This window comes from Haemaphysalis longicornis, unplaced genomic scaffold (genome assembly GCF_048455015.1).
Source record: "Haemaphysalis longicornis isolate Haplotype H1 unplaced genomic scaffold, Haemaphysalis longicornis Haplotype H1 scaffold_6, whole genome shotgun sequence".
NCBI classification, from domain to species: Eukaryota; Metazoa; Arthropoda; class Arachnida; order Ixodida; family Ixodidae; genus Haemaphysalis; species Haemaphysalis longicornis.
In genome coordinates, this window is record NW_027526407.1 from 97,187,026 (window position 1) to 97,331,204 (window position 144,179).

Genomic DNA, 144,179 nt, shown 5'->3' on the forward strand with positions numbered 1-144,179 from the left:
GAGAGAGAGAGAAAAAATTTTTATTTCTCCAGCAGAGGCTGATGTGTGGTTGTCGCCCCGTGGAAGGCGTCCCTAGAGCCACTAAATAAGCGGTTATTTAGTGACGCTAGGCGACCCTAGTCCGGGATGCCTTGACTTCGGCTGGCCGTCCGTGCTCGGGTCACCAACTTAAGCTGGATATCCGGGTCCGGGCTTGCCAGGGAAGCCCTCCACTGCTCGAAGGTTGGGTTGGAAAGGGGGGGCAAGTCTGGAGTTCGTTGGCACTCCACACAACCGTTTTGTTAACCGGCAGCAAGTGACCGAAATCGAAAGCCAATAAGAACAGGCTTTCGGCGAATTCACAGTTCACGGTGAATTTAGTGCGTCGACAGCAGCAGAGAGTTTCTTATATTGTAAGAAACTCTACGGAGAATACGGTTCCAAGCTCTAGTGTTTTTTGTCTTCTCGGCCAGGCAAAATTTCTTCGGCCGGACTTCTCGGCCGCATCGTCTGCTAGAAAGATTTTCTTTAAAAAAAAAACATGATCAATGCAATTATACATTGTATTCATTGAACAGAATATCTATCCAATAGTTTTCTTTATGCAGAAAACAAGATGTTTTTTTTTTTGCAGCAAAACCGCAAAAAAAAAATAAATAAAAGAAGGGAAACAAAGCGTGAAATAGTCAAGCCAGCGGCAATCCAATCCGGCCAGTGCGTGTGTCTTATGGCGCCGGTTTGCGCGCGATGGTAATGCAATGCTCTTCGACCTTCCTTGGTTTCAAGGAGTGGCCATGCACACCCTGTCGGTCGATGTGGTTGAGTTAGCAAGCCGTGATACAGTTTAGTGAAGTGGTGGGTCCCTGCACGGCGTTCTGCCAGTGTAACACGACGTATTGCCGCGGTAAGTCATGCAGCCTGAACTTGCTCCTTTGTGGTTTGACAGCTGATAGCTAATTTTTCTGCTCTGAACACTTACACGTGCTGGTCGCTGGGTGTCAATCTCCCTTCTTTGTATGAATCAAACTTTTGGGAACTTAATAGAACTCGTTAAAGTTTGGTGGATGTCAACGTCCAGTCCCTTCAATCCGCCGGAGACCGGCGTGGTGAAGACCCACAGGTAGACGATGCTATTTTGTACTGTTTTTAGGCAGACAAAGGTCGGCGCTGCAGGTTATACTACACAAACACCTATAGCAACTAAATTTGTACTTCGGTGGATTCCCAAAGACATTTTGGCCTGACATTTCTCATTCTTTACTTTTCAAGAACTGCCCTTTTCTTGAAGGTCCTGCGCGTTCTTTTAAAACAATTTTGCATTCACTTGTCATTGTAGGCAAGTTTTCTTATGACTGCTGAGATGCCAGGGACCTGGAGTGAAATAACAGTGCGTTTGTTGATTTCGTTTTCGCGACACAGTAATTTTGTAGCAGTTTGCGTACACTCTCAAAAGCGTGAGGGCTCCGGCTAGTTGGTAATCCATGAGCAACACAGCGCGAAAAAAAGACCAGGGAAAAGACGAAGACTACAAACAAGCGCTGACTTCCAGCTGAACTTAATGAAAAAAGAAACGCGCACATAAATATACATTCTATCACAAAAGGATGGCAGATACCGTAGCTGCAACACAGCCACGTGCACAAAACAGATCAAACCCCACCGACGCAGACATCGAAACAAGTGACAAGGAAAATAAGACTACACAATCATCTGAAAGAAAAGTTCACCATTGGGTGCCCAAGTGAGTAATCTCATTTTTTGACAACAGAATGGACTGGGAACTTATCTCCTTCGCTTATTATCACCGCTTCCTCAATATCATCTCGGGTCAGTGCATGACCACTAGGGCTGACAACAAGACACTCATCAAGCAGTGAACAGGCACTGGGAACAGGCAGGTTGCACGCCACTGTTTGATGAGTGTCTTGTTGTCAGCGGTCATGTATCATGCACTGACCCAAGATATTATTGAGGCAGCGGTGATAATAAGCGAAGGAGATAAGTGCATAAGTGCCCCGTCCATTCTGTTGTCAAAAAATGAGATGACTTACGTGGGCACCCAATGGTGAACTTTTGTTTCAGATGATTGTGTAGTCTTATCTTCCTTGTCACTTGTTTCGATGTCTGCGTCAGTGGGTTTTGATCTGTTTTGTGCACGTGGCTGTGGTGTAGCTGCTGTATCTGCCATACCTTAGCGATAGAATGTATATTTATGTGCGCGTTTCTTTGCATTAAATTCAGTTGGAAGTAAGCGCTTGTTTGTCGTCTTCGTCTCATCCCTGGTCTTTTTTTTGGGATGTGTTGCTCATGTGCACTCTCACTTCGCGAAGGATTAAGGGCATAGTGCGTCAAAAGCAAAACGCAAGCATTTTCTTCTTTGGCGGTGAATTAAGGAACCCTTACCCTTCATGGTACTCACGGTATCATAATGTATGGTTGTGAGCACTGCTGTATTTGGAATACCAGAACACTCATATGCTGGTTAGAACGCGTGAAGGTGGAATATATAATTTGACCGGCTTCACAGTGAGTCTTTTGGTTCCTAACATGAATATCAATCAGTTCATTTTCATGATTTTTATGTCGTGGGTTGTTTGGATAGTTCGGTTTTTGTGTATTTCCCATTGTAATTCCACTATTTGCATCCGCGGGGCCAGAACTGTCGAGAATTCTGCTATTTGGGAGGTGACTCCCCCAGACCAGGTTAAAAATTTTATTGATTTCGGTTGGATATTTGCATCCAGTTGCAGTAATTGTAAAAGTTTTGGCTTTATTAAATTAAAGAGTAGTAAAAATTATTTTAACTTTTCATTTTAAAAATAAAAATTCAAAACTTTTCCCAAGTCCTTCCCTTGTCGTTTGGCACGCGAGCATTTTGTTACCGCTTGGTACGCCCGCATTTCATTCAAGGAGTGATACCTGTGCTACGTGAGCGTTTGAAAGGAGATTCGAGTCGAACGGCCTTCAAAATTTGAACTGCCATTTGAACTGGAAAGAGTTTTGCTGACCTACACGGTGATTCTGAAAGGCACTTGAAAGTTTCCGCATTCACCCGCTGTGTTTTGGCGTCTCCGCTGCTGCCAAGTTTTGTTCTGATGGGGGGTTTTAACGCGCCGACACAACGCAGGCGATGAGGTGCGCCGTAGTAGAGGGCTCCGGATTAATTTTGACCCCCTGGGTATCTTTAGCATGCGCCGAAATCTCGAGCACACCGGCGTTTTTGCTTTTCGCCTCCATCAGAAAAGCGGTCGCCACGGCCGGGAATTGAGCCCGCGTCATTGGGCTCAGTAGCACAACGCGTTAGCCGCTGTGGCGGGTCAGTTTCGTTCGCATAACTTGGCAAAAAAATCTGAATGTCAGGCCAAAAAATACCCCTTTGTGAGTGATAAGATTGATTGTAATTTACATACATGAGCACAACATGCACAAAATTTGTAGTTTATTTATTTATTTTTTGCACCGCCGGTGTTGAGAGTACCAAGTTACTTTGTAATCGAGACTGAGTGATAGTAAACAAAAACAAAAGAAAAAATGATTTGAGTGTGCTCTTTTGAAACCGAGGTTTGCTCATAAACAATAATTTTTGTAAATACAGCATGCGGGAACTGTGCGCGAGAGCACAAACGTTCACGTGTCAGTGGCCTTTGAGATTCTCAAAGGTCAGTTGTCGGGCTCCTTTGACTCAAATGGCATTTCGACCAAAGGTCTTTGGAAAACGTCGTGTGGCTCAAAGTTGTCATTTGATCAACTCCAATGACATTTGATTCAATAGCCTTCGAAGCGCTCGTGTAGCACAGGTATTACGCTGCAGTGGTAATGGTCTTTGCTTGCTGTACTGTTTTTTACAGTCTTCTCAACTCAAAGAGCATAAAACATAAGGGAAATTTTAATTTTTAGTTGAAAGCCTTAGATGTTTCATCAAGCGCAAAAGGGGACTATAGTCATCGTTGCTGTCCACCAACACAAATAGTACCAAAATGTCCACCTTGTAAACAGAAAGTAAATAAATAAAAACACACTGGTTCGTGTGCTACGCAAACCCTGATTGAACAGCTGTGAGGCAGGGGTACTAACAACAGTGCTAAACCCAGCAGCCCACCGGAGTGTAACAAAAATTAGCTGTAACTTTGCTCATGAAAGGGGCACGTGACGGCAGCTGAACAACAGGTGCAGACAAATGAGAGGTCGGACCATGAGGAAAGTAACGCAGGAATTGGGGCCCGTATGCCTGTCGGGAGTAATCCACGTCAAAAGACGAAGAAATGAAAGCGAAGAAATGGATGAAAACATGTTGAAGCAGTGGAAAAGTCTTTGATAATAGTTTTTGACTGATCGATTGATTGATTGTAGGGTTTAACCCGCCGACGCAACGCAGGCAATGAGGCGCGCCGTAGTGGAGGGCTCCGGATCAATTTCGACCACATGGGGTTCCTTAACGCGCGCCAAAATCTCGTACACACGGGCGTTTTTGCTTTTCGCCTCCATTAGAAAAGCAGCCGCCGCGGCCGGGAATCGAACCCACATCCTTGTGCTCAGCAGCACAACACTAGTCTTTTGCCTTCAAAGCATGCGAGACGATTTAAACGGCCGACGAACACAAAATACAAGCTTCGTTCATTGAAAAGACTTCTCTGTCCTAATAACGACACCAATCATATCGCAAACTTCAAGCAAGTAATCGAGGTATTAAAGAATACAAATGGAGAAGTGGCGACTCAGCAACCTCTTTCGGGGCATGGCTCTATGATGTCACAAAATATTAGCAGCAGCTGACCTAGGAACATGACTGGGAGATTGTATTGGGGCCTCTAGTTCCGTTTGATTGTATCACTTGAATAGTAGTGCGCACTTAGCACTGATAACTATGTTATCAGTGCTTACCCATATTACATCACCCCTGTCCATGCTGCATGTTTTTAGGTCAAAATTTGCAATTTCTGCAGTATTTGGTCCATTTTCTTGGCTAAAAAAATTACTTGTAGTTGTAAGGCAACCAATACCCCTGTCACACGGCAAATCTAATGTCATTCAAATTGAACCGGATGTCATTAACAGCTAATGTCATTCATTCAAATTGAATGACATTAGCTGTTAACGACATTCGGTGTGGCCGTGCGGGACTGCACGGCGAAACAGATGTCATTTGGTAGTGAAAGCGGGGACGATTAGCAACCTCGCAAAATTGCAAAATTACAGTTCAAGTGCATCCGTAATGTTTTCAGCAGAACAGTTTTTCTAAAACGAAACAAATACTAATTCCTTTTTAAAATTAAACAATTAAAACTCAATTGTTTCGGTCATCCTTTTTTCCCCCAGACTATTCGCGACTGGAACAACTTTCCCTGTGACATTGTATCGGTTGTACCTAATGATTCGTTCTTTTTGAAGTTTGTTAACGAGTTTGGTTGTTTTGAGTGTTTTTCTATTTGCGTTCTGTGAACCTAATGATTTTATAGGTGCTTATTTGTGGTGTATGTCTGCATTTTACAGATGTTTTGTGCGCTTGCAATGCTGTAAGGCCGGTGTGCGGCTGACTGCAACCCTCAACCCTGTGTTATTTTGTTGTGTTCTTCCCCCCACTGTAATGCCCCTGGCGCTGTGGGTATTAAATAAATAAATAAATAAATAAAATCACCGCTTTAGGTGACATAAGCAGACATCATGAACCAAGACAAGTCCGCAATAAATCCGTATCAGGGTTGTGGATAGATTTTCTTTTTTTGTTAGAACTTGTTCGTCTTTGTTTAATTGAAAGAAGAAAAAAACGTGAAGGGTAAAATACAAGTTTACTGACAGTTTTTATAAGTGGTTTTGTTTGGTTTATTACTGAACTTTCTTCTTTAGCGGCGCGCCGCTGCTGTCGAGGCTACTTATTTGGCTGCTGAATGAGCTCCCGAACCTCAGTTAGTCGCTAAATGTCATTCGCCTCAAATGTCATTCAGTATTCTCGTGTAGCGCCGAAATAATGGCATTTAGAGTGAATGACATTTGCTCTAAATGTCATTAGATATGCCGTGTGACAGGGGTATGAATACCCGTGCTACACGAGCTTTTCGAAGGCGTTTGAGTCGGATGCCATTTCACTCAAATGCCACTTTCGGGCTACACGACGTTTTTTTTAAGGCATTTGGCTAAAATGCCATTTTAGCCAAAGAAGTACCACCAACGACCTATGAGGTTCTCTGAGGATTTTGAAACGCAAACAGTTGTACCCTTGCACACAGTTCCTGCATACCATAATTACAAAAACAATAATTGACGAGTAAAACTTGGTGTTTAAAGGGCGAGGTCTTTTTAATTTTGTACTTGTTTGTGTTTCCTACCACTCGCTGTACAATTACAACGTAACTTGGTACTTTGAACAGCGGCGGTGCGAAAAGAGAAAAAAAAAAACTGGCTGTTTTGTGCATGTGTTGTGTGTGGTTTTCGGATTGTTATCAATTTGATCACCAATGTTCACCTTTGATCATCTTTGTTGCCCATTTTAACTCTAAAATTAAATTTTTGTCAAGAACAAAACAGGGAAGCAGTGGCGACACCAAAACATGGTGGACGAGCTGAGAAACTTTCAACTGCCTTTGAGAATTCTCGTGTAGATCGACGGAACTCCTTCCAGTTCGAATGGCATTTCAAATTTCAAAGGCCATTCAACTCAAATGTCCATCCAAACCCACGTGTAGCACAGGTATTAGTGAGTCACCAAAGCCTGGTTCTTTCAAACTGAACAAAGTTCTATTTAATCTTTGCTCCTGACAAGTTTTGGTCCAAATTTCAAACTTTTGTTTGAGTCCTTGCTTCATCATTTGATGGTCAGCCACTCGTGCTTACAGTTATTCAGTTTCCCCTTTGCACTTGTGATGTTGTTTTGGGATGTGGTGGGTGTTGAATACTTTGCAGGCGTCAACATGCTGAGCTGTGTCGAGCTGGTGGACGGGGTCCTCAACGAGATGGGTGACCCCGACGAACTCGCCGAAGCGCAGGACCTCATCGTTCTGCAGCTGGACGGAGCGCTGCCGGCCAAGTGCCGCGTTCCGCAGAAGCTCAAACATAACGCGACCGCCCGAACGCTCACGACCAACCGGGGCGGGTTCTCTGGGTGCCGCGGCTTCCTGCGCAAGCACAGCTTCCCTGTGGTGGTGTTTGCCGGCTTGCCCGACCTGACATCGAACGAGTCGTTCCTCGACGCTGCCCGGGAGGTGATGTGGCAGACGCGAACCCTGATCATTGTGCACAACAGGTGAGGCTTTCAAGGGACGGCCAACCACGCTTAAGTGCAGAGCACTTTAGGGGCTCGCCTTGTCGTTGTAGCTCGCTCGCTGGACCCAAGTAGAGCCACACGGCGTTCCGTCGTAGAGGCTGTCGTCGCGGTGTAGCCCAGAGGTTCGAGAGCCAAGTGGTTTATATAGTCGTGAGCGTTCAGAACTTGTGAACTGCTGGCGCTTGTCATATGTCTCCCTGTTATTTAGCGCAAAGAAAACTGCAGGTACATTTGAGGCAAAATATACGTAGTTAACCACCAGCACCCGCATTCATTTCGTTAGGAACGCTCGTTGGGTTGGTTTTTACGGTAGTAGGCGAAAAAAAGTGGCGGTGCAACGCCAGCACGTGTGGGAGGAAAAGCAAGCACAAAAAGAACAAAACTCCCACTGGCGCAGTTTCAGATAGGGGGCGCGCGAGCACTGTGAAGGCAAGAAATTTGAAATGCGTTGGGTGGTAGCAGTGAGCGGATAACAGTGCTACAGCCCGTTATGGCGAACCACTGCTCTGCACTTCCGACAGCTTTCAAATTGAGTGGAACGGCTTTTAATTTTTTTGTGGCGGCCATGTCGTCTAGCTTATATGAAAGCTAGCCCTTTATGTAGCGAGGTAACGACAAAGAATTTATAAATAAATTGGGGAGTGATTTTAATTTCGCACTAAACTTTGTGAAGTCTGAGAGGTGGTGCCTTCTAGGGTCTAAACGGGAATACCATTGGTATGCAACAGTGCTTTAGTTGAACTGCGTGATTCAGAAAGCACATAAAGGAATAGGAATGAGTGCAGTTTATTATGGTTCTAGTGGGGGAAAAGTTTCTAACTACCTCTTTTCACCTCGCATACACTTAAAAAGATGTGTTCCCGCATGGCTCACTGTCAAATTTGCGTGCATTCGTTTTGACAACCTGTGTAAGGCTGTGAGGTCTAAAGATTCCGCTTTCCAACGTTGTAGGGTCCTACCAAAAAAACTGTTTCAGTTCAAGGTGTTTCAAGGGATGCCTTTTCATTTAAGGTGGAGAGTATGCTCCACAAAAATATGCTGGCTGTCCCTTTAGGAGGTTTGTAAAGCCTTCTCCTTTTCACGATAAGCTTCCTTGGTGTACCGAAGCATGAATATATTTATCTGTCAGTCTGTCACTTGATTGAGAAACCCAGCCCAAAAAGAGGCGATAGAAGGCTTGAACACGAAGTATATGTAAGCTGGACTGTTCAAAACAACTTACAATGGCTGCCACAGCTCATATGTGTTCACATTCTGTGCAAGGGCAACGTCAGGCACGTTTGAAGCAAAATGTCAGCGGAGGAGCGAAAGTACCGGTGTTCTCTGAGTTAAGAATACATGTGATTGTTTTTTATGGTAGCAAATAGAAATACAACTTGAAAACGGTAGGAATTAACTAAAGGCGAGATAAGAGCAAGCAAAAAGAATATTGCTCAAGCTGTTCCAAGCACAACAGAAACAAAAGACTTCTACAAATGCCTGTGGGCGGTGCGAAGGCAGGGAAAATGAATTGAGCAGATCTCATTGCATTCACTACATGAAGAACGTAAAGGGGGGAAGGGGGGGTTGGAGTGTATTTTATAATGCAGGGGTGGCAAGAAACGTCTTTCAACAATATTTGCTGCGAAGCAAGCAAATGTGCGGCCATATTTTTTTTCTTTTTTGGTGGCTTTGCCAAACTGTTGTGTTCATTGTCTGCCTCCGCATCTCTTTCGAAACTTTGGAGCAGCTGTGGTAGGAGGTCCAAAAAATAGGCTGCTTTCTTCGTTTCTTATGAATTCCATGCGAACCGTTTCCTTTCAGAGCATCGAAAGGCACTGGGTTCTCACGTATTAAAAAAAGTTTGTAGCTTTAATGCACCCAACCCTTCGCCTAGGCTAGGAAGCGTGGAGTAGTTAAGGGCTCCACATTAATTTTGACCACGTGCAGATCTTCAACGTGTGCCTAAAAATCAACACATGGGCGTTTTCGCTTTTTCTCTGGTTTTTATGTATACTGTCAAATAGCTTAGGGTGTGAGAAAGCGTCAGCCTTGTTCTTTTTTTTTTTTTTTTTAGAATGTAAGAACGGCGTAAATGGGTTAAGGCAAGCAAACGAAGCGCTAACAACCAGAGTTTACTGCTTTAGGAGGCAGTGTAGAGGAAGGGTTAGAGATAACAGAAAGAAAGACCATTACAGGTGATGGGTCGAATAGCTTAGTACTAGTGCACAAGGAAACTTTATTGCAGTGGAAAGAGGGTATTGCCGCTGGTAAGAACATTGTACACTTCACAAATTTCATTTGGGCACTCATCATAGTAGCAGCATCAGCCCTTTTTTTTATTATTGCGAGGTCTCGATTGGAACAAGCAAAACCTAAGAATCATAGAAGTCTGCGATCCTGATTCAATGTTTTCAATCATGTTGACATGCATACTGCCTCTGACTTGTCCACTTCTTTTATTTTTTAACCCTTTCCGGTCCAGCCCTTTTACCCACTCGTGAGACAAATGTGAGAAGAACCGCGTAATTTAACCCCGAACACCCTAGTCGGCTGTTGTACCCCGACAGCGGACCACTACAGCCGTGTCGGGCATGGTGAGGGGTTAGTGTTGCATGACCGCCAGGGGTTAATGGAGGCAAGGCTGGGCTCATACTTTTAGTTTTATTTCTACGCTTTCAAGCCTGTGATGCAGAAAATTTTCTGGTCCATTTTTATTATCCTCGATTATTTTGTTTTATTTACCTTGCCTGCGCTTCCTCCTCGGTGTGTTTTTTTTTTCTTGTCTACGCTACAGTTGTCCTACTTAAATGTTGGCTTGTATGAGGGTCTCACTTGCACAGATAGTGTACAGATTTTATTCTTGTTCACTCGTGTAAATTCTGTATTTGGTCAGAACGATGCATTTAGCAGTGCTCTGAAAGGCACAAACAATTGAAACAAAGCTGGAACAAATAATTGGAGCAATTGGAACAAACATCAGGCGCATGAGGGACTGGGCCATCCGTTTAATGGAGTTGCTGCCAATAGACTGTAAATGCAATAGGGGTCGGCCAAGGACTCGATGGAGGGATGAACTACGGAAATTCGGAAGCAAGGGATGGACTCAGCTAACACTCTAGACTGGATATCTTTGCGCAAAGCCCTCGTCTTACTGTGGACACAACCAGGCTGGTGATGATGATTCTTTTGGCGAGAGGAGAGTCCTCTGAATTTCTACAATGATTTAAGGACTGATAAGAGAAGATAATGAGCCTCCAAGTTTCCTCCAAGCCTCCGAGACTGATAACAGAAGATAGTCAGCCTCCAAGTATCTGCCTTTACAGGGGAGAAACTTGGAGGCTCACTAAGAGGGTTCAACTTAAATTGAGGACGACTCAGCGAGCAATGGAGCGGGAGGTGATAGGTGTAACGTTAAGGGACAAGAAGAGAGAGAGTGGGTCAGGGAACAAACGCGTGTAAAGGGCATATTAGTAGAAATTAAGACGAATAAGTGGGCGTGGGCAAGGCAGGGCACATAATGCGAAGGCAAGATAACCAATGGTCATTAAGGGAAACAGAGTGGATCCCTAGAGAAGGCAAGCATTGCAGGGCGGCCGAAAGTTGGATGGGCAGGTGAGTTCAAGAAGTTTGCAGGGATAAATTGGTTGCAGTTAGCGCAGGACCGGGATTATTGAAGATCTATGGGAGAGGCCTTTGCCCTGCAGTGGGGGTAATTAGGCTCGTGATGATGATGACGAATAGAAGAGCCCCAACTTTGAGAGGCAGGGCTTGTGCAATGTGGGAATAGGAACGGGGTGCAATCACTGGAAGGCAACCGACCAACCGATGATCGATGACAACGCAGGAACCGCATCACGGACCTGGGCGGCTGGTTCCCCTCGGTGGAGATCCTGTTCCTGCCACACGACCTGAAGATGCAGCTGGAAGAGCAGACGCGCCTTCAGGAGGTGGACATGTCCCCGAACCTGATGGAGGTGTACGGCACCACCCCCGCGGTGGGCTGCGACAAGCTCACCACCTCCGCCATGACCCTGGTCATCCTGCTCTGCAACTGCCCCCTGGTGAGGCCACTCCCAGCCACTCACGCAGAGGGTTGTTGAAGAGATGGACAGGCGTTTTTGGGGAGTACACGCTCCCTATCTCAAGTGAAAGGGCAAAATTGAAAACACATTGAACCGGAGTGGTTTTCGTGGTAGAGCTGTGGAACATTTCAAAGCGGAATCTTAGATTAACCAGCCTTAACTGTGCCGTCAAAATGAATGTGCCCAGCCATGACAGGGAGCCAAGCAGCAATGTACTTTTGAAGGGACCCTGCAGCACTTGCCATCGAATACTCGGAATGTATTTTGGAGTAAATTCTATTGTCCCAGCAATCTCCTCCTGCGAGAGTTACGAAAATCCATTCACTCTCACCGAAACTACGTGCAATGAGAAATCGCGCATAATCGTTCCCTCTCAACTCGACTGCGGACAACGTGATGAAAGCTGCGCGCTCTCTCCTGGAGGTGGGTCTGGCTCGCAGTGTCTTCTCTGGCGGCCTTCGATATATCACTTTACCCCTCCGCAACGCGGAGGGGTATATTTCCGGTCTGGTGCCACAAAAAAGCAGGCATGGCTGCCTGCTCGCAAGCATCCGCTCAGGCTGGTAGGCTGTTTTTGAAGCAATAAATGTTTGTGGTCAAGTGGTCTTGTTGAAAGGGGAGTATTGGGTTCTTCATTCAAACTCCGTTTGCACTCAAAACACAAAAGAAATGCCAAAACTGTGCGTAGAAGTTCAGGCATACAAGAGGTTGGTACACAGTGCCGGCGACGGCGGATCGTCACAGGAAATGCGAGAAATTCGCCGCTAAGTTGACCAGTGACAGCCGATCAGACAGCCATGGCCACAATGACATTGTTTAGGCCATGCCAGGGGTGCATAATGAGGAAAATTGGAGAGCGTGGTTGCTTTTCCGCGTGTTTCACAGCGATTTGCGAGCTCACCGCTTCACGTGCGTAATATTTGGCTCGGGTATTCGTGGCAGTGTAGTCTAAATGTCGCACAGGTTTACTTGCACTGCTCAAAGAGTGGTGCAGGGTCCCTTTAAGTGTACCTGAGGTGAATAAAGGTATTCAAAGGTATTCTCCCCAGCTAAAGCAATAAGTGCAGTCAGGGGTGAGACAGCTGCGCATATTGCGCAGTTTAGTTACGAATATGTTTTCCTGCGCCAGGCTGCTCTAAAAGCTTGAAAATTGCAAAAATTGCGCCAAACTGCTCCAAAACAGTCTGAGAGCCAAGAATTTTAACTCCCGTCAGTTTCAGTGGGGAAAAAAATACGTACTGACGGCATAATTTTCCAGCACCCCCAAGGTAAAGCGGTTTGTAAAGGATTTATTGATCATTGAATAAAAAAACCGCATAAAATTGTCCCCGAAATAGTTTTTTCGAAAGTCACAATGTCAGGTTGGACATGTTATATTCTGGGTGTTTTTAAAGTTTTCCCATCAAAAACCATTGCAAAGCCCTGTAGAAACAATACTTATGTGTACTGAGTTGATTAAACAATGGCAATTTTCGGAGCAACCTATCTCCGGAACGACATTACTGAGCGCCTCCATCTTTGTGTGGTGAAGATTAGAAAACATGGCCGCGGGGCGAAGCAGTTGCTTGTGGTTCAGGCAGAGTGCTCTTCGCCGATTCCTGCCATGGTTTTGGTTATGGGGGTGGCTGGATTTACATTTAGTAGTTTGATCTGTTGCGAGAGGTTGCGCGACTCGAAAGACGACCTGGACGACAAGTTCATCAAAAACGACCTGGTGCCTGCGAATTCACTGTGCTGTTTCGGCCTTGACTGTGAGGTGCGGTGCATACTTGAAGTGAAATTTTGGACTCATTGCGGTGTTAGAAAACGCTGAGTTATTGCTGCCTTGGACAGCGAGCTTGCGAGCGGCGGGAATGGGACGGTCGACACTGCAGAAGTGGCGGCGCAGGCTACATCACTGCAAAATGTTCAAGCGGTGTCCTATAGTGGGACAGGTTATTATTGCACGCTAGTAATAATGGTTCCTCTATCTGAAGTGAAATGTAATGCCAAAAGAGAGGTTGCTTAACGTACCAACGTTACTCAAATTATGATCGTCGTGAACTTGCACCTTGGTGATTGAAATTGGAGAGCTGGTGGGGTGCCACGACTGTCACCTTTGCCGTGGCTCTACACTTGTGCGTAAAGTCGAGTCTGGCATTACAAAAATAATGATTTCGGCATTCACATGTTACTTAAAAATGCCTTACGATTGCTCAGTTTTTCAATTTGATATTTGCAACAGCGCTCCACGCTATCTATGCATAATGCCTAAAAATTTAAAAATGGTTTGTAAAAAGGTAGTGTAGTGCGTACCTTGTGATCCTTTGGTAGAAAAAACTTTATTGAAAGGATGTTTCAATATTATGTTCACTCCCCTCCCCCCCTCGAGTTGCCAAAAATTTGGTTTCCTAGGCTGCTAAGGTGTCATAATAAATGTAGCTTACTGCTCCAAATCCACGTTCTTCTGCTCCAAAGTCGAGAATTCGCTGCTGCAAAAACTGCTCCCAAATCTGATTGAGCTGTCTCACCCCTGTGCAGTCTTTGCTGTTCCTTTACACTATTTTAGAATTACGCATTGAAACCTACAGAGCTGTCTGTACATGTTTGGTAGGGTCAGGTTTAGACACTACGTGGCACTGCCTTTCAGAATTCGGAACGTTTAGTGCCAAATAAAAATGATTTCTGCCAATTGATTTACATATTCCTTGTGCCCGCTACATAAAACACTGGCTTCCATATGAGCAGGGGTGGAAGTGCTGCGCCATTTGCACCGCGCTGCGCCAATCTGCTTTTCGAGCTCCGTCCTGCTCCAAAAGGCAGTGTTGTGCCCAAACTGCTCCCAAGCGTTGTCTCGCAAAATGTGAGGCAACTGTGAGATGATGTCCAATGCCAGTCGTGTTGCCTGGGGTGCAGTAGAGCTATCATTCGTCACTTGGCGCGCTCCGGCGGAGTCCCCAAAGGGCCCACTCTAGGAGTCACTCGTCACATTTCCCTGGTCTCCAAGTTCCAGGTGGTGGTGTGGTTTCGCAGGACTTGGGAGCCAACTTGGGGTGTCGCAATGCACAGACTCTTGCCCCTAAAGGCAGCTTCACCACACAGCGAGCTGCACTGTGAAGCATGCGTTGTCACCGGCAGTTGTTGCAATCTTCCTGCTTATTGTCGGAAGTAAAGGATAAAATGGTTCTTCTGTTCAGTTGGACCCTCGCCAGTGTATCTTATCGCGAGTGGGCTTGCAAGTCCAGCTGAGCTGAGCTTAGCCGAGCCGTGTCGAACAGGATGAGACAACAGGTCTTCTGCCCTGGCAAGTGGTTAGATTCTGTTAAGGAAGCAGATATCTGCAAGCACTAAGCTCTGTAGGTCTGTCTTGCATACAGCACTGCTTTTTCTGGGAAGAGGGGGTGGAGGGGAGGGGGGGGGCAGGAGCATACGTGTGGTGTTTCCCCGCCACCCTCCCTCCCGTAAGCCCGCCGTTCACCCTCGAAAAAAAGTGTATAAACACTGGTACATTCGTCATTATTTGGATAAACACAACATTGTTGCGCTTCATTTTTTATGTATGTGAAAGTGTTCAATATGCTAAGCATACCTCAGCAAACTCAAAATCACTCGCAAATTTATATTGGAATCACCAATGAGTCTGGGTGATAAAGATTTTGTGTCAGAGCACAAAAAAAGTGTGCTTGAATGCATATTGTAGAGAGACCGACCTCGAGTGGCTTGGACGAATGGCACAGCCATCAGTTCCGCTAGGTTGACAGGCCTGCAAAGATCCAAAGCATGGTGTGCAGTGTTGATTTATATATTGAATCATAACCAAGGAAAGTAAGAACAATTTGTATATCTTAGAATTCCTGAAATAATTTTTAGGCTCAGTACAATCACCTATATATATTGTATGTACACTTTTTTGTGAATTTTTTTCTGTTTATTTGACCAGTAAACTGTAAATAATTGCACCTTTCACAAAACTGCTTTTATGTGTTTCGAAACAGTATATAAGCTACAATTTCATGCTAGCAATGCTAAATGTGTCCACTAGCTCAAGAAAAAAAAAAGTTTTGTGGAAGCACTCAAAATCGACTGTTTTTTCACCGTTACGAAAGAGTTAAAAGCCAAAGTGCACTCAAAATTTCGACCTTTTGAAAACCTTATTTTCGTGTAGTCTGACCGAAGAGACAGAAAGATATAAAACATGACAGCTGAAATACTCATATCGACAGCACAAATGAATGTAAAACATCAGCGATGTTGAAACCACAATAGAGAAGAGTGCGGCCATTTCGGCCAGTCTGAAGTGACGTTGGCTGGTGACCGAGCGGCCACAAGTGGCCGCCCGGCCGGTACAGACCTGCACGCAATGCTTCGCCCTCGCAGCAGCTCTAGGAAAAGCACACCCAGCGGAGCTCGACCGGTTCTTCTGGCTGGTCGTAGGAAAAAGCGTAGGGCCAGCCGCAATGTCACTTCCCTTCACGGCTGTTAGCGCGATCCTCCAGCGGGTGCACTGTCGCCTGCGACGGAGCTATTTTGAATGCTTCTAACTGATCAACAATGCGTTTCACAGGGTGACCAGTCGTGTCCCAGTTGGTTTGGTGGTACGTGCTGTATGTTCAAAGGGAATTTGGCCGAGGTGAACTTTGAGTGCAGTTGGCCCGTGGGTCTTAAAATTAGAATTTTTTATTTACAATCCAGTTTTGATGAAAATTGGGGGGCAGGTGGGTTATAATGTGGTGGTCACAAATCCGCAAACAGATTTCAGATATCTTGTCTAGAAAAGAAAGATATCGCGTAATGAAAATTTTTAAATATGTAATTTTTTTTTAGCGGGTTTATGGAAATTTTTTATTAGAAAAGTTCATTTCTCAAGGTGTGCCATGCTTCCTAAAGGTTCTCTGCGCAGGCTAAAGCTCAGCAAATCCTTATATACAAAACTTATCGATCAGAAATATTTATAAAAGTTGGGAGGGGGGGGAAACAACATCTTTACTCGCCGGCTAAAAGGTCACGGTGGCTCTCACTCCCTCGCTAGGAGGGGGGTGCCGGCCGCGACTGCTGGCGTGTGATCGCCGCCAGCGCAAACTGCGCGGCGGCTTTCTGTGTGTCCTTGTCCGTCTCTCGCACCGCACGCGCGAGATGGGGCGGTAGTATATTCGTTCCCGCTTCCGCGTCGTTGCAATCCCACATCATGTGGGTCATGGTCGCCCTCGCGGCCCCGCACACCGCACACTGGTCCGTGATGTATCGTTCGGGCGTGACATGCACGGCCCACACCGGGGTCCACGTCGCTCCCACTTGGAGTTGTCGGAGGAGCGCCGCCTCCTTCCGGGTGAGGTCCGGGTGCGGCGCAGGGTAGCGTTTACGTTGCTCCCTGTGCCATTCCAGGACCCCTCCATACGTTGTAATCGGGACGGGCTCCTGTTCTTCCACCCCCTCGTCTTCTGCGTTGTCGTTGTCGTCTCTGGCGTCGTTGTTTTCTTTGGCCGCACGAGGTGACGCGGCGCGCCGGCCGACGGGGCGTCCGGTTAGCGCCCTCGCCGCCCTGTCCGCGTCCTCGTTGCGGTTGCGAACGGGTCCCACGCTGCCCATGTGGGCCGGGAACCATCGCAAGGTCATCGGCATCCGCGAGTCCAGGGCTCCGCACACCCTCACTGCGTTCACACACACTTGGTTCCTTGCGAAATTGGCGATTGCCTCCCTCGAGTCACTTAGAACCGTCGTGCATCCTCTGGCGGTTGCCGCCAGCGCTATGGCCGTTTCCTCCGCCTCCGTGGCCGTCTCGACACGCACGCTGCACGCCGCGACGACTCTGCCGGTGGTTGCTTGCACGACCGCCGCCGTGTAGGCATGTCGGCGGTTGTCGGGGTATCGGGCCACGTCGACGTACATGGCGCCGGCGTCGTCATCGTACGTCTCTGCCAGGGTGCGAGCCCTGGCCAGGCGACGCTCATGGTTCTCTGTTGGATCCATGTGCCGTGGGATCGGTGCGACGCGGATGCTGTCGCGGGCCTCGCGCGCCAGCGGCAGCCGCCTCTTGCTCTCCCGCAGCCTCGTTTCGTGTCCTACCGCGACAAGGATGGCCCTGCCCGTGCGCGTCGTTTCCAGTCTGGCTATCTGCGCCGTTGCTTGCGCCTCTATGATCTCGCTCAGCGTGTTGTGCAAGCCTAAGTCGAGCATGTTCTGTGTATTTGTGTGGGTGTATAAGCCCAGCGCAGCTTTGTATGCCCGGCGTATGAGAGCGTCGAGCTTATTGCGTTCGGCCGTGGTCCAGTTGTGAAAGGCGGCCACGTACGCCAGGTGGCTTATGACGAACGACTGGACCAGCCTCAGCGTGCTGCGTTCCTTCATGCCGGCGTGCCTGTTGGCAATCTTCTTGACGAGGCCGAGTGCTCGGCTTGCTTTGATTTGCAGTAGCTTGACGGTGTGAGCGTTGCGTCGATGTTCGTGGATGTGTAGTCCGAGGACTCTGATGGTCTCTACCTCGGGTATGGCCGACCCGTCGCCCGTGCGCACTTGGATGTTTGCCGCCTTCCCGTTCTTGGGGCTTCGCGGGGCCTTCAGGATTAGTAGTTCCGACTTGGCGGGGAAGCATTGCAGCCCCGTTCCCTCGAGCTGGTCTTCGACCGCTTTCACCGCGCACTGGAGCGAGTCTTCGATCTCTCCGTCGCTGCCGCCCGGCACCCAGATGGTGATGTCGTCGGCGTAGATTGTGTGGTTGACATTGGGGGCGCTGCCAAGGCGTTCCGCAACCCCGATCATGGGAAGAGACAAAACAACTACTAACAGCAATTAGATGGCATCTCTCATAGCTAATCAAATATTATGTTTATCAAAAAAAGAAGAGCTCTAGCCCGTAATTCAGTTCTTTCTGAAAAAAACCACGCCAAGTTTGTCAGAGTCTGTTCACAAGAACATCCTCAAAACTTCCGTGAGGCTAGGGAACTGCACGAAAAACACATAGCTGAGAAAATCGCAGTTGAAGTTTTGCCTACAGTGCCACTTGTATTTATGGAGTCTACTGGAGAACGAAAAGCTTTAGCATGAAGTGTTGAAGCCCCCTGGCACTTCTTTCATGCAATGGCAGAGAACGCCCTGAGATGAATGCCCGGGCTTGACGCATACATTTTACTCAACTTCAAAACAATCCAGAGATGCATTTCGAATGAACACAACGTCACAACATGTGTTGCAAGTCTGAACCGCGATTGGCAGACGATGGGTTGCCTCCTCCTGCCCGTTGTAAATTCGGCACTCGCCTCGCGCGCAGTTTGCGGGGACGAACATCAAGTCACTTAACTCTGGCGCACAAGCCGAGATGGCTTTTAGCCACGCACACTGCACATACCCCATGCAAGGTTGAGTTGTACGTCGCTCGAGAAAGATAATCCAGACCATGGGAAGCACTATCCACCCGCAGAAGCACAACGTCGCATTTCATCGCGAAACAAAGGTGTCCACAACACGCACACCATCGCCTCCTGTAATGCCAAACGCATCTCGCACTTCCCAATCTCGCATCTCGCACTTCTCGCACAACACAAAACACTGCGGAGGCTGGTGCGGGCATTGTTTCGAACGCGCCGCCGCCGGAGCTGAACGGCTGAGCTGCCTGAAGGTGCGACGCCTACCATTGCGGCAGAAATTCGATGACCGCTTTCAATAAAAGTCCTGATGGCGACTTCTATTGCGATTTCGGGCTATATTATCGCTTCCTTTCCAGTGTGTGGAACTTAATTTTTGCCAACAATGCCTTTTTGGGCAGTGGTTAGGCCTGTAGCTCTGGCTACGTGCCCGCGTTTGTGAATGCGCCAGCGCCCAGTCGCCGCTCGCAGGGCTGCGCACTTGAAGTGACGTCACGAGTTTTTGACAAGCGGTGTCTACGTCTCTTCTTTTGGCTACCACGGGGGGATGTCACGCTGATGTCCATTTGCTGTGTGCCATTCTGTGTGCTGTTCTGTCAGTGCCATAAATGACATCAAATTAAAGTATGTTCTTCGCGTTGCAGGCCGCTCATATTTCAGCCAGGGTATTCTGTTGAGCAACGGAAGTGAACTGTCCAATAATATTAATGCTGAAAATTGGTGTCACTGCTCCTTTAACCTAGCCATCTTCGTCTCCTCTGCCCCTGTCCCGCAGCTGTCGCAGGTGCAGGCCCCTCTGCACGAGTTGATGCTGATGGCACCCCTATTTGAAGAACGCGTGACAGTCATCGGTGACCGGCCCATCCTCAGCGACTGCCGGGAATTGGTGCTGGGCCTGCACGTATGGCGGCGGGACGGCAACGCCAGCATGCTGAGCGACGCCACTGTCGAGTGTGTCGCCAAGGCCCTCCAGCGCTACCCCAAGCTCCGGCAGCTCCAGGTTGGTCCCCGACGTTGCGAGTACTTGGACTCAAAAGACGGTGTGGGCTAAAAAAAGTTCCCAGGGGTGCTTCAAGGGCTGCTGAAGAGCTTTTCAAGAAAATTTTATTGGGAGCATTAGTTCATAATTTTCTTCATGCTGAATTCGAAAAACATGTTTATTTCTTGCATAAATTCACCCAAACCAGCTTTTTCTGCCAGAACAATCGACTAGGGATGGGCGAATAGTGAATTTGAATAGTGATTTGGTCGAATAATTTCAAATCAAATAGTTTGAATAGTACTCATAACAAATTACAAATACAAATCAGCAATCGGTGACCCAACTAGGAATTAGAACTCGCGTTGGCACAGCATTTCGTGAAACTATTACCAGACGAGTATTTATTCAGAAATTGCATGCGCAGCTGCCCTTTGTGTATTCACAAGTTTTTGTCAAGAAATACTAGTTGCCCCCGTATGCTGCGGAAGAAGCAGCTCTCGTCGGCTGCTGACATTTCGTGCTGTCGAAAATGGCCTCTCACTCCTTGCCTACGTGGTTGGAATTGAAAGGTACTTTTGTGCCACCTTGGCCAGCGCTGGGTAAAGCATGGTTCTTCCACCACTCCAGAGGGTTTTCAGACCGTGGGACCACAGGGGCAACCAAGTGGTCTGTCACTTGTCCGTCACAGCTCGTGCAGTGAGCTGCTGCTGTATTTCAGGGTCTCTGGAGACTGGGAAAACAGGGAAAAGTCAAGGAATTTTTCAATCAAGTAGTACCAGTCAGGGAAAACCACTTCGGGGCCTGTCCACACAGTTTTAGAATGGGGAAAAGCAGTGTTAGAGGGCCCGAAGGAGTTGCCAAATGCAACACATTCGCGCGCGACTAAAGCGTGAACCGCATGAAATGTTTTCTGGTTTTTCTGTAAGTGAGAACGCGCCGCGCACGCCAGAGGTGCGCTGACGCCGCCGCGGAAGCTACCCGCACGGTGTGTGCCGAGCGGCAGATGCCGACAACATGGTGGTGGCACTGGCCGTGGAGTAGTGCGGTAGCTCCAATGACCGCCTTTAACCGCTCTTTAAAATGCTACTCAAGGCACAGACGCACTTGCTTGTGCAGGAAAGGAGCACCGCAGGTGTGAAATCGTCGACGCGGCCGTGAAAATACCGCGCACAAATCGCGTGCAAAAACTCGCCGTGCGGTTCACGCAGCTCCCAGCTGGCTTAGGTTGCTGGGTGCACTAGCGCAAAGGGACGACGATGTAGATGGGTAGATGGTGCCCAAATCACACGCACAGCGCGCCTTTTTTTTTTCTAGCGAATCTTAGAAGGCAGTGCTTTTTGGGAGCTAATCTTGAAAGCACTTCTTTCTTATGACACCAGGAGCCAGAATTACATAATCAAAAAGGAACATGACATGGTGTAGGCGTCACCATGTCTTAGACATGCCTTAGGGTCACGTTGCATGTTAAGCCAGGACAATCAAGCAAAAAAGCAAAAGGTGCTCGCTGAAGCACAACTTGAAGCTTCTATCCTGCAAGATGAAATAAACTCTCTCAAGCCGTAACTGAAGGCAAGCGAACCTCAAACTGAAGTTAATCAAAGTGCATTTTGCGAATGAGGGCAGTTGCTACAAATGTGTTATTTCCTGCCATAGAATGTGTTTTCTCTACGCTTTTTATATGCTTCACGGACTATTTCCACAAAATGGTGCCTGTTGATTTTCAACTAAAATGGTCATGGAAAACCTGGAAAAGTCAGGTAAACTGAATTAAGCAATTTGCTAGACACGCTGTATTTACTAGATTTTAATTTAATAAATTCTAAGCAGATACTAAAAAAATGTAGATACTGTTGCGTCTGCGCGGGCTGAGCCGCAGCCGGGAACAGGTCCAGAGCTGATACGCCAACGTAACTGTTTACTTCATAGCGAGGGGTGAGCCGAAGCCAAAGAACAATGCCCCGACGGGCGAGGTTACAGTACAGGATTCGAGCAGAGTGACAGCATGGATTCACTGCTCAAACAGGAATGGATTGCAGCGCTTGCGGGGGTCTATTTATACCCAAAAGCGGTAATGGTCAAAACGCCAACAAGCGGCAACACACCACAAACGTCACAGACACACACAACGCTCTTTCCAGTGTTCGTGACAGTCGGTAGCCTCGGCGCACGTTGAGTCCGGGAGAGGGGAGAGAGGAGGACTCCGCTGAGTTCGCAGGGCCTCTGTGTCCTTGAAGAGCGTTGAGACAAGCCTTGCGGGCAGCCGCCGAAGTTTTGAAATGCGCCGAAAGTGAAGCGTCTGACTCGGCTTGTCGAAACTTGTCACCGACATGGTGGCGCCTGACGGCAGGAAGGCGTACGCAGTGGCTTCGCCGCACAGCCGAGGAGTGATGCAGGAAAGTACGGTGGCGCTGGCCGATTCGTAACAATACAAAAGTGATTAGTTCACTTAGATTAGAAGATTTATATTCGAACGCAATTAGTAGTTGCCAAAATAGAAAAGTCGCTATTCGCTAATCACAATTCCTAGCACAATTTTTCAACACATTATCATCCACTTTCTCACTTGTGTAATTTCGTGTTTACATTCGGGCAGGTGGCAAGAAGCTGTGTGCAGCAGCCTGCATCGATTCATGCGCGCAGGCAGCAGCGATGCGGGCCCCTGGCGCTGCGTTGTGCGGAGGTACTGGTGCCGGGTCACTCTGGCCGGCCAGCATAGAGATCGTTCGGCTTGGCATTGCGGCATATACTGTATGCAGTTTTAAAATAGGGGAATTGAGCATTGGGGGCCCCCAAAAGTTAGGGGCACCCAAACGTAACACACTCGTGCGCGACAAGTTTCACAAGAGTGTCTTCCCCTACAGCTCACAGTCCGCTTGGGTTTATCGAATGGTGGGAACTTTAAGCTTAGCATCAAGGCAAATATTTGGTCGCTGCTATCACTACAACTGCGAATGACTATCCCTAACACAGTTTTTCACCACACTCTCATCCCCTTTGTCGCATGTGGAGCTTTATTTTCACGGCGACTGCCATTTCAGCGATCGGTGTTGTGTTGACTCTTGCATGCAGGTAGCGCCGTCGTTCGGCCTCTCGCTGCATTTTATTCTCTGACAGGTGCTGGTACCAGGTTTCTCGCCAGACTTTGCGGCCAGTCGGTGTAGAGAAGTGTAGGCTTGGCACCATGGCACAAATTTTATCACCGGACAAGTTTCACAAGAGTGTCTTCCCCTACAGCTCACAGTCCGCTTGGGTTTATCGAATGGTGGGAACTTTAAGCTTAGCATCAAGGCAAATATTTGGTCGCTGCTATCACTACAACTGCGAATGACTATCCCTAACACAGTTTTTCACCACACTCTCATCCCCTTTGTCGCATGTGGAGCTTTATTTTCACGGCGACTGCTATTTCAGCGATCGGTGTTGTGTTGACTCTTGCATGCAGGTAGCGCCGTCGTTCGGCCTCTCGCTGCATTTTATTCTATGACAGGTGCTGGTACCAGGTTTCTCGCCAGACTTTGCGGCCAGTTGGTGTAGAGAAGTGTAGGCTTGGCACCATGGCACAAATGTTATCACCGGACAAGTTTCACAAGAGTGTCTTCCCCTACAGCTCACAGTCCGCTTGGGTTTATCGAATGGTGGGAACTTTAAGCTTAGCATCAAGGCAAATATTTGGTCGCTGCTATCACTACAACTGCGAATGACTATCCCTAACACAGTTTTTCACCACACTCTCATCCCCTTTGTCGCATGTGGAGCTTTATTTTCACGGCGACTGCCATTTCAGCGATCGGTGTTGTGTTGACTCTTGCATGCAGGTAGCGCCGTCGTTCGGCCTCTCGCTGCATTTTATTCTCTGACAGGTGCTGGTACCAGGTTTCTCGCCAGACTTTGCGGCCAGTCGGTGTAGAGAAGTGTAGGCTTGGCACCATGGCACAAATTTTATCACCGGACAAGTTTCACAAGAGTGTCTTCCCCTACAGCTCACAGTCCGCTTGGGTTTATCGAATGGTGGGAACTTTAAGCTTAGCATCAAGGCAAATATTTGGTCGCTGCTATCACTACAACTGCGAATGACTATCCCTAACACAGTTTTTCACCACACTCTCATCCCCTTTGTCGCATGTGGAGCTTTATTTTCACGGCGACTGCTATTTCAGCGATCGGTGTTGTGTTGACTCTTGCATGCAGGTAGCGCCGTCGTTCGGCCTCTCGCTGCATTTTATTCTATGACAGGTGCTGGTACCAGGTTTCTCGCCAGACTTTGCGGCCAGTTGGTGTAGAGAAGTGTAGGCTTGGCACCATGGCACAAATGTTATCACCGGACAAGTTTCACAAGAGTGTCTTCCCCTACAGCTCACAGTCCACTTGGGTTTATCGAATGGTGGGAACTTTAAGCTTAGCATCAAGGCAAATATTTGGTCGCTGCTATCACTACAACTGCGAATGACTATCCCTAACACAGTTTTTCACCACACTCTCATCCCCTTTGTCGCATGTGGAGCTTTATTTTCACGGCGACTGCCATTTCAGCGATCGGTGTTGTGTTGACTCTTGCATGCAGGTGGCGCCGTCGTTCGGCCTCTCGCTGCATTTTATTCTCTGACAGGTGCTGGTACCAGGTTTCTCGCCAGACTTTGCGGCCAGTCGGTGTAGAGAAGTGTAGGCTTGGCACCATGGCACAAATTTTATCACCGCTTTCAAAATCAACTTGTATCACAATCCCCGGCACAATTTTTCACCACACTGTCATCCACTCTTGTGCATATTTACCTTCTTTTTCGCAATTGCGGTGGTTCTGGACAGCGGGAACGAGCGGTTGCCGCTGTGGCCTGCGGAACTCGTGCCGCCTCGCGGGCTGTATCTGCCCCCCACCCCTTCCTCCCATTCCTTTCTTTTATAATTGTTTCCTTTTCTTTGCCTTTCTTGCGTTTGACGTGGATATATGTCTACTCTATTTGTTCGCCGTTCCTTTTTTTTTTTCTTAAGTCTCCCGCTTTTTTGTTGTTGTTATTATTGTTGGGTCATGCACGGCCATCGTGTGGGCAGAGCACTTCCGCACGCAGAAATGACTTATTGCTTTACAGCTGAATGAATTTTTAGCTAACGAAGCACGAAATCTGCATGCTTAGCTTAGCTGTTGTCATAGCCCACAGTGTTGATCGAAAAAACGAGCAAAACGTCTAGGGAACGATGGTGCTCTAAATTTTCTAAACCCCTGATAATAATAAATCATAAACTTGTGGCACCACCATATTTGTTTGATCTTGTTGCTTTGTGTAAGAAGCACAGAGCACCCGACAACATGGTCGGCCCGGACTACTGGTGAAGGCTGTGCAGTAGCTGCTTGGTTTGGAAATCTTTACTATCTAGGCGTTTCTTTAGGGAATCACTCAAAAACATATCAGCAGTATGGCTAAAAGCACGCAGGGAGGCAACTCAAGGCAGTAACGATTAATGAAGTTAAGATTGCACACCTGGGTAATTCGGAACTTCGCCAAGAAAACTGCGAAACAACGAACGGGCGGCGCATGTCACTTGCTGTCTTCCAAATGTGACGTTACTTCCGGTCGCTGCTTTCCGATTTCTCACTCTTCTGGTGGTGAGAAGTGAGCCTTGTCCTGACTCTGACAACTCGTGGTACAAGTTGAAAGGGTCAACTGTATTTTTGAATGCTATTGTCCTCAAGGTAACAACGCAGAGAAAAAATTTACAGGCATGAACTGACCAATGTAGTAATAGTGAAAAATAAATTTTTACTCAATTTTTAAAGCACTTCAGTTGTCCTTTTAGTCTGCTTACACGTCTTAATCCCCACTATCGTGGTAGTGACTCTTCTTAGTTTGCACTTCATGTCTACCCGCCGTGGTGGCTCAGTGGCTAAGGCGTTGTGCTGCTGAGCACGAGGTTGCGGGTTCAATTCCCAGCCGCGGCGGCCGCTTTTTTGATGAAGGCGAAACGCAAAAACGCCGGTGTGTTCGAGATTTCGGTGCACGTCCGAAATCCGGAGCCCTCTACTACGGCGCGCTTCATCACCTGCATTGAGTCGGCATGTTACACCCTACAATGAATCAATCAAATGCCAGGTATGAGCACTCCGCTAGGTTTTGTAAGCGCACAAAACCGATTTACATAGTAGTGTATAGCTATAGCATGACCACCTGAGGAAACGCTGCTTACGGACACACTGTACTTTCTGGGGACACTTAAGTCTGCTTAGGTGCTTTGCCTCGTGCACTGTTGTGACGGGCACCTTTTATATATACATCCACATATCAACACAGCAGCTACACTATTCAACTGTCCGTAATTCACCTTAACCCCCTTCGTTCATCCTAATCCACCATAAACCATCTTCATCCACCTTAGTCATACTGTAATCCACCTTAATCCCTACCTCGATGCATCTTGATTCTTATCAACCTATCCTAATCCATTTTATTCCCACCTTACTAAGGATTACTATCAATCTACTCAACGTTTCAATCCACTGTAATCCATCCTAATTCATCCTACTCCACCTCAATCCCACGTTACCAGTCATTACTATCAATCTCTAATCCACATTCAGTTAACCCTGGATAATCAATAATCGTGCCTTATACATGGTAGGCATGCCTTGGTTTGCTTCTGGCATTGCTTGGTTCGCTTGGGTTTCTTGAGTCATTTGTCCCGACGTAGGGGTCATTCAAGGTTAGCCTTTCCAGGCGTTTGCCTAAATAATACATGGTTTAGTGCAAGTCATAGCAAAGAAGAGGCAGTGTAAAATGAGGTACATTGTGCTGTTCAATGTTTCCTACTTGCCCTCTGTCTTTGTGCTACGTTGCCTGCAGTGCAACTCTGATGTTTTGAATTATTGCATGTATTGAACCTCGTGAATGTCTTCAATATTTGGGGGGATTGTTTCTGTTATTTGTTGAGCAGAAGTGTGCAAATATTCAAAGCGAATAATTTTATATTCGATTTGTCTACGAATCGAATACAGGCTACGCTCATTGCAGCGGATCTGGCAACAATGGACTTCTGGTTACAATAGACCATTTCTGTTTATTTGTTTGGTCACCATGCATATTTTAAGTGGAGCCAACTCTATTAAAGGAGCCATGAAGAGAAAACACAAGTTTGGTTCATTCAAAAGATTGTCTCGTTAGAATCATACTGACACCACTTTTAACGTAAACTTCGCTCAAATAAGCTACATAATTAGGAAAAACGGGAATGGTCATGCGACCCACCAGCTCATTTCCCGGAACAGAACCTGTGATGTCACATGAGCTAAGCTCTGCGATTGGCGGAGGCTGGCAGAAGCAGACGCAAATTAGGTAGAGCTTACAAACTAGACGAACGAGCGATTTGCGCTTAAATTTAGGGCACATTCTTTACAAAGCAATAAGAATGATGGGACAAACAGTGGAAGTTACTAAAGCACATGTAAACATAGAAGTACTGATGCGTTCTGCTGTTCGTACTGCGCACAGCATGCTTTGGTTTAGCTGCACAGCACTACGGTGCTTGGGGTTGTCTCAGACGACACTGGCCGATTGACGCAAGCAACGGTGTCTTACGTGACCCCATTTGTCGAGCGAGCACTGTTTCAGGGAACGAATATTTTCTCCCAGAACAAAAACAAGCCAGGTTTAAATGCGGGCAAAAACAAACCAAACGCTTGCCACGGTATGGTGGCGCCATCTAGGTAACGGAACGTAAAGAAACGCGGGAACAAACCTACACCGCTGTACAGGGTGGAGACAACCTTTGAATGGTCCCGTGCCGCCGCAATTGGGCCAACGGGCTCAACACGTTTCGTTTTTTCGATGTCACCCGTTTCGATGCCACCCGTTCTAGTTGTCCATCGTCGTCCTCAACGCTTTTCGTTTCCCACGAGACCTAGCAACGCGAAACAGACAATATGATTCAAACTTCTTCAGTAAACCGCGTTGCGGCGATAATTTTAGCGCGGTTTTGACACAATGACTTGCTTCGGCGGCGAGCGAGCAACTGAACATGGCGGCGCCAGCGTTACGTGTCTCTACCCTGTACGGCGGATGCGTGAATGAAGGTATTCTAGGCTGCAGAGCGGTCGGTTCCTGTGATGTCACTTGGGACCACGAAAACGCAAGATTGAGCGGGAAAATCAAAATTTTAACCTAAATTGTTTAATTTCTCAGTGAATAAAGCACTGTTTGTATCCGGACAAGCGCTGGGGGCACTATAAAACACGAAATCTTTCGAATAAAACCAACTTGCATTTTCTCTTCATGGCTCCTTTAAAGACGGGTGAATATTCAGTGTTGTCAAATATTCAATCAAATCGCTCTCTATCTGTTTGCTTCGATCCGAATGCAGGTATTCAATATTTTTTAATTATTCAGCGCTCCCGAATAGGCAGCCAAAAGCCAAGATTTTCGATCAAGCCTTTTGAGATGCCATTCCCAGGCTTGTCGAAAGACCCCGCCAATGTAGACATTTCTATCATCAGTGCCAAGTCATGCCTTGCCTAGAAGTTCGACAACCTTGAGGCCGCCATCACACTTTCCGTTCAACAACAACACAGCTGGAACAATACAGCTGCGAACAAAGCGGCACCAATCCGGTGAACTTGTAATGCTAATTCGGTATCGAATTTGTGGAAAACAGTTCAAAATTGCGGCCTGTAGCTTGCAGTTTGGTTGGCTTTGGCCATGGATACTAGTGGCTACAATACTTTTTTTTGACCGGAGCTTCTAGGTAGCGATAAAAGCTGTGGAGCCAAATACGTGTCTTTTCTATTTCGGAGACCACTAATTGTGCTAGAATATAAATATTCTCTTGTAAGTGGACCCATCACTTTTGTATTTACATTTTTTTCAGTATCTGCTTAGAATTTAATGTAGTGAATGTGTAATTTCTGATTAAATACTCAACTGGTAATGGTTTCAGGAAATTCTGTGCCTACGTGCGTTCTAATTCTAAATCGGGTCACCATTTGCTTTTTTTTTTGCAATTTGTGATGTGTAATATTCAAACTATTCAATTCGAAATTATTTGGCCAAATCACTATTAGTTTCACATTCTCTTTGAAATCTCAAATTCACTATTTGCAGACCCTACACGCCACACATAGCAGACCCAGCTATGACAGACAATTGGCTACAATAGACTAAATTTTAGGCAAAAGTTGTTTTGACTGAATGATAATAGCAGACTTCCACAGTGCCGGTACCCGGTATGTGTTTTCCGTGTTTATTTTGGTGAGTAAACTACTGTCTGGCAACATTGTCGGCATAGAAGTCGTTGGCACAGCCAAGCCAAGCCAGTGCTGGTGGCCATTCTTTCTTTTTTCTTTTTTTTTTTTGTGACCAGCAGCAGCATAATTAATGCTGTTGAACAAGCCGAAAAAAAAAAGAAAAAGGCTGACATCACCAGAAGTACCAGCCTGTCTAAGCGGACGGTCCACTTGACCATCAAGAAAAAGGCCAGTGCCGAAAAATGCGATTCTGGTGAGATTGAACAACAGCACTTTTGAATACACGAGGTGGTGCATCCAGAGGTTGAGTCTGCCCGAGACACAGTTTTTTTTTTTCTGTAATAAAGAACTGAGGTTCAGTGAAGTTTGGCATTCAATATTCCCATGCATGCATTGTTCCCGTTCCGTTCGATGAAGAAGGTAAGAATGCCTCAAGCGGGAAGATGGTTCCCATTCATTGTGTGCAATCTGCCGCTATGTCGAGTCCAAGTGGTCTAACTTTCGATTTCACAGCCGTCCTTCATCAGATTATTTCGTATCAGCCATTTTACTGACCTGACTATGATCATTAAGCATGCGGTAGCTGCCTTGGGGGAACGTAAGGCAGTGATCTGAATTGCTTGACAAACAGTTTCAGGTAAACCAGCCTCGTCACTAAGGGTGTGGAAAGAGCCTGACTAATTCTGCTAGCCTTGACTGATTTTTATAACTGGTTAGTAAGTGCTCCTAGTTATATTCTCGCTTTATTTGTTCAGCTTAGCGTGCGTTACGACGCACTTGGCCGCATGTGCTTGGCCTTTTCCAAGTGCAGTTGCTCAGGTACGAAAAGTGCGTCATTCAATTCTTTCACCTCGCTGGACTGCTGTGCAGAGATGCTGCAGGCATGTAGGAAGTATGTATTGTCACAGCATCTTTACGCAATTCTGCTTGTATATGCCCTCCCCCCCCCTCCCCCATTCGGATACTGCGTGCTTCGGATACAGCTGTCATTTTTTCATGGATTAAGATGGTCTATTATAACAGGCGCAGACTGTAGCTCTGTTAAAATTGTAAATACTCTGAGTTTGGAAACACAAATGGACAGTTGTTACAATCAACCAGGATACACGAAATAATGTCTTGTCAAACACAAGAAATGTGCTGCTAAACACACATGTAAAATATATTCTTATGCTTGTGCGAATATTCGGACGCTTCGAATATTCGAACGAATATTACAGTATTCGAATTCGCTTCGACTCGAATTTTAAATTTTCGATATTTCGAAGTATTCGGGGTGAACGAATATCAAAACTTCGTTCAAGTTTCGGTTTCGTTAGGTAAGCCACAGTGCCATTGATATCAGTAATACATCTTGACTTCATGTGGAGCCAAGACAAGCTAAGCCGGCGACGTACAGACTCTTTCTCCCATCTTTGTTGCTCTTTCTCCAGGAACGGCCGGGCTGTTGTTTTCTGGGTTTTCTGTTCGCGAAAATGCGCCGCGCACTCCACAGGCGCGCTGGCGCCGCCGCGGAACCACCCGCATGCTGTGCGAGGCGCGGCCGGCCGCGGCAACCAGGCGGCAGCTTCGGTCGTGAAGTGGTGCGGGGCGCTGGAGCCACCACTTCTAACTGATATTTAAAATGCCGCTCAAAGCACACACGAAGTTTCTTGTGCGGTAAATGAGCTAATAATGTGGGCGAAAACGGTGATATAAAACATCATTCGCACCGCTAGAGAAAGCGCCAATGAAATATCTGCCGGGGTGCTAAGCCTAAACATCTCCGGCGGACCCAGTCAGCTGTCTCGAGCGCTTCGAAACTGCCGCCCTGAGGCGCACGCCTTCCCATTGTCGCAAATCGTCAAGCTCCTCCCACTGCCCCGCGCGTCATTTTCTGACCGAGGCACAGGCGACCGCGAGCGTGGAATCGCCAACGCGGGCGGGAAAATATCGCGTGGGCAACGCCGACGCGCACGAATTGCGTGTAAAAACGCTCCTGTAGTGAGCTTGGGCACCGTGAGTGAGGAGACGAAAGTCCAGAATTTACCGCTCGGTGACATGGAGGTTAAAAAAATGCGGAAAAACGTCACGGATTTCACCACGCGAAAATAAGAAAAGAAATAAACAACTTTTTCTAGTGCTCAGTTTTTTAGCCTGTGCTGGTTCATACGAATTTCAGATGATACGACCATTTTTCGCCGTCCCGCGAGAGTTGTATCATCGAGATTTTACTTAGAACTTTTTTATGAAGGTCCCGCCTCAGCGACAGCTGTCAGTGACACCTGACAGCTTCGAATTCGCTTCGGAAATATTCGACCCCAAGGACTATTCGCTTCGAATTCGCTTCGACCTAAAATATTACTATTCGCACAAGCCTATATAATATTCTTTATAACAAGTTTCAACTAGTGGGGCACTAAATGGGTCAAACTTTTTTTTTTTTTTTTTTGACGAATTTGCCATGGTAGTTCAGTGGCTAAGGTGTTGTGCTGTTGAGGCGAGAAGGTAGGTTTGATCCCGGCTGTGGTAGTTGCTTTTTTGATGGAGGCGAAAAGCGAAGATGCCTGTGTATTCGAGATTTCGGTGCACGTCAAAGATGCCCACGTGGCCAAAATTAATCCGGAGCCCACTACGGCACGCCTCATAGCCCAAGTCTAGCATCGGCGCATTAAACACCTAAATCTGAATTTTTTTGTGATCTCCTGCAACTGACCACCACAAACATGCGCTGGCTACTTCTCTAGCCATGACAGGCTTTCCTGCAATGCACCGAAGTTGGGCAGGCAAAGGAGCATTCACACATCAGAGAAATCTGAGAGTGGCTTCTAAGCATGTGTCTCATGTGACCCCAACATTACTGGACCTATTTCAGTTGTAAAACTTTTCCTGAAAGCGGCACACGAACATGACCGCTGTCTGTTTTCGGTCGCGTGGTGGTGCTGTTGCCATGGTCAGCCCAATTGGCAGGCTTGGCGGGCATTTGGTTATGCAGCACTCCACGCCAAACAGATAGCAGAGGGGTTGTTTTCGAGTTGGTCGCACCAGAATTTCAGCTTTTAAAATCATAGGTCAGGTTCGGAACGTACATATTTACATGCTTGACATATGAAAATTTCTGGGTTGATGGTGTGGCTGAAGGTAATGCCAGTGAGGCAATGCCAGTGAGATGGTACAGACGCTGAGAGTTGCTAGAAAACAGAGCTCCTTTCACCGGTAAAGGGCTGAGCGTGTTCATTCTGCATGCTTTGTGTATGCAGTATGACCCCAGTTTTATGTCCCCCCGTTTTATGACATCCCACTTCTATGACAGATCACCACGGTACTGGCAAACTCCTCATAGAAACAATGCATTAGAAATCCCGGTTATACAGCACTCTGGTGCATGTTGTCCGCGTCATATGACAGACGCTCGCAGGGACAAACCAGCGTTTTTCCTACCTTTTACGCCGCTTCAGTGCCTCATCCCGACCTTTATTTCTTAAACGCCAATTGACGCTGCTTGATGTGCAAAGGTAAACAGTCTGCGGTAGGCCTGACCACTTGCTGAAGAGGCTCAAGCAAGCAGGCAGGTACTTATGGGCGAGAACCTAACGTTTCAACGGCCCCACACTGCAGCAGAATGCCAACTTGCCAACCACAAAAAGTCAAAGTGCAGGTGGCTGGAAGACCACCAATTCGACGCTCCCATCTAGCCGACGAACTTAAAAACACAGTGCAACCCCATGGTGATGACCGAACACCCACTTTCCTCTCCCACTTGATCCAAGGTTCTTAATTTCACAGCACTCTCCCTCCTCCGGTTTGTTGTTTAAGGGGGCACACTGGTCTTTAACCAAAGAAGTTTATTTTGGTAGTTATGATGATGAAAATTGAGGGGTGCATGTAGTTTTTCATTCTGATTGTAGGTGTAAAATTTGGTTTTGTGTAAAATGACTACATTCAAATTTATTTGGATTTTTACATTTGATTATTTTACACCCTTTGTAAAAAAACTGCTGGAGGGATGCAGATGAACAACGTACCATTGAACTGTTCACAAATCAATGAGTGCAGTAAGACTAACGGTGTCATTCTATCTGGCCTGTAGCAGAAGTTACGACCGTTTGAAGTTTTGGCTTGGAAAGTTGGAACTAGAAAAACTAGTTTTGCCCTTCATGCCCAATCTTTGAACAGCTGTAACTTCTGCTGCAGACCAGATAGCATGATACTGTTAGGCTTGTTGCACTCCTTGATTTGTGCACACTTCACTGGTACCTTGTTCAGCTGCATCCCTCCAACAGTTTTTTTGCAAAGGCTTATTACAGAAGTCAAATATAAAAATCCAAATAAATTTGAATGTAGTCGTTTTACACAAAAACAAATTTTATATCTACAATCAAAATGAAAAACTACAAATGTCCCCCAATTTTTGATCAGAGACCCATGTGCCCCCTTAAACCGCCGCATTGCCTCATGGTCCTTTCTTTCCTCCCTTTATTGCTCTTGCCACATGATCTCTGCTTATCAGTGTCTTTCAAAGCCGCGTTGTGGCTCCACTCCTTTCTTTGCTGCCTTTTTTCCATCGCTGCCTTGTACTATCGCTCGTTCCGCTTGTCCTTGGCAGTTCCACACTCCCACCTTTTCCCCTCTCAATGTGCCATGTCTGCCTTCCCAGCTTACCTTGTGCGCACATCGTGCAGGGCTGGCGGGCTAGCGCAGATGTCTAAGAGGGGAGGAGGGCGCAAAGTAGCTATTTTTCTTTAGAAAGTTATGATTTCAGCTAAGGGTTTGCAAATTAGGCGAGAACGCGCTAAATATATCAGGGTCTGCACCACGTTATACTCTAGGGTATTTTTTCCTTTTGTGTTTTCTTCACATCAACACTTTTTTTTTTATTTCTGTGAAGTCTGTCAGGTTTAGTTACGCAATGCATTGGACTCCCTTGTTTAGTTTCTTTTCCTCTCAATTTCTTTCCCTCGTAGTTCCTCCTAGCTTTTTTTTTTGTCTAGAACCTTCTTTGGGGTAGAATGAAGGTAAACTTTTAATAGTGTATGTGCCAAAGGGACCATTTTGCCTATCTGTGGTCGTCTCTGGGCTGTTTCTCATAACTCTGATGGTGTTGTAGTATCATGAACATTTATTTGTCATTTGTCTGAAGTCTAGTACCACGTAGCTATTCCAAGCATCACTTATCTCTAGTTTTCTTTTGGGTATTGCTCTGTCAGCTGCTATGTTTTAATTATGAGAACCTAATGAAAAAGTAGTCGGCTTACAGTTAAAGAAATGTCTGGTAAGAAGGATTTTAATTTTTTTGTGTGTCTGCTTACAAAAATTACAAATTCAAAATAAATTACATTTGACCCTACAAATCTACTCCCAAACAGACTTGCAGTGCTCCTAAACTATTTGGTGCTCCAAAGCTGCTCCCAAACTCCCCCTTTATTGCTTCAGGCTGCTCAAATATGGCATCATTCCTGCTGCCTGAGCTGCTTCGTAAGCTTTCACCCCAGTTGATAAGAATGTTTGGATATCTACTGATATACCGTAAAATTCCGAGCAAGCTCCCCCCCCCTCAGCAAGGCGGAATTACCGGCAAAGTGAAGGGGGGCCGCTATCCCGGAACGGCACCAAAATTCAAGATGGCGGCGACAATTGTTTTTACCCTCCATGGTTTTTACGAAAAAAAAAAAACCGCAGTGCGCGTGGTTTTAAACTTTCATTAGGAAGATTAACTTTATTATGCAAAAGATGTTACTGTTACCGTATTTATTCGAATATAGGTCGACCTTTTTTTTCCGAAAATGTGCTTAAAAATTGAGGGTCGACCTATATTCATGACCGAAGAACCTCGACCTATAGTCGTGATCAAAAATGGCAAGCGCACCGAGCGATCCGTTTCTCTGTCGCGCCCGGCGCTCCTCAATTTTAAGGCGGCAGCGCGGAGCATCTAGAACACAGACAGGCAAGAAAATAAAGGAAAAAATAACAAAACAATCAGCGTAAGAAAACCACCCACAGTCACTGCCGGCTATCGCGCATTACCTGCGGCCGAACCGGACACGAGCGAGCTGACGAACTGGCTAGAGAGCCAGATTGGCTTGGCTTGGTGTCTTCGGAGCCGCGGTAGCGGCTAGCGTGAGGTGGGGGTAAAGGTGACTTTCGCCACCTAGCGTAGCCACCTCGTGAACGGAACGGCGTTGCCTGCTTCGCTCGCTGTCTCTACTATCTCCCGTTCTCCGTTTCATGCGCTTTCTTTGTGTTTGCTTCGTTGTGATTTCCACACACAATGTTTTTCTCGTGCGCATTTCGCGATGTCACGTCGGACTTTAAGCGGCGGGTGAGCCTGTTTGCTGAGAACTTGAACAACTGCGCCGCTCAGCGAGAGTTAGTCGTTAATGAAAAGCTGATGAGGGGATGGCGGAAACATAACAGCGGGACGAACTTTTTGCTTGTAGGGGACTGCGTCGTGTGTTCGTGGCCCTACAATTGGGAGGCACGATGCTGTCGAGAAAAAACTCCAGCTGCACGTGGAAGAGGAGCGTGCGAAAGGACACCGAGTGTCCTGCGAAGATATTCAGACCAAAGCTCAACAGTTAGCGCTGCGAGGTGGTATTGGCCGTTCAGCCTTCAAAGCCCGTCGGGGTTGGGGGTGCGTAATGAACTGCGGCGCATGCTGCGCAAGTTCCGACGACGACGCAGTGTGTGGCTTCGACCGGTGAGGTGACCGCGTTGTAAATAAATGGGAGTTTTAAAAAGTTTCCTCAAGTTTTTTCTTAAAAGTATGGGTCGACCTATAATCGAATATATATATTTTTTTCGGCGACTTCAATTTTTAGGGGGTCGACCTATATTCGTGCTCGGCCTATTTTCAAATGAATACGGTAGTTACTTTGGAAACCATTGGAAAACTTAGCAGCAAAAAAAAAAGTTCGCAGCACTCTGCTGCCTCAGTCTTCGGGTGCCACGGCTTGTTCTTACTGCTGTTCGTCACTTTCGAAACCATCGAAAGGCTCCTCAGAGTCTGTAGCCAAAAACAGTTCAGCGCACTCGTTTTCCAGTCCGCCCCGGTCTTCTGGCACCACGGCTCCGACATCTGCCAGCCCGCCGTGCAGGTCGCCGTCCTCGGAGCCATCGATTGCGTTTGCAATGCCGCACCCCTTGAAGCAGCGCGCCACAAGGACCTGCTGCCGCGACGGCTTCTTAAAGTTGGCTTTTAACGTCATTTCGCCATCGCAGGAAGTTCGCGGAAGTCGGGAAGGCGCTTAATGCTTCCGCAGATTCCTCGGGCGTCCTCTGGCTCTCGTTCATAGCGTGGCACATTGCAACGCCGAACCGCTGCTTCCAAACCTGCTTATGTAGTGGCTGGAAGCTACAAAGTTACCTCACTGCATGCTGTTTGCTATTTTCACAGCCTCTTCAGACAGCAGCTGGTTGCTAACGGCGCGTCCCGCGTTTCTTTCGTGCTCTAAGAACTCGAACAGCGTATCGTCCACGTACTCGCTGAACACTGGGGTGCCGTTGCTTAGCTTCCGTCGAAGTTTTGCTTTTCCGAAGTTTTGCTGCGGGAGATTGTCAAAATTCTTCACCTATTCACGTATGCGCTTTCGGTCGAGCTTGAACTGTCGGGAGGTCTGGTGCACGTTTTTCCGTGCTCTCGGTATCATCGGATCACCTCAATTTTCTTTGCAACTGTGTAGGAATGCATGACCTACCACTGCCAAAACAAAGAAACAAATGGCGTGTAGCGTTCGGTTGAAGCAGAGTGGATTGGATTCTTAGACTGGCTCCAGCAAGCCAGTGTTGCCTGCACGTGGTGCGTGATAACTGCGTGGAGGGAGGGGGAGCGCTTTCTCGGAATGGCACGGAAATTTGAAATTAGCACTGAAGTGATGGGGGGGCGCTTGCACGGGTGGGGGCGCTTGCTCGGAATTTTACGGTAGTCAGAGAAGCCCCGGTTTTCTGACCAAATGATATGGCGTGAAGTCTTCACTTTTTTTTAAAGACGATAGTCTTTCTTGGGCTACTTAAACCCAGAAATTTTGGTCTGTCTGTATGTCTGTGTGTCTGTATGTCTGTCCGTCTGTCTGTCTGTGACTCGATTCAGCCACCCGGCCAAAGCAAAACAATGCCTGCGCAACAGTCTTATATAGTCACAGCTAAATCTACCCGTCTTGGTCCGGTGTAATGTTCATACTTGTCAACATTGTTGAAGAAGAACAAGACATTACGTAAATATGAGACAACAAATCAATACAAAAGTGATATTTGCAGTGTTCCTTTATAAAAATTCAAACATGCCTGACTTTTGCGAAATTAAATACTTCATCCACTGCAGAAAAAGAATTTACTCCGCCGTCGCCTGCTGTCGCCAGCGCCACTATAGCTTCTGGCGCCATTTTAAGAAATCAACCGGCAACAGTTACGAAGGTTCCACTAGATAGGTTCCACGTTCTGCTTGCAACGCACGTGGAGTAGGGAAACGCGGTTCTATAAACGTTGAAGTAGGGTGCCTCGATTAACGCGCGTCTTCGCCGTACGGCAGCGTTCGCATCGAGACACCCGGTTTGGAGCAGTGGAACGCGGGAAATTTAAAATGATTTAAGCAAACCTTTGGTGTCTTTACCTTGGGAGGAGCGCGACGCAAGAGGAACAACATGAGAGGTGAGCGGTAAAGCGAAGGGAGGCATTTACTTGGCAAAAGTCGATAAAGACTATCGTGTTTTGACGACATTTGCAACGAAATGGGGCAGATACGCGGCCAATTTTTTTTTTTTAACCTGCGATTTTTTTGATACAGTCAAACCTGGTTATATCAAACTCGCAAAAAAATACCTTTCAGTTTGATATAGGGCATAATTAGATAGCGTGCTCAATGTGTGGATGCCATAAAAGTGCATTCTCTGTATAAAAACACTTCATTGATAAAACTGCCTTACGTTTGCATGAAATAGTATTGTAACTTCTACTATTGAGCAAATTCACAGCCTGCGACAGTACACACTCCTCTGCATTGCCTAAAGAGTCGGTACAGCTGAAGCCGCAACCTTCCACGTTTGCGTAGCAGTGAGTGCACCAGTAACCTTGGAGGTTTGGGCAAATGATCATCATTGCTTGCTCCTGCTTTCACTTGAGCCTGGTACGATGTTGGCAATGCAGTCTTCCAAACTCTCCCGTGGTCCAGATACCATCATCCATGCTCACAAACTCCTGGAACGTTGATTGGGCCACGGCGTCTGGAAATTCTGAGGGCTCACTTTACACTTCGGCAACACTGACAATGACTTTGTGGCACTCCTCGGTATTTTCAAAGTCGTCACCAACTTGCACAAGCTGAAGCAGTTTCGGGTGGACCCGCCGCGGTGGCCCAGTGGCTAAGGCGTTGCGCTGCTGAGCACGAGGTCGCGGGTTCGGTTCCCGGCCGCGGCGGCCGCTTTTCTGATGGAGGCGAAAAGCAAAAACGCCCGTGTGTACGAGATTTCGGCGCACGATAAAGATCCCCAGGTGGTCATAATTAATCCGGAGCCCTCCACTACGGCGCGCCTCATCGCCTGCGCTGCGTCGGCGCGTTAAACCCTACAATCAATCAATCAAGTTTCGGGTGGTTTCTTTCGGCAGTGAAGCTGCTTAGCAAATCGTTATTTTTCGTTTCCGCAGTTAAAAATGCAAAGAAAATGCCTAGCAAACCCGCTTAGGGATATTGGCCAAGAATGCTGAGCATACCCACTAAGGGAGATGGGCCAAGATTGGCCAAAAAATATATCCAACATCGCCGTAATCGTGGCAACACTTCTTCGGAATGAGAAAGACACATCATAGTGTATGCCCCTCAAAGATGAAGTCCAGTGATTATCACTTCCAAAAAAAAAAAAATGACAGAAGCTCGCATTTCTACCAGCAATGATGAAGTAAAGGTCGTTGGGCAGTGAAGAAGAAGCAAATAGGCTGCAATCGTGGACATAAACCTTTGTGATGGTCGTGCAGGTTCTGCACAGCTTCGCTACCCTTAAGTCTTGCGCGTTAGTGTGAGCTGCCTTTTTTTTTTTGCTACATCTTCCCAGGTCCTACTCCAAGCAGGCCAATCTTGAGCTCCCTGCCGACACGAACAATCTGTGCCTTATTCTTCAACATTTTGCCGAAATTGCTCTTGGGAATGTTTTGGACCGTGGGAACGTCCGAGTTCTCACCGGGTTCAGATCCTTTTATGATTGCCAGCTCACGGCGAAAAGCAGATTATTCTGCTTTGGACTGGCCAGAGCCACTAAATAAACCCTTCTTAGTGACACCAGCACTAGCCATCACAGCTACAGTGCAGAAGAAAGCCCACTAGTGGAAACGGTGCAAATACAACAAACGAAACAAGCGTGGTAAAAACTTGCCTGTGATTGGCTGTATAAGCAAGCGCTGCAGGCTTGCTTAGACAGCCAATCACAGGCAAGCCGTCGACACCCTCCGTGCAAAAAACGATCCGCCGATACCCAGATCATTTTTTTGCACGGGGGGTGTCGACGACCTGCCCTACATGGCATGGTGGTGCAGCCATAATATGGAGAATGAGGGGGAAAAGCCGCTCCTGAAAAACCGGGCTGAGCTACTTTTAGGGAATACCAAAGGGTGTCTCCTCCACTGTGCGGGAAAGCCAACTTGAGGAAGGGGGGGTGGGGAAGCACTTCAGTGGCAGTTGATGTTCTATGCATTGGAAGTCATGGCTATGTTCGATGTAACAGCAATTTTCGCTCTATATTCTTATTGTAAATACGTATACTGCATTTCCGAAGTAGTCTGATATAGATGTTCTATGCATTGGAAGTCATGGCTATGTTCGATGTAACAGCAATTTTCGCTCTATATTCTTATTGTAAATACGTATACTGCATTTCTGAAGTAGTCTGATATAGATGTTCTATGCATTGGAAGTCAGGGCTATGTTCGATGTAACAGCAATTTTCGCTCTATATTCTTATTGTAAATACGTATACCGCATTTCTGAAGTAGTCTGATATACAGGATAATTTGCTGTAAATGGGCTCAATATAGTCGGGTTTGACTGTATTTGTTAAACTGCCCTGTTTTGTTACCACGTTAGATTACCAATTCAACCGGTTGTCCATTTTTTTGTTACTCCTTTCCTTCCAATATATTTCAGATGTGGCGAGTAAGGATTGTTGTTGCAAATGTATATCACCACTGAGCTTTTGATTGTGGAAACTTAAAGGCCTTTATGACGACAATACAGTTGTTCACTTAAGAGGTCAAGCACTTCACTCCTGATTACAGTCTTGCTGAACCAACAAAGATGTGTCAGCCAATTGCATTCGAACCCCGATTCTATGAAACCAGATTTTACAAATTGCTCGAAGTATGAACATATTCAGATTTTTCCATCAGTTTCCTATAGCATGAATGCATCTTCGATTTTATAAAGTCCTGATTATACGGAGTAATTTGTGAATCCCGATGACTGCGGTAAATCCAGGTTAAACTGTATTCTCTTCTAAAAGAATGAATTTCAAAGCATCTAGTACTTCTTTGTTCCTGACTGTGCTGTGAAAAAAATGAAAGCTGTTCCACTCAATGTGAAAGCTGTTAAAAGTGCAGAGCAGTGATTCACCATAATGGGCTGTGGTGCAGTTATCTTCTCACTCTTACCACCCATCATGCTCTTCGCCGCTTTATCTCATTCCTCTCCTGATGAATCCAACGGTGGTTTGTTCAATGCATTTCAAATTTCCCGCCTTCGCAGTGCTCGCTTGCCCCCTACCTGAAACTGCGCCTGCAGGAGTTCTGTTCCTTTTGTGCTTGCTTTTCCTCCCGCACGTGCCAGCGTTGCACTGCCACTTTTTCCCGCTTACTATCGTAAAAACCAACACAATGAGTGTTCCTAACTAAATGAACGGGGGCGCTGGCGGTTAATTACGTACATTTCGCCTCAAATGTACCGGCAGTTTTGTTTGTGCTAAATGACGAGGAGATGCATGACAAGTGCCAGGGGTTCACGAGTTTCGAACACTTATGACTATATAAACCGTGTGGCTTCCGAAGCCTCTGGGTTACGCCGCGACGACAGCACCGCTACGACGGAACGCCGTGGGGCTCTACTTGGGTGCAGCGAGCGAGCTACGACGACAAGGCGAGTCCCTAAAGTGCTCTGCACTTAGAAAAGGCAGTGTGCTCAGTGGCCAAGCCGTTTCGCTGCTGAGCCCAAGACTGCAAGTTCTATACCAGCCGTTGTGGCTGCTTTTCTGATGGAAGTGCAAAGCAAAAATGCCCGTGTATCAAGATTTTGGCATAGTTTAAAGATCTCCAGGTGGTCAAAATTAATTCGGAGCCCTCCACTACGGCGCACCTCATAATCAAGTTGTGGCTTCGGCACGTCAAACCCTATTATCAATCAAAAACAGGCAGTGTGCCATCTTTTGCTAAGGGACATGGTCTTGCATGAACCTCAATTTGAACAACTGCTGTTTGAACCTATTTAAATATAATGGGGCACTTGTGTAACTTTGTAGTTCTGGGTGTTCTATTCTTGGACGTTACAGTTTCATAGAGAAATGTCTTAGCTGTAATTTCAGAATTTAGTTGCTAACACATGTGGAATACCTCTGGCCAAGTGAGCTGCCATATTTTCTGCATCCTATGCAGTCTGTTACAAGGGCCCTTTCAAGACCCACCCTTCCTTGTTGCCGGTGTTTGCGGACACTTTAAAGGTTTATTGCCACTAATCGCTGTTTGATTTTGCTGCTTATCCGTAGAATAGCAAACACTATTTTTTGATTTTGACAGAAATTAGTCTGAATCGCACACCCACAGTTGTCTCTTATTCACAGTTTCTAATGACATAAACCAGTCCACACATGCTATATCGGTGATATCTATGAACCGTAGTTGGAAGTCCCCAAGGCAGCATCACTCCACACTTTTTCCATAGTTGCGTCGCCTATTGTCCTATGTGCTAAATCTGTCATGTTGGTCATCCATTGCGGCCATCTTTCGAATAAAGTACATTGCATTTTCCATCGCAACTGCCCCAATATGCACCGAAACTTTCCATGTGCTTTTACAGTTTCTAACATTGCTCTCATTTTGTTGCTCCAGTTGACGACCAGGTCGAAGGAGGCCCTCGCCCGCGTTGTCGAATTCAAAGAGCTCAGGCGACTCACCGTCATGTACTGTGGCGAAGACCAGCCATGCCCGTTCGAGCCCCACATGACCACCGTGCTGCAAGCCCTTTCCACCTCACTGACCCACCTGACACTGAGCTATTTCGACGACGCCAGCCTTATCACCCTCGGCCGTACCTGCCGGAACCTCCAAGGCCTCGTCCTCCGAGGAACCCACCTCATCGAAGAGGAGGACATCCCGTCGGACCTGTTTCCAAAGCTTAAGTCCCTCAGCATGGACGGCCTAATGCCGATTGAGACGTTTTACGGGGTACTCAGGGCCGTTCCGGTGCTCACGGACCTCTGCCTCGAAGGGGACGGCATCTGTGCGGCATTCCTCGCGGGACCATTGCGCGTGCACTGGGTGGCACTGCTGCGACTCCGGAAACTCACGCTGGGCACTGGGCAGCCCCTCGCAGACCTCCGCATCCTTCCGGAAGAGGTGGGCATCATGTTCAAGCTGCTGCCGTCCCTGGAGAGGTTTCGAACGGACAGCTACGATATCCGCCTCTACGTCCAGAACTTCTGCCCGCACCTGAAGCTGGCGTGGACGACGTGCACAACGTGTGCGGCGGAGTTTCCGATGGTGGACGACGAACAGGAGAAGGTCTGGCGGATGATCCACAAAGAGTTTGCGCCGGGCGAGCTGACGTGCAACACTGCAGTGCACTTCGGTAGCGCTTAGTGCAGTTGGCTTGGATTGGCTCGGCTGCACTTGACACGCCTTGGATTGCAGGTAGGCAGCAGATGATCAACAAAGAGTTTGCGCTGAGGGAGCAGACGTGCAACACTACAGTGAACTTTGGTAGCGCTTAGTGCTACCAACGTGCACTGGATCGGCTCGACTTGGATTGGCTCGGCTGCACGTAACATGCCTTGGATTGCCGGAAGACAGCGGATGATCAACAAAGAGTTTGCGCCGAGGGAGCGAACGTGCAACACTGCAGTGCACTTTGGTAGCGCTTAGTGCTACCAACGTGCACTGGATCGGCTCGATTTGGATTGGCTCGGCTGCACTTGATGCGCCTTGGTTTGCCAGAAGACGTCAGTGGAGTGCTTTGATGGGTTGGGTGACATCGTGTGTAGTGGCTGCTGCAACTTTAGATGGCACCAAACAATGTGCTTGAAGTCCTTCTCAGCACAGGTGCTTTGTTGTGCACTGCAACAAATGTTAAGACTAATTGTGTTTCCTGGTTTGGGACAACTGAGATTCAATGCTGTGGGGATTTTCCGCAGCATTTACCTATTTGCTTCGGCTGGACTGACTTGTTTGCAGATGACTCTGGGGCTGCCAGAATCTTTTGGGACAGGCATTGACGTAGTGGGGTTTGAATGAACTGATTCCAGCACTTACCATATTTACTCGAATCTAACGCGCCCTCAATTGTAATGCGCACCCGTTTTTCGCGGTCTGAAAAAAGAAAAAAACGTTATGTCCTCAATTGATGCGCACACTAGACATTTATTATTTAATATGAAAATGCAGCTTTTTCGCATTTGGAACAAGCAAGGTTTATTCCAAAGGTGGCACGAAATGAAATGTTCCGGTTATTGCCGGTAAGACAGTCACCATGACGACGGTCCGGGGCAGCGAGCTTTGTTGTTACGGGTCTCTAAGCCACTCGCTGCTGCTGCACGTGCTCCACCAGCGGGTCTTCTATTTGGGGATATCGTGCCCTCTTTGGTCTACTGAACCCTTACCCTGTCGCCTTGCTTGCGAAAATTTTCTCTTTCTGTTTGTGCCAGTCCTGCACGCAAGTCACGTGAAGCAACCTGATTTCCATGGCTTTCTGCGCACAAGATTACTTTCTTCTTAAACGCAGCATTGTGGTGAACCCACCGTGCCTTCGCAGCGGGAAATTCTATGGCGGAAAGAACAAAGGAACGCAAAAAAAGACTACACAGACAACAAAGGCAAACATGCACCGACTACGAAGCGCTGGCTATGCGTTCAGTAGTCAAGCAGCCATGTTGAAACGTCGATGGCGACACGGCGCCGCAGTTTTGAGACGTACTCAACTGTAACTCGCATGGGATTTGGGGACATTTTTCCGAGAAAAGGTGCGCGTTGGATTCGAGTAAATACGGTAGTTGACTTTTAAATGTGCTTGGAAGTATGCTTATATTGGCTTGGCCATGTACGACTTGTCATGGCCGAGTGCGTTTTTGAAACTAATTTTGACGTATGCACAGGATGCCTGTAGAATTGTACAATGTTCAAACATTTGCATGATGAGCTCAACTCCAGGTGCTGGCTGGTCTTTACTCAGCTGCAAATGACCACACACTAGCCATTGTGGTGAAGTTATCACCTGGCAGTCTTTTGGGCCAGCCATAATTTGGACTTGTGTTTTTTAAGGTTTTGGAACGGATGCTAGCAAGCACAATTGTTTGAGTGCACATATGAATTGTGTTGATCGCAAAGGCTATTTTGTTATGGATTATTGTCCTTTTTCAGCAGAGAATTCAGCATGATTGTTCTGTATATTTTGGGCATCGCCCAGTGCATCACTATGATTCAGTACTGGATCTGACATCGTTTTGAACTTTGTCCTGCTTGTTTAAGCGGTGTTGACACTGGAGCCCTCGACTGTAGCGCGCCTCATAGCCAAGGTGTAGAGTAAGCGTGTTAATTTTTTAGATTTAAAATGCTGAAGCTACGCTACGATGCTACACTACGGAATAATTGTCACCATCTGGGGACCTTAAATGTGCACCGAAGATTTTGGCACATGTTAAAGGTCTCCAGGTGGTCGAAATTAATCCAGAGCCCTTCACCGTGGTGCTGCACGAAAAGCTCAGAAATTGCAATTTTTTGCTGTTGGTATTGTTTTACAGTTTGGCTCCTTTGCTCACCAGAACAGGCTGGCTGAAGTATGGATGGCGTGTGTTGTGCGGAACACTTTTTATGTTGATCTTATCGTGCCGACAGAACGTCTGGAGAAGTGGCACATAGCAAGTGAACATCAGGGTGACGTCCCCTACTATGAAGGAAAAACGAGGTGAAATGAGTGCTTTCGACGTGTGGCAGGGATTTCTTATGTCGCTTCACCCACGTTGCTAAAACAAGTGACGTGGCAGTGTAGGCGATCGATCACGAGCACATGCAGGCAGCTGTAGCGACAGGTGTTGCTGCTCGCCAAAATGGAACTTTTATCAAAAACAAAGTTGCACATGGGGGAAAGGAGCCCATCGTATGACCAAAAATCGCATTCTGCTTGGGTACAACTTAAGAAGGATGACGGAAGTTGCCCCTGTGCCCTATCACAGCAAAGAGTGTGTTACTCCATGCGGTGCTACGAGTGCGTTACTCAGAGTATTTTGAATGTCACACAAGCCGTTTCTGTGATTTTAAAGCTGCGCCATAGCCTTGGCAACGGATCACCTGACTCGCTGTGCTGTGCTCCGCCACTGCCGCCAGCTTGGCGCATGTGCTCTCTGTAGCTGGGTCGCCGCCTGACCATGTGACTCACCGTGCGTCTCGCTAAGAGAATTGTTGTGCTCACCTAGTCAGTGCAAGCTTGGCCATGGATGAGAGCGAGGTCGGGCTGTCGCCTCCGAGTGTTGTGTGGGACCGGGAGGCTTTAATCCATTATCGGCAAGCGGTGTCTGACCACTCGGCGGATATCGGCTTCCAAGCTGCTTCACTCGCGAGGGTCCGAAATGCCAAGCGCACGAAGCTAGTGTTGGAGGCTTATGTAGAGTGAGCCGTTCAGCTTGCAAATTGCCAGAAGCAGGCCAAGCTAAACCAAGCTTTCGCTTTGCATATCCAGGGTTAGCCGAGCTGAGCCGAAGCCATTTTTATTTCAGACTTACGTCCGTATTCGGAGTCCCCCCCTCCACTCCATGTGCTCCCTCCACTCCATGTGCTCCCTCCACTCGGCCGAGGGGCGGATTCCGCAATGCTTATACATGAGAAAATCGCTTTCAAGAGTCTCCTCCACTGGAGAGAGAGTAAACTTTATTTAAAAAAAAAAGAGCCAAGTGGTCGGTTTCCTCAGTCCAGGACCCCGTTGGAGCGTCCAGCCGTCTCAGCCCGGTGAATCAGCCGAACCTGTTCTTCGGCGCTCGAGCTGGCCAGTTCTCCTTCCCACTGCTCAACTGAGGGGTTAGAAGCACCCTCCACTGGAGGCTTGATTGGAGGAAGGACTCAGAATACCAGGGTTAATCGGCTAGCACTTTACTGCAGCGACGCAAACTGCATGATAGAAATGAGATCATGCCACGAATGAAGCGCAGATCTCGATTCAAAAGACGTGTGCATCGACATCGAGGTTTGTCACTTTGGTAAAGGGATAAATTCGGGAGGTATTGCCATTGTTGACTTGGGCCCGAGTATAGGTGTCGCCTTATGCGCAGTTAGTAAAAGCAGTCATCGATATCCTTAGCGATGGTAGGCCTAAGCTTCTTCAAGCTGCTCAGACAAGGTAGTCCTCAGCTGCTCTGAGTGCTTTGAAACTGCTGCCATAGGCGTGCCCCTCTATTGGTCCAATTCGTAGAGCCTTGGCTGTGGGGTGTGATGTTTGGCGTGCTGAGACAAAAACTGTCACTGTGTGCATGCTGCAACAATGTTGCGCGGTGGTGTGGCCGAAACAATCTCGCCGCAGGGTTTTGATGTCCGTGTGGAACAGCTATGTGCTTCCCTTGTACAGGTGCCATCATAAGTAGTCAAAACAAGGATTTGTGATTAGAAAATATTTGTCTTAATGGCTTTCTGACTGCCATGACCAGTTTACACGAAGCTTTTTTTATTTGGGAGGACTACTTTAAACGTACACCAATGCACCCAGGCAGTTTCCAGAAGAATGAATTCCTGTAAATTTAAGAGTCCGTGCTTCAATTAATTTTGATGGTATCTGTACATGTTTGAAGCAATGGCAGCTGAAACTGACATTTTGGATTGTGTTGTCTGATTATTTGTCATCTGCTCAAGCATTCGAAGTGCTGTAGTGTGTTTGCTAGGCCTATAAGGTTTGATCAAACTGTTAGAAAACAAAAATTTGATGTATTATGTTAATGGCTGGTTTTTGCTAGCATTTTGCTGAATTTCATTTACAAGATGAAAAGTCTTTATTAAATAAAAATAGTGAACTTTGCCCATAATAGTTTGAGAACATTTTGGGTGTCAAAAGGATAATTATGAAGCAAGAATTGTTCATTTTTTAGATTTACGACGTTTATATTTGACAAAAAAGGCATGTTCTAACGCAAAAAATGGCACACTGCTAGAAAGAAATGCATTTCATTGACTGTCAATGTCTAAGTTTGTGTTAGATTGGTAGGTACAATGAAAAACCACATTTCTTCATTTCTGTACATGTTTCATTGCCTAATTCAAAGTTGTCCTTGTAAAATGCACTTGTTATTTCCTTGGAAATAGACTATTTTTGAGACTAATGATTATAGTGGATTTCCTTGTTTGCTCATCCTTCCAGGTAGTCTCTAACACATTGAATACTCTGAACATTGAAGACACTGAACACAGGCAATTTCTTTTCGGTTTCATGGTAAGTTGTATTGTTGATTATGAATGCTGATCGCAGTCGGCACTGTTGGAGATCAGTGTAAGCGTCCTCTACGACCCAGAACAAACTAGGCTCAGGATCCTCTCGGGAGGGTTTTTAAAGGAGCACTGACACGAAAATTTTATGTTACACTTTTATTGCTTTTATCGATGCTTAATGGTCTGGCCAACATGAAACAGCACTTCAAATACTTCAGCGCGCGATAGTTAATTACATTGAACGGCCTGAAGATCGTTTGTTTCAAATTCCCGCGCTTTCATCCCGAACGGCGCTTATGACGGACTCCCTGCCTGACCTCGCCGCTTTGTGCGGACGTCACCGGCGCCCGCTCGCCGCTCGCGGCGCCGCGCGCGTGGTGACGTCACGAGTTTTTGACGAGCGCTTTCGCGTCACTTCTTTTTCCTCTCCTGTAGTGATGTCACGCTGATGTCCATTTGCTGAGTGCTGCTCCGCGCGCTGCTCCGTCGGCGCGATAAATGAGATCCAATTGAACTATGTTCTTTGCGTTGCAGGCCGCTCATATTTCAGCCAGAGTATTCTGTTGAGTGAAGGAAGCGAACTGTGCAATAATATTAACGCAGAAAATTGGTGTCAGTGCTCCTTTAAAGATACTGTCGATTTTTGCTCGCAAACAGTTTCCTTTATACCTAAAAGCATTGTCGTACCAATTCTGTAGCAGTTGCAATATATATGCCCTATCAAGCTTAATGACGTTTGTTTATTTTATTGATTCGCAATAACCCTAAAGGCCCCAGTAAAGGGGTATTATATAGGGGGCTTACGTTTGCACATATATTGCATAAGAGTAAAAAAGGGGGGGAAATAAAAAACAGATAGGGAATATTAAAACAACACAAATACATTGTAACCTGGAAACGAACAATTGTTCAAAATTTCATATATAAGGACAGTGAAAAAAGACAAATACAATACAAATGATTCAAATTCTAACGAAAACAATGTACAACCCATCAGCAGAACAAAAGGAAAATAAAAATACAGGCGAAAAAAAAATGACGCCCTCCTCCCCTCGCGGGAACCCTGGTGTGATGCGACGCTGAGGGGGGTTCAAGCGCAAGCGGAGAGCAACCGTCGACCGAAAGGCCGCCGGAGAGCGACACACCGGTTATATCAACACCACCTAGATTATAAAGCTTAAATTCTCTTTTGCGCGACGCGGCCTACGTCATCGGGCTGGGGCGGGCGGGGGCTGATTGAAAAAGTCGGCTTCTTGGCACCCCTTCCACTGTCCCCCCCCCCCTCCCCCCCTTCCAATGTCCCCCCCGTGCAGGAGCAGAAAGACAGCCATTGTCGCGAGACACGCTAATTGCCTCCCGATGGGGCCCACAAAAGCCCAACGAGAAGGGGACGAAAAGAAGGGTTCACTAACCACAACTTACCAGAATTTTCATAGCCACCCCTCACAAGTTGCCTTCAGGGTAAAGAGAGAGAGAGAGAGAAAAAAATTTATTTCTCCAGCAGAGGCTGATGGGTGGGCGTCGCTCCGTGGAAGGCGTCCCTAGTCCGGGATGCCTTGACTTCGGCTGGCCGTCCGGGCTGGCCAGGGAAGCCCTCCACTGCTCGAAGGTTGGGTTGGAAAGGGGGGGCAAGTCTGGAGTTCGTTGGCACTCCCATATGATGTGGTAGAGGGTGCCAGGCTGGGGACAGTAAGCGCAGAGGGAAGGTTGTTGGGTGGGGAAGATGAGGTGGAGGCGGGTGGGATGTGGATAGGTATTCGTTTGGAGCCGCCGCCAAGTTGTAGCGTCCTCTCTGGAGAGGCGCCAGTGTGGTGGTGGGAGACGACGGCGAGTTTGCTGGTAATGCGCGAGAATCTCCGTGTAGCCACTGACTGGGTGGAGTTGATCGTGAGGGGGTAAACATTGGCCAACGTCGGCAATGGCTCGGTGTATTATATCGCGAGCCGCGGCGTGAGCCGCTTCATTGCCGGGGATGGCGGCGTGTCCAGGAGCCCAGACGATGCGGATGTCAGGGGTCGTTGTGCAGTTTTTGAGGATGTGAAGTGCTGATGAAGAAATTCAGCCAATTTGGTAATTTCGGCAGGCTGTCTGCGAATCGGTGAGGATAGTAACTGGTTCAGGGCGGGAAGTGGCGGCCAGGGCAATGACTATTTCTTTAGCGGCACTGATTGAGGTTGTGGTAGTAGTAGCGGCATTGATGCATTGGCCGGTATGTGTAACTACACAGGCTACGTGGCCGGCGCGCCCAGGGTAGGGGGTACCATCTGTGTACAGGGCGCTGGGGTCGTTCCCGTATCGCGCAGTAAGGGCTCGAGCCCGAGAAGCCCGGCGGCCAATGTAGTAGTTGGCGTGCATATTTCGAGGGATTGGGGCCACTCGGATGCAATCTCGCTGGGTTAGAGGGATGCGTTTTTGTTGTTCCCTTGGGGGTATCGGGCGGTGTCCCAATGCTTTAAGGACTTGTCGACCTGTGGGAGTCAATTGCAGGCGCCGTAGTTGAGCTGAATGATGGGCTTCTTGCAGCTCTTCCCACGTGTTGTGAACTCCCAAGGCGAGTAGTTTGTGGGTCGCAGTAGCAGTGGGTAGGCCAAGCGCAGTTTTGTACGCTTGGCGAATCATTGTGTTGAGCCGAGCCTTTTCTGTTGTTTTCAGAGCGAGGTACGGGGTCCCGTAGGTAATGCGGCTAATAAGCAAAGCTTGCACTATCTGTAGGGTATCGTGCTCTTTAAGGCCTCGACGGCGATGGGAGATGCGTTGCAGAAGGTGCATCAGTTGCGACAGGGTTTTATGCAGAGGGGAAATTGTGTGCAGTCCAGAGCCGTTTTTGGGTATTGTGAGACCCAACACCCGCAGTTGCGGGACGTTGGGGACTGGCTGCCCTGCAATGGCCAGTTGAGGTTCAGGTATACCTCGAGCAGATTTGTGAGAAGGCTGGGAGTGGAGCGTTAGCAAAGCCGATTTTTCGGGTGCGCACTGGAGGCCTCGTGTCTGGAGGTAGTGAAAGGTAGCAGTAATCGCTTGCTGCAAGGCGTCTTGCTGCTCTCCAATGGAGCCAGTAGGCGTCCAGACGGTAAGGTCATCCGCATATAATGCGTGTTTAATGTGGGGAATTGACTGCAATTTCGGTGGGAGGTCTTTCATGGCGATGTTAAATAACAGTGGCGAGATGACTGACCCTTGCGGAGTACCTTTCGCTTGAATCGTGAAAGCGGACGATCGAAGATATCCAATACCAATCGTCGCAGTACGGTCCGTTAAGAAGGCCTTAACATAGTCATACATGCGCTGTCCACATCCGAGGGATGCGAGTCCTGCAAGTATTGCCGAGTGTGAAACGTTGTCGAATGCACCCTTGATGTCCAGAGTGAGTATGCAGCGCTTGTGCGATGATGTGAGGCGATCAATAATGTCCGACTTAAGTTGGATTAAAATATCTAGCGTGAGGTTCAAGTAGTGCCACACAGCATGCCCGTGTTTGTGTCAGTTCGCGCAGTGACAACAAATATCGATGTATATTTTGCGGTAGAATGAGAACAGATTGTTCGGTAAATTGTGGACAAAGATAACGTAAAATTATGTTTATAAGTTGCAGCCTTTATTTACAAGCAAGTTCCACGGGGGTTGAATGATACCTACCCCGCACTATTTTCGACAGCGCCTGTATGCTGAAACTGCCGTGTTCTCAGTCATCTTTTTTTTCCCTCACTGCGCCCACGTGCATGGTACTGCGCGCATGATCGTGAACATGCTTCCTTTCGTGCCTGTCAATTGTCATTCTGCCGGGATGGTGCCTCACTAAATTTCTCATGCCGAGGAAGTGTTCAGTTCCGCGGTGTCGCGGAAATTACACACCAGAGTGTAAAGTGCCGGTATTTCGGTTCCCGCAAGATCACGAGTGTCGACGCAAATGGATACGTGCGATACGCCGAGAAGACTTTCAGCCCACACAGAACTCCAGGGTGAGTAACTCCTTACCGTCTAGAATATTGTCTTTCACGCGACTGCAAAGGTGTAGCATTGCACACATTATCGCACAACGAAGAGTTAAATACAGTCTACCAAACGCATAACGTAACCTTGCTGAAAGGGTTGTTACTGATTCGAAGGTAATGTTCTTTCTCAGGTGTGTGCGCACCACTTCGCACCCGAAGACATTCTGTACAGCACTTCTTACGTCGATGGTGCCACAGGACGTACAGTGACTGCGCCGCTGCCAAAGCCGCGCCTTCGCCCGGGGGCAGTTCCGACCAGGTTACCGGACTGTCCGGCCTACCTGTCGTCCGAGCGCGCTACTCGGGGAGCCCAGATAGTAAGCGAATACGACTGGAAGCGGCGGCCATGCAGAAGGCTATAGCAGAGTCAGTTGAGACTTTTCACAGCGAAGAGGACGCGGACAGAGTTCTCAATTTGAAAGACCTGGCAGATTACATTCGGTGCGAACGTAGTGCATTCTGGGGCGTCATTGAAAAAAATGACCACCTAATTTTGGTGCTCATCGATGAAGAGGGAGCCCCGTGTATTAAATGTTCAGTGACTGTACAAGGCGACCTTGGAATTGCGTTCCATTTTATGAAGAGAAAGATGACAAAATTGGGCACCAGCTTGTCGGTTCCCCCTGTCGCAGACAGCAAGCGGGCTCTAAAGGAATTTTCGGACGGCGTCGAGAAGTGGAATAGCAGCCTTGATTCCCCTTCAGAAAACTCAAAGAAATGCTTGAAACCATTTCTTTCCTGCTGAACACTCTGTCGGACACACAACACAACCAGAGGAAAAGGCCCATGCCATCCAGTTCCTGTGTGAACAGTTCAAACTGCTGCTGGCGAATAAGATGAGGCGGCGTTATTCAGCTGAATTTATGGTCTTTTGCTGCCTGCTCTTTACCATATCACCCCACGCCTATAAATACATCCGCAGCTATGGAAATGTTACTCTGCCGCACCCTGGGACTATTAGGTCCATATGTTCGTCGTATGGAATGAATCCCCAGTTAGAGCACCAAGATGCCACATTCCTCAGGTACATGAGAACAAAAGTATCTGATCTGGATGATTTCCAACGCACTGCAGTACTGATGGTGGACCAGGACGAGATTCACATTAAGCCTTTTTTTTACTATAAAGGTGGTAACATCACCGGTGCGGCCCACAATTACAAGGAACCAGCAAACAGTGCGCTTGTCTTTATGGTTCAAAGCCTTGCTGGCAAATTCAAGGAGGTTGCCCAGATCGTACCCGTACGTGGAGCTGATGGAGAGTTTTTGCACACTTTGCTGAGGGACGTCATCTGTGGCCTTGAGAAAATTGGTTACAAGATAATATGCGTTGTAACTGACAACAACAAAGTGAACGGAAAGACAATGGCAAAGTTCAAGACATCCGCGTCGTGTGCAACCGCTGGTACATCGGACTTTGTTTATCCCCACCCATGTGATCCTCAAAGGCCACTTTTCCACGTGCTATACACAGTGCACCTGCTCAAATGTATCCGGAATAACTGGATAAACCAGAAAAACCACCAACGATGTTTTTCGTTTCCGGAATTCGACACAGAAGGAGGAGGCCGCATGTTGTCAGCATCGTTTGAAACCTTAAGAGAGGCTTATGATCTTGAACTCGGACAACTGCTGAGGTTTGCGTACACATCTCGAAAAAGCCTTTTTCCTTCAGCCACCGAAAGACAAAACGTGAAACTCGCACTGCAGATATTCAACGACACATTGTCCCCAGCTCTTCGAGCCATAGCACAAAAGCACAGCCTAGGCCATGTTGAGGGCACCTCTACCTTTATTGACATCGTGGTGAAATGGTGGAAGATTGTAAACGTCAAAACGCCACAGAAAGGACAGAGGCTTCGGGACAACTTCCAAGAACCATTGTTCTCAATGGATGATCCCAAAGTGCACTTCCTCTACAAGGTTTTGGACTGGCTGGGCGAGTGGAAAGCTAGGACCAAGAGCTACGACAGCGGCAAGCTAACAGCAGAGACACATGGTGCTCTTCACCAAACAACCAGTGGACTCATAGAGGTCGCCCGATACTGCTTAACTGAACTCAACTTGTCCTACGTTCTCCTGGAAAAAATTCAGACTGATGGCCTGCGCTTTCAAACTGCGCTTTCAAACAAACTGCGCCTTCAAAGTACGCTTCCATCGGCTGGCCGATCGTCCGGAAGTATTGTTGACAAAGATGAGAAGTGGGACGACTTGGATAAGGACACAAGCAGACCGGTCCCTCTCTGCAACGTAGTGGACTGAAGAAACGTTGCAGAAAATCAGAGACGTCATCCCCGTCCTGGTATATGTGGCAGGATACGCCGTATATGCCACATTGAAGAAGCTCAAGTGCGAAAAATGTAGGGCCCTCCTGACGCTGAATAAGGAGATAAGAGTTTCTGTGAACGAGAAGCACTACGAGCTTGTGAGAGAAATGGACCGCGGAGGACTTGTGCACCCTACCATGTTCGCAGTGAACGCTGTAACCTACAACTACGCTGTCGTCGAGCAACTCTCGAAGATGCAGGAGCAGTTTTTGAGTATGCCCAACCAGCGCCAGGTAGCGACTGACCTCACTGCGGAGTTGCTAGCCGACGAAGAGTGCTCCGACTTCGATGCTTGTGACGACGGCCACACGAGTGAGCTCCTGCTGAAGCGTGTGCTGTGGTGCAGTACAAACGTCCTGCTTAAGAACTTCTGCTGCCGACTGAATGACAAGATCGCGGACGCTAGCGCAAAAACAAAACAAAGAAAGCTTCAAACGTTGAGCAAGTGAGTCAGTGTTCACAGCAGCACTGGTGCTCATTTAGTGGAATAAATCCGTTTAGAGCCACCATAAATGCATTTGTTGTGATCGATCTGCATGGTTTTAAAAGGGAGCTGGAATCATTAGGATGTTCCGCTGCAAAAAAGAAGGTTGCTTGCCGAGAAGTCACAAAGACAATCCAAATAACACGTTTCACTAATCTAGACGTATTAATTTCCCAATAAATACTTTACGTGCGGTAGCAAAAAGTAAATTGCTCAGGATTGACGTGAACTGGTTCCTAAAAAATCAAGTAATTTTGTGGTAATACTTTTATATGAATGCGGAGCAACACGCCCTGAAATTTAGAATAAGCGCAATAGTTCAACATGGTCGCATGGTTACCTGCAAAGTAAAATGAATAGTCCCGACCCCTTCGAATTTCAGCGTAGTGTGTGAAGGACTGTTTTTAAAATATATTTTGAAAAATTAAAAGTCGTTATTGATGTGAAAATTTTTCTTACAAACTCATTCTTTTTACATGCATCGGCTGCAGGCACCTCCGTGCACCATAGATCCTTTTTCATTATCCTTATCGTGGCGTCCAGGAATGATCAGCCAGTTAGTCATATATTAATCCTATTTTTCGGTCTTGCTTTGCGTTACGCTCTCACAGCGCTTTTTGGCACATGGCAGTGAACTTGAATATGGTGCGCATGTTACAACAAAATATTCGTAATGATGCTGTTCGTACGTGACAAAAAGAACGTATTTAAATTAAGAACAGGTAAAATACAAATTTAGCTTTACGTCGAGTCATTTAGCATGTATTGCATTATACTGCTCAAAACTATCCAAACCGAGCTCGTGTTCTTCAAGTGTGTTAATGTTTTGTGCTTATAACTTCACTTCAAAACTATCTAATTGCTCCTCGTTTGCTGTTGTAGCTAAAGAACGTTACAGTTAGTTGCAAGTACAGCACATTTATATCCCATGTATACACTACAATGTAATCAATGAGAAGTCTGCTATTTTCTCATGGATTTAAAGTTAGCTTGGTTAATGGTTAGGCAAGTAAGAATTCTCGAGCAACAGTTCAAACGATTTTTGTGGCCACCGATATGTTTACTCAAACAACACAACTTGGCGTTACACGGTCGGCAAACTACGGGGTCATGTCCAAGCACACGCACAGAAACAAAATACTACGACCGCGCAATTTTCGAAGCGACACGGCACTAAACCTGTTCAGTGCCTCCAGCTCCGTGCTCTGCGGGCGGCGCGCGGCGCGCGGCCGCCCCTGCCGTGTGACATCACGGCGGCACTCCGCAGGCCTTGAAAGTCTAGGTGGTGTTGGTTATATGCGCAGCGCGCCCGAAGGAGAGGAGACCGCGGAGAGAGAGAGAGTACTGCACATTTAGTGACACTAATGCGCAGCACCGCGCGCAGCGCCGCCCACCGGCGGAGTGAGAGCGCGCTGGGCCGCACACCCGCAGATGTTGAGAGAGAGTGTTCGCTCTCACCTGGGCACGCGCCGGCGCCAGTGCGTCTGCCGCGGCTATGACGCAACACAATTCACTTTAATCCAATCCAATCTAATCCAAGCCAATCGAATCCAATCCAATGCCCCTCGCGAGAAAGTGTTCGCTATCGGAGAGGAGAGGGGGTGAGCGGAGGAGAGTGCGGACGCCGACGACGACGGACGCACGCAGGAAGGACAGGGCCGCCGACAAGAGATGCTCTCACCGTCGCATCTAAAAGGAAAGAAATGTGTCGAGTTTTGTGCCTGAAAGCACGGAAAGCAAAGTGCTACAGTTATCACCAGCGAAAAACAGCTCGGTGATTGGCTCAAACAAGTCGGCATTTCTTGAATGTGGCAGTATAAGGGTTTTGGCACCACACTACCCTCCTGGCCTGTTTAATGTTTAATAACAGGCCAGGATAACAGGCCAGATAATAACAGGCCAGAATTTTCAATGGTGGTTTCACTACCTGTTGGCTGGAATACTTTTGGCATTCTTACTTGAGGAATGATGAACGGTGCACTAGCAGCATTTCCCACTATTGAGGCAAATGGTTTTGGCCTTGCAGGGTTGGGCAAATAGCATGTCTGAACTGTTTTTTTAACATGACTTGATTGAGCAACTTACATGCAACATAGACACGAGCCCATTATGATTTCTCACCGGATCTTAGGAATGATTTCTTGTGAAAAGACCGAAAACTGTAGACACGAACAGTTTTTTGGTGAAATGCAACTGTTTTTTTTCTTTACTCTTTGTGGTAGAGTTGACAGGCTATAGCAGAAACACTGCTTAAATGGCGGTAAAAATTGAGTTGTAGAAAACCCACAAACACAGAACATTGCGATACCATCAAAGAAGATGGGTGTTTCGAATCAACAACCTCCAGGGTACTACCAGGACAACAGAGATGCAATCTGTTACCTTGCTTACGTTGAGAAAAATTCTTTTGTCAGTGTACACGACATAGCACTGGTTCTATTTTGAGTACGTTATTCAGTTTACACAAGCATTTTAAAGCTAGAAACTTGCAACCATTTTACGTCCTCAGCAATACGTGTGCAATGTGGATGCATAATGTGGGCGTAACTACAAAATGAACAAAAGCTCAGTAATGCTTTCCCAATAACAACAGTAGGATTTATTACAAGCATTGATATGAGCACTCTGACAATGTAACTGCACAAGGCAGTTGTGTCCTATTGCTCTCAGTTAGGGGTTTGCGAATACCAAAAGTTACTTTCGAATCGAATTCGAAAAAAAAAAAGCCAAATATCGAATCGGATATCAGTATTTCTTTTACAGTCCTCAATTTCTCATAGGTTTTTGGGCAAAAACAGAAGCTACTTCGCATGTTCGGTAGTCATGGTGCTCTTTTTCAACCCAAAGAACGCACTTTTTAACTCCCATTCGCAGCAGTCGAGTCGCCGAACCTGGTATTTCAGGAATACGGAGCAGGCACAATACGCATTAAAAACAAAAAAACGAAAAAAAAAACACATCTTGCACTGGAGTTGCTGTACTGTGACCACAGGAAGGAAACGCATAGGCAGCACCTCGCAACTCCAATGCGAGCACTTTGCAGGCATGAACACTAGACAGTAGAGAGTTTTAGCTAACTGTTTTCCACGGTCCGCTCCGGTATCGGCGGCACGGTCAGCGCGACCGGAGCCAATGCAGTTCGCGGTCAAGCACGCCACGCATGCGCAATGGCGCTCCCGCTCGCTATCGGAGCGGAGCGGACCGTGAAAGACGGTCAGCTAAAACTCTCTATTATGTCACGAAAACATGGCACAACCACAATCACGGGCCGTGATGATGCACTTTGGAAGCAGGTCGCGAGCGTGAAGCGTGAATGATACGTCGCGGAAGGAAAGCTCTAAAGACAGTCGCCGTGCACAAGCTTGCGCTATCTTGTGCAGTCTAAAAAACAAGAAATACATGCGGTAATCATGCATACACCAACTGCATTAAAAAAAGCCATAACCGCTTTTGATTTCAAATTAGCGGAGGCGCTGTCAAAAAACAAGAGCGGCGGTGATTACTTTACTGAGAAGCTGCCCTTACATGTAATCAAAACGGTTGCCAGATTCGACGGCAACAGCACCAGGGAAACATCGGAAAGATCTTATCAACACAATCGCAGATTACTCCGTGCAGCGGGATAAAACTTTGTGCAAAGTGCACTCGTCGAAAGTGCAACTAGAATGAAACGCAAGCAGATTGTGCACCATCAGTGCACTAGCGTGGGCCGATATCTCTCGCTTTTGCAGAGCCGGGCACATTCAAAAAGTCCACTCGACTATTAGAAAAATCGAATAGTAGATATTCGATTCGGGATTCGAGTTATTTGCGGAGGTACTATTTGACTCGTATTCGAATATTCGAGTATTCGCACATCCCTACTCACAGTGATTTATAACTCTTTAAAGGAGCCATGAAGAGAAAATGTAACTTCTTTTCATTGGAAAGAACTAGGATTCAGTATCTCACTCAGCTCCATTACAGCCACAAAATATGTTTTTTAACGAAAAAAAGCAAGAAGTATTTAAAAACTTTCAAATTTTGCGCCACAGTGACGTGTTATGAGCATGAATGACGTCATACGGGCCAACAATAAAACAATTTTCAGCGCCTCAACTGCGCGTTAGCATTCAAGTGATGCGGTCAAATGGAACTAGAGGCCCCATTACAGACGTCCAGTCATGTGTCGTCGCGACAGGTCAGTTAGGCGGCCGCCAATCGCACAAACAAGGTTCCGTGACGTCATAGAAAAGTTGCGGGAAATTGGCTAGGGGGTCGCGACTGCTTCACACGTTTTCTTTAATATCTCCGTTATTTGTTCGAAGATTGCGATGATATTGCTATCATTGTTATCGAGACTAAGCAGTCTTTCTAATAAACCCAACTTGTATTTTGTCTTCATGGCTCCTTTAAGGCCAGTCTATGTTCTAGTGCCCTGTGCAATTTATAATATCACAGGATTCCTATTGCATAACGTAGCACTCGAGGCACTCGTGTTGCTAGAAAAATTTATAACTGTGACAGTCGATTTATGGCTGTCGGGAGAACCGTTGATAGGATAACAAGGGATGCAGAAAGAAGTTCTTACTAAATTGTCATTCAAATGATCAGATTCAATAGGCTGCAGTTATATCTGCCCAGTAAACTATAGCAGACGTCATACATTTTATGGCTCCAGATGTGAAGCTGATTGTAAAATAGGGGTGGAAAGCTGTTCGTGAAGCAAGGAGGAGCTGTTGCTTCTAATTTTGTGAAACCACGAAATAAATTTAAAAAAAAAACAGCTCCAGGTGGCGAGATACACAAGTGGATGCGTGGTGCACCCTGTCAAAAGACGGGACTTGCTATGAGGATATGTTAAAGGAGCACTGACACCAATTTTCGGCGTTAATATTATTGCGCAGTTCGCTTCCTTCACTCAACAGAATACCCTGGGTGAAATATGAGCGGCCTGCGACGCGAAGAACATAGTTTAATTGGATCTCATTTATCGCGCCGACAGAGCAGCGCGCGGAGCGCCACTCAGCAAATGGACATCAGCGTGACGCCATCCAGGGAGAGCCAAAAGAAGTGACGCGGCAGCGCTCGTCAAAAGCTCGTGACGTCACTTCATGCGCGCGGCCCCACGAGCGGCGAGCGGGCGCAACACCCTCTCAAGCGGGCGCCGGTGACGTCCGCACAAAGCGGCGAGGTCAGGCCGGGATTCTGTCATATGCGCCGTTCGGGATGAAAGCGCGGGAATTTGAAACAAACGATTTTCAGGCCGTTCAGTGTAATTAACTATCGCGCGCTGAAGTATTTGAAGTCCTGTTCCAGGTTCGCCAGACCATTAAGCATCGATAAAAGCAGTAAAAGTGTAACATAAAATTTTCGTGTCAGTGCTCCTTTAAGTCGTGTTCGGGTCACTGTTTTTCGAAGCGATTCAAAGCAGCTGCTTTTTCAAAAGAAAATGGGAAATAGTTTGTTCTCAGACTTGACTGCAGCTTGTAGAATACCAATATTACAATACCGTAAAGTTACAGCAAAGTTACTTAAAACAGTTTATGGTACGGTCCTTGTAGACACGACTCCACGCATAAAAGCTTGTAGCGACCAATATAACAGTGACTACAGCACCTGCATAAGGGAGCTCCAGACCTTCAAAGGGCCCTGCACCACATTTTTAACCTTTATAAAGTCTGGAATGTTTTCAGAGTGTAGCCAGCAAGTGCATCCACTACCTATGTTCACTGGTCACAAAGTACTCCAGTCAAATATGACTTTCATAAGAACGTGAGATAACGTTAAAAAGATTGTTCGCTCTTTCTTGGTCTATTGTTGATGCGCTTGAACGTCATTCAAGATATGTCGCAGATATTTTCTGGCTGCCCTTCAGTTACTGCAATTAACACATTTGATCGCAACTTCAGGAAAAATCGCAACAGCAGCAAAGCAGGAACTCGAAGACGAATCTGCTCCGACAAGCGAGTCATGTAGTGTCGCTTATGCAGGCAATAACTATTGCTTTCGCAGGGCTTCCAGGCAGGGAAAAGTGAAAATTTATCAAAAGTGTTGCAGCGCCCTCTGAAATGCATTACTGTGAAATACAGTGATAACTTTAATGAAATCACTTCTCATGTGCTCTTATTAAAAACATTGCTCTTGTATAATGAAGCACCCATTGCAACGAGACCACAGCTTTGGTAGCACGCATCCAATTGGCACTTCACCACACAACACTATGCTTTTGTTAAGCTCTATTAAAATAATGTTCCACAGGCCTTCGCTAGGGGCAGTGTTCAACCCACAGTCCACAACCCCACCCCACAAAACAACAAATCCCGCAAGCAATTCGACTACGACATCATCATTCCAAGAGCGGCGGTTCCCATTCCTACTCTCTTGTAGTGCGCGTTCTCCCACAACTCCCTCTGCTTCGGTGACACCTTCGGGTACTCCGCGAAGCACTTGGTGCATACGCACCACTCTAAAGCGATGGGCTGCTGCCGGGTCGCGCTGTTCTCCAGGTGGAAGCGGATCTTGAAGTTGTCCGTGCGGACCCGGCGCAGAGCTGGCAGCGCCGCCAACGCCGCGTCTAGGTCCGCCGGACTCACGCGCAAGTCCACCACCGAGTCGCAGCCCGGGGGCTGCGTGCGGAGCGTCAGCTGCTCGAGCTGAGGAAGCTTCGGCCTCGGGCTCTCGAGAAGTCCCGGTCCTGTGAGGAAGGCCCCCGACAGAAAGTCTTCCTCCAAATGGAGCTCCACAAGGTCTGGGCAAGCGTGGAGCAGCCCCAGAAGTATCTTTTGGCCCATGCTGCAACTCAGGCGTAGTCGACGAATGCGAGGGAAGATGGGTTCCACGATGAACTCGCCTGCCGCACTCCCCGCCAGGAGGGCGAGCGACTTGAGGCCTGTGCAGGTCGTCGCCAACGCCGGCACACTGATGTCGCTGAAGTTTGTCAGGGTCAGGTGCTCCAGCGGCAGACGGGCGAGCAGCGCCACGACGGGCAGGGTGAAGGAGTAGGAGGGCGCAGCCGTGGATGCGATCAGCGACAGGTGAGTGAGGCCCGCAAAACGAACGACGTGGACAAGGGTTGTGGGCGATGAGAACGTCAGCTGCGAGAGAGACATCAGCAGTGCATGTGATGGCACCATCTTAGCCTTTCTGAATGTACGCGCATGCCTTTCGGCCCTGGTGGTGTCTATTGATGCCATCACATAAAAGTACCTCTAGAGCATAGAGAACGAAACCAAAACTGCTAGTTTTTTGGGGAATTGTCCTTGAACGACGCCCACTGCGACAGATATCCCGGTTGTTTCATTTTATTGGAGCTACTCGCTACAAAAAAGAAAAAGCTCCGGTGCAGTAGCAAATAACGACACCGAGGCTAAAAAAAATGGCGGTCTCAGTTTTATTCCCAAGCTCGTAAATCTATAAATACGTGCACTACGAAGCTGATTTTTTGTTTTTAGGTTCATGTAGTCATAACGTTTAGAAAAATCTGCAAAAGTGATGTCATTGTTCTACATAAAATTTTTAATTGCGAATTGTTTTAATTAATTGCCTCATTAATAAATGTTATTACTTTTACCTCCCGCTCTATTTTTCATTTGTGGGCTTATAGGACCCTAAAATTTAGGAAAACACACAGAAAACACTCTTTTGCTTGAAATACAAAAATCAGGGCTGAAAGGGTTTTAACTTGGCTTTCGCGTGCATTTCAGAAAGTCGTCTTGAAGCCACAGCATCGCCGTCCCACCGACTTCGCTCGGTGGTTTATTCTGCTCCTGTACGCCCCATCCAGCTGTATGACACTTTGCCGAAAAACCTTCTTCCTTCGTTGTTCACGCGCTTGCTGTGTGGTGCGCCTACTAATTCTGCTGCTTACAAGATAATCTCTGTTTACAACACCACAGCTGCTCGTGTCTAGCCCAATGACTTCGTGAGCGTCGTACCCCCGAAACTACGTGCCAGGAGTCCTGCCCAATTCCCTTTTAAATGCAGAGCAGTTCAGTAACTCACGATGTCACCCGAGTTGACGTCTGTAGTCCGCACCGCACCCCTCCCTACTATATATATAAAAAAAAAATACTATCCGGCGCCCGGTTTCGATCCCTCGACCCTGCGGGCGGAACGCAATGTACATGGTGCTCTACCCACTGCGCCACAAAGCCGACACAGAATGGGACGCTACGAACGCGCCTTATATCGTTGACTCATTCAAATTACCGCTGACGAGCGCTCTCTCGTCAGCAGTTGCCACAAGTGCAACAACATTAACGTAACGCAAACTACTTAACGTCGTGCGCCCCCGGAAATGCTCTGCATTTGATCGTGCCCCTCGCGAGGGGGATGTTTCTCTGCGTCTTCTCTCGGTCGCGGGACCCGTGGCGCCATCTGGCGGAGGCGCGGCACAACTCGTAGCACTTTCTTTGAAAAAGCGCCTCGAAAGCGCGGCAAATATGAAATAGGGATGACGCGCTTTCGAGGCAATCCGCCAACGCGGCTGCTTTGTGTACAGACTCGGCGGCGAGTGTCCCGGGATTCTGGTGCCGACCGATTTTTTCTCGACTGCACAAATTGCCGGCAATTTAGGCAATTTTTATCTAGGGGATATCTAATGCTTTCACATTTACATTTACAGATTATGGTAAGCTTTTCGGGACCATCATTCGGTCAGAGCACACCATTTTTTTGCTGAGACGGCAGCCCTACATGGGGGAAGTCAGGCAGTTGTGCGAGTTCAAAAAGGACGCAGATGAACAAGCACACGAGTTCCGGGCGCTTTTGAGGAAAGTGACGGTGAAGAAGGGCACACGATCGGCGTGGCTAGCCCGTTCCTTGCTCTTTTCACCAACTGCCAACAATTCAGCATTTCCCCCACTCGCATACTGTGTAAATATTCCACCTCTATAAATCCCTGTTTTGTAACAATATGTATGTACATGCATATACTTTCTGGACCAAGGTGCGCACCACATTCTAATAGAGAAACAATAACTGCAGCACATGACGTATTCCCGCGCACTTGGGATAGGAGGACAAGGTCATGCAGGCTGGTTAGTAGACAAATAAGTTTCGCTTAAAAAAAAATTGGGCACAGACTCAAAGTTCAAATCTTTGACAATACACTATACTTACGCGCAACAACGAAATGCTTCCCTCAAAAGCTGCAGCGCTCTAATGCTATCCTATCAGACCAAGGTATCATAGCTGTGATAGGCGTGGTGACGGGTGGGAAGCTGACGTTTAAATGAGGCCACATGGTTATTGTACTCTACGTTGGTAGCAGTGGCACTATAAGGTCGCTCCCTGAGTCACTCCCTTTTCTTTCCTACCTCACTGCCGGTGAGCGACAGCTGCCGAGGGGACTTGCTCTGTGGGGGAGATCTGTCGTTTAGTACTCCTTTTGATGGGACAGATAACCGATTTTTGCGGAGTTTATGCTGTCTATCCCAAATTAAATATCAAGACAAACAGCTTGAACCGAAGTGGTTTCTCATAGCTCCCTGGAGCGTTTCAAAGTAGAATTTTTTAATCTACAAGCGTTATAAGTATGCTGCCAAAGCTAGTGCTGGCAACCATTATAGTGGGCCGCGCGGCAATATTCTTTCAACCATGGAAGAAAATAAGTTAAAGGAGAGAAAACTTCTTTATTTGGCAGAGCCCCGTGGGAGTACAGCCTGCTTACCGTTAGCCATGTGCCATCATTGATGCTACCGCTCTCTCAACCAGCAGGAGCTGATCGCAAAAGAGCTGCTGGACAGCACCGCACCGTCTCCCACTGCTCGGGGGAATGAGGAGGGGGCGGATGTTGCAAATCGGGGTTCTGGGTGCCTTCAATTAGTTGTACGCAACCTTCAATTAGTTCGTGTACTGTGTTGTGCAGCTCAACACTGTCTGTGGATACGCTCATTGGAAGGCCCAGCGCTTGCTTCGTTGCTTTCCTGATGGCGGTGTTAAGTTTGTCGGTTGCTCTCTTGTTTAGTACTGCATACAGTACTGAGTAAGTTATTTTTGAGCGAATGGAAACCTGGACGAGACGAAGTGTGCCTTTCTCTTTCATGGCTCTGTGTCGGTTGGTGACTTCTGATCGTGGGTATCATTGTATCATTCTTGTTATCAGAAGGCCTAGAATTTTTAGCTATGTGCAGGGTTTGATGGCCTGTTTATCAAGGGTGACCTGGATGTTATCTTACTCTCGTTCGCGGCGGCGGCGTCGAACCACAAGAAGTTATGACTTTTGGAGTGAACAAGCCATTCCACGTTCCTTCGCATACTGGTTGAAAGTTTGGGCGGCCGGTTGCAGAGCGTCCTGCAGACCCCTCAATGAATCGAAACCCGTCCACAGGGTTACATCATCTGAATAGAGGGTGCATTTGTCTTAGGTTCGGTATACTCTCCAGCTGCCCCGTGAGGCCAAAGAGCGCCATGTTGAACAATAGCGGAGACAGGTCTGAGCCTTGAAGGGTCCCCCGACAGCCAAGGGTGATGGAGTCCGAGGTGACTTTCCCGATCTTGATAATGTCTTTTCGGTTGGAGAGGGAGTTTATAATATAGTAGTCGTATGTCTTCTTTCCGCAGCCTCTATTGTCCAGGTTTCAAAGGATTGCCTCGTGTGCCACGTAGTCGAAGGTAAACTTCAACTCAAGTGTGAGGATGGCCCGCGGTGAGTGATGAGTGGCAGGAACGAGGATCTCCTCTTTCATTTGGATTAGCACATCCTTGGTACCGATCTGTCTTCCGAATCTGCCGGCATATTTGCTTGGTCTCGTTCAGGTGTTTCTGGAGACGCTTTAGCATTATTTTTTCCACAAGTTTTCGATTACTTCCCCAAATTTTGGTATGAAGCGGATTTCCGCCGTCTACCATTGTGCTGAAATTTCCCGTCAGTTCAAAAATTGCCACCTGCTGCAGCAGCGAGCAGTTGCACCTCGTATGGGCTCCGCAGTTTTCTATCGGAGTGAGCGAAAAACGGACTCCGGTTAAACTTCGGTGTTGCTATCAGATAAGTTAGGAGATAGCGCCACTTGAGAAGTGTAAAGCCTAGTCCTAAAACATAGAATTGAAGTCGGTCCAGACGTCTCCATACGTCTTTATTCTGACATGTGACAGCTAGCGGTATAGTGCGCGCTGCTGACACACTGCTACGGCTGAACGCGCATGCTGGTTTCTTGGACAACGTACCTGATCTTAAACGCTCTGCCCAGTGATCATTCCTCCTTAATCTCCTTTGTAAACCAGGGAAAGTATACTGCAAATCGCCCGTACACCCGCCCGCACGCACGCGGGCACAAGAAAGCGCCGGGCAGGGGAATACCAAGAGGTCTGTGTGTAGTGAAGGGCCAGTGCAGTGTGGTGGCCAATCCGCCGAACCAGGGGTGTAGCGCTTGCCGAAGGCAACGGGCCAGCAGGAAAGAAGAAAAGGAAGGAGCTCGGAAGCGGTCGGGCAAGACGACAGGAGGACGGCGCCCTCGCGGTGTAAGCCCGAGGTCCGTCGCCGGCGCTTCCTTCGAAGTTTCCGTCCGTCGCGGTGTAGGCCCGACGACAGCCCTGGCCGCCGCCGGGAGAAGCCGGGGTCCGGCCCAAGGGTGAGCGGTGTGCCGGTGACGCAGAGCGCGGGCAGCGAGGCCTCGTCTCGAGCCCAAGCTAACTCCTCCCGGCGCTAATCATTAACACCGCCACGTTCTTCGCCGGGTTGAACGTTGAACATAACGCCGGGTTGAAGCATCCCGCCGCACACGTCTCGTCAGCTCTGCGGACAGGCCTGTTGAATATAAAGCGTGTGTTTGTGTACACAGTAGTCCGGCTCATTGCTCTGCACGCTTGACACTGTACAAAGCTACCTCTAACCACACAGCCGCACGGATCAAGCTGCAAGAATAAATACTGCGGGTCACGTGCTGGGCCGACTCCGGTAGCTCTGGAAAGGGTAACAGTCGAGGGAGCTGCGTCAACGGAGGTGAAGGGTCGTGGGCTCCCTTGGCCAGAGTGTCTGCCTCCTTCTTTCCCGCGTCGCCGCAGTGGGAGGGGAGGCAGTGAAGTTTATTAACTGCGCAGCTGTGGGAGGAGACCGTGTGCAGCTTGCCGACCAGACAGCGCTAAGCGAGACCACTGCGGCTCACGGGCATGTATGCTTCCAGCACCTAGAGTAGGGCTGGCCTGGAGTCCACCAGGATGACTGCAGCTGTGTCCTGGTGGATTCGCTCCAGAAGCAAGTTTGCAACCAAATGAAGTACATCCAGCTCGGCGGTTTGTTGATGACTCAGGAGAAGCCTGGAGGAGTCGAGTCCTCGCCTCCCGATCTCTGGAGCCGTGCAAGCGGCCGCAGAGCTACTGGTGGCTGGGAGGACGGAGCTATCTGAGAAGATTTTCGGGTGGCCTCTTACATCTTTCTGCAAGAGGGCAGCCGCTTCGTGTCGGAGAGTCACAGTTGGGGTATGGAGCTTTGAGCGCACTCCTGGCAATGTGCACAGCCATCAAAGCTCTCGATGGGGCATGGGCTGTGCTCAAAACCGTCATCATTGATGACCACCCAGACGGCCGAGTTGCCTGCGGGAACCCACCGTAGCCACTGCTGCATTGCATAGGGTGCCGAGAACGGGCCCTTATATACAGAGGCGATGCCTGAGTTGCCGCAACACTGCCGCCGGGGTCCACCATCATGGAGGCGCAGCCTCTCCAGCCTGCAGCAACTGTGCGAAGCCCGAACCGTTTGAGAATCTCCCCCGCCTCTTCCCGCATCATGGTACCAATTGCCAGCCTCGAAGCGCGCTCTTCCCCAGGGGCCCCGACCTGAGAAGAGTACGGGGCTTCCGGAGCCTGCTCCAGTATACCTTGATGTCACGGGGCTGAACCAACGCCCCTAGCCACCTCAGCAACGGGGCCCGCGCAGTCTACACCAGCTCCTTTCTCTCTCCTCCACTCTTTTCAGACCTTCACCCCCTCCCCTCACGCCGAGTTGAATGTAGGTGTGCCCTTACCTGAACGTAAAATCCTTGCTGTAACCTTACTTACGTGTTTCTGAATAAACCACTTACTAGTACTGCTACGGAAGTGGGCTTGCGAAGGCTGGCTGCGTGACCTCATGCCATCTCCTAACGTTTCGCTTTCTCCACGCTTTCAACTGTACGCGAGATAAAAGAGGTTTTTAAAAAATTGAAGCAATTCCACTCAACGTGGAAGCTTTCAGGAACTGCAGAGCAGTGATAAGCCATATGGGCTTTGCCGAATTTCTCTTTGCTATCACCCCTCACGCTCTTCCATTATCTGCCTCACCGTTCCCTTGATGAATTGAACAAAGATTTGTTCAATGCAATTCACGTCGAGTGACCACGCTGGCTAGACTGCGTGACCGCGAACAAGCTACGAGGACACGCTGGCCCCCTAAAGTTCTCTGCGCAAAAAACCTGTTCCGCGCTAAAGTAATAATAAAGTGCAGTCTTTCCCGTTCCTTTACGCGATTTTGGAATCGCGCACTGAAACCGACGGAGCTGTTTGCTTACATGCAAAGTATTTACGTTTAGAAACTACATGGCTCCGCCTTTCAGATTTCAGAAATCTCAATGCCAAATTAAAATTATTTCTGCTAATTCATTGAAAAATTTTACGCGGTTAGTCTGCTAGATACAACGTGGCTTTCGTATGAGTTAGAGGACAAAGTCTTCAAAAACTCCCACCTCCCCTCGCGGGAACCCCTGTGTAGATGCGACGCATAGGCGGAGCGGCGAAGGGACCGCGTTTTATAGCGCGCATAACGTTCAGGGGACTGCGTAAGCCGGTCCCAGTCGATGACGACGTTGGCGTACTTGTAAAGCGGCGTGGACTCTAGGTGTTTGAGCCAAGCGTGGATGTTGCTTCGCCGGAGAACGGCACACCGGTTATATGCGCAGCGCGCCCGAAGGAGAGGAAACCGCGGAAGAGAGAGTACTGCACATGCGCCGGCCCCAACGCGTCTGCCGCGGCTATGACGCAACGTGCCGCGGCTATGACGCAACGTGCCGCGGCTATGACGCAACACAATTCACTTATTTCCAATCCAAATCCAAGCCAATCCAATCCAATGCCCCTCGCGAGAGAGTGTTCGCTATGGGAGAGGAGAGGGGGTGAGCGGCAGAGAGCACAGCTGGCGCGGCGAGGAGAATGGGGGAGGGGTGAACAACGCCGCCGCCACCGACAACGACGACGACGCCGGAGGGACAAGACGAGTGAATCAGATGCTCTGCATCTAAAAAGCGGTTTGCTGTCCCTTTACAATCCCGCACAGACAAGTTGCGTTTGAGCCAGTCTAGGCCTTGTCGAGGCACGCAACTTCCGAGCTCCACTCACCTCGAGGCTTTTGATGTTTGGAAAACAGTGGTGGGCAACGGGGATGCCGAAAGCGCTGACCTCGCCGATAGTCAGCCATTTGTTGTCCTGGCGGTGAATCGCGCAGCCGAGCACAAGGTGGCGGGCGTCCTTGAAGACTGGCCACAACATGGGCGAGTAGGCAAGCCAGGAGGTCATCAGCACATCTTGCACGGGTGTCCCGATCACCGAAAGCTGCAGAAAGCAAATGGTTGTCTCTACATTCCGTCGGCAATAAGTTTTCACGGAGATGTTGCGCTAGTAGCTCCATGTAGCACCATGACGTTTCGAATAACGGTTATCAGATTTTTGACGCGCCTCAGAAAGTATTACGGCACCACGAGCGAGTCGTGAACTGCTAAAACGTTATCAGTTTAAGATTTAGTGTTACGAGTTTTGTGGGTCGATTCACGCACATGTTTTCGAGAGAAAAGCGCATTTAGTGTGCCGCATTCCGCGCACAAACCTTCTAGTAGATTTGCTGACATTCGCGATGAAGCCACGCAACATATGTGGACCTGTTTAACAGTGTACACAGCCCCTGAACAATAAAGAAGCTGACACCAACCGTATTACAACCAATAAAATCAGTTTTTACGACAGTGATGCCACAAAAACAATGCAAACCAGTTTGGCATCACATCGATGGTCGATGAAGTCAATTAAACCTTGCGCTCGCATTAACAATGGCAAAGAACGGTACGCGAGATGAACTACCAAATCCCTCCGTAACTGAAAGTTTAACAAGTTTATTTTCGGGCATGGTGGAGGAGCCCTGACTGGGTTTTAACAAAGTGTAATGCATGAAACACATTCGATTAGAATTTTTTGTGTTGAATATCAATGAAGTTGTAGACGATTGGTTGTATACCATTATTTTTAGTATTTTAGGTAACTTGCTGTTCCCTACATGAGAGTCCTTCCAAATGCACCTCAGTTCACACAATTATATGCCTGATTTCTTTCGTGTGGTTGGGATCAGTGCCATCAGCACTCACAAAATAGTTGAGCACATTCACCTTGTCTAGTATTTTAATACTCATGCTAAGAGGCTGTCTCGCCACTTGACTGCCCAGGTATTTTTTAGTTATTCACACCTGTCTTTACTACTACATGAATAAGGCGTGGTTAAGGCTATTGAGAGGCTCCCACTAAATTCTAGCCCAGGGCCTGGCGGTATTAACACAAAATTGTTGAAAATGACTTCACAAATATCCGCACTTCTCTTGTAATTAACATTTCAACAATCGTTAGACATGGGATGCGTCCCTGACGACTAGAAGATCGCAAACGTAGTGCCTATATTTAAATCAGGTGAACCCACAAACCCCAGTAACTATCACCCAATTTCTTTAACGTCTGTATGCTGCAAATTACTAGAACACAACCTTCAGTCAAATCATGTCCCACATAAATAAGCTATTCTTCGAAAATCAATACGGCTTTAAATATAAAAAAAAACTTGCCGCGTATCTGCTCCTTTCGTTGCAAATATCGTCAAAAGACGACAGTCTTTGTAGACGTTTGCCAAAGAAATGCCCCCCTTTGCTTTGCCGCTCACCTCTCATGCTGTTCCTGTTCAGTCGCGCTCATCCCAAGGTAAACACGCTAAAGGTTTGCTCAAGGCGATTTGAATTTACCGCGTTCCACTGCTACAGGCCGGGTTCCTCGATGCCAGCGCTACAGTACGGCGGAGACGCACGTGAATCGAGGCGCCCGACTTCAAGGTCTATAGAATTCAGCGTTGCCGTGCCCCACGTCATAGAGTTTCACACAAATCTGGCGCTGCAATCGCGGGCCGCCGTGGGCGGCGCCATTTCAGCTAGCGACGTTCCTCGCCTCCTTGGCTTGGTTAGCCACATGGCTTCTTTTTCGTCTTGAAGCCAAAATCGGTAACATTGTTTTTTTTGTTCATCTTCCATGAAGCTTCTAAATAATCCCTGACAAATAAACCTTTCTGGAGGTTTAATTGTATACTAACAGAACAAATTCGATTAAATTTTTGCAGTAATATTGTTGCATTTTTGCAGCCGTGCCAAGGACAAGTGGAACGTGCCTGCCTGGTACATGACGGCACGCTCGCTGAAGCGCGGCTCCCCTAGACAGTGGCGCCAGATTTCCCTCTAGTATATATTAGTATGAAACTCTATGCCCCACATGCGTTCCAAGCACAACATGGAACCAAGCTAGTGGAACCTTTCGTTGCTGTTGCCGCGTGATTTCTCGTATGCCGCCAGCAGGTGACGCGGGCAACAGCAGGCGGCGGTTTTTTGCAGTAGATGCAGAATATCATTTGCTTTCGAAAAACCATGCATCAATGAATTTTTTAACAAAGGAACACTGTAAATATTCCTTGTCTATTAATTTTCGGTCTTACAGTTGCGTAATGCCTTTCAACGAAGTTGAAAGGCATTACGCATTACGCAAAGGCATTGCGTAGTGATGTTCACTCCACGAGCGATGGGAGACCTTGCGGTCCAGCCCCGCCCTGCCGACCCAGCTCGCGCTGACGGCCAGGGGCCAGGAGCTGCTGGCCCAATACGGTTCCCGCGACCTGGGAACCGCTCCGTCTGGCGTCTGAAAACGCCTCGAGCTCAAATAAAGTTACTACTACTACTACTTCAACGAAGTTGACAAGTATGAACATATAAACCGGGCTTAGACGCTCACTTTTGGCTGTGAGTATATAAGACTATTGCGCAGTATGCATTTTACTTTGGCCGGGTGGCTGAATCGAGTCACAGACAGACAGACGGACAGACAGACAGACATACAGATAGACCAAACTTTCTGGGTTTAAGTGGCCCAAGAAAGACTATCGTCTTTAAAAATCCTGTGAAACTCAGCTTTTCGAATTAGTATCTGACCTCCATTCTTCCATTCATGCCCTTCAATACACTGATGCCATTATTATTGATCTTGCCAAAGCTTTTGACAGGGTTCCTCATGAACGGTTCCTTTCGAAAGTTTGCAAACTGCTGTTAAATGTTAAAATTACGACATGGATTGAAAATTTCTTGTCAAATTGGTACCAACCTGTCATAATAAATGAATTTAGCTCAAATACCACGCGCGTCCTGTCTGGCGTACCGCGGGGATCTGTACTTGGACCTCTTTTTTTTAAGCTTATATAAATGGTATCCCGGGAACATTAATGGCTCAACAATAACACTCTTCGCAGGCGATTGCGTCGTTTATAGGCAAATAACTTCTCATGAGGGTGTAAATACTTTGCAATCCGACCTATACAAGCTTACCGAGTGGTGCCATCGATGGCAGATGGAAATTAATGTAGAAAAAACGAAGCATATTTCCTTTTCTACGCTCGCCAACACGCCCCGGAATCCTTATACGATTGACAACCTTCAGATCGAACAAGTTGACTGTTTTAAATATCTGGGCGTCTTTTTCACGCCTGACTTGGCTTGGGATACGCACGTATACGTTATATCGCCAAAAAAACCTTTAAAAAGTTAGGCCTTCTTAAGCGCCGACTATCAATCGCAAACGCTGAAACGAAAATGCATGCTTATACTTCCCTGATAACGACATCTTTAGAGTACTATGCATCAATCATACGACATCAAAATAGCTTTACTCTGACCAAGCGCATCGAATCAGTTCAGAATAGGGCTGCCAGGTTTATTTTATCTTCGTACTCATCAATCAACACGGTTTCCCTTTTAAAACGCACACTCCATCTTTTAAACCTTGACACTGGACGGAAGTTTTTACGTTTGTCCTTTTTTGACACTTTATATTTTGGTGATTCTTCATTCGCGGCTACGTGCACGTTCTTCTTGCGCATCACATTTACACGCGCGTGGATCACATTCACAAGGTTTCGCCCATCTTCGCAAGGACAGTCAAGTATCAAACTTCCCCCCTTTTATTGTCAATCAAAGAATGGAATGCGTTACCGGAATGCATTGAGGCAATAAGGGAACTTGCTTCATTCCGGAAAGCCCTTTTTGCCCATCTCGAGTCAAGAACTGTGCATTTATTGTAAGCGATTGTCCAATGTTGAAAGTGACTGTTGAGTATACGCGACTTTGACGCGATTTTAAACCCGCCATCTTATCGTTCAAGTTCGCCCCGATGTTCTGCTTCCTGCGAATGCCTTTGCTCCCTTGTATGTGTTTTTAATATTGATTGTGTACACCCCCCCCCCCTCCCACATGTAATGCCTATCGGGACCTTTAGGGTATGTAAATAAATAAATAAATAAATAAATAAATAAATGAAACTTTATTGACACAAAGTTGGCGACTCGGCCTATGTGGGGGCGGGTGGGGAGGGTGGTGTCAATTCGGGAAAACTTTACATTCTCAGATGAACGCCAGTAGCGAGAGCGAAGTCCCACAAGGAGGCAAACACCTGCTTGGCTGTGGCTGCGGGTGGGTAGAGCCAGTCCGTCAAACACGTTACGCTGCTGTGTTTGCAAGACGTGTGCTCCGCGTGCAGTCCCGGACACGTCCAAAGCAGATGTTCAATGGTCGGTGTGGCTCCTAAAGAGCACGTCACGCACGTGGGTTAATTGCTTGTGGCAGCGCCTGGGAGAACGGGTGGCCGCCCTTTCTTTGGTATGTAAGAACGCCACTTGAAAAGGATGTCCTCTGTAAGCACCGCCCTATTCTCAAATAAATAAATAAATACATAAATAAATAAATAAATAAAAAAATAAATAAATAAACTTCGGAATGTAATTCACGGATATTGCTTCGCAGGTCTTTCTCAGACTTACTGAATGTTGGGTAGTTTCCAAATCTCAGGGATATCCTGCAGCTCCTACGTACGATATCCTACGTGCTCCACCCGCCACGGTGGCTCAGTGGCTAAGGCGTTGCGCTGCTGAGCACGAGGACGCGGGTTCGATTCCCGCCCGCGGCGGCCGCTTTTCGATGGAAGCGAAAAGCAAAAACGCCCCTGTGTGTACGAGATTTCGGCTCACGTTAGAGATCCCCAGGTGGTGAAAATTAATCCGGAGCCCTCCACTACGGCGCGCCTCATCGCCTGCGTTGCGTCGGCGCGTAAAACCTTACAATCAATCAATTCTACGTGCTCCATCTCCCTTTTGGGGACTCCTGGTCATATGGGCTTTGGCGGCGCAGAGAAGGTACACGAGGCGGTCTGAGATTTAATACACCCGGCCCCTCAACAGAGTCGCCTTTACTCACCTTCCGAGGTATCACCCTGCATCATAGCCTTTCACGCACAACCATTCCGACCCCTCACCCTTCGTTATCCCCCGTAGAATCACCACTCTGCAGAAAAATCCAAATGAACTCCCTCCCGCCATCCTCACCCACACATCACCGTCTTCTTTCCCACCACCGCTTTCCCACACTGCGGGGACTACGAAGATACCCCACACCCCATCTGGCATTCCCACGCCCTGTTTCATCTTACCCTGCCCAATCTCCGACTCCTGGCCGTCTGCCCTCGCGCGTTCGAGCGCTTAGTCCCTGTGCCGCTGGTCGACAGGGCTACGGCCCACAGAACTGCCCTTCCGCAACTCAACCATTCCTAGGCCTAGCTAGAATAAAACGTTTTCCCCTCTCTCTCTCCTTATATCTCTAAGTTCCTTCAATCAAATAGTTTGATGACTCTCTCTCTGCTGGTTGCGAATAACGTCAGTGAAATAGTATCCCCCTTGTGTGACTCTTTTCACAAAAACATCACCCCCCCCCCCCCACTACCGTGGAGTATTATTGTGCCTGTACTCTCCTTGTAGATGCGTTAGCCGCTTCCACCTCGTACCTAAACAGAAACGCATTGAGGTTTTTGTTACGGGCGATTTTACCGTGGCAGCGGTGGCTGTACCTTGGGGTAGCTGGCCAGCAGGTTGCCGACCGTTGTAGGGCAGAAGTAGAGGTGGTCACACCCCAGAGCCGGCGTGGTTCCCAGGATGCGCTCTAGACGACCGGCCGCAGTACCACCGTCCCGTCTGAAGTCCTGGTTGACATGCAGCCTCAAATCGTGGTACAGGACCAGCGTGGTAACGGTGGGGAACCACTGCACCAGGTCCTTTACGTAGTTCCTGCATTTCGCACAGCATTGTCTTGAGCCGCAGCCCCTAAACCGGGGAACACAGAAGCGGCTTGACTGAAAGGGAAACAACCTGATACGGTTTATGCAAGGGGAGAATAGGGACAGCGACCACACGTCCAACACTAATGCTACGTTGCTGGGACACTGCATCAACGCTGGAACGGATAGGAGCTGAGACAGATTCAGGAGTGAGCACACCGGAGCAATGCCTGCGACATCAGGCATGCCTGCCTGAACGGCTCCGGGCTGATTTAGAGCATGTCGCAGTGGGTAAGGCTGTTGCGCAGCTAACAAAAAAGTTACGGGTATGACTGTCGGCTGTTTTTGTGACACAAATTAGATCTCCGGGTGGTGTAATTGCACTCAACACCCTCCACAGCGCATCTTATAGCCCAGGTGTACCTTCGGTTCTTAATAGGCGATTCGATCTAAGGTAATTTTAGACCGTGAGACAGTTGCGTACATGAACGTTGTGGCATTTTGCCTCAACAAATGTGGTTTCATCAAATTCAACCCGCTCCATAATAGCTGAAAGCGATGTCAGGTTCCCAAAGGAGGATTTCCTTGCGTTCGTCTGAGAAGCCGGCGGAGGGGGACCGTTGATATTCTAACTACCGTGATTACCGCCACGAGAATCTCCGAACCGGACGAGAGCTGAAGGTCGGTCAAACCTTCGTCACCAGATGTTCAGTCTATGACAGTTGCACTGCTCAAAGTTACTGGGCGAAGTTGCCATTCGTCACACGTCTGAGCCTGGCGACTCGGCGGTTTGGATCCATCAATAGGTATAGGCGACCAGACTTTGTTAGGCGCTCCACATGTCTACAAAGGAAAGGAAATTTTGGCGACGTGGAGCACAAACATAGGTTTTCATTTTTGTTATATTTGTGTTTTGCGGAATACCTTTGGGTTTTTGTATGAGAGCGAGAGAGGTGGGTCACGTGACTATTTTGAACTCACCTAGCTTTGTTTGTCACGGTGGCTAATGAGTGGCCTAGTATGGGCTAATCAATGAGCCGTCCTCACTCTCAGATAGTGAGGTCCCTTTTGTGGGCGGGGTTTTGTAGGTAAAACCGAGGAGTTTGATGTTTTTGGGACGGATTGGAACAGAACAGAGAGGAGAGGTGGAGAGCGGCGAGCTCCCGCTCGACGCGGGCCTTGCCCGACCTCTTGTTTGCGATCACGAGCCATGAGTTGTAAATACGTAGTGTAAATAAAGTGTACATATTGTATATTTTGAGTTTGCTTGGAATAGACCGTCGTCGGCTATGTGCTGTCGGCCAACGAGCCAGCGAGACATCGTATCATCGGATCGTCTCTTCGATCATCGACTTCGGCGACCGATCCACCTCGATCCCCAAGACAGTCCACCCCCTAAAACCGCGCCAGACTCGACGCAATCGAAAGCCCGGGGAGCTCCCTCCGCGAAAACTTCCCGCGGCAGTGAACATCGCCGATGTCTCGATTTTGTGCAAAAGAGGCGCAACCTGTCCGGCTTGACTGGCAAAAGGCGGAGGAAGGAGCAGTAGACTGGAAGAGCGGGGAGATACCGTCTTGGCATCGTTTAATCAGAGTCCTTCAATGCTTCTCTGGTCATGAAACTCCCGGCTAAGTTTTGTACGGGGACAAAGGCTACCGCCAGGGGCGCCACCGCTGATCGGAGGGCATCGGGCGGCCGCCGCTGCTCTGTAGCCAGACCGGCAGGCAGGAACGCAGTAGCCGCATGCCCGTTCGCACCAAATTTTTTCGCCACTCACAAAATGATAAGTCCATTTGAGCAACCCACGACACGTTAAGCGAAAGCGCACTGCTGATAAGGCGGCAAGCGTCTGTTTTATCTTACTCCGTGGTCCGATCCCTGCCAAACGCGCTCTTACCACTCCCCCGGCTGCCCTCCGATCAACACCAGCGCCGCGGCGCGGCAGCGTACGAAGCTCTCCGATAGCGTGACGGTGAAGTTTAATGACCAGAAGGGCATTGAAGGACTCTGGTTTAATTAGGCAGTGCGGCGTCTCAACAAGGCTTCACGGTTGTCAAGACGGCAAGTTCAACCAGCGCCTGGGCTCGGCGAGCAGGGAACCGGCAAGGGGAGCCGAAGCTCGGGAGAGCATGGTTGAATGGTCGACGAAGCACCCGAGCTCGTGTTCGACTCTGACGGCGAAGCATCGTTCGATGCCTCTAGAGACGACGAGTGATCCAAACAAGCACGAATCATCTATTCATGTGTGTATGCGGTCACTTACTTGTCCGTTCCGCCCTTTAACCAGAAGTTAGTGCCCGATCTCGTATTTTTTACTTGATATCTCCGCAGTTTTCGGCTGTGCGGCCACTTTTTGGCAGTTTTTGGCGCCTGACCCGTGAGTTCTCCCATCCCGTATTTTTTAACTTGATGTCTCTGAATTTTGGGTGGTCGTTCTTTCGGAGTTTTACGGTGGTTTGTAAGGGTGTAACCTCTTCTTGAGTAGCCTGTTTGTACTATAGCATGTTTGAAGAAATCTCTCCCCCACCTCCTTCCACACGCACAAGCACAACATTCATGACGTCCTTAAGCAGGTATGCATGTTAGGAATTTTACAATGGGTGGGCGCTAATCTGGGTTAGAAGTGCGTGAACTAGCAACAATGATCCTTCCCGTGACGGCAGGTGCACGCGCGTCCCCGTAAAGTCAATAATGACGAACTTTTTTCTCTACTAGTTGTGCAGTGTTCTCATATCTGCACCTGCAGGACAGTCGCACTTTAATTCAGCGATGATGCAGGCACGCGTCGTGCGGTTTGCGCGTTCTTTTGTGAGAAATAAAGTCGTGTGAAGTACCCCGCATTCCTAACCCTCCCGTATCGCACCCGAGCGGGATGATGCCAGGAGCATCCAGGTATGCTAACTTTTACAGCCCTGCAGGGCTGTAAAACCTTCCTTCACCATGACACTCAGAGTGTCATGGTGAAGGCATCGGCTGGTCATCACGTATTGAAATGAAGGCAGAAAGACAGAGTTACTAACTAGGAGACCTACGTACAGCGCTTGCTGACACGTATACTGATAATTTATGACAATTTGTACCGGAGGTGGCAAAAGCTAGAGGAAGGACAACGCCGAATAATCGTGCCAAGTTAGTATATTTGCCTACCAGGTTTTCTTGGGTACATCCTGTTCAAAAGTTTGTTCCAGTGCGGTCGTTGCTTTCACATTTTGTTTGTAATTGCCACTACCCACTTTCAGTTGGAATAACAAACGATCCTTAACCCGCTCTAGGTATAGGAGTCCTGTCAACGTCTTCAAGGGCAGCTTTCCTTGACGCGAAACAAGTTTGACCATGTGTTAATGCGGCGACGAATGGTGCATAGTTCAGAAGTATCCATACAGATTGATATCTTTGATTCATGGTAACCGAAAACCCTTCTAGAGAAGTGCAACATAACACAAATTGGCTCTTCCTGAGGTCGAAGCAACGTTCCGTTAAAGCCATACATTGTAAACGCCAACTAGCCGGAAATGGAGTTTTAATCAAGTAATGTGCCCTGAAAAGTACTTATAGCAAAAATATACTCCCTAGGCATGGTCTAAAAAAGTGGACGAACCTCCATGGTAGTACCGTTGCCCATCCGTGTAGCCAAAGGGAGGATTTAGAACGACTTAACACCATTTGTGAGATGGCATTCGGTTCCTTGTATACAACCGCGTCCACAATAAACTCCCCATCTGGGGTAATCATCTCAAGCGGGCGGTCGCCATGTTAGTCTTGTGTTGTTTCCGTGGGTCAACACTTCAACCGTGGACTAATGCTAATTAGAACGAGAAAGCAGGACGCGACGGTTCCATGTAGCTACAAAACCGATACCGTACGTATACCCGTATAGATGCTTCCGCCAGCGCGATCACAAGCAGACAGCGCGCCGTGTTGTTTCAATCTGTTTATTTTGGCGATAGGTGTTGTCAAACTCTGCTGCTAACAAAGAGACAGTTCTCGCCGTTGCAAACAATTGCAATGTTCATCTGCTTTGCTTCCTTGCGCATATATAGACGATTTAAATTCTCGTACCAGCGCGCCAACGCACCCGACTGCAGCGACTCAACTTGCCCTGGAGGCACGACTTGCTGCCCGGATGTAAACAACCTCCGTGCCTGTCCGTGCCATCCGTGCTATCAATGCAGCGCGGCCGGTGACTTGGTGTGGCCGGAGCTTCAAGCGCCTCGTCTTGGGCCATCATTTTTTCTTATTTGAGAAGGACTAGTAGTGCCATTTGGTGGAAAGATTTTTATGTGCCCCTGTCACACGACGAACGGCCGCTAACAACATTTGGATACGGCGACAGCTGTGGACAGCTCGCTGGTAAGTGGTCTGTCATGAGTCGACGCGTTTGTCAAACGTTTGGATAGGGTTAACTGCGAAGTACCCGTGCCGCTCACAGCACGTACACGCACGGGCAAAGAAAAAAAGCGCACACTCGTTTTATTGTACTTGTTTGTGGCTTTTGGGGTATGCATTCGCATTCTTTTGTAGGCCGGTTTGTAACAGGGCATTCGAGATGAAATCGTTTGTCGCGCGCGGCGTCGTTTCGAAGCAACGTGACGGTTACTCAGGTAGCCGAATCGCCTCCGACAGCGGTGCATCGTCGGGCCCGGTCGGCGAATATTGTGGGACTCTGTCTCTCATATGCATCGAACTGCTCGTGTTCTTTTTAGTTAACTGCTCTACTTTGTAATATCTATTTGTTAACGCTCCTGATGGCTTGCCTGTCCAAATATAAGTCTTTGTGTTGTTTTCGTTCAAGGCTCTGACTCATTCTTAGCGCTCTGGTCGGCGAAAGCCGCAGATCAGACGGCCACCCCCTTCGAAAACTGTGCCCTGTAGATTCGGTGGGGTTGTTTGCTCGCTTGAGTCGACTCTTCACATCTAACAGCGTACCGTGTATTAAGGAAACGGTGACATGCGTAAAAGATGCTATGAGCCTATCGAACGATTAAATGCATATAGTGTAGACCACGGCGGCGACGTGGTTCGAAACCGAAATGTTTTTATTCCCTTTCGGATGATAATGAGGGGTCTGTATACAATCGGGGCCCGTCAGTCGCCAGCTAAGGCCACGTAATTAAAAACACAAATTCATGCCCTTATGGAAGAGAACCGAGTTTGCCGTAGCATGACACAAGTCTGCCGGGCATAAAAAAGGATATCATTTTTTTAGAAGAACAATGCACACACTCTTCTTTTGTGGGTAATAACTTTGTCATAATCAGTAGTAAGACCATACACAAAAATTACTCGATTCATCTGACACTCGATTTTGACACGGAGCTTGCAGCTCCAAAAAGTGCACTGTGGTTTTGCGTGACGGAAACTTCTACAATCACGGTAAATTAACTAAGGCAGGTGTGTGTGGCATGCAGCGTTGGTAAGTTTGCGAGAATAGCGTTTCCATTTCAGCTGTTTTTTTTTTGTTGCCATGCAATCACAAGTAATTTGGTGCCATGAACGAGGTTTACGTTAGCTAACAAGGCTGTAGTAACGGTTGCGGCTACAAATGACCTTATGCACCAATCACGCTTGTCAGCTCGGTGACACAGAATATTAAGGTGTCAGAATACGGATGACTGAGTCGCCTAGTTTATTACTACTGTAAAAAAAGAAAGTGTTTTCTGACCCAGTGAAGTACTTTCCTGTATGACTAGCTGTGTTATGACAGATGACCATACTTGATGAGACAAGCCGTAACAAATTAGCTTTGGATGTAACACCAGGAGGGAAATAGGTGGAGGTATCTGCAAGTATAACTGAAACAGTGGGTGCCTGTCCCGCATGAATTCATTATTTGCTGACACGATTTTCTTCTACAGATCCTGATACATGATCGAGTTGAATGACTTCATAGATCTTAAAGGAGTACTGACACGAAATTTCAAAGCTGAGGTAACTATGTAAAACGCTTCCTTTTTATCAGGAGATATCTCCCAGCAAGTTTCAACAGCAACCGTTCAGCGAAACATATTTAAAATCCATTTTAATCTTCGCCCGCACGAGAAAGCCCAGAGCGGGCCGACGTGACATCATCTGCTACATGCCCCAAACTGCCGACGTCGGGGCTCCCGTGACGAAGCCGACGCGCTGGCTGTGGTTGGCGCGCGCTGCTCGGGCGTGTGTACACGTCATGGCTTTGGGACTGACGTCATGCTGCCCGGGCCTGTGGGGACGGCGAAAATCTCGGCCGGTCTGGGCGCGCGCGTGCGCTCGCTCGCACGCGCTTCCAGAGAGGCAGCGATACGGCAAGAATGGTGACGTCATGTTATACAAGCTGTCATGGCGGCCGCTCGGCGTTTTTCAGTCGAAACCGAAACTGGCACGAATAAACGACGCCGTAAATGAATGTTTACGCTGCGCTCGACCGTCTAATCTGTCACTCTATGATTAGTGGGCTGGTAGGCACGCATAGCAGCGAAAAAAACGTAACATAAAAATTTCGTGTCAGTACTCCTTTAAGGCAGGATAGGCTGTGCTGTACAAGGCAAGGCTGCATTCGGAAACCAAGTTGGCCCCTCCAGCAGAAGTGAGTATTGCCACGGCTTGCAACAGCCGTCCAGCTCGCAAAAGCTGCACTTTTTCTATGAAAGTGAGCCACCATGGTAAGGGAGAGGCAGTGTAAGGGTTTGCACCTTTAACTGTGTGCCTACTCACTTGAATAGATGCAAGCTGGCATCTTAAAGCAAGAAACAGCAGTTAACAAAAGCATGCAATACCAAAGTGTTTTTCAGTAAAAAACAAAAACTAATCTATCAACCTACATAGACTTGCATTTTATCTTCACTGACATTTAAAGTTATGCTCGAGTATATTGTGCGGAAGTAATATCTTTTTTATTGCTGCAAAAGCCACGACGGTTAATGTACTGGCACTTGGTTTTATGAAGCCTTTGCATTCCTAATTTAGGTACTGGAATTCGCAGGGAACCTGGCCTTACAATTTTATTACTGTACCGAATTATTAAGTTCATTTAACCATAGTGTTTGTTTTGAATTTTGCGTGTGGGGAATTTTTTTTTCTTTTTTGCTTTTTCAGGCAGATGTTCATCTGACTCCCTGCCTGCATTCCGTGAACGGGGAAGTTAGCCTCCACATCGATGGCCAGCGTGTCTTGACTGCATCATCTTTACTGGGAGGACTGTGTAGTCTGTTTGCATCATTCTGGGTTTTCAACATTCAATATCCCAAGAAGGCACACAGAGCTCTAACGTTTGTGGAACATGCCTTTTTGGACCTTGCCTGCACCAAATCACGTGTGAAGTATTTAGAACTAATTAACTTTTATCGCATCAATATCGCTCACTAATATTTGTTTTCAATCCTGTAATCATTGGATAGTAGTCAAAAAGAATTCCGTATTATATTTCTGACTTTTTCTTTCTTTTTTTACTGAAAAGGGGATATTTGATGGGCCGTTCTGTATGCTGATAATACAGCTATCTTTCAGTGAAGCAATAATATTAACAAACTAATTTAACTTGAAACAATTATCTAAATAATATTGGCAACTGGTGCGAAATGAATCAACTAAAAATTATCCGAAAAACACGAATTTCATGGCTTTTTGTTCTCACTCTAAAGAAGCTGTCGCGATACCACCCATTAAGTTCTATATCATTGCAATTAACCCGTCAGACTCGGTCACTTTTCTTGGCGCATTTGTGTCTTTATCAAAACGCGCTGGTATTTTCCGCAGCATATTTTTCGTTTTTTATATTACTCATTCATCCATAGCCATCTCACTGCAGTCTGTCTCCTACATCATTTATCTCTTGTGCCTTTACCACCTACAAAATGCTTGTTACCTTTCAATATCAAATCGTTGCACAGCTCTCGCTCATTTCACCACAAATTGAAAAATTGTTTTGTTGTTGTAAACCACTGCAACTGTTTTTTCTTCACTTTGTGTACTTAGTACTGATACGTACTGATAAGTTCTGATAAATACTGACGCGTTCTCGATCCTCTAATATTATATAATGATTTCACTTACCATGCGGTTGTGTTTGTGCCTATCTGTTTTTCAAGTATTTCCAGTTCTTGTATTATTATTGTTTCTACAATTTGTTCAACTAGCAGACAGCTCTCGCTCATTTCACCACCTACTGAATTTTTTTGTTGTTGTGAACCACTGCAACCATTTTTTTCACTGTGTTCTGAGCGCTGATGCGTACTGATAAGTTCTGATAAGTACTGACGCGTTCTCGATCCGCTAGTATTCTATAATGATTTCACTTACCATGCGGTTGTGTTTGTGTCTATCTTTGTTTTTCGCGTATTTCCAGTTCTTGTAGTAATATTGTTTCTACGGTTTGTTCAACTAGCATCGTATTGCTGTCTTCAATTCCGAACTGGCGTGTTATTTAGCAATGTACCATTTGTGATTTCTAATATGAGGTCGCCATAAGTATTTATTTCGGAACCTCCTTGTGTACACCATGTACCATGTAAACTTGTCTGCGAAAGTTCGTTTGAAATAAACCTGAAATCGAGAAAAACCGTGTGAAATCAGTACTCCCGCAGGGAACTAGAAATTCTCCCTTGTAGCCTTGAAAAAACTCCTTTCGGAAGGCTTACAGAACCGCCCCAACTTTAGCAAAACTCCATTCAAAAGAAATATATGCTTCCCTTGAACCTCCTAAAAACTCCCATCGCGAGGCCTACAAAACGTAAACCTCCATGCAAAAGAAGTAAATGCTTCCCTTGAACCTCCTAAAAACGCCCCTAAAATAACATAAGTACTTCCAAAGGGAGCCATAATAGGCTCCTATTCAACCGCCTAAAAATTCCATAAACACCACTTAAAAACGCCCTTCAGGAAGTAAAGAATACTCCATTTTGACCCCCTTAAATTCTCCCGAACATTTCTTAACATTCTCTAAATACCTCCTTTCTATAACCTAAAAACGCCCTGTTTTGAGGAGGTAAACAAAACCTCCCTGTTCCATGTAGTAAAAAAACTCCTACAAGGAGGATCACTAGAGGACAGGCGAAAAAGGACCTCTAGGGAGTATATGGGAGGAAAAAAAGTTTAGTGTAATAAACGATGAACACATCCGAGCATGAATTCGCTGTGGAAAGGCACACGTTCTCTTTGATTTCATGTCAATTTGATCGACAATCAATGATTACCATTTTGTTGGGCACTTTCGTCAGCAGTTTCGCGCTCTCACCGGTTGTGAATGATGACCAAAGTCCGCGCTCCCTGGAGGACTTCTTTGGCCGTATTAAGGAAGGCCGGCACGGGCGTGCTGAACTCGTCGCACGCGGCGAAGGCAGCCGCCGCGAACTGAAATTTGGCGAAGAAGGCCCCGTTGGACACGAACTCCTCCTGAGTCATCGTGAACCTCTTGGCCTTTGAGTCGAAGAAGACGTTCTCAGGCACAGTTGTCTCTGGGACCGTCCACAGGCGGTCCAGCTTCAGGACGACGAGCCGTTCGCTGTTGGCGAGCTCTTGGTCGTCTCCCAACTCTCGAATTGCCTCCATCATTACTTCTTCGGAGCCCATGGCACAACCTGCGAAGACTGGGTAAGTGCGGAGAAAGCAGAGAGAGGAACACACTCAAAATAAAAAAAAAAGAACACAACTTTAGGTTCAAGTAACTCCATTCAGGGAAGTTTAGTTTATCTAAGGTGCAAACGGAACGGTTGGCAACTTAAACGAAGAGTAAACAAACAATACGAGTATGTTACGCGCCAAAGCACCACCCGAACTATGCGGAGCCCTATAGGGGAAAAGCTTCGGATTAATTTCGACCTCCTGGGGATCCAGACCTGTGCCAAAATCTCGACACACGGGCGTTTCCGTTTTTCTCCTCCATCACGAAAACGGCCGCGGCGGCTGCCATCGGCCCCGCGTATATAGGATCCACAGCACTTGTCCAGACCGGGGTGAAGATTAAAGAGATACTGAAGGGGTTATGGACACATTTCATTGGTGCTGTTTTATCAAAGCGGTTTAAAGACTCTACATGCTTCTTTTCACCGGGTACCTTGTCTTTTTTTCTTTATTTAGGCCCCCTATTGGCCCAGATGCCGTTACAGAGGGGGTGCATAATACAAATAGGAAATTACAAAATATATCTTAGCTATACCTATAAAAAGAAGTGCCAGACCGGCTCACTGATAGAGGCACATGCCGTGGTGGCTCAGTGGCTAAGGCGTTACGCTTCTGAGCCCAAGGACGCGGGTTCGATGACTGCCGTGGTGGCTGCTTTTCACATGGAGGCTAAAAGCGAAAACGCCCGTGTGTAACGATTTTGGTGCACATTAAAAAATAACCAGGGGTTCAAAATTAATCCGGAACCCTTAACTACGGTGCGCCCGTAGCGTAGATGTACATTCGGATCATTAAACCACGCAATAAATCGACTCATGCAGGATTCAAAATGCGGAAGAACATTTTTACCAGGTTGTAGTTACTCTTCGTGGCTGAATTTTAACAATTATACTCCTCTGAGAGAATGGAAGGGGCTAAAATATTGTCATGAATTTCTCATTATGTCGCAGGCGCGCTTCAAACTCGAACTGGTTTTTGCTGGTATAAGTAACCCATTCGAATGTTTGAAAACTGCTCTAGGGTACAGACCCGCCACGGTGGCTCAGTGGCTAAGGCGTTGCGCTGCTGAGCAGGTCGCGGGTTCGATTCCCGGCCGCGGTGGCCGCTTTTCTGATGGAGGCGAAAAGCAAAAATGCCCGTGTGTACGAGATTTCGGCGCACGTTAAAGATCCCCAGGTGGTCAAAATTAATCCGCAGCCCTCCACTACGGCGCGCCTCATCGCCTGCGTTGCGTCGGCGCGTTAAACTCCACAATCAAAATCAAATCTGCAGGGTACAGATTAATTCTGGCGCTATTTCACGCTTAGGTAGCCCAATAAATAACATAGTTTTTCGAAATTCCCGCCCTGCCTCGGTGTGAACGTGGTTGGACAGCGAAGATATTCCCTGCACGACACAAAACACGATTGATCGGGGTGCAGCCCAAACGTGTGAAGCAAAACATGGTATACTCGGTTACAACTCAAGAACGGCACCACCTCATGTTGTGTATCATTCCGCCAAAGCGCCGGACCCGTGACGTCAGTGTGCGCGCGTTTTGAAAGGGGTTTTCTATTAATACGTGATATCGTCTGCCTTGTCTCACGCAGTTTGTTTGTCGTCACTGGAGTTGTTTATAAGCATAGTAAGTCCAAAAAATCACGGGAACGGCTCACGCCATGTTCAAAATACTCCCAGTAACGCCCTACTTGCGCCGCGCGGAGAAACATCCGGCTACGGTGATAAGGCACAGCGGCAACTTCCGATGCCGTTCTTAAAGGCCAACTGCAACGAAAATTTACCTGCCCTAAATTGTGCTTCAATGTGTGGTATGCACCTCTAAAGTACCATGTGACCCAATTTTAAAGGAGCCATGAAGAGAAAAAAAAATGTAGGCAGAACGAATGACAAGAAACGAACTGCAGGTCAAACGAAGCTTTGCCGTGCGGGGAGTGGGTGTTTGAATGACACGCCCGGCCACTTTGGTTCTGGGCTGGGATTACGTAGGCCGCTGCGAAGAAAGACATCCCCCTCGCGAGGGGCACGATCAAATGCACAGCATTTCCGAGGGGGTGCGCCGGCAAGTCGTATCTCTCGATCGCGGGACCCGTGTCGCCATTTTTTGGAGGCGCGGGACAACTTGTGGCGCTTTCGAAACAAACGAGAAATGAGTGAAGGATATAAGGCACGTTCGGTGCATCGAAAGCTGTGTCGGTTTCGTGGCTCGGTGGGTAGTGCGCCGGGCACCTTGCGCTCTGCCCGCGGCGTCATGGGTTCGCAACCGGGCGCCGGAAACTGTTATTTCTTCCTGGCTGCGGACTACGACAAGGCGCGCCTGCGGACTACGACAAGGCGCGCATGCGGACTACGACAAGGCACGCCAACGCCGCGTGACATTGTGAGTTACTAAAATGCTATGCATTTAAAACACAAGTTTGGTTCATTCGAAAGATTGCCTCGTTAGCACCATAACGACACCACCTATAACGCAAACTTCGCTCAAATAAGCTACATAATTAGGAAAAAAGGAAATGACCATGCGACCCACCAGCTCATTTTCCGCAACAGAACCTGTGATGTCACTTGGGAATGCTCTGCGATTGGCGGAGGCCGGCAAAAGCAAACGCATGTTAGGCAGGGCTTACAGTTTGCATAGCGAGCTAAATGCCCGTGAAACATACTGCACATTCTTTTTATGACAAAGAACGGTGGAGTAAACGGTTGAAGTTCCGAACGAACACGCAAGCGTGTGCGCCAATGCGTACGAAACTACCGCCTGGCCGAGCTCGACATCTCGCCGTCGCGCAGACGAATTTTCGGGTTCGAGGCGCTCTGACCTTGGGGGAAAAATGCCGTAAACACCGCGCATTGACGCTCGTATCTTTCTGGTCGAAGCAGAGAGCTCGCGCGAACGGCTTTCCATACACGACACCGGCAAACTGGCATAAGCGATACTGCTACTGAAATTGAACTATTATTAACCGTAATAAAAATACGGCACATACGTACCAGTCTGTATTCGTCCGTCGCGACGGGGCTGACGAGGCAGCGGTGCCGACGGCAGGCCGTTCGTCTGTTGTGGCTATCGCGGAATGGTCGCTTTCCCGTCCACCGCGTATCCCACAACTCTTGCCGCTCGTGCACTTAGAAGCATTGAGCGTTCAAGTGGTGTGAGGTTGTTAAATGCAAGCCCGAGCTCCTCGGCGAGAGTTTTGTTCTCCGGATCAGGCGATTCCATGACTAGGGCTGCGGGTGCACTAGGTTTTACTAGTATTTTTAAAATGGCCGCCGTCTCGGTGGACTCCCGCGTGTGGGTGCTATATGGAGTCGACATACTAAGTATCTGTTTCATGGACCGGCTGTATGACGCCATTGTACACGTCACGGAATGTTCAATTTTAGCGGGAGATTTAAAATTTTGGCTTAAATTGCCTTATTTCTCAGTGAATAAAGCATCATTTGCTTCCGGGAAAGCGCTTGGGGTACTATGAAACACCTAATCTTTCGAATAAAACAAACTTTTGTTTTCTCTTCATGGCTCCTTTAAGCTCCACAAACGCGCAGTTTTTTTATTAAAACCGTTCGAAAACACGCCACTTCAGCCGACGCAGCACCTAGCGGAGTGTCGCCGCAACTAGTGCGGACTTCCGGATGTGACGTGCCAGTTAGGACTCCCGTGCGGCCGTCGCCTCTCCTCTCTGTAGCCCTTTTACGTGCGGCCCCACGCAAGTGAGCAGTGTAATTCGTACATCTTGCATGAATAATTGGTTTCCGTAATGCGAAAAGCTGAAGCAACTCTGGGTTGCCGATACATAAAGAGCAAATACGGCAGTAGCACAGCCACCGATTTCGTGGTCGCGACGGCGGCAGCAGGCTCTCGGTCTACTCGATGAGCACGCGAAACGCGTGTACGGCCGACGCGAGACGATACGCCGTTGCCGCGGCCGCTCGGTGCATCGGCGCGCGAACGACTATGGCGGCTGTGCGGCGCGCTGCAAGCTCGCGGCCGGGCGTCTCTACGAGCAGAACGGCCGGGGCGAGACGATACGCTGTTGTCGCGGCCGGTCGGGGCGTGAACGAGTACAGCACCTAGCGATTGGCCGGTCGACTTTTCGAGAGCGCGACTACGCCGACGGCATCGAAGAGCTCTGCGCCGACGCGAGGTGATACGCTGTTGTCACAGAACAGGGAGGATTTTAGAGAAGCAAAGGTCTAGCTTTGCCTGTAGTGCCAGAAAAAGCGTAGTGGCGGCGTCGTGAACTACCCAGTACGCCCGCTTGATGGCGCTGTAAACACGGCTTTGTAAACATGGCGGATGCTTTTTGCACAGGCCGCTTGAGCTCCTTAATAACATGGCTGCCCTCGCACGGCGGCCGCCGGCTCGCTGCTCCACGGCCGGACTCGACTCTCCTCCTCCCGCGCGCGAAAGGGGCGTCGAGTCCGGCCGTGGCTGCTCCTGCTGGCTCCTGGCTGGCACGCTGGTCGCGTGTTTACTTGCGCCGCGCTAGTGAAGTGATGTTACGCCAGGTGACCAGATGGCCTCGACTGGCACAGACCACAGTGAGCAGCAAGTGAGAACAAATCGTTTATTGACATCCGCAAGTTTACAGAGGCCAGGACATCATTTCATTTCGATCGCTGCAATTGTACGTCGCTTTCGTGACAACATTTTTTTTTTGCCATAACAACTCGTTCACTTGCGCTAAGATTTCGAACGAAGGGCACAAATGAAGTATTGACGGCGACAACGGTTTCCTTTGCACCGTCTTTCTAGCGGAGTGCATAACACTCACCTTCTGTTGGAAGAATCGAATATTCTGGCCTCGACAGCTGCCTTCCGATGCGGAATTTCCCACATTTGTCATTCCACAAGCACTCAATTCCCGTGTTTTGCCAGTCCTCTCAACAACTGATGGACGCAAAAGCACATAACAGCAATAACAGTCACGAAACCGGTGCTCCGCGCACATTGAAACGGTCGGCCGTTGCAGCGGTTTCAATTTGAATTGGCGGCTTTGTGGTTGCGAATTCAGAAACGAGGTGGTGCACCAGTCGGCTGTTCGTAAAAAGTTGCGTACATTTTTGCTCAACGGATGTTTGATGCGGAACTTGTTAATAGTATTTTTAAATAACACATTGTAAGCGAACTGTGTGGGGCTCTTTGAGTCACGGAATGAATGTTTTGTATTCTATACCAAAAGTAACATTTTGCCTGCGCCGTCTGGTGGGCTTGATGGTCGAAAACAGCGCTTTAGGTTGGTCACGTGGGGCGTCGATTTTTACGCCGCCTATAGGGAAGACAGGGAACGTCCAAGCTTGAGAGGCCTGCTGTTGTCACTTCATCGCGCCGCTAGGGGCGCGGACGAGTACAGCACGCGGCGCACTACACGGAATCGATTCAGCTCAAACTACTTCGTCAAAAAACAAATAAATACTAGCCGCTGTTGGCAACATTTCTCTCGCCAGTTAGAAAAACAAAAAACGAGGCCACATTTCGCAGTACTGAGCCTCGGGGAAGGTCACTGCTTCATGAGTGAAGACACTACAGTGCTTTCGTCGCTGCATGGCATCATTATCTAAAGATTTGGCGCGGGTACCCTGCTAACAGGAACAAAACTGCCCGCGTAAACAAAAATAATAAAATTCTGGATTTGAACTTTCACAACATGCGCTGAAACCTACACCCTAGCCGGCATGTTTCTACACTTCCCTCCCACGGTAGCTATTTTTTTTTCTTTTCTCTCACAAACACAGGATGGTTCGATCGGCACAGGGCACATTAGCTGTGCCGGCGCCCATCTAGCGCTAGACCACTGCCTTTTGTGCACCCAGCTTCGCCACGACGTCTCGCGGTGCCTGTATTTTCGTTTTACCGAACGACTACAGGCGCGTCTCAGCAGCTCACAACGAAGTAATATTGGTTGCACGAACTTCCAAACCTCTTTTCCCGCATGTTTTAAATGTCTAAAGCAACAGACGACCCTAAACACATCGAATGCGCGCCGTCTTCTCACAGGCAGCTGTGGGAAAATCCGCCGGCTGCGCCCACTCGATTCCTGAGTGTAACGCCACTTCCGGCCGTCCGTAATGGCTGCCCTTTTTTTCCAGTTTCGGTTTGAAAAGAGCGTTTTTAATCTTCGTTTACGATGCAGCAAAGCACATTTGGGCCTCCAAATTTTGCAGGTAGCAACTTTTAAGATTATACTACCGGGAAATAGTGCATTTACTGAGCCGAAAATTTCGTTGCAGTTGGCCTTTAAGTTGTCACCGAGTATAGTTTGTAAATGCGATCAAGCATAGGCGTGCGCACAGGGGGGGCAGGGGGGGCGGCCGCCCCCTCTAATAATCTGAAGGGGGCGCCAAATTTGCCCCATGCCTTGCCGATGTAACACATGAAAGTAAAATTTCTGCTCAGAAATATTTTGTGTGTGTTGCAATTCCATCACATTGAAATAAAAATTTCATAACCATCCCTCTTTGCACTGCGTTCGCACCGCAAGGCCTTCAGTGAGAAGAGGTCGGGAGTTGCTCTGGGGGGGGGGGGGGGGGGGGGGTGCGCAGCGGTAAGACTTTGTCCCCCAAAATTGAGAACTCTGCGCACGCCTATGCGATCAAGCATTCTTTCATTTGTTAACTATATGTATATTTTATCCCCCTCCCACCCCGAACGCTCTTCGCCTCTCCTCTCTCAACTCACATGATGAATACAGTTGAGGTTCGCTCTATTCAATTTCCCCGCGTTCGTATCGCTCGCGCACTATCTGTTGGGACAGCGCGTGGCGCTTCCTATACGCCTTCCGTAAGGGCCCCTCTAATTTGTTGTAAAACCGCGAGTGATAGTTGTTCAAGAGACTTATTATTTCCCTAGGAATGTTGTAGTTCGATTACTCCAACGTCGTTCCGGTACAACTGTAATAAAGTATACTAGTTCCAGCCATTTCCCATAACTGAGTCGCTTCCGGTAGGAGGCGAGGCGGACATTCCTAATGGTGTACAATTCCACAGTGAACGGACAGATTTTGACAAGTAAGCGGTCAACTCAGTATATTTTGTACCCAGATGTACACCCGCCAAATTATTTACCAATATCACGGGAGCGTCGACCGTTCGGTCGATCAGCGCCGCGTAATGGAGTGATACGGCAAACTGGGCGAGGGTAGCCGCATGCGCACTAAGCAAACGCCGCTGCTGCCGTCATCTGCTAGGCTGTTCTAAGAGCAGACAGCCGCCCCCGATTTTTGTTATTCGCTTATCATACTGCCTGCCGCACTCGAAATTTTTCTTCACGATCTGTCACGTGGCGCCAATTGAAAACAAGAGTAATCAGCACTGTCGAGCGCAAGGTTCGCTCAGCGCAAGGTTCGTTCAGAAACGCTGATTATTCTGTTTTCAGTTGGCGCCACGTGCCTGGCCCCGAATAAAAATTCCGAGTATGGCAGGCGGTGTGATAAGCGAATAACAAAAATCGGGGGTCGCCGTCTGCTCTTGGAACAGCCTTGCAGACGACGGCAGCAGCGGTTTTGCTTAGTGCGCATGCGGCTACTCTCACCCAGTGTGCCCTATCACTCCATCACGCGGCGCTGATCGACCGAACGGTCGACACTCCCGTGATATTGGTAAAAAATTGGGCGGGTGTATATCGGCACACCCAATAATCGCCGGGTAGCACCCAAAACATGCAGGATATACACGGGCTATTTGCCACTTTGTGAATAGAGCCATGAAACACCGGATAAGTCACAACAATGCACATAAAAAAATGGCTTACGATCACTATACTCCCCAAATGCAAAATTTGTGCGCAGCGCGAACTGCAGTTTTCTCGGTGACGGCGCATAGCTGCTGCATCTCAACAAGTGATCGCGTTAGCAGCGAACAGAGGGCGGAGCGCGCAACTCTTATCTCGCCGCGCCGCCGAGCATGTTTTTGTAAACCATGTTTGAACCTCCCGCGTAAAGGTCTTGTGGTTAGGAGAGAGAGAGCGAACAAACTTTATTAGTCTCTGGGATTAGGAAGGGGGGGTGGCGGATGACCATAAGGCCTCCGCGACGTCCAGTGCCCGCGGCGTCACCAATAGTTGATCGGAGATGTCTGGGCTCCCCAGGGCCTGTTCCCAAAGGGTGGGGGAGGGTAGAGGGGGATATGGGGAGGCTGGGCACTCACAAAGGGAGTGGTAGTGGGTGTCCAGAGCCCCACATGCTGAGCAATTAGGGGATGTGAAAATGTGGGGGTGTGTGTGGACCAGTTGGGTGCGATGGGGGAAGGTGTGTGTTTGCAGAATGCGCCACATGTGAGCTGCAGCGGGGGTGAGGGAGGGAGGGGTGGGGTGGAGGCAGAGTTCGGCGGAGGAGGCGGTGGTGCAGGGTAATGTCCCTGTAAGTTAAAAGTGATTCAGAAGCCACTGGCCTAGGGGCCCCGTGGGTAGCCGTAAAAGAAGCGGGAGCCCGGAGAGTCAAAGCTCGAGCATGGTCATGTACCGCCTCATTAGCGCCTCTGCCAGTGTGGGCCGGAGTCCATACCAGCGCCACGGGGTCGGAGGGGGGATTGGTGAGTAGTATTTTGAGAGCAGGGGGGGAGGTGCGTCCCTTAATGTAGTTCCGAATTGCCTGCTGGGAGTCAGAGATTACATGAAGAGGGGTGGGGCTCTGGGTGACAGCAAGGGCTAGCTATTGCTGCCTCCTCCGCCGAGGTGGGGGATGCGGTGCGTATCGTGGCAGAGCTTACTGGAGAGTGGCTGATGTCGCCAACAACAGCGAGAGCAAACGCTTCATCCTCAGGGTAGGCGGCTGCGTCTACATAGTGTGTGCGGTTGGAAGGGGGTTAGTGTGTCGCATGATACTGAGCGCGGATCAAGCGGCAGTGGTGATGGTGAGAGGGATGCATGTTACGAGGTAAAGGCCGGGTTCGGATGAGGTGTCGAATGGGTGGGGGGATGGGCAGGGGGGGTTGGGGGTGTGTTGGCGGGTTGATGCGGAGGTGATGGAGGATGTGCCGGCCTGTGGGGGTAAGGGAGAGGCGGACATACTGTGCAGTGCGATGAGCATCGAGGAGTTCCGTAATGGTGTTGTGGAGGCCTAGGCTAGTAAGGCGAGAGCTGGATGCCGAGGGCGGAAGGAGTAAGGCCGCTCTGTATACTTTCCTGAGGAGGCCGTCCAGGGACTGGATTTGTGTGACAGTGAGAGGAAAGTAGGGGAGGTGGTAGGTGAGTCAACTGAGTAGGAAGCTTTGCACTAGACGGAGTCGCTCTGTTTCAGTCATGCCGTGCATCTGCTTGTTAGCGACGCGGCGGATGAGATGAATTGTTTGGGTGGTGTAGTTACGGAGTTATGTGATGGTATGAGAGCAGGAGTGGTTGGATTGCAGGTATTGCCCGAGAATACGAACTTGTGTGACATGGGGTATAGGGTGGCCATCGTGAAGGAGTTGGATGGGAGAAGTGGCACGTGCTTTAGTGCGGGGAGGAGCGAACACGAGCAGGGCAGATTTCGTAGGTGAGCAGGAGAGGCCGAGTGGGGTAATGGCTGAGGTGACTGCGTCTAATCCGGCCTGTAGGGTGTGTTCAATGTGTGCACCACTGCCACCATGAACCCAGAGGGTGATATCATCCGCATATATAGAGCTGCGGAGGGAAGGGATGCGAAGTAGTGTGGAGGCAAGAGAGGAGAGGGTGAGGTTGAATACGAGAGGTGAAAGGAGTGCGCCCTGGGGCGTACCGCGGTTGGGCCTTTTGAAGGCTTGGGATTGGAGGAGGCCAAGTCTGATGGTTGCTGTGCGGTTGTTAAGGAAATTGGAGAGGTATTGATTAGTACGTTGGCCCAGATTCTGCTGGGAGACGGCGCGGAGGATAGCTATGTGAGAGAGGTAGTCGAAGGCTTTGTGGATATCAAGAGCGAGGAGGGCAGCATTGTCCTTAGAAGGGGGAGTACGAAGGAGGTCGTGATCGATTTGGATGAGGGCGTCCTGCGTGGAGAGATGAGGTCGGAAGCCGAGCATATTGGGGGGAAAGGTGTACGCGTGTGGACAAGATGTTCAAGGAGTTTTCCAAGGCAGAATGTGAGGGAGATGGGGCGGAGGTTAGAGAGAATGAGAGGTTTACCAGGTTTGGGAATAAGGTTGATGTCAGAATGCCTCCAGGATTGGGGGAGAGTGCCTGCAGTCCAGTGGGAGTTGAGGTAGGAGGTGAGATGGTCAGTGGTGAGATCATCCAGGTGGCGAAGGAGAGTGTTGGTGATGCGGTCTGGGCCAGGTGCAGTGCGTCTGCGGAGGTCGGCGAGAGCAGCTTTGACCTCCTCGAATGTGAAGGGGGTGTATAGGGAAGGGTTGTCAGTACCAGTATAGAAAGGTGTGGTAGGAGGTGGGGGAAAGGATGGGGGGATGTATGTAGATATGAGGGTTTTTAGAATAGTGTCCCGAGGGTCATTCGAGAATGGAGGAGTTGTGCGATGCGGTGTTGCGTTTGTTGGCGAGAGGTGGAGGGGTCTAGCAGGTGGCGGAGGAGAGCCCAGGCTCGTTTCGTAGAGAGCTGTCCGCGAAGGTCGTCGCAAACTTGCAACCAGTTACTGCGGGCTAGGTAGTTGGCGTGTTGTTCTATTTGAGACCGGAGAAGGTGCAGGCGTTTCTTGAGGGGGCGGCGGTGTTTTTTCCTGCGCCACCGCTTCTCGATGCTGGCGTAGGCTTCCCAGATATTGTGCATTTTGGAGTCAACGTAGGCGGAAGGGGTAGCGGGGTCAAGAGTGGTGGAGCTATTCGTTTGAGCTTGTAGAAGGTCTTTTATCCAGTTCTCTAGTGCTTCGGCAGAGGAGTCGGCGGGGGGAGGGAGATGTGTGTGGGTACGGAAGGTGTCCCAGTTGGTGAGTGTTGCATGAATGGGAGCGTCGGGGCAGTGGAAGTGGAGGCGAGGTACGATAGAGACAATATAATAATCGCTGCCGAGGTTTTGTGGCAGGACTTGCCATGTTGCATGACCGAGGCAGTGGGAGATAGGTCGGGAGTGGACTCGCGCTGGACGCTATTGCCAATGCGGGTAGGGGCTGTAGAATCATTGTGTATGGTGAGCTGGAGGCCTTGTATAATGTCCCAGAGTATGCGGCCTTTACGTGTGGTCCGAGGGTAGCCCCAGGCCACATGCAGGGCATTGAAATCCCCCAGGATGATGGGGGAATGTTGCTGCGCATGTGTGAGTGCGGCTTGGAAGAGGGAGGAGAAGAGATGAGGTGAGCTTTTGGGGGGACTGTATACATTGAGGACGTGTAGACGTTGTGAGTGCAGAGTTCGGGGTAGAAGGGTAATAAAGACGTGAGGAATGTCGGAGGCCAGTGGTTGTTGGGTGACACTAAAGTTTCGGTGGACGAGAGTAGCAACTTGTGGAATGAGCCACGCTATCAGGAGCATGTGCTTCTATCTTCGCTCGCTCGGTTAGGACGCCATCGATGCCCCCAAATCAAAGTAGCGGCCGCCATAGTGCTGCGCAGTAAAAGCAACATGTAGCAATAACTACAGCCCGTTCTTACCTCGTGCAATGCATAGACGTTTGATAAGAATTCGATTGGTTTCAGGTTGTTTTTAAACCGACTATCACTTTCAATATCGGCTGTTGCAGTGTGTTCCATTCCCCTGTTGTTTCGGGGGAAAAAGCACTGGCATATACATTAACGTGTATCAAGCGTGGGCGCGGATCTGACGGGCGCATTACATCCCAGCGCTGGAGCCATCGCACCGGACAGCGGTGCCCGTGAAGGGTGAAAAATTCCCGCTCCTGTTTGCACGCCATCTAATGGGCCAGCGTCTTATAATATCGGGAGTTTCAGGTGGCGTCGCTAGTTGACGCTAAGTAATTTTTCACTCACGCCGATGTTTTGCTCACGGTATAGTCGCCACCGACGACGCCGGATTTCGGCTATGCGGGGCCCTTAAAGGGACACTGAAGTGAATTTGTCAAGCTCCCGTTTTTGCTTGCACTGCGTAGACTGGCTCAAATTAGCACACTTTTCATCGTTTATCCGGTTGACAAATCGGTAATTATTTTACAAAGCGCGAAAGAAGAAAAACTACCATGCGCGGTTTGCGGCGGCCGCACCAACTAAGGCTGTGACGTTGGGAGGAGGGGTGCCGTGATTGGACGATGCCCAAGGTTAGCAATCAAACAAGTTTCAGTTTCGGTTCTGTAAAACATAACCAATGGCGTTGTTGGATGGGCATTCTCAATATCTCAGTAATCATCGTACCGCGCTTCTGCCATGTTGTCGGCTGTAAAATGCACAAGATAAGCCTCCCAGGACGGCTTGTAGTCGTAGCATTCACTAGCCGAGACCTACACAGTGCATGAACGCCCTCCGCGTACCCGCAGATGCCCAAATGTCATGCGCTTTTCCCCCATATTTGGAGCTTGCCTCCCTCATGCTTGTATCGTAAAAAGCGTGTTCGCACCAGGCCAAGGGTCTGTTCATTCTGGCCTGTGCCCACTGCCTGCAAGCAGTCGGTGCCTATGGCAACAGCACACCAACGAGAACTCGCTAGAGCGCCCGTGCCAGCCTGCGCGCGTTTTGTGAACTAGTTCGTGTAGCCATGAACGTTGCGGCCCAAAAAAAGGTGAACTCAATATAGAAAACATCGGCGGAAAACAAAAAAGTTAACTTACAAAAAAACAAAAGCACGTACCCGCGGGGATTCCAACTCGTGACTTGCAAAACATTTGCGGTGACATACCTGCGCCCCAGACCACTGAGCCACGGAGCGGGATGCGAAGGCCGTGCTAATATAGGGTATATATTGTACAACCGGTTTACACTTTTATATAGTTTTGGAATTTCAAGCAGCTTAGGTGACTATTTGTTATACTGCGCTCGTGCAGTAAGCGTCGCCCGAGTTTCCACATAGCTCACGTCTAGCAATTGCATTTCGTAGACGGAAAAGCGTTCGCAGATGCGTAGTCGTGCTGCTGACCGCTGTGCTTGTTCGCCCAGCGCAAAAAATTCTTCCAGCGCCCCAGTTTTACGCTGTACGGTAAAAATATCAGTTGATTTTATTTCCTTAGTACCTATATTGACTTCGCTGACTCTTCTCCCGCCTTCAAGAGGCATTATATTTTCCTACTGGCGTACCAGTCAGCGAAGCGTCGCATGTGCGCTTGTGCAGCGCTTGTGTGAAGCGACCTTGATTTGGAGCTAGATACAGTGTACAAACAAACCAAGTAAAGAAAGGCACATTCTTCCATTCACAAACGTGTCCTGGCTTCGTTTCAACTAAGCGAACGAATTTCGACCAAGCAATTTTTTTTAACCTCCTTGATTGCAACGACCCATCGGCGGCCGGCGGACGAAACGCTGGGCCGACTGACTCTGTCGGCCGGGGAGCTGTGCAGCAGCGCAGCCAATTGCCAGCTCATCCCCTCCTGACGTCACACGAAAACGCCACAGAAAATGTGCGAGCGTAAAGAGAGGAGGACAGCATTTTCGAATTAGTTTTTCTACTAAATAAAATCGCGTAAACGCGCCTAGAGTGGTCGAAACATGGCCTGGGGACTCCGGGCTACAATTTGCGCTAGTAATCCCGCAATGTTTACATATCACTTCAGTGTCCCTTTAACGCCGAGCGTTAAAATTACGGATTGAAAATTTACGAATACGACTAGCCGCGTCGCTAAAGCACAGCGGAAATAATAATCACCCGCTGCGCCCGAAATGAACGCGCATCGGAACCGATAAAGACGCAGCGCGGTCAAGCTGTGTTAAATTAAAGAGTTGACATCCAACGACAAACGCCGGAACAAGCGAAACCGCAGGCGACGTAAGATGAAAAAGCGAACGCATAGTTGATCACAGCACGAGTACGGCGTCGGCGGAACACGGGGCTCGAACGCTGCGTTTCAGAACCCGTGACGACACTTACCAACTGAGACGGCTGACGCGACGCAGTTGAGTCAATCAGAATGAAGCCTGGGATCCTGGCGGTGTCACCTCACAAGATAACAGCGTCAAGAAATTTCACGAACTCGTCCGCACACTTCCAGAAACCGCCCAAGGCGCCGATCAGGATGAATTAACACACATGGTTGCCATACCACGGCTAGGTCAGCTGGTATATCCCCCAGGTAACCGATAATTGCGCCACTAGCGACAATTTGTCCCCTAGTGCTTATAGGCCAAACTGTCAAACCAAAAAACAAAAATAAAAATCACTAATGCTTCTATGGCAAGGCTTTCGTTGATGCGCGAGGAGGAAACGCCGTGCCGCTTATCGTCTGCTATGGACTGAACGAGCGCGACTGTCTTTGTGTGCCGCAAGCGTGAACAAACACCGCTTGCATTTTGCTTTTCAGAAATGTGTTGCTGCTGCACATCTTGTTTTCGACAACTTTCAGTTGCTAATTTCTTGGACTTTCAGCACGTGCACAAAACATTTGTTTGGATATCTTTTTTAGTTCAATACGCGCGAGCAAGCACGCCCTGAAGCGTGACAATTCTGTTTGTGGCAGAAAAAGTAGTAGGCGGGAAATGTGATTTATTCACTGATTTTATTAGCAACGTATCGCAAGGGAAGTTCAATACATGCCACAATGGCACAGAGCTGTGTATCTCGTATAGTAAGTACAAATGTCCGCATTCTGTGTCGGTTACACAAACATAAGAGACATCTTCGTACAATTCATCGTATACCGAAAATTGCTGCAGAGGTCACAACGTTCATTTTGCTGTACACAATGCAATTCTGCAGAAACGATGTTTCATAAAAACCCGCGTTTGTGAATAATAAAATGATTATGAAGTGAGATGACCAGCTAATTTCGCCACTATTAAGAACCGCTCCATATTCTTATTCTCGTAGACATGCTAGCCCAAAAAACCTTTTATAGCTAGCGAATTTTCGGCGTAATTTCGCCGTACGTCACACCTAGTAAATGGAAGAAATACCACCATGGATAACAAAAAACAACACGTACAAGCGAGACGAATATTGAGAGTGCCAACAAGGTACAAAAAAGGGGAAACCAGCGAGAAGAACGCAGGACGAGAAGAGGAGGCACACACACAACACCGCTGGACTAACGACTGAACAATATGGACCAACTAGTCCAGCAATTCACTCTCTTAAAGGTACAAAAAAATGTATCGTGGCACAGGTTGAAAAGCGAAGCGCAGCTCGGCCGTCACGCAGGTAACTCGAACTAACACGGGATGCAAGCGGTCAGCTGCCACGTAAATACCTTTGGGGGCTTCTTTCGTGTTAATAAACATTGAAAGGTGGTAATGTAACTATAAGAAACTGATCGTCGGGACGCTATAAAGCCAAACCAGTTCATAGAAGAAGCATTTAAGCATACTAGGCAAACATGTTTTCCAAGCTTTTCTCTGTTGGAAACAAAATGGAGAGCAACCGCTCACCAAACCGATAACGAAGTAGTCAAATTTCCGTCTGCGTGTCCACTGGCATCAATCGGTTCATGAGAAACTGTCGACAAGCAGCTTCACAAGCTTACGACATTACTGACAAATGCGTTGTACCAAACAAAAAGAAATTCTCTGTAAAGCAAGAGCAGAAGATTTTTCGGTTCGCCCTGCAGCTTTTTAGATGCGACGCTGAGAGCATCTCTTGTCGGCGGCCCTATCCTTCCTGCGTGCGTCCGTTGCTGTTGTCCGCACGCTGCGCCCCTCCCCTCTCGCCGTAATAGCGCGCCCTCTCCCCCAACATCGGTGGCACGCGCAGTGCGGCGCGCTCTCTCACTCCGCCGGTGGGCGGCGCTGCGCGCGGCGCAAGCGCGCTGTGCGCATGTGCAGCGCCCTCTCTCTCCGCGGTCTCCTCTCCTTCGGGCGCGCTGCACATATGAGTGCCGCGCTCCGGCCGGTCTCTCAGTCGACGGTCGTCCGCGCTACGCTCTCTCTCTCTCTCTCTCTCTCTCTCTCTCTCTCGCATTACCCGATGATTGCTCACGCAATTCGAGTAATCGACCCAACGGAAACGCACAATGGAACCCCCTTCAGCGTCGCATCACACCAGGGTTCCCGCGAGGGGAGGTGGGCGTAATTTTTGATAAAGATAGCGTTTGCTTCTTCATAACTTTGACTGAATAAAAAGTGGGCTGACCTAACGTGCGCTGGGAAGCGGAAATAATTCGCTGTGCTATTCGTTCCGGAGTTGTCGCACCGCACAGCATCGAGGCACAAGTTATGTCCTTTTCTCAGTTTCTCTGACATTTGGAGCCCGTTCACACTTGCTGACACCAAAATTTTCACCTTCAAGGCATACTACAAAACTTTTACACGTGCGCACAGTGAAAGCGGCAGGAGTAGACGGACAGGATGGTAGCAGAAGAGATAAGAGCAAAAGCGCCGCCCGTCGGCACAGCGAATGAAGCTGACATCGGTACTTGGACTTGGACCACTTTTAATTTTTTATCCTGGGCGAACCGCTGCTCTGTTCGCACTCAAACTTCACAGGAAGGTCTCATTTTGTGGTCTATTTTGTTTGACACCGGTAACAATGGCGGAGCTTACCTGTTTATTCAGAAAATAAAACGATTGTCGCATATGGTAAAATGACGGCCAATTTGTACGTGGAAGCTGATCTTGGAACGATGGCTTCATCCATCTGGGATGTGCAGAACGAAACGCCCGATGGCGATTCACTGTAGCTTTAAGGAGACCAATGAGGTAGCAGGCGATCAGAAAACCTATTTTGTCGATAGCTAATGATGGCCACAAATAGTTACATATGAGGTCATACGAATCACGTTTTTCTCAAGGTTCATCGTCGTCAATACTATTCACCTGGTTTCAGATCGTCTGTCGTCTTCTGTGCCAGGTTACCCCGCTTTCCAAAAAAAAATCGATTTTGTAGAATTCAAATTTGGCGCCCTTCGAAGACCGCCTCATAGTCTCTACAATGGCAGAAAGAGGGCGCCAGGAGTCCGCTAGAAGTAGGAGTTCCTGTATAAACATCCCCCTCGCGAGGGGCACGATCAAATGGAGAGCATTTCCGGGGGCGCACGACGTTAAGTAGTTTGCGTTACGTTAATGTAGTTGCACTTGTGGCAACTGCTGATGAGAGAGCGCTCGTCAGCAGTAATTTGAATGAGTCAACGATATAAGGCGCGTTCATAACGTCCCGTTCTGTGTCGGCTTTGTGGCGCAGTCGGTAGAGCACCATGTACATTGCGTTCCGCCCGCAGGGTCGAGGGATCGAAACCGGGCGCCGGATAGTATTTTCTTTTATCTAGTGTAGGGGGAGGCGTGCGGACAAGGACGGTGCGGGCTACGACGGGACAACGTGGGTGACATCGTGAGTTACTGAAATGCTCTGCATTTAAAGAGACTCACGATTCCTTATCCACGTTTGTTACTTAGTTCGCGTTTTACTTTTATTATTCTGTGCCTGCGTGTCTGTGCTTGTGACATGGCGTCATGAGATCATTCAGCGCAGGTGAACATGCTGCGTGATCATCAGAAAAAGGCAGTACGAGCAGCGGAGGAACGGAGCAGGAACGGAACAGCGGTCCGCTCAGTGGAAAAAATGAAAGCGTTCCATTTATCCATGTAACATCTGTATACTATTTTGCTGTTAAAAAAAAGTGGTGACGACCCAGACCATCGCCTCCTGTATTTTTACAATGCCAAACGCGCCAGCCCGGACCAGCCAACCAAGCCCTCTCCTTCAACTCCGGCCACTCTTCCCCAATCGGTAGCCTTCCCAGCGCTTCAATCATGTGACCAGTTCAGCTTGGGGCGACACGTGGTGGAGAGCGGCAACGTTGGCAAAACACGCTCCGTCGCGGCTCTGAGCTTCCTAGCCCTGGCGCGAGCGCCATTTCTTCGATACTCTCAAACATCGGTTGCCTTGGCAACCAGGCACAAGCCGCTCTCGAAGTCAGTTACGGTTGCGTGATCCCGGTTCAGCTCGGGGCCCCACCTTACGACAGGTGGGCACTGCAGGCGTATCACTCACTCCCGTTGGGAAGCGTGCGATGCGTTTGGCATTGTATAAATACAGGAGGCGATGCCCAGACAATACCCAAATAAAAGGTGATTGATAACCTTCATTCAATTCGGTCCTTCATTTTCGCTGCTTTTTCCAACGTTAATTCTGGTTCGCTGTCTAGGTACCATGATGCACGAGAAGGCGCAACACATTTGTTTTTTATTTTCGTTTTGAACCTTTCCCTTGCCACGAGGCATAGGTGAATGTGTATGGTCAGATGATGATGAGAAGAGGTGATTATAAGAACATGAAAATATTCGTTGGAGAGGAGCGGATGAGGCGCCACTGGCCGTCTCGGGAAAGACGATCCTGCCTCCACCGCACATTCAGCTGAAAGACCCATCGCTGTTCGTTCGGAGAAAATGGCGATGATCGCGATCCTCTAGAGCCGGTCTGGCCTGCCATTGTGCTTTCTTGATGGGCTCCTATGAAGTCCGCGAGTCCGCGAAGCGGGCTAGTGTCCTCTATCCTGCGTGGTGCCCGGCGTTGTAATGACGTTGTAATGTGCGGCGTTACTCGCCTAGTGAATCGAATGTGCCCCAGTCCAGATAATAGGTGACCGGTAAAAAGCGCAAAGGCTCATGGGTGCATTGTTTTCTACCGCGGAGAGCCGCCACTTCTCCTGGCTCTCCTGGCCTCCCGTACGCCGTCGGCTTTCACGCGCGTGTGTGCTTGTTGTTTATCTGTTTCCACCGAAAAAACAAAACAACAAACGCTCATGCATCGGGGATTCCATAAATAACAACTATTGACCCTACTAGGGGTTTATCTGACAGGTAAGCACCCTGTGACAAATAAACAACACGCACACACCCGCCTGACAGCCGCGGGCGCACGCAGGCATACGGGAGGGCAGGAGAGATCTCGAACCGGAAGTGGCGGTAGCAGACGACGTACCCATGAGCCTTTGCGCTTTTTACCGGTCACCTATTTCGACTCGTCGGTGAAGCGGAGGTTGAAAGAGAATGTTTACAACGAAGCGTGACGACTGGCCTGCTAATGAAAAAAAAAATAATTTCCGGAACATATTGTGTGACTGACGCGACGTTTGGGGCTGGCGGACCAACGCGCACAACGTTCTGACGTGTACGTTGTGTCAACGTTCAACGTTCAACGTCAACGTGACGGCTAGACGTCAACGTTCTGACGTCTAGCCGCCAATGTCCTAACCACCCCCCTCCCAAAAAAAAAAAAATAACATGCCAACAAATACTAGCATTAATATTTCCGTTACATTAATTTATTTATCTTGGCTTCGTATTTTTGAAGTTTTGTTTCATGATGCCTGACAGTAAACATGGATCAAAGCAAAAGCAGTATAAAGAGGACAAAAGTTTGTTGTCCGTACTCCTGAAATCCTTCGGTGGCCGATTTCCCGCAAGGGTACGTGTCATTTTTGTAAGACAAGCGCAGCACTAGTTCGGGAATCCTAATTTTTATGTCAGCTAATTCATTCTTTTTTCCGAGTGGTCGTCTAAGGCCATCTTCAGACTGCTTACGTCGTCGTACGGTTGGCATATTTTGGACTTCCGTATGTGCATGCTCGCGGGCACTACGTCACCGGCGGCCAACCCGAAGCAGATGAAGACGAAGAAGTGAGTGAGTCTCGTGGCGCTGGCCGCTGCTGATACCGTGTCAAGCTCAAAACCGTGGATTCGAAATGGCTGGTGCCACCAGTACAGTCCTTTGTAACCGACGTAGACCTCGTTTCCGTCGCGTAGAGTTTTAACAGGTATGTGGTGCAACCGTGTGTTTTCTCTCGACGTTGTTTGGAAGCTGGTGAGAGACGACCCAGGACGTTAGGCCTAGGTAGAGTTGGGAAAGGTGGTGGCGCGGCTGGTTCTGAGTGGTCAACGGACGATGCCGATGGGTAACATTTATCGTTTATAGACTACCCTTCTCTCAGGGTTACATTTGTCACGGCGCCGTCTTCAGCAAGGAACGTTAAACCAGCTTATCTCAGTAACTTGCGCTTGTGTGCGCAGTCTTCAATATTTCATTACACGCATTGCTGATAGCCCTGCGGTGTCGTGCAACGTTGGTTTCGCGGTCGTATAATGCTCCAGGTTCACGTACTTGTCACTTCACACTTTTCTCACTTAAGTTAAGCCTCATATTTTGCTGCGTGTAGGACTAATTTAGAAATCATATTTGAGTGGTCAGTTACATACTTAGTGTAACGGCCACCAAAAAAATATTTGCTCTTTGTTTCCAGAAGTCGCTGCATTTCCATTCGCCCTCGGTAAAAACTTAGACGTTGTATTGGAAGTGCCAACTAAAGGAAATTAGGAAAACCGAAAAAAAAAAGCTCAGCGGATTCGCTCTCACTGTTTGACTGTACAAGAGCTGGTAAGTTAAATTACGCGTTCTTATCCAGTCAACTTGCATTTCTGTTTTAACAGTAGAGTTGTTTAAGCGCTTAGTTCCGCCGTCTGGCGTTACCAGAAAACAGCCGGAGCGCACGTGAGCATGCGCCTCGTGAGGAGCGTGTGCTAGCGCGTGTGCTTGATCCACGTGAAAAGCTCAAAAAAATATAAAAATGGCCGCGTATCTGCTCCCTTAGTTGCAAATGTCGACCGACAAAAGACGATAGTCTTTCGTCGACATTTGCCAAGTAAATGCCTCCCTTCACTCTCCCGCTGACTCCTCATGCTGTTCCTTTTCCGCCGCGCTCTTTCTAAGGCAAACACGCTGGATGTTTTCTCAAGTCGATTTAAATTTACCGCGTTAAACTGCTCCAGGCCGGGTGCCGCGATGCCAGCGCTACCGTACGACGGAGACGCGCGTGAATCGAGACGCCCTACTTTAACGTTTATAGAACCGCATTACCTTACTCCACGTGCGTTCCAAGCAGAACGTGGAACATATCTAGTGAAACCTTTGGTAACTGTTGCCGCTTGATTTCTTAAAATTCCGCCAGAAATATAGTGGCGCGGGCGACAGCACGCGACGGAATGAATTTCTTTCTGCAGTGGATGTAGTATTTTATCTCGTCAAAATCAAGCATCCATGAATTTTTTATAAAGGAACACTGCAGATATCACTTATGTATTGATCTTCTGTCTTATATTTGCGTAATGTCGTGTTCTTGTTCAACAATGGTGACAAGTATGAACATCAAACCGGACATACACGTTTAGATTTGGCTGTTGGAGACTTGCTCAGATATTGTTTCACATTTGCCGGATATCTGAATCGAGTCACTGAGACAGACAGACAGACAGACAGACAGACAGACAGACAGACAGACAGACAGACAGACAGACAGACAGACAGACAGACAGACCAAAATTTCTGCGTTTAAGTCACCCAAGAAAGACTATGTTTAAAAATCACCAAACGGGTGTGAGCGTGCACATGTGCTTCGTGATGAGCGCCAGGTATCGGCCAGCTCGACCTTTGAGAACACGTTCGTAGGGTGATCTCTAGCGCGTTGTTCTCCTCGCCTGTTCAGGTGCATTTGCGCCTTAAGTGGGGAGCAGAAGCCGAACTCGCGCTACAGACGCCGAGATCGCGAAACCGGTTGCGGCGAGTGTTAGTGCGTGCTAGCGCGGTCCATTTTGGGCGACATGTGAAAGGCTGCGGTCAAAACGCTCCAGGCCTGCCAGTCATGGAGAACTTTAGGCGGCAAATTCGGAAATCTATGTGAGGTGCAACAGCCGGGTATCCGATGGAGGGAAAAAGGCCCCGGGTGTTTCTCCGGCCTTGCACAACTAGGGCGAGCTGCGCCAAATTTTTTCTCGTTTTGGGACAAATAGTGTGCAGCCCTCGGAGCTCTCAGAATTTTCCCAGTAATTTGTAAAACTAAACGTACACTAACTCTGCCTTCTTCAAGTGTTACGACCAGTATTTGATTGATTGTTGCGCCGACGCAACGCAGGCGATGAGGAGCGCCGTAGTGGAGGGCTCCGGATTAATTTTGACCACCTGGGGATCCTTAACGTGCACCGGAATCTCGTACACATGGGCGGTTTTGCTTTTCGCTTCCACCAGAAAAGCGGCTGCCGCGGCCGGGAATCGAACCCGCGACCTCGTGCTCAGCAGCACAACGCCTTAGCCACTGAGCCACCGCGGCGGGTACGACGAGCTATTTGGTGTTCTGTCATTTAGGATGGCAACAAGTTGGAACTGCAAAGGTTCTCCATTAATAGCCGTAATTGTAACCTGTGCATGCGACCTGGAACACTTTTGCTGCCCGTGTAAGAATAATCATGCTTCTAACCGCGGGAGAGTGGGTCATTTGTAGGGTACTCCAACACCGCACATATTTGAGCTTGGAGCCTCTGGTTTTCAATTGGTAAATTACCACTTCAAGGGGTCATGAAGAGCCTTTGAAAAATTGTGTTGTGTGGGTATTTAGAACTGGGGAACCTTGATAAACAAACTATGCACAGCCGTTTCGTTGCATGACAAATAGGTAAAAAAGTACAGGTATTGTTTCACCGAAGCTTTCCTCCTCGATTCGTGAAGTGACGTCATGTTAAAGAGCCAAGCTTAGCTCACCGTTGTCTGCACAACACGTCGGCGTAGAGCGAGCTCGCCAAGGGTCAGATACAGCTATAACATCGGCGCCATTATGAAATTCACCCGCGACTGAATGGGGGATGTCTGATACGACTGATTAACATCGCCGAACTGAAAGTCAAGAACCCTCGCCAGTGGTGCAGGCAGAAGTTGATTGATTTGATCGATCGTATACGGTTTAACGCGCCTACGCAAGACAGGCGATAAAGCGCGACGTAGGGGAGGGCTCCGGATTAATTTTGACCACCTGGAGATCTTTAACGTGCGCCGAAATCTCGAACGAATGGGCGTTTTTGCTTTTCGCCTCCATCAGAAACGTGGCGGCACAAGTAACCATGTTTAAATTTAACTGGATGTTTGTAAACGGATCACGCTGTTTCGTACTATTTTAAACTGTCATTCTGCTAGCCGGTATTGCTCAAACTTGCCGATGTCAGTCTGATAATAAGGGTAACGTAGCAAACATAACTCCGTGACCATCGAGGCAAATGACCGAAAGCTTCAAACGAAAAATTTACTTTATGAGCACGTTTATTGAATAAACTTCGTGTCACGTGAACGGATGGTGGGGTGATCTTTACCAGCTCTGAGAAATGCACACAGGGAAGCCGTTGACGTGTTTAATAACATACATTTAATACACACACAAAACACCCTCAGGCAAAGCATTTAATATTTAAACTACACACAAACGATAAACACTCGAACCTCTACAATCCCAAAATACAACTCACATACGAACCCCTACTTAACAGCTCAAAATACAATTCAAATCAAAACTCAAAAGTCTCTACAATAAAGTCCTACGCTAAGTACCCTCTAAATACACTCATACAGTTCTAGTTAATTTCTCTCGAACCACAACTCCCTAGTTGTGTCCTTTACAACTGCGTCCTGTTACGAATCGGCCAGCGCCGCAGTACTTCCCCGCAACACTCCTCGGCTGTGCGGCGAAGCCACTCGTGCGCCTTCGAAAACAGGCGCAATCATGTCGGCAAGAAGTTGCGACAAAGCCTCGTCAGACGCTTCGCTCTCTGCGCATTCGGCGGCTGCCTGCGGCGGCTGAACTTCGGCGGCTGCCTGCACGGCTCGTCTCCACGCTCTTCAAGGACACAGAGGCAGGCCCCGGTGATCGCAACGGAGTCCTCCTCTCTCCCCTCTCTCGGACTCAACGTGCCCGAGGCTATGAACAGCTTACGAACTCTGGAAAGAGTGTAGTGCGTGTTCCCACGTGTTGGCGTTTGACCGTTACCGCTTTCGGGTATAAATAGAGCTCCCAAGCGTTGTAAACCATTCCTGTTAGAGCAGCGAATCGATGTTGTCGCTCTGTTCGAGTCCTGTATTGTAACCTCGCCCGTCGGGGCATTGTTCTTTGGCTTCGGCTCACCTCTCGCTATGAAGTAAACAGTTACGTTAGCCTACGGCTTCTGGACTTCTTCACGGCTGCAACAGCGGCTGGCCGCTCGCATCATACACGCTACCACTCGTATGTCGGAGGCCACGGAGCTCGGATCGGGTGCCCCCGCCCGGTCGCAACAACTGGTTGGCAGCGGTCGGATGGCAACTTCGTAACACCTGAGGCCAGCGGTGCGAGACCCAACACCACGGACGTCAAGGCGGCTTCGGACGCAGAATTCACGGCGGTCAAGGGTGAGTGCGGGACTTTCTTCACTGAGTTTTACCAGGCTTCTGAGGAGAGCTGGTAGGGCGTGTGTTTTTGTCGCGTGGGTTATTCGCGCAAAACATTTTTGGAGCAGTGGGAAAGCAGTACTCTAGACCAGCCATGAATTTGAAAGCGTTGAAAAAACCGCAGTTGTTGGAGCTTGCAAAAGAGTTGCGCTTGGATGTTACGGACGCACTGAGAAAGCCAGAGCTGATACAGGCTATACTCGCTGTCGGGGCTGACGATGAGGAGCTGTCGGAATGCATTGAGCTGATCAATGGCAGGGAGACCGCGAAACGTCAGGCCGCCGAGGCAGAGGCTAAACGTCAGGCTGCAGAGGCAGAGGCTGAGCGCCAGCGTGAGGAGCTCGAGAGGCAGAAACGACAGCAGGAACGTGAGGAAAAAGAACGACAGCACCAGGAATTGATGCGAGGGTACGACCTCGAGCTCAGGCAAATCCGACGGGAAAGGAGGAGGCTCGAGCTAGAGAGACTCCAACGGGAGAGTAAGGCACTAGAGCAAGAGATTCAACTCTTGCGCGAAAAAGCGAAGCTCAGAAAGCCAGAGTTAGAATTGTTGCTCGGAAAAGACCTCGTTGTCGAGGAAAGCACCGTGCCAGCGCTGCCAGTAGCAGACGCTCGGGAGCGCGAGTCGGAAGCGACCGTTGCTGCCCCGCAGCGCGTCATGGTTGCTGAGAGAGATAACGACGGCGCATTAGCTCAGACTGTCGGCAGAGGCGGCAGAGGGCAGTGCCTGTCCACTGAGTGCGATAATGTGTCGGCGTTTGTTTTGGAGATCTCGGCGGAGTGTTCGGACGGTTCAAATTCGCGGGACGCCATGGAAGTGGCTACCGGTCTGAACATGAACATTTCGCGAGATAGCGAGGTTTCGCTGGAGTGCGTAAACCATGGCGCTACCGAAAGACAACACGAGTCCGCTGAAACGAGGTTGTTCCTTCGGACGGTAGCACAGAAACGAGCGATGGGGTGGCAAAGCCTGCAGTCGAAGCAGCGAGCGGTTTGCACAGCTCAGCTGGGAGTCATGACGATCTCGCCACTGAGCAAGCCGATTCCGTCCTGCCACCAGCTCAGGTAGCTGACCTCGAGCAACAGCCAGCCGAGCTCGTAGAGATTCAGGTGTCGCGGGCGGCTGAGCCGTCTGTTGAGACAGGGCAGCTTGGATCTAGCGTAGCCTTGACAGCCGCAAAACAGAACGAAAACACCCTTCGGTGTTCGCTTGCTGAGGCTGTCGCCGAAAGCGCTAGGGACAACGAGGTAGTGACTGCTCAAAGCTACCAGGTGCCTAATGAGCACGTCGTGCCCTTTTCACTCCAAGCTGATGCTCCCGATGATAGGCCAACATCGGCGGAGCTAGTTGAGGTTGCGGTGTCGACTGCGGCTGAGCCGAAGTCGGGAACCGATCAGCCTAGAGGAGAGAACGTAAACACGTTCCGATGTTCGCTTGCCGAACGCGTTCGCGAAAAGGCGAGCAGGAAGGATAGAGGGAAAACTTCCGCGCGTGCTTGCGGCGCGTGTTTCAGTGCAGGCACGCGAAGGGGCAAAGCCGTGAGCTCGCATCGCGCCAGGGGGACGCCGCCTCCAAGAAGGAGTGCGCGCCTGTCGTTTGAACGATGGAAAATCCTTTTCGCTCCTCCGCGAGCTCGACCTTTGTCGAACAAGACGACCGGTGTCTTTTCACGCGGTCGCAGCAGTCTCTTTCAGAGAACGGGCGCACCTAAAGTACGATACAAGGGGAAAACTCGGAGCAATGATGAGAGCTCGAATCGCAGCTCTCAGCGCGAGAAGTGGCTTGTAGACGCCTGACTTTCTCAATTTCATTGTTTTTCCTGGAGTAGGTTTCGCCCTTTACGATTACGTTTCTTTTTCTGTGGGACATTTCCAATCAAGCAAAATGTCACCTTTCAGGTTTGTCACTTGTACTGCTGGGCAAAAATATAACTAGAGTAGTTAGTTTTTCGCGTACTTTTCGCAACTAAAAGCCTGGTAGAGCTTCAGTGTGGATTTGTCTTCGCACTTGCCGGCGATGCGGTTGTGTCTTCCTGTGTTGTTCTGTTGCTTGCCTGACCAAGCCAGAGACGTTCTTGGGGAGCCACTACTCGTCCAGTGACCCGCCCGGTGAAGCTCCAGCACAGTGTCGTACAGCCCAGGCCTGGAGTCGAGCGTCTGCCGAACACTTCACTTCGACAGTATCCCTCCGGACAACGGTTGTAGACCCTTATCCATCGGGATCTCGGACCCCCGGCGCAGAAGCTGTTACGAATCGGCCAGCGCCGCAGTACTTCCCCGCAACACTCCTCGGCTGTGCGGCGAAGCCACTCGTGCGCCTTCGAAAACAGGCGCAATCATGTCGGCAACAAGTTGCGACAAAGCCTCGTCAGACGCTTCGCTCTCTGCGCATTCGGCGGCTGCCTGCGGCGGCTGAACTTCGGCGGCTGCCTGCACGGCTCGTCTCCACGCTCTTCAAGGACACAGAGGCAGGCCCCGGTGATCGCAACGGAGTCCTCCTCTCTCCCCTCTCTCGGACTCAACGTGCCCGAGGCTATGAACAGCTTACGAACTCTGGAAAGAGTGTAGTGCGTGTTCCCACGTGTTGGCGTTTGACCGTTACCGCTTTCGGGTATAAATAGAGCTCCCAAGCGTTGTAAACCATTCCTGTTAGAGCAGGGAATCGATGTTGTCACTCTGTTCGAGTCCTGTATTGTAACCTCGCCCGTCGGGGCATTGTTCTTTGGCTTCGGCTCACCTCTCGCTATGAAGTAAACAGTTACGTTAGCCTACGGCTTCTGGACTTCTTCACGGCTGCAACAGCGGCTGGCCGCTCGCATCATACACGCTACCACTCGTATGTCGGAGGCCACGGAGCTCGGATCGGGTGCCCCCGCCCGGTCGCAACAGTCCCTACTGGACTGGCCTACCCCGCTGTCGTCGGCGCTGACGTGTCGCACCCGTTGCGTGGCCGCGACTCGGTGGTAGCCGTCGTCTCGCTTCGTCGGTGCCGGCGTTCGATGGACGGCGTGGGCTCCGCGCGTCCCGACCTCTTTCCTCTGTGGCTACCCCCTGGTAGCCGCTCTCGCTGGAGGTCCTTGATGCCGGCGTTCGACGCGCGCGGTCATCCCTTCGGCGGCGTGCTTCCTCGGTGGCTACCCCCTGGTAGCCGCTGCCGCTGGAGGTTCCAGGTAGGCTCGGCCCGAACGTAGCCTTTCGGGGCCGTCGAGACGAATGTCGACGGAGCGTGGACGTTGGCCGCTGGTGCCCGACCGATGCCGCTGGGGCCACGAAGACACAGGTTCGTGGTGCAGCATAGGATGACGGTGCCGATGCGAAGTCGGCCCGCTCCCACCCAGGCTCGGATGGCGTGGTCGATGGCCTGGCCGCGTCCCTCTGGCTCGTTCCGTGAAGCTGAGCACGTGCTCCGGCCGCCTCCTAGCTGGTTGTCTGCCTCTGCTGTCTTGCCTCCCCCTTTCTCTTTGTGCACCCCGCTTTTATACCCTCTGGGCTCTCTCGTGGCGCACTCCCATTGGTTCTTGCTTCTTCGCTGTCCTTATATGGTCAATACGCAACTTTTCCCATTTCTTCTTAGGTGGTTAGATGGAAAAGGAAAAGAAATGGACTGGGGATATTATTGAGCCCAGCTGGGGGCTCACCGGCATACAACCCAGTCCGGGGGGTAGGGAATATAGAAGGGGATGAATAGAATAGGGTAGAGAAAAAGGAGATGGGTAAAGAGAAAAGTTGAGGCGCCGCGAGGAAAAGAAGCGTTGCCACAGTCACTGGGGGCCACCGAGCACAGTACACACCACAAACACAGGTCCTGGCGTCATGCTGCGTCCGGGAGAAGTGCTCGACGGGAGCGGTGGAGCGTAGAGGCGAGGCTGTGCTGCGATGAGTCGTGCGCGGAGGTCCGAAGTGTGGGGAGCTTGCTGGGTGAAGTTCGAGGCAGACGAGCGGTTACTGGCGAGCGGGAGCAGGCGCTCGACGGCCCCACGCCGCAGAGCGCGCGCCGCCCGAAAAAAACACCCATGGCTCGCGACGCGTGGCCGGCATAATCGCAATACCGGCCCGGCCGCGCAGGAGCGAACGAAAAACACGTCCGCACCCCACGACGACCGAGGCCAAACTCCCAACTTTTCCCATGCGCGGCCTTCCCTGATTGGCCGACCAGTGCGCTGCCACCTTTGCCCATGATTCCTCGGTGCGTCGGCGCTGGCGCTTGCTGATTGGCGCGCTCCTTGCGCGCACTTCAAATGGCCGTTCCTTTGTTCTTTTTCCTCGTTTTCGGGGGTTTTGATGCGTCCCCCTCTCAGGGGGTGCCCTGACACATGACACTTTGACTAGTCGGAAAATAAAACGAGCCCGTCTTTTACTCTTTAAGGGTAAAAGTAACGAGCGAGACTCGGTGATGCAGCGCGTCGTGCCACCCGCACTCAGTTTGATTGCTTTCCTGCAATAAACGCTGCTGCTTACGTTCTTTAGCCAATTGGATATGCTCCGCTCTGGCTTACCGTAGAAGCGCTCAACAGTAAGTTGGCGGTCAAAGGGCGTAATTTACAAAATTACGCCCACCTCCCCTCGCGGGAACCCTGGTGTGATGCGACGCTGAAGGGGGTTCCGTTGGGTGTTTCCGTTGGGTCGATTAGTCGAATTGCGTGAAACGCGTAGTGAACGTGAATTGCGTTTCAATCACATCGTTGGGTTCCACGCGAGGGGATGCGGGCGTAGCGCACCCGAAGGAGAGGAGATCGCGGAGAGAGAGAGTACTGCACATCCGCACACCGCGCAGCGCCGCGCGCAGCTCCGCTCACCGGCGGAGTGAGGGTGCGCTGCGCCACGCGCCAGCAGATGTTGGGCGAGAGTGTTTGCTATCGGAGAGAGGAGAGGGGGTGAGCGGAGGAGAGACGCAGCTGTGCGGACGCGGACAACGACGACGACGGACGCAGGACAGGGCCGCCGGCAAGAGATGCTCCTCTCAGCGTCGCATCTAAAAACAGAGCCGAGGGTGCAGCTGCATAGGCGGATAAGCTTTTATACCGCAGTTCTCGCGCTTGCGCGCTCTGTACGTTTTTGGCTGAGTAGGTAAAGTGTCCGACTTCAACGCCGGCCGGCTTCTTAGCGGCAGCGGGTTCGAATCACACGCGAAGTAGATCTTTTTCTTTTTTTATGCTTGACTGGCTTTATGCCGTTCGATTCGAAAAAAGCTAAGAGTAAAAAAAATATTGTAAAGTCACATTATTCAGCTCTCAGGGGGTGGTGCCCTTAGTCCAGGGCCACATTTGTCGTTACGATCCGTCTTGCCCGGTCGAAGAGAATGTGGTGAAACAACGCGAAGTCACAGTTCGGCAACAATGGTTGCAAGACAGCTGAAGTGGTCGCGTCGGCGGTAACGTGGATAGAAGACTGGTTATGGCAACCAACAAAGGATGCATTATTTTTAAAAATGTCGGGTCTACAGCTTTGCAGAGAAAGACACAAAAAAAAGCCGCCCGCATCTTCCCACGGGGGGAACTCGAGTAAATGCGTCGCATCTACTCGAGTCAAGCAAAGCGTCACGTCAAGCGAAAGCCAAGCAAAGACGCCCTTGACTGAATTCCGAACGCGCGCTCCGCCGCTTATATACGTTGAGGGGACTGCGTAAGCCGGTCAGAGTCGATGACGACGTTGGCGTACTTATAAAAGCGGCGTGGACTCTAGGTGTTTGAGCCAAGCGCGGATGTTGCTTCGCCGGAGAACGGCACGCCGGTTATATGCGCAGTGCGCCCGAAGGAGAGGAAACCGCGGAAGAGAGAGTACTGCACATGCGCCGGCCCCAGCGCGTCTGCCGCGGCTATGACGCAACGTGCCGCGACTATGACGCAACACAATCCACTTTAATTCAATCCAATCCAATCCAAATCCAATCCAAGCCAAGCCAATCCAAGCCAATCCAATCGAATCCAATCCAATGCCCCTCGCGAGAGAGTGTTCGAATCCAATCCAATGCCCCTCGCGAGAGAGTGTTCGCTATAGCCTCGACTCGACGCGCATGCGCAGTGAGCGTGCGGACTACGGACGCCAACGCGGGTGACATCGTGAGTTACTGAAATGCTCTGCATTTAAAAGAGTGTTTCGCTCTCAATGCTCGTAAAACAATGTCACTTCTTGTTGCACTGCCGACCGACGATATCGCATGGTCGCTTGCGAAGCGTCCAAAAACGAACATTTCCAAGGCGTCTCATAAATTCCTGAAGCAGTTAATTGTGAAACTTATTGAATTTACGTTCTTAGAAGGTTATTCAATCAAATAAAATTAGGAATTGGCAAACAAACTTTCTCTTCACGACCACTTCAATTTTTTTCATACCATTAGATGCTGTTTCAGCCAGTACGAAGGCGCACATTGAATTTTGGTTTTGAATTACACCAGTAACGTCTTAACTGCTGAGCTGTTTAAGCTATCGGTTATGAACAGCAAAATTTCAAAAAACACCGAGCGCTCGCGAGCGTGTGCCTCGTCAGGAGCGATCGGCGTCGTAAAGGCTTGCGCGTGGGCCTGCGTCACGCGAGCTGGGCGCGCAGAAAGAAGAGAAAGTATACCGAGCGCACGTGCCAGTCAGCGTTTGAGCAAACAGCGTCGCCGAAAACACGACTGTCGTCTGCTCCTGACGTCACTTGCTCCGCGTTGCTATAGGGCCAACCACCTGCGCTTATAAAGTTCGGAGCCGAGCAAGGCGTCAGTGGAATCGCCCAGAACAGCAGGAAGTAGTGCTGGGGCCGAATTCTCCAATGAAGGGGCGACATTTGAGGCGACGCGGTGATGGCAAGCAAAATGCATGTATGCTTTGGCTGCCCCGTCGCTTCGGGGGAAGGGAAAGCGTAGAAAACACGCGAAGACTCCCCCCCCCCACTACTCTTTCCTCCGTGCCAGCGAATTCGGTACAAAGCTACGCGTCGCTTTTGGACCGTGAGCATCCGCTTGTTCGGGAAGGGGGGGGGGGGGGGGGTGTTAACCTGACAGTTTAAACACAATACAATCCCGGTTTCACGCATTTAGAGTCGTCTCGGCGGGTAATAGTCCTGTAATTTGTTTCATGATACTTTTTATAACCAGAGTTGGAGCCGGTCTCTGTAATTTATTTATTTAAGGAAATACTGCGGACGGTTTTTCACCATCCTAGCAGGAGAGGGTTTTAATAGGTTCTTAACACAGAGGTCAAAACTAGAAGACGTCGGAGCATGCACGAAGTCGGAGGGGAGTGAATTCCAGTCCTCAACTGTTCGTACAAAAAAAAGAGTACTTTAACGTGTTATTTTTAGGAGCATATGGTCTTACAGTTTTTGGATGATTTAACCTTGCTGAGCGCCGGGGAGGTGGCAGAATATACAATTCTTTATTTAAACCGGATTCGTTGTTGCATAGTTTATAAAAGAAGGTTAACCTTGCAATTCTTCGCCTACATTCGAGTGGTTCCAGCCCACACTTATTTAACATTTCAGAAACGAGGGAGAGGCGCCCTCCGTAGATGGCCATCCTTCACCGCAGAACAGGCAACGCGGGGAAGCCGGCTTACAAAGACCAAGCTCACACCGATATTCTGATAGTCGGTTTCACCTCCAAACACAAATACAATGCTGGGAAGACATTTCACCAGGAGCAATATGAGCCGTTTTATATCGTTGTATTACGGCACTCAACCAGTCTATGGAAAAATGCATTAGTTATTCGACAGAATGCCGTCGACCCCACTAAAAAAGCGTTCGCTTAAAAAATTCGTAAGTTACGCGGGATTTCACAGGAAATGCAAGATCCGGGAAAGAGAAAGACGTGCACTGAAGGAGAGAGAGAGAGAGAGATAGAGAGAGAGAGAGAGTAAACGTTTAATAAAACGACCCATATCCGGGTCCGCGCTCTAGGAGGTTGAGATCAAACGACCTCCCCTCTGATGGTGAGCAGGTGCTGAAGGAGAGTTGTCTTCGAAGGGGTCGTCTTGCCGAGGTGGGCAACCCAGGCCTCCCAGGAGGAAATGTGTGGGGTAGTGAGCGACGTGGCGGTGTGTGGGCTCTGGGACAGGTCCAGTAAGTGTGTGAGTGTGGGTATGGAGCCGCACACTTGGCAATGCGGTCTGCTTGGATTGTTCTGTATTTGATGCAGAGTGTAGTCGTTTGGAAAGAAGTGTGTTTGTGCTTGCCTTAGGAGTGTCATGTACTTCCTCGGAAGAGAATCAGGTGGTCTGGGGAGTTCTCTGCGGGCTATTCGGAGTGTCTTCATATACGCCCTTCGTTCCTGATGGCGACCTTTCCTGTCGTCTGCCGGGAAGTAGGTCTCGAGGGGTAGGCCACTGCCGCACGGGCAGTACGAGCCGCCTTGAGAGGTGCAGCTACTCACAGGTGCAAACATAAGGCTTCTAGCCATGGCGGTCGCGCGGACCACGCTTTGTAGTGTGTTGGCCAAGGAACTGGTCAAGGGGTGACGGGAGCGGCTGCAGAGTTGACCGGAGGATGGACAGAAGGACCAGCAGGGCTTTCGCCGTCGCACTCTTGGGTAGTTCCACGCATCCTCTCTAATTTTCTCCTGCGCCACTCAATACGCCGAGTTCACTTTTTTCGCTTAACATTATTGATTCTGCTGCTCAGCAAGCACATTTAATTTCTCCGAATCCTTCACGTTTCCTCTGGCGTGTAGGACTTAATAAGCGGTGTTCTTAAGTTTTACACGTAATACCTGGGTCAATTCCCACCAGTGGGCAAGCGGATATTTTGTTTCTGACTGTTAATCTATTTCCATTTTTCGAGTTATTTATTTATTTATTTATTTCATACTGCGGACCACTGAAGGCTCATGCAGGGTGGGTAGTTAAATAGTATTCAAAGCAAGAAGGCAATAGAACATGAATACAGTGAAACAAGTGTAGCAACAAACGTCACTTCGAACGAGATGTAGGGCCTGTAAGAGAATTTCCAGTGAAGCAAAGCAACAAACATAATTTTGAAAGAGATGCGGGCTCTGTAAGAGAATTCCAATCTGCTATTGTACGATGAAAGAAAGAGAATTTAAATGTGCCAGTTCTAGAGAAATAGGGCATTAGTGACAGACACCGTTAATAATTAATAAGCCGGGGAGAGACCAATATACCAAAGAATATTTTGGCGGCTGCCTAGACCTAGAAGGGCTATCATGTTTTTCGTGTGTTGCAGTCGGCCGCCTTTCACGCACTGGTTCTGATTGCTTTTCACTGTGGCCGCAGGTCGAGCGCATGCGCCCTCCTTAGCTCTTCCCGTGCTGTTCACCAAGCTGATAATGCGTGCTCACGGTGGATATACGCAGCTTCAAGTCAACGGTCTTGGATTTCAAGCCCCTCACCTGTCTTCGGCGGCTGTCGGACCGCGGCGGACCGCACTTGTTGGAGCTCTAAAAGAACGTCGAATTTTTGACCAAGTTACTGGCTGGATCTGATCACATTTCCCTGTCTTCACAGGTGAGGAGCTTTTAAGCGCGTGTTTTATTTCTTATTTGAATTTTCAACTGCCGCCAACTCCCGGAGTATTTTACATTGAAAACGCACACAGTTCTCAACGTTTCATGCACTTCTCGGGTGATTTTCGATTAATTGGGTGTTGTAGCTGTTGTAGTCCCTACCACGTGGGTAAGGATTGCTCAAGAGCTGCTGAGAGCATTTAGGCTTCCGTGGGAGTAAAGCAATACAAATGGAAGTGCGAGCGAATTCGAGCTGTTCATTCTTCTCAAGTCGAACATGACCCAGCTCTGACTGGCTATGCGCTATTAAGTGCGAATGCACTTTATAAGCGACCCTGAATTCCGGCGACCGCCGTCCGTCCACATAGCAACAGCTGCGGGTGCGCGCGCTCCTCGTCTTCCTTGGCAACGGGGGGAGATGGGCGCGCGCTGCCTGGCCGCTGACACGGCACATACCCACATGGGGGATTGGCCAGGAATCGGGCGTGAGAAGGGCTAATGCACCCGCTTAAAGGAGTACAGACACGAAATTTCAAAGCTGAGATCCGCTCTAGCAATCAATTGGCGATGCCCGCATAGCATACCCACGTGGGGGATTGGCCAGGAATCTCCTCGTCTTCCTTAGCAACGGGGGGAGATGGGCGCGCGCTGCCTGGCCGCTGACATGGCACATACCCACGTGGGGGATTGGCCAGGAATCGGGCGTGAGAAGGGCTAATGCACCCGCTTAAAGGAGTACTGACACGAAATTTCAAAGCTGAGATCCGCTCTAGCAATCAAGTACAACGACAACACAAATAGGTGTCTGTGAATAAATGCATCTTTCTTTCTTTGTAGTTGTGTGTGTGTGTGTGTGTGATCTCTCTTTCGCGAACATTACCGAACCGCGCAAATTCAACTCGTGCATTCGCACTTTCACATTCTTCCCCTCGGGGAAATGCGGGAAAATTTTTTTATGGAAAACCAGCTCTGCTGCAACTGCAAAACTAGAGCAAAGCAAAACATTCTCAAGCAGCTTCACCCATTGTTGCCATCTGGAAATGTTTGTGCGCTAACTATGAAGCCAGTTTCCCAAAAAGCTTGTGCAATAAACAAATACGTAAATTTTATTTCAGGTGTTTACATCAAGTTTTATTACTTTATAGTTAGATTTTGTTGAAGACATATTGTGAGCAAGGTTATATTTACGCCCATGTTGTTTTGGATTGCACATCTGGCAACCTTGTTGCAAGCAGCTCGCTGGTCGGCGGCGTTCGGTGCATCGCGTTGCATGGAGAGAGAGAGAAAGAACTTTATTCTAGAGCCGTTGGGTCAATGACGAGTGGTGACCAGCGCTTGGAAGGCTCCGGTGACCTTGGCTGCTCGTTCAGCGAGTCCTTGCTGGACCCGCGGATCCGAGCTGCCTAACGCCGCCTCCCAGTGCTCCACAAAAGAGATGAGAGGGAATGAGTTTTGAGGGCATTGCCAAATTATATGAGAAACTGTTTCGTGGGCTCCACAGTCGGGACATTGGAAAGAGGGAAATACAGATGGATAATATGCGCTTAGTTTGGCGCGACAGGGAAGGATATTTGTTAGGAATAGGCGCCAGTACCGTTCCTCAGTTATAGACTGACCAATGGGTGGAGGGTAGCGCCGGCGAGAGAGGCGGTAGTGGCAGGCAATTTTCTGGAAAGTCAGAAGGCTGTCGCGGGTTGATTGGGCTCCATGGGAAGGGGTGCGACCTGGCCCAGCTCGGTGGGTTAGCTCTCGAGCTGCAAGGTTAGCCGCTTCGTTTCCTTCCAGCCCCGCATGGGCTGGAGTCCAAATCAACTCCGCGTAGGAAGTGGGAGGATTTTGAAGGAGAATTTTGAGAGCCTGCGGGGAAATAATCACCCGGGCGAAATTTCGAATGGCCGTTTTCGAATCGGAGATAACAATTGTTGGGGTAGGCCGATGAGTGAGCCCTAGCGCAATAGCCGCCTCTTCCGCAGTGGCAGGGGAGCGCGTTCGCATAGTGAGTGAATGGTAAGAGGTTGCGTTTGGATCAAAGATGGCGGTGACTGCGTAGGCGTTGTGACGGGTATAACTCGCGGCGTCCACATAGGCGGTGGACTGGCCCATGGGGTATTTGCGGCCTAGGACGCATGCGTGATGTTCACGGCGTTTAATATTGTGCTCCGGGTGCATATTGCGGGGAATCGGCCGCACAAGCAGGAGATTGTGCAAGTCGGGTGGAATGTAGACTCTGGGGTCAGTAACAATCGGTGCACGAAGCCCGAGCGACTCTAGGATGTATCCTCCAGTAGAAGTGGAAGAAAGGCGGGAAAGTTGACTGACAGAATGGGCTTCAATGAGCTCTTCAGCTGTGTTGGAAATGCCGAGGCGTTCGAGTTTGGCAGTGAAAGTACTGTGAGGGAGTAAAAGCGCCGCTTTGTATATTTTTCGTATGAGGCAGTTAATTTTAGACAACTCCGTTTTACTTGGGTTAAGGTACGGGAGGGCGTATGTCAGGCGACTGAGCACGAATGCTTGAACCAGCCGGAGGCGCTCAATATTCCGTCATTCCTAAATTCGGGTGGGCGAAAATTGAGCGGCGCTTCGAACTACGGTGGCCACCGCGCAAAGTTCGCCGTGAAATTTCGCACCATGGAGGTCGGCCTTAAGACGACGGAACCAAATGCATGTTGCTCACTTTTTATGTAGTTTCTCACGCTATTTTTGTATTTTGCCTAATTATACAATTAAGTTGATTTTAATTAGCCAGCTTTCGAACCAACCAAGCTAGGCAAAGAAATCCCAATTATAAAGTTGCAGAGCGGTTTTCAAAACGTCCGAATAAACAGTTTGTCTTTCTATCCATTAAATATTAGTGTTCTTCAGCTTATGGAAGGTGCCCGCGAAATGCAAAAAAAAAAACACTTAATGACATGCCTGATCGTGCGTCGTGATTGCAGGGCTCCCAAACGTACCGCACAAAAACTGCCACGGGCGCCACTACTCGGCATCAGGGCTCTATACCATGAAATAAGCTTATTCCGTGGTATAGGGCTGTGATGCCTAGTTGCTTTTTATGCGTAGGATCCCTATTCGACCACGGGAGGCTAAATGTGCAAAAACTGTTATGAGGAATAACAATATTTTCTAATGATCTGGTGTAGGATATCTGAAACAAAGTATATGCAAATACTGAAGGTCTACTCGCAAAGTGACGAAGACCTATACAATTCACCGCCCTCGCGCGATTAAGGTGACACGAAAGAGATGAATTATGCGCAAAGCACAAGCCATTCAACGCCCTCGAAGTTCACAAAATGCATATATTTTCTAGACATTTATTCGATATCATATTGTAAGTACAGCATATTTGGGGAAGAAAACGAAAAAAAAATGCTACAAAATGTTTAAATACTAGCGAAATTGCAAATAACTATCCAGCGTAGGGTTTTACGGTAAGCTAGTGAAAAAATAAAGGAACTGAAAAACACAAAAGGTGTGGAAAAGGGGTCAGAAAGGTGAAACAGGGAAATGCGTTGTATCTGCCGAAGAATGCATGAGTGGTGGAGGAATTTTTTTATGGCACACTGTAAAAGTGTAGTTTACTGTCCAATGAAAAAGCACAACAATATTAAAGCCAAAAATGAAATAAAAAATAACAAAAGCTCGTATAACCCACCACCCTCGCACAGTTGAGACAAAGCACCGCACCAACAGCAAACAAATTTTTAATTCTGTATAGCGTCGTCTTGAATCAGCGCAAATATTTCCCCCCGCATAAGTTGCTTTCCTAAAAATGTCACGAAAAGATTATATTTTTTTGCCGCTCCTCCCTCGTAACGCCTTTTTCTTCCCACCCTCACGATGTTCCCCTTCTCTTTCCCTCCCCCAAAAAGTAATGCTGCGGAAATCTGCGTAAATTCAATGTTGCCGTGATGGCACTGCTTGAGCGTTGCCTTTTGGGTCGTTTTGTCTCTGTTGTTCTTAGGAAGGGAGAAGATATCTTTTTTAGGTATTGACATTTTTTGGAAAGTCTTGGACGCCACGTTTAACACCTTTTTCTTATAATTGATTGCTATAGCAGAAACTCTTCGTACGTATGGCTTTAACTGAAAGAACGGTACCAATGTCGGTTGCGTGGCATTGGTTTACCTTAAATATGCCTATGTTTTCTTTTTGTTGAGCAATGGTGATAAGCACAATGAATGCCAGAGTAGTAAGGAGCGGTTTTTTAGACACTTCCGGTTCAAGACACGTTCCAGCTCTTTCGCAAATAGCTGGATCAAGTGATGGCTGCATTTGTGGTTGTATAGTCATAGCATTCCCCCTGTTGCGCGTAGTTTGCGTGATTGTGCTCACCATTCTCAGTGTCAGTACCTTGCTGTAGACACTGTACATGAATGTTGTGTGTTCTGTCTTCTAGTGTAAGGTTTTGTGTGTATTGTTAAGAAGAGGGAAAGGATATATATTGTAGCGTAAGCTGCACTGGCCAAAGCTGAGCAGTTTCGCGTGGGCCGTGAATGGCCGTACTGCGCAAACGCGAAGAGCATGAGATTGGATTGGATTGAACTGGATTGGCTTGGCTTGACTTTGGATTGGATTGGATGGGATTAAGTTGAATTGTATTGGAAATCCAATCCAATTGTAGTATGGGTGTGTAGAGAATTGGGTCTCCACATTCGCCAGTCTGCGCATTCCAGAGGAGTGACGTCATAGCCGCGGCAGACGCACTGGCGCCGGTGCGCGCCCAGCTGTTGGCTCCGTTGCGTAGTAGCCAAGTCTGTCACGGCGCCGGAGCCGCTTGATAGCCGTTTCGCGTGACTCCTGGAGAGCCGTGCTGCTCACGCGGGAGGAGCAGTGGACTTGACTGGACTGGATTGGATTGGATTGGAAATCGTTTTAGCAGCAGTAAGCATGATAATCAGCTAATACTAGACAACCACGAAACCTAAGAATAACCAGCTGAACCTTAGCTCACGCTACGTATATTGTCGCATAGCTGAGCTAAGCCACTGCTAATTTTTTGGCCAGGTTGGGTAGGAGGTCTAACCCTGTACACTAGATGTCGGCTACAGGCCGTTGGATCCTAGCAGCGTCTTACACTAACTGGATGGCCTACAGTTGGTCCGCCTGGCCTGGGCTAAACAGTAAGGTCCCTCCCTGCTCATCTATAGCAATTTCGCGGCAGCGTAACATTGGTCCGCTCATTGCATCTTTTACGTCTATCCTAAAACTTACCGGGACAACATGGACTGTATGCGACGGGGTATGGGTAAGAGGTCCTTTAGAGAGGCTGCCAAATCACAGATTGACTTTTACTGAAGGATTTATGAGTGGTGGGATAGCGGGACGTTCAAGTCTGCAGTGAGTAGTTGGCTCCCTGTAGGACAGAAACCTATCTGTACCCGTCTGGCGAAGTGAGGAAGTTTCTACGATAGGAGTTTCGATTCCAGCTCGGTCGGTAAAGCCTCCAGCCGCGTCGAGCGCGCATTCGTTTCCGGCCAAGACCGAGTGGGACAGTACCCACATAAGCATACGTGCGTGCTCCGCTCATCGCGACAGCAGGGTTTTAGGATTTGGGACGCCTCAGGCGAAATTCGCCCTCTCGCATAATTTAGCACAGCCGACTTAGAGTCGCTCACTCTGAATTTGATTTTTGGAGAAGCTGTCATCACCACGGTGATGGCTGCCTCTTTGCCCATCTCCGGCTCCGTTGTTCGGACCTTGCCCGATGCAAAGGAGTTCCCTGACGATTGACTACTGCTAGGTCCATGGTGGTGTGATGAATATAATCGGCGGCGTGTAGATATACCACGACCTCGGATTTTTCAAATTGTTTGTATAGGGCTTTGGCCCTGGCTTGTCAAAAAAAAAAAAACTCTAACACAAAACTCCACAAAGAAAATAAGATTTGAGAAATGGAAAAGTGGCGTTAGAGTGGTTGTGCTTGAATGACTGTACAATTTTCTAAATATTTAGTTATGGTTATTTCCTCACTTGACGATTTCTTTCAATCACAGTGATAGCTAAAATTACTGCGTTAATAAGTTTGCTTCTTTCTTTTCCAGAATAGGAAATGGACATGCTTCAAAAAGGACCGAGAACACCCGTACCTTGGAAATGATCTGCGGATGAAGGAACCCCGTGCTGCTTGTTCAAAGTCATGAGCACGGTCAACAAGACTCTCCATCTAGGAGGTTTCCGGCTATAGCAGTGCAACGCTTTTAAGGCAGCGATAGTGTCTTATGATTACAAAATAGAGCGCATGTTGACTGCGGAGGAAGGAGAGAACGTAGCGCATGCGATCAACACCTTGCTTTCCAAGCACGCGTGCGTCACCTCTGTGGAGATTCACCACTGGGACGTCATCAGTCGCCACCAAGATTCCTTCATTTTTTCTTTAAGTAGAGCAACAGGGCTGAAAGATGTGAACATCCAAAGATTTGAAGTGGTACCCATCAGCTTGGCCAGACGTCTTCTACAAGCGATAAAAAGTATGTATTGGATAGAAAGACTACACATAAACATTTTGCCAAAATCGTACAAGTCCTTTGAACTAATGTGGGATTTGGTTAAAGAAACGGAAAACCTCAAGCGCCTGGCACTGCCAGTGACCCAAACGGATACAGCCGAAGCATACCTGTTTTGGTCGTCGATGGGAATCAATGACACCATCGAAGAGCTCGTGATCGATGCGAAAACGATCCACCCAAGCTACCATCAAGAAAGTGGGTACTTGTCAGATTATCTACGTTCCCCAAGAAACGTTACGGAACTTTCCATACATTGCGATGGTAAAACCCGATTTCGAGAAGTAACAAAGAGCCTGGTGGGATGAAGCAGGCTCGTGAGGCTGTATTTCAGAGGTTTCACCATAGACGATCAGGGAGCGTTGCTGCTGGAGAAGTTTGTCAGGGCCAGCAAAAACTTGCAAGTTCTTGATCTTGAAATGTGTCAGTGGACAAAAAGAAATGCCAGCAGTTCCTAAGGAAACGGGGCCGCTGAGTTTGTACCTGCATATGAGAGACCGTGGACTAACATAATCGAGCACAGCCGCTGCCTTAAGAAGCTGCGTATGTCTTTCGCCGGATTAACGGCGCACAATGCCTACTACTGCTTAATAAAGCAGCACAGAAAAAAGCTTGAGGCTTACTGTCGACGATGTGGGGCTCTTCGTAGCCGCACAAGGCCGGCGAGACGCGAAAAGCTTGGCGGGACGTCCATTCCGCTCGTGACGCACATCGCTCTTCAAGTCACCACACAAGCTGGCTCTCAGTGGGCGGAACATGCGCTGAGCTCCTGCGTAGCTTCCGAATCTTTCACTCGACATTAGAGGAGGCATTACGCCACGTTTCTATTCAAGCATCAAGAGTTCTAGCTATGACCAAAGTTCTAAAGTCATTAAACATTTGGTTACCCATTCCCATTGAAGGAGTTCTAGTCACTCGACATTAGAGGAGGCATTACGCCACGTTTCTATTCAAGCATCAAGAGTTCTAGCTATGACCAAAGTTCTAAAGTCATTAAACATTTGGTTACCCATTCCCATTGAAGGAGTTCTAGATTGCATACTTGACGGGCTCAGTCAAAGCTTCTCGGTTCATGAAATATCCATTAAATGGCCTCTCATTCGAACGCCTTGCATCGTACGTCAGGGGCGCAATGTGTGTGCACACACTAAATTTACATGACTTGCTGTGTGGGGAAATGCACAACAAAAATTGTCTCAACAAAAAATGCGAGGAGAGTATGAAATTGCTAACCTGCAACCTAGTCCTCCTCCTGCGAGTGAATTTCAAAGGCCATATTCGCAGCAAAATAAATTGGTTGGTAGGTAGCTATCGTGTTGTCTTAGTTTGGCTAGAAAATATTTTTGTGCTATCCCACCACAATGCCTACGAAACTCACCTGGCATCCAGTTTCTGGGAGCTTTGTGTGTGTGTTGTGTGTTGTGCGTGTTGCGTGTGTGTGCGTGTGTGTGTGTGCGTGCGTGCGTGCTTGAAAGTACACAAAGGAAAATTATTTTTGATCTCGACCTTATTTTAATAGAATAAATAGAGTACAACGCTCATCCTTGAATACGAATTATGTATTATGTAATATGAAGGAACTTTCGAGAAATTTATATTTGACAGTGTGATAGCTGGGTAGATTCGAGGGTTGGGCAGGAGAAAAAAAATTACACCATCTTCTATTTTAAAGTAGTATGCGAAGCAGCCATGCGGTCGATTCAAGTGCCCATCAGTTTTCAGTTCGTCGTTTCCGTTAGGTTGAGGTACGTAGCTACCGTTATATTTACCGTTTGGTTTCCACGGTAACTGCCACACTTTTCACTTACCGAAACTACGAAATGGAAAATTGCGTTGACCCCATGTCTGTTTCGCATACTACTCAGGGTTCCCCTACGGGAAGATGGTGCAATTTTATTGGAGGGGGGTGGGGTGGGGGGTTAGAGTGGAGAGGCAATAAAGAGAGAGAGACGTTGTACGCGGTACGAATTTGTATTTAACCATTATCATCACCATGTTTAACGAAGGTGACGTCGAGCTGTGGTTCGCGTTCTGCTTTGATTATGACCGCCTTAGGGTCTGTGAAATGTAAAGTCAAAGGCTGTTGTTGTGGCTGAACCCTAAAGTTGGAGAAGATAAGGTCGATGCACGTTCCCCGGATGCCCAGTTGTGGGCTGCTTGTAATCACGGCGCGCCGAGACTCGCCGACGCACGCCGCCGCCGCGGACGACGATGAAACGTCGGGCGCGTGAAGCGTGCTCGTCTCGTTGCCGGTAAGACACCACCGGGCGTTCAGCAAGCCGAGCATGCGCAGTGGGGGTGTGGACGCCGCACGGCGGAGGGAGGGACACAGCCCCGACCATGAGATGCTTCGCATCTAAAACAATGTTCGGGGGCAACGCCCGCCATGCCAATGAAAAAATTACGCCCACCTCCCCTCGCGGGAACCCTGGTGTGATGCAACGCATCTCATGGGGGGTTCCATTGGCGTTTTTTATCGTATTGATTACGCTTATAGCAGGGATTCTCACGCGAAGGGGAGGTGGGCGGACGACCGTCGACTGAGACCGCCAGAGCGTGGCATGCCGCTTTATATTCACAGCGCCCGAAGGAGAGGAGAGCGCGGAGAGAGAGAGTACTGCACATGCGCAGCGCGCGCAGCGCCACCCACCGGCGCTTAGCAACGGAGTCAGAGTGCGCTGCGCCAACCCGCAGCTGTTTGGGAGAGAGAGGAGAGGAGGAGAGGCGCAGCTGTGCGGACAACGCCGGACAGACGCAGGAAGGACAGAGGGGCGAGCATGAGATGCGTTGCGTCTAAAAAACGATTATGAGGTTGAACGCGCCGAGGACAGAGGCGATGAGACGCGCCGTAGTGGAGGGCTCCGGATTTATTGTGAAATAAACGAATGAGCAGCCGCAGGTGTATATACTGAACTAGGTGTGACCAGGAAAGAACACGAAAAATTTTATATACTTAAAAATAATGTACTATATGAAGCCGCACCCTAATGCTATCAAATAACAAGAACAAGTACAACAAGGACATATAATACCGGTCCTTGGGTTACGCCTGACGCAATGGATGAAGTAGAACTGGGATCGTAAGCAAGTATGTACTGGGAGCACACACTTTTTTCCCTTTGCATGTGCTTTTTGTGAACTTTTGATATACTAGTTTGTGCTTTTTTACTTTCAAAGCTTTTTGGCTTTTTGTAACATTTTGTACTTCGCCGCCCCGAATGTAAATGGCGTTGAAAATAAATAATACCTCAGGAAGAAGTGCCGGCAAAAATAGGTGCGTCATGGAGTCATTCTGCGTGCTTCTATCATAGGTATTGTTTTTATGGTTGGGCAACACTCCCTCCCCCTTTTTCTATTTTGGCTGGTATAAGCTCTCCCCTTCATTTCAAGTGAAGCTAAACAGAAATGACAAACCCGTAACAAGCTAGCAAATTTGACAGACACCACCCTCTTCTATAATGCCTGCTATGCTGAATTACGAAAGGTATCCAGGTGTCGAACAAGACATGAAAAACAAATGCCTAAATACTGTCTCCTCACTATTTTAAATACCTTATGCAATTGTAACATCGACCTAACAAACCATTCTTTCAAAAAATTGCGCCGAAGTTTTCGTTTCGATGGGAATGTGACCACTTTTGTGTTTTTTCTGTTTCATTTTTCAATTTCTGGTGTATGCTGTTCACATGCCTACGGCCCTTCGTGCCGAAACTACCTAAAGGTAATCAGGGCCCGTCAAGCTGTTCTAGCTTTTTCCCTGATTACCATGTGTAAATTTATTCACACAGAATAAACAGAAACTGAAGCTGAAACTTCATCTACGATCACAACGCAACAGGGTAGTCTCACCACTTGCGGTGCAAAAAAAAATGCATATTAAGTGCGAATGCACTTTATAAGCGACCCTGAATTCCGGCGACCGCCGTCCGTCCACATAGCAACAGCTGCAGGTACGCGCGCTCCTCGTCTTCCTTGGCAACGGGGGGAGATGGGCGCGCGCTGCCTGGCCGCTGACATGGCACATACCCACGTGGGGGATTGGCCAGGAATCGGGCGTGAGAAGGGCTAATGCACCCGCTTAAAGGAGTACTGACACGAAATTCCAAAGCTGAGATCCGCTCTAGCAATCAAGTACAACGACCACACAAATAGGTGTCTGTGCATGGCACATGCCCACGCGGGGGATTGGCCAGGAATCGGGCGTGAGAAGGGCTAATGCACCCGCTTAAAGGAGTACTGACACGAAATTTCAAAGCTGAGATCCGCTCTAGCAATCAAGTACAACGACAACACAAATAGGTGTCTGTGAATAAATGCATCTTTCTTTCTTTGTAGTTGTGTGTGTGTGTGTGTGTGTGATCTCTCTTTCGCGAACATTACCGAACCGCGCAAATTCAACTCGTGCATTCGCACTTTCACATTCTTCCCCTCGGGGAAATGCGGGGAAATTTTTTTGAGTGTTTTGTGTCTGTGTGTAGGATTTTATTTCTTTTATTGATAATGATGGTGTTTTCTGGCCCAGTTTACTTCGAAAATGAAGTTACCGTAGTGCCGTCAACATCCTCCTCCGTCCTAAGCATCTCTATCATCGTCATCCACATACTGACATCATCATCAGTGGTGCGTGGACTGGCGAGTGAGCTTTGCCACGCGACAGATGAAGCGGAACTGCATGCCTGGGCGGTCGCCTGTCTTCGGCGCCCCAAGTTCTGGCCGCGCCGACTCTCGAATAAATGTAGAAAGAGATATCAGCTCTATCGAGCCCACGTCCCCTTCCTACATTACCTAAAAATGGAATCCAGGAAGACAGACAAATTGTGAAGCACTTCTGTCGTCTTCTGTACTGCGTTCTTTTTGATCTAGGCTAATAGGTTTTTAGCACAATTGATTGAATCAAACATTCTATGGCTTCTTCTGGGAATGCCTCCTTATCGACAGCGGCCAGTGTCAGCTCTGGTTCCTCTTTGTAAAGGAGATCTTAGGGCCTTGGAAGGCTTTCGCACCCTGCTTTGCCGGCAATGATCTTCGGACGCGACTGCGTGGCGTAACCACGCAGCCGGGTGACTTCTAGCTGCGTCTACCTTCTCAACGTCCAGCATGATCAACCTCCAAATTATCAACCGCCATCATCGTCTTCTCACTCTCCATCAGACCTCAGATCATCAGCGGCTGACTGCGTTACAACACTGCCGCCGAAGCGAGGAGATAGCTGTAGCCGTTGCAGTGTCTTAGTGCTTCCGGACCGGGCAATCACTCACAAATGTTTCCCACTCGCAGGAGGCTTCGCAAAATATTTTTTACGCAATAGTGAGACAAAGCGCACTCCGCGCACTGCTTGAGACTAGAGGTGGAGAAACTCAGCAACATGAACATCCAACTAGTGCACAACATAAATTCACGTGGGGCACGAATACTCAAAAGATCCAAAAATGATGTAGTGGCGGACGGGGTAGCTCGGGGCTATACTAACAGCCGAGCACCCGCCTCGAAGGACCTAAGGCAGTGCCCATGAAATACTCTGCCACAGTAACATGTTAGAAGGGGAGAAGAAAGAGATGGCCCCGGACACATGAACTTTTAATGTGGGTCCCGCTTTCGACTGAAGACGGACAGAGAAAGGCACATTTTCAAACTTAAGCCTAATGACTAAAATGTTCTCGGCCCGAAATCCAGACACATTGCCTAGGCGCAACGGAAAGATAGACAGACAGACAGACAAATGTTTTTTTTTGGATTTTATTTCTGAAAGCCACACATTTTTTTTTTATTCACGTAAGAATGCCAGACCAGAACGGCTGTTCCCAGAATCAGAGACCCTTACGCGGATCACCTAAGGCACACTGGGGGAGCTACTTATAGGAGCCCATTGGCCTGGGACAGCGGGCACGAAAGGCAGCGCAGGCTGTTAGAGCCTTGTACCACTGGTACCACCACTGGTAGTAGTTGAAGGAGCTGAAGCATCATAGCTCAACACCACAGCGGATACTTGTCCAACCAAGCCAAAAAAGAGTTCCATTCTATTTGACGCCAGGGCGCGGCAGAAAAACGGTTTCGAGGTAACAGAATAATTTTATTAAAATTGTGAGGCACAGGCCAGGAGTCGTAGGGCACCGGTTTATTAAACTAATCCCGCAGAGAGCGACAGGCTAGCGAGCTGAGGTCGAGCGCAGAGATTCCAGAACACACCGATGATGATAGCGTGGACGACGATGTGCGCGGCGAGCGAGGCTGGTGGCACATAGCATCTGGCGCATAGCCACTCAGGAGAATGTCCACATACGGCTGCTAATGTCTGCCTTAGTCACAGCTTACAATATTTTATTGTATCGAAGCTTTTTTTCTCGTTCTTTTGTGTCATTTGTTTTCTTTTTATTTTTACCTTTTTTCTAGTACTACTACTTTTAACATAGGAGTATGTTCAGTGTGTGTATGGCCCCACCCCAATGTTATACGATCCATTGAGGACATTGAGGTGTAATAAATAAATAAATAAATAAATAAATAAATAAATAAATAAATAAATAAATAAATAAATAAATAAATAAATAAACAAACAAACAAGCGAACAAACTGCGGGCCCAAGTAAAAGCAGGCAAGCGCGCATGCCAGCAAGCAAAGCGCAGAAATGAATGCCGCGGATAATGGAACACGTAGTGGTTAAGCTGGCTCCACCGCCAGGCGTTTCTTCTCTCGCCGAAAATGCATGTCGATACTGCTTCTGCTAGGGAACATAGACCCGCCATCTTCCTGCACCTTACTTAGAACCCGAAACGCTACGGCGTAACCTGGCTTAAAAAAAGACGAACATATCCGCTGCAATGCGGGGAGACGACCGCCGGGGCTAAGTCCTAGCCAGTACTCTGTCTTCGGCGCCTCCGATGATGCGTCCTTTCGGTTGCAGCAACCTTGGACTTTGCTCGAAGATCTGGTTTCTAAGCAAATGTCGTACAATATATATAGTATGAAGGTGCTTCTTAAATTAAAGGAGATAGTAAGCAGGAGGGGAATGTTCACGAAGATCCGAACGTGTCCCTGTGTATGGGCTGATGTCTATGTCGATGCCGCCGCCTCATTCTTGCCGAGTATGGAGTAGGGCGTCTTCCGCCTGCCTCTCTTCCGTGATAATCGAGCTAGAAGCCCGGTCTATCGTTTTGATGATGATACCGATGACGATAAACTTGAATTGTACCTGCTCACACCAACAACAAGATTAGGCGTGTAGCGAGTCAAAAAGAGCCGGCCAGAAATACTTCCTAATGATGGCGATGGGAATTGTGCGCATTGCGGATAGACGTACGTTCGTTGTTAGAGGAGAACTGACATGAAATTTTCGTGTTACGTTTTTTTTCGCTGCTATGCGCGCCTACCAGCGCACTAATCATAGAATGACACATTAGACGGTCGAGCGTAACGTAAACATTCATTTACGGCGTCGTTTATTCGTGTCAGTTTCGGTTTCGACAAAACAAACGCCGAGCGGGCGCCGTGACAGGAGGTATCACGTGACGTCACCGTTCTTGCCGTATCGCTGGCACTCTGGACGCGCGCGCCCAGACCGGCCGAGGACTTCGCCTTCCCGAACACGGTCCCCACGCGCCCGGGCAGCGCGCCCGGGCAGCATGACGCCAGTCCCAAAACCATGACGTGTACACACGCCGGAGCAGCGCGTGCCATCCACAGCCAGTGCGTCGGCTCCGTCACGGAAGCCCCAACGTCGGCAGTTTGAGGCAAGTAGCAGATGATGTCATGTCGGCCCGCTCTGGGCTTTGCGTGCGGGCTAAGATTAAAATGGATTTAAAATATGTTACGCCGAACGATTGCGGTTGGAAGTGGCTGGGAGATATCTCCTGATAAAAAGGAAGCATTTTACACAGAGATCTCAGCTTTGAAATTTCGTGTCACTACTCCTTTAATGCGCTTGGAGATGAGGAGCACGGTGACTAATTTATTTATGTTCTGCTTGTCCTAACAGGCGATGACCCGTCATGCAGCCGAAAGCCATTCTCAACTGAAAGTTTCTACGCTTGTATCGCTGTTGCATTAAACAATATAAGTAATTTCTAACCTTTTCCTAGTGATGTTCGCATGAGTTCTGTCTGATTTGCCCTGCCGAGTTTTTCTTAATTCTGATAATCATACTGTAGGCTTTCCCATTGTTTTTAAAGCGAGACCTTTCTTAGTGGGACCGGTGGCGTCCTGTCAAAATCGAATGCATTTTTCCATAGACCGGTTGATCGACCGAAAGCTCTGAAAAAAAAATTACACCATCTCCCTACACTATGTGGTGATGCAAAGCGTGGGGGTTCCATGTAGGTTCCACACCGGAGCAGAACCGGCGCAGGCGGTGTCTCGGAGCAGACCACAGAACAGGGAGGATTTTAGAGAAGCAAAGGTCTAACTTTGCCTGTAGTGCCAGAAAAAGCGTAGTGGCGGCGTCGTGAACTACCGAACACGCCCGCTTGATGGCGCTGTAAACACGGCTTTGTAAACATGGCGGATGCTTTTTGCACAGGCCGCTTGAGCTCCTTAATAACATGGCTGCCCTCGCACGGCTGCCGCCGGCTCGCTGCTCCACGGCCGGAATCGACTCTCCTCCCGCGCGCGAAAGGAGCGTCAAGTCCGGCCGTGGCTGCTCCGGCTGGTTCCTGGCTGGCACGCTGGCCGCGTGTTTACTTGCGTCGCGCCAGTGAAGTGATGTTACTCCAGGTGACCAGATGGCCTCGACTGGCACAGACCACAGTGAGCAGCAAGTGAGAACAAATCGTTTATTGACATCCGCAAGTTTACAGAGGCCAGGACATCATTTCATTTCGATCGCTGCAATTGTACGTCGCTTTCGTGACAACATTTGTTTTTTGCCATAACAACTCGTTCACTTGCGCTAAGATTTCGAACGAAGGGCACAAATTAGGTATTGACGGCACCAACGGTTTCGTTTGCACCGTCTTTCTAGCGGAGTGCATAACACTCACCTTCTGTTGGAAGAATCAAATATTCTGGCCTCGACAGCTGTCTTCCGATGCGGAATTTCCCACATTTGTCACACCACAAGCACTCAATTCCCGTGTTTTGCCAGTCCTCTCAACAACTGATGGACGCAAAAGCACATAACAGCAATAACAGTCACGAAACCAGTGCTCCGCGCACATAGAACCGGTGGGCCGTTGCAGCAGTTTCAATTTGAATTGGCGGCTTTGTGGTTGCGAATTCAGAAACGAGGTGGTGCACCAGTCGGCTGTTCGTAAAAAGTTGCGTACATTTTTGCTCAACAGATGTTTGATGCGGAACTTGTTAGTAATCTTTTTAAACAACACATTGTAAGCGAACTGTGTTGGCTCTTTGAGTCACGGAATGAATGTTTTGTATTCTATACCAAAAGTAACCTTTCGCTGGCGCCGTCTGGTGGACTTGATGGTCGAAAACTACGCTGTAGGTTGGTCACGTGGGGCGTCGATTTTTACGCCGCCTATAGGGAGACCTGGGAACGTCCAAGCTTGAGATGCCTGAGCAGACTGAACGCCGCACAGCGCGAGCACCTGCATTTATACAGCTGGAGGAGAGGAGAATGGAGGAGAGACGCGCATGCGCTGTAGGGGTGTGGACGGCGCAACAACAAGAGAGGGACATAGCCCCGACCATGAGATGGCTCCTGGAGCGACGGTGTCGCCGGTGTCTTCCTGGCCCGGCACGAGACGAGCCGAGCGGCGAGGAGGAGAGCGGCGTTATCACAGCTGGCGTGGAGAGGGGGACAAGGAGGAGAGGTGCGGACGTTGGACGACGGATGGTCGACTAATGCGGGGGACACGTGCGGAGAGCGGTGCGTCTCCCCACGCGTTTTCCCTCTCCGGAAACCGGTTCGGCGGCGGCTAGGAGCACGCATGAAGGCTACAGGAGCGGTTTGGGAGAGGGGGAAAACGCGCGGAAGAACGCGTCGCTCGCCGGACATGTGTCTCGCCCTTATGAGATGCTCTGCATCTAAAAAATCTCTGGACACAACGTATGTGCCTGAAACCGGACTTCCGTTGTGTCATATGGTTACTTGAAAACTGCGGAAAAGGGGCCGCTCTAAATAAGGCAATACTGGCACCGATCATGAAGAAGGAGTGTACTAGCGCAGCTTTATCTCATTAAATATATATGGGTATACATTTAGATTGTTCAAAGATGCATTTACTTAGTACGCAAAGAATCGTCGCATGGGTTCATCCTCCGTTTGCGATTAGGGTCTTTGAAGGTTTCATATCTGGACGCACTTTCAAGGGGCCCTACAACGCTTTCGATAAGCGCTTTCACTCTTTCCTTCGCGTCTGGAACCACTGCGAAAGCTATAGTTATCGCCAGCACGGAGCGGCACTGCGTGATTTACTCGTCGCCCCAGATACGCCTTCCATTTCTGCTTTGTTTCTGTGGCTTTTTTTATAGTTGCGATCAAAAAGCGTTCATTGCTGCAACTGAAGGAAAACGGGCAAACAGTCGCTACATGGCCCTAGTGACGTAATTTGAGCCACCGAAGTACGTCGAGACCATGGAAGAGAGAAATACCTTTTGAGCGAGTTTCAAAGTTATCTGACGGCCATAGAGCGGTAATTTTTGGCTGGGGTACTTTGCGACCCCGTAATATAAGTACTGGGTGTGTTGGGTGACTACGTTCTGCCAGCATTTAAGATTTCAAAAAAAAATGTTGAAGCAAGTGTTTCAGGGTCTCTTTCAGCGAAGGTTTCGACGCACTTTTGACGCTTCTCTCAACTCGCTTTACATAATTATGGTGAATTTCTTCGTTCTGCTCTTTGTCGCTATGCTGAATATGGTTTAGAAATCACACGGGTTACGCTTATGCTCAAGGTAATATTAGGCAAGAATAGGTAACTTTCCAGTGAGATTACCTTCATGCCAAGAAATGTTAAACTCATCGTACGTTCAGCTTTAGGTAGCGGTCGACGATGTCACATATCAGAGCAACATTGTTGTCGACGGGTGCATAGCATCATCCTCCACCAGTCGATGCGGCAGCCGTTTGTCTGGTAACATCGGGCATCCTCTATTTACCAGTTCTGGATGGTTCGCAGGCAGTCCAAGGACTGAGTTTGAACCGGAAATCCTTAAGGAATACGAAGAAAAATGAAGCGGTGGATCGCGTCCCGTGCAATCCGCAGATGGTCCGGGACTGACAATCTAGGTGACTTATTTGCACGTAGCCAAAGACGATGCAGGTTTCTTCGATGAACAAAAATATATTAGAGCGAAATTACGTTCCAACAAGAAGTCTAATAGTCCGTAAGTGGTGAAGGACCCATCAACCAAGCTACGTGCAAGAACCAGCGGTGAATATTCGAATGCCAGGGTGTTTTCCCGGCTAGCATTTATCTTTCGCGCTATAATTTCCAGAATGGTTGAAATAAATTGAGAACAAAGAATAGGATTCTAGTCAAGTGACGACAGGGCATAACACTCTGGCTACCAAACTGTGGCTTTTGCGCCGTACAAATTTACGAGAGGGAAACAGGCGCTTTGCTTCCAGCATAGATAAGACAATCAGGAGCGGCCAGTTGCTGACAACAAAACACAATGCATGGTTAGCGCATTACCTACCCTCTGCGAGTGCTTCGAACCTACGATAAAATACTATTACAGTAGCCCAAATGATAAAAACTCGGTCATTTGACGTAGTAAGGTTTGAAGGAACCACGTCGATCAGAAAGGGTCGCATGCGCCGTCGTGACGTTCCGGAGTCACCGTCGTGAACAACCTCATGCATAAATTTACCAAGGCGTCGTTGAACTCGGTGTGGCCCTAAATACCGTGGTCCAAGATTCTGACTGAGGCCGCGTTGTCGTATTGTGCTTCAAACACACCGAAGATAACTTGGGCGATACTCAGCGTGTTGGCAGTGAAGGTTGGTAGCGTCCGGCATCCACGAGCTGCTGGTCTGTTGTACAAACTCGAGCAAGCTTGTGGGCCTCCTCCACACGTAAAGGCTATTTTGTACGTCGGTGTGAAGGTCGTCGTGTTCTACATGAGGCAGCATGGCGTCTAGCGTTGCGGTCGGCGGTATAGTGACAAATTCGAATGGCGTCACCTGCGTGGTTTTCTGAACAACTGGGTTGATGCAAACGTACAAAAGGGAGGACTTCGTCCCGCGTCTTATGTTCAATGTCGACGTACATGGAGATCCTATCCGCTATTGTTTTATTCAGCCGTTCCCTTATTCCTCTTTTTTTTTCTTGGGGGGGGGGGGTGGTACGCAGTGATTCTTCGGTGATCCGTCTTCCTGTAGCGCAAGACTCTTTGCTCCAGCTTCGCAGTGCAGGGCGTTCTGCAGTCCGGGATAAGAACTTCAGCGGCCCCATGTCACAGTACTAATAGGTTTATGAAGAATTTGTGACTTCTTGTGCAGGCTTCTTTGAAAGACCGGTGGTCTTTGCGTAGCGCGTTGTACTTTCCTTGGCTGCGACAAACCACTTCTCGGATAGTCACGTGGGAAGAGAGACATATAGCCCAGAAGGTCCAATCCAATCTGTTCGAATGGTCTCGATGAGACGGTCATTAGCTCTACAAGCCCGTCGGGTCTCGTCGGTAGCGTTTTCTGTCGCTGATAGCTCCGGACGTACGAGGGATGTAAGGTGGGGCCAGCGGTATTTCGTCGTGATATTGCCTAGTGTATGTGCTTTGCCGGGGTGTCCTGGTGGAGTTTCGTCGTGGCAGGCTTCCAAGATTTAGCCGCGGAGGCTGATGGGGAGAACGAGAAGGCACTTTGTACTCTAGGTTCGAAATTCTTCACTAGCACCGAAATTTTCAGGCAGAATGCAGCGGAGTAGCGCTTAAAAGGCCATGGCACGGCGACGTAGCGTCGTTTTTTGCTCTCGCAAGACGCTTTCCTTATACCTATACTCCGTGTCATATCTATAATGTAGCAGTTGTAACAGACATGCCCTATCAAGCTTTATTGACATCTGTGTCAAGCTTTGTGCCTGAAAGCACAGGAAGAAAAGGGCGGAGGTTATCACCAGCTCAAACAGAACTCAGTGATTGGCGCAGCAGAGCTGATATTTCATCCAGATTTTCTATAACCGATGCTGTGATTTGTTGCCCTGTCCTTTAAAACTGTCATTGAGAAATACTAAATGACGTTTACCACGGAAATTGTCGAGGGCATGAAATGGGAAATTAACCTGTGCAAACAAGTCCGCAGTCCTAGAATGTGGCAGTACACGGTTTTTGCCTATCACCACACGTTTGTCATGTATGCGTGTGTAGGAGTCTAGGGTAACTTTGCTGCCTTGGTACCACGGTGTACACTTCAGGCCTGTTTCGCTACCTTATTGGTGAACATAGTGCATGGGTAAATGTCGTGTGGGGCCATGTTTCAGTTCGCACTTAAATTTCAATGGTGGTTTCACTACCCATTGGCTGCAACACTTTTGGCCTCCTTAGTGTTGAGAGATGGTGAACGTTAGACTGTCGGCGTTCCCCACAAACGATAAAAACGGCTTTTGCGTTGCAGGGATTGTAAACTATGTCTAAATGACCCCAGATGTTTTTATTGCTGTGTCATGTCACAGTGACACCTACATTTTGCATAAATGGTTGCTAGTTATCAGATGTTCGTGTTATTTCTTTACCCTGACTCATTCGAGCAACTAACAAGTTACATACGAAAGACTATTCTGACCCCTGACCTGGGTCGACGAATAATTTCTTCTGAAAAAAAAAAATAGAAGAGTGAAGAGTTTTCTGGTGTAATGTAACTGTTTCTTTTTTTTGCTAGAGTTCACAAGCTATATCAGAAACACTGCTTTATGGCGGCAAATTGCTGCACAAACCTCACAAGCACGGGGCAGTACTTTCTAGGGGCGCTCCAAAGGCATGACAGCCGCAAGCCAGCAACGGCGAGCTGACGTCTTGGCAGAGTAATAGCATAGTCCTTCGATGCAGAGTGATAGCAGAGTCCTTCGACCAGAGTCCTTCGACTCTGGTAATAGCTAACCACCGGGGCGACGCCGAGGCCCACGTCGCAACACGTAAAAACGTCGTTCTGCAGGCTTAAATAGAGTTTATCCAATCCAATCCAACCTGAACGCAGTAGTTGTGCTCCGGAAATGCCCAACACGATTAGTCGGAACTGCCTTGAAAAAAGTTCTTTTGTATTTTGCCATTGAAAGAGATGTAGTTTTTCATCAGAAGTCAGAAGTTTTTTATAAGACATCAGAACTCACGCAAGAAGAGGCCACGCTTGTGTTTGTACACATTTGAAAGAATCAATACACAATATCCAAGACACGCAAGAACAAGGAGTATGACAACAATAAATTAAACAAAAAGATATCATTATCACACGCAGAAGTCACACTTTTACTTGAAATGTGACTAGAAAGCCTATGGAAAGGCCGGCAGCAGCAAAAATCCTCCAGCGGAAATTCCGTGTCCTGTAAATCGGTGCTGTAACGGACAAGCTACGGCTTCTAAAAATTATCGTATTCCGTTGAAAACTCGCTTCGCAGTATTGCCCAACTAATTCTTAGGAGGCATTTCAGTTAACGCCCACAGCTGACAACACAAGCCAACGCAACGCCATCCAATAGACCGTTTTAGCGAACAGTTCCTTGAACGGTTCCAATACTATGAGTAGTTGAATTGTGTGCCTTGGTCAGTGGAGAGGCAGTACTTGTAAGCTGGCTTTCTGTTTACCAACGAGAAGGAGTTTCAGGCATTTGGGGAATAAAGTAAACTACATACATAGCTACATACATAAACTACACATACATAAAAATACTATTTGGAAGTTGATAAGCAGACTTATTGGAGAGCCGCGAGGAAACTCGAGTGGAAATTTTAAAGCAAAGCTTTCAAGCTCGACAAGCCAACGGTTCTTTTGTGGCGTGCGGGACAACAAACTCCCAACGCTGCGGAGGCGCCGGCGGGGGGTTTCACTCACGGAGCACACTGTAGATGGCGCGGCGAATTTACCCAGCGTTCGCCACGCGGAAGTGCCTGCTGGACGGCGGCGGCATCGGCGGTACGGCTTTGTAGTCTGCTTTAGCGACAGTTGTTTTGGGCCCGTTTTGGAGTAGCTTCGCGTCCATTGCGCGCTGCCTTCGCGAGGCTTGATTAACTTAATTGTTCGACAGCACCTCGTGGGGAACCCGCACCCGATGGAATTAAGTGGTCGTACGGCAAACATACGTTAATGACTTGTTTGTAGGGATGGAAAACAAAATGTACAAACCCCATACAGACATATGGCCGCTAGAGAAGCGCTACCTTTTGCGCACTGCTTGCCATGAATGGGACTCCATTTTCTGAACTGGTACTAATAAATAAACTATTAAACTAGTACGAATTTGGTTGGGCTTTAAGAAGTATTACAAAAGGCAAATGTAGCAACTGGTTCTGATAAATAGCATAAAAGTTCCCTCTGCTTTCTCGCTATTGTAAAACTTACTAAACTAACTTGTTTAATTCGGCATAAATTGGAATGACTAAGCTGACATGCTTAATTGTTTTGGTATAATTTCTTTGAGTATAAAAGCCGCGTTACATGACATTTGTAGACTATGAACAAGCGTTTGATTCAGTTAACGCAACCGCAGGGATGGACGCCCTAAAGGACTAATGAATAAAGAAAACCTACCAAAGACGACACATACGATGAATGCACAGGAAGGATCGCCCTTGACAAACACAGTGATGGATTCCCGATCCGAAAGGGAGTGCGACAAGGAGATACCATCTCACCAAAAGTGTTCACAGCATGTCTGGAAAGTGTATTCAGGAGGCTTGACTGGGAAAACTTAGGCGTACGGATAAATGGGGAATACTTCAGTTATCTGACGCTTGCAGACGGCATAGCCTTGCTCAGTTAATCTGCAAAAAAACTCCACAAAATGACTGAAGAACTAAAATCAGTGAGCTTTGCTGTGGGGCTCAAAATAAATATGAAGAAATCTATAGTAACCAGGAATAAGCATGCGAAAAACGTCCTCTTCAGATTGGAAAACAAATGCTAGAAGAAGCAAAACAATATATCTACCTCCGACAGTTGGTTAGTGCTGACCTTGCCCACGAGAGAGAAATCTGGAGCAGAATAGGTAAGGGCTGGGGAGCACTAGGCATGCACTTCCAAATAATGAAAAGTAAGCTACCTCCGTCCCTAAAAAAGAAAAATCTACAACCAGGGCATTCTGCCAGTGATGACATACAGAGATAAAATGTGGCACTTACTAAACAGCTGGAAAGCAAACTTAGGCCGGCTCAACGTGCTATGGAGCGAATAATGTTAGGAGTAACGCTTATAACAGAAAACGGGCAACCTGGATTAGGGAGCAAACCCGGATAGAGGATATCATGGTTCATGGTTTCGCAGCCCAGTAGTCATAAAATGGCAGATTATATGGTCGACGTAAACGAAAATAATAATTTGCCAACTGGTTTAAACGAGCCAGTTTCGGTTTCGACGAAACGAACACCGAGGCGGTCGCCACGACATGAATGCGCTCATGACGTTACTGTTCTCGTAGCACCACGGCCGGTCCAGACGTACGCCTTAGACCGAGAAAGTGTGTTCACACCGGCTGCGGTCGCACGCACCCGAGCAGCATGACGTACGTCCTGGAGCTGTGATGTGTTACACAAAGCGGGGCAGTGCGCGCCAACAGCAGCCAGCGCCTTGGTTACGACACGGGAGCCCTGACGTCGGCAGTTTAGAGCGCGGCGCTCATGGCGTCATGCTAATCCAGATGTCGAAAGGCTGTTTGTTCCGAGGTTTCTTGTGCGTGCAAAGAATGAAATGGATTTAAAGTATGTTACAGTGAGTGGTTACTGTTAAAACTTCCTCGGAAATATTACCTTCTCCAAAGGGCACTTTTACATAGTTATTTCTCCTTTGAAAGTTTGTGTCAGCACATACACCAATTACGAACAACCAGTAAGAGCTTCTACCGAACCATTTGGCTGAGACAGCCAAAAGTTGACCCTTTTGTTCTGTGTGGAACCTTAGGTGCTTCGTTGAAAGAAGGCAAAAGCAGGCAAAAAATAAAAATAACTGGAGTAAAAAATGCAATGTTACTTTTGTGCTATTGAAACTCTAGAAAGCCAGTCATACGATAAACCTCATTCCAGGGATGAGATAAAAAATTTTCACGCGAAAGGTGGATTTGGATTGTGCAGGGCAGGAGATAAGCGTACTAGTGTTGAAGTGGACGCTGGAGGGGATGATGATGATGATGATGTTTGAAATTTAGGGGCTCACAACTTTGTAATCCTGTCTGCGGGAGAATATATAAAAATAAACCAAATATTCTTTACCGCAAAATACGTTAAGCAACAAACATCACGGATATACTGGACGTCTTTAACTTCATGCTATGATGTACGTTAAATGAAAGTATAACTTCGTGAATCTGGTGAGCACGAGGTCGCGGGTTCGATTCTCGGCCGCGGCGGCCGCTTTTCTGATGGAGGCGAAAAGCAAAAATGCCCGTGTGTACGAGATTTCGGCGCACATTAAAGATCCCCAGGCGGTCAAAATTAATCCGGAGTCCTCCACAACGGCGCGCCTCATCGCCTGCGTTGCGTCGGCGCGTTAAACCCTACAATCAATCAATCAAATACTTTCGTGAATCTGAAATTAAGTATAAAAACCCCCCTTGCAAGTTTCCATATCACAGGATTCCAACCACTTTGACTGCGTAGTACTGAAGACACTACGCTAGAAAAACTGAAACTGCAACAAATGTTTTATGGCTCGCATGAGCGCCGTTGGGTAGATAACAAGGTAGGGATGCAGAAGTAGTTTATACTTAGTCATTGAAATTGCCAGATTCCCTAAGCTGCAGTTAGGCTGCCAGTAGTAACACCTAGAGCATACGTCATATCGCGAAAGGCTTCAGATGTGAAGCTGATTGTAAAAAAAAGCTTTTTCTGAAGCAAGAAGAACCCGTTGCTTCTAAGTAGGCAAAATCACGTAGTAAATTAGGAAAGAAGCTTTAGGAACTGAAATGTAAGAATAGAGGCGTGGTGCACCATATTAGAGCAGACATGCGATGAGGGTATAAAATGAGGCATACACTACGAGCCCTTCTGGTTGGAATTGATGCATCTTGCCAAATAGAGCACACAGGCGGGGACAAGAAAGGAAACACTTCCGTCACGTTTGCACATTTTCAATCAAAATGAAGGTGATATAAGCCACCCTTCCTTATCATTGTCAGATAAGTAGATATGATTGCTGTCCTCGTGCGTATGAAATTTCTGAGAGTGGACAAGTTTTGATGTTCTTGCCAACGAATTGCTTCTTGCATTGTTGGGCGAGGAAATGTGGGTATAAGAAGCTTTTCTGTATTAACATTTCGGTTTTCAGAACCGCCTGCCCGTGTTTTCTTTCTTGTCAACGCTTGCGTCAGCTATTAAGATGTATGACGATGTGCAGATCATGACCGGGCCAGTGTTTTGAAAAGTGATGGAAAGCAACCGCTTTCCATCACTTGATACATCACGTGATACAGGGCCCTGTTGTTTTCCTACGTGGCTGCAGCTTGTAGTGCACCAATATTAAAACACAATAAATTACAATAAACACACTCAAAACTTTTTTGTGCTGTGCTTGTAGACACTACCCTATGCGTAAAAGCATGTGGCGACCAATATAAAAGTGACTGCAGCACCTGCACGGTGGTGCTAAAGGCTTTCAAGGGGCCCTGTACCACTTTTTCAACCGTTTAAAAATCTCTAATGCTTTCAGAATGTAACCAACAAGTGCGTCTAGTACTTATATACTCTAGTCACGAAGAACGCTAGTCAAATATTTTTTTCGTAAGCATGTCAGATAACTTCCTAAAACATTTTTTTTCCTTCTTTGTTGGTCTCGGCATTGTTCGTGAGTTTGAATGATGTCGTCCAGGAGATGTCGCAGATATCTGCTCACTACCTTTCAGTAGCACATTCTACAGGCACTTTAATAAAAATAACAAAAGCAATACAGCAACTCGAAGACCTTGCAGAAAAAGATGACGCCTCGCCTCTCTCGTGCGCATAATAATCAGTGTCATGCTCCATTAAAGCACTCATCAGAACGGGTTTTGGCGGGTCGTCCCTTTCTCCACATTTTTGGTGCAAGAAACCCGGGACCAAGGGACCTCTAGGACTGAGTTACTTCGAGCGGATCTGCCTTATCTTCGACCGCCTTCTCACCTCTGGGGAAGAAGAATGAAGCCGCCGTTTTGACGAACCCGTCGCTAAAGCTGGGGGCTGGCTTCAGAAGAAGGAGAAGCGAGCCGAACCTATTCGTGCTGCACTTCTGCCGACACACATGAGATGTGCCTTCGCGGCCACGTACCTGCCGGAACGACCACGCCGACCTTTGCCCCGTGAGTCCGATCGCCATCTCCATCGACGTCTGTGACACTGGACCACGGAGGCTCTATACGGAAGGCGGCGGATCGTCCGCGAGAAACTGACAGATGTGATTGGCAAGGTGGAAGACTTTGTTCGCATGGAGCCACCACCCATAGGTTAGTTGACTCAAATGTTCGCAACTCTGTACAAAACGATTGCCTGACCGGGATTAAGAAAGATGTCGAAAATAACGTGGACATTGAGAACACTGCAATCCGAGATGTTTGACGCATTTGATTTTTAGGCCATGGTGATAGCGGCAAAAGTGAAGCTAGAAATGAAAATAACCGATACCAGCACTAACCGGCAAGCTCGAATTGCGTCCATCGAAGCCCGAATTCTGTCAGAGCTCAGACAGCACCGGAAAAATGATATACATACTGATATCACGGAAATTGCGAGTGGAAGAAATAATCTGGTAACCGAACAACAAGAAGACCAATGGAGACGAAAAATGAATCGGCAAGAGATTCTTTCAACAG

The 144,179-nt window shown here is 48.5% G+C and overlaps 2 protein-coding genes across 3 annotated transcripts; one reads left to right on the forward strand and one right to left on the reverse strand.

The window, feature by feature from the left end:
* The first annotated feature begins 682 nt into the window (after positions 1-682).
* On the forward strand, positions 683-47,358 carry LOC144141072 (uncharacterized). Its single transcript, XM_077672582.1, has 5 exons — positions 683-883; positions 6,877-7,216; positions 11,064-11,280; positions 19,414-19,638; positions 41,897-47,358. Exons 2-5 carry the CDS (start codon positions 6,885-6,887, stop codon positions 42,644-42,646), a joined length of 1,524 nt encoding a protein of 507 aa, XP_077528708.1. The 5' UTR covers positions 683-883; positions 6,877-6,884; the 3' UTR covers positions 42,647-47,358.
* An 8,868-nt stretch (positions 47,359-56,226) lies between these two features.
* LOC144141071 (uncharacterized) lies at positions 56,227-98,254 on the reverse strand. 2 transcript variants are annotated; one of them, XM_077672581.1, is made up of 5 exons: positions 98,065-98,254; positions 83,813-84,155; positions 74,397-74,613; positions 68,556-68,768; positions 56,227-61,342 (listed from the first exon to the last, which is right to left on the reverse strand). In XM_077672581.1, the coding sequence occupies exons 2-5, from the start codon at positions 84,145-84,147 to the stop codon at positions 60,584-60,586; spliced, it is 1,524 nt and encodes a 507-aa protein (XP_077528707.1). In that variant the 5' UTR covers positions 84,148-84,155; positions 98,065-98,254; the 3' UTR covers positions 56,227-60,583. The 2 variants fall into 2 exon arrangements, with proteins under 2 accessions (XP_077528707.1, XP_077528706.1); XM_077672580.1 differs by having other exon boundaries at positions 56,228-61,342; positions 83,813-84,164; positions 98,065-98,253.
* Positions 98,255-144,179: the final 45,925 nt, after the last annotated feature.

Excerpts from the sequence above, each read along its gene's own strand:
- LOC144141072 (XM_077672582.1), top strand. The coding sequence starts at position 6,885 with ATGCTGAGCTGTGTCGAGCTGGTGGACGGGGTCCTCAACGAGATGGGT. Across the intron at positions 7,217-11,063 it reads CTGATCATTGTGCACAACAG|GAACCGCATCACGGACCTGG; the intron begins GTGAGGCTTTCA and ends ATGACAACGCAG. Across the intron at positions 11,281-19,413 it reads TGCTCTGCAACTGCCCCCTG|CTGTCGCAGGTGCAGGCCCC; the intron begins GTGAGGCCACTC and ends CCTGTCCCGCAG.
- LOC144141071 (XM_077672581.1), bottom strand. The coding sequence starts at position 84,147 with ATGGGCTCCGAAGAAGTAATGATGGAGGCAATTCGAGAGTTGGGAGAC. Across the intron at positions 74,614-83,812 it reads TTGGTCATCATTCACAACCG|GAACTACGTAAAGGACCTGG; the intron begins GTGAGAGCGCGA and ends TGCGAAATGCAG. Across the intron at positions 68,769-74,396 it reads TGCTGGCCAGCTACCCCAAG|CTTTCGGTGATCGGGACACC; the intron begins GTACAGCCACCG and ends TGCTTTCTGCAG.